Genomic DNA, 124,798 nt, shown 5'->3' on the forward strand with positions numbered 1-124,798 from the left:
AGAGTGTAAATAAGTCACTATTGTGTGTAAGAAAGCAAAATAATGATTATTCTAAACACTTCCATTGGATAGATAGAAATGTTTAAGAACTATTACTCAAAACAAAGTGGGGAGTCTGCAGTCTGCATTCTGCAGTCGGGGCAGCTTGCTGGGGTGTCTGGCTGCTGTTTTCTTCTTCTCTTCTGGCTGAAGATAACCCACTGACTTTGGTGAGCTAAGTTAACAACTTCCTGATTTAGCTAACTCTGCTTTCTGCCAAGGGGGTCTAGGGGGGAAGAGGTCCCCAAGGAGCTGCAAGAGAGGCCCCTTGGGAAAGGTCCCCTTTGGGGGGAAGCAAAGGGGGCTTGGTTGTGCTTTTCTGTTGATTATATATACTTGTAAATGTTGTGAATTTTGTGTATTTGTACATATTCATTGCATTTCATCACAGATTGTAGACTCTGCTTGTAAATACAGCTTTAATTTACTTCCAGACTGAGCTAGCCTGGTTATTTTTGGTGGGGGGGGAATTTCAGCTCACACTGACACATTTTTATTTTTGGTGCTCCAACGCGAGGCAATTGCTTGTATGATTTATTCCTGCTCAGATTTAGAAGCAAAATGAAGCTGTTTTGGATTCTGAGTCATTCTATTTCCTCTGTTATCGGTGCGATTGTCTACAGATGGGCCATTTCCTCCATGGTAGACAAGATTGTGAGATATGTGGCATATAAGTCATTTCTTTGGGTTAAGAACAAGTTGCTAAATGTGGTTGATTTTTGTTATGGTCTTATTGGGCTAAGAAGATATGGTAACTCAACTATGAATCTGCTAGCAGACGTGTTTGAGTTTGTTACTCCTCTTACATCTACAGAGGGTCTTTGGAATCAATGGTTCCCTAGATATCTTATGCTAACCTTGAATTGTTGTGTCTTGGAATAGGCATATGGATATTGGTATCACTGTATTGAGAAATACATAAGGAAACACCTAAGGTTACTTGCTCTTGCAACCTGCGTAGACATAAGAGGAAACATAGAAAAGCTCAGAGAGATTCAGAATTAGGTTCTGATTCTGGGTACAGTGTCCAGGAGATCACAGTTAAGGTTTGTGAGAAAGCTGCCAATAGCCTTGACTCAGAGCCAGCAGCAGCAGCAGCGGGAAGCATGCCAGAATCTGAGATAACAGCTGTGACTAGTGAGGCAGACGCCATTAACGAGGCACAGGCAGGCACAGCTGCGCAGGCAGGTGCCATTAATGAGGCACAGTCTCCTCCTCCTCCCTCTGCTACCAATACCGACGCAGCAGCAGCTGCAGGATCTCAAAGCGTACCTGTTGACCCTGCCCAGGATCTTTCTGTTCCTGCAGATTCTGTACAGAATCCCTCTGCACTTGCTGACCCTGCACAGAATCCCTCTGCACCTGCCGACTCTGCACAGATTCCCTCTGTACCTGCTAACCCTGCACAGAATTCCTCTGCTCCTTCCAACTCTGCTGTGAATGTGAAAGCCAATCCAGTAAATTTGGTGGCCACTATCACCAGAAAGCAAAAAGGAGCTGCAGGAGAAGGTGCAGATGCTGCAGGAGAAGGTGCAGATGGAGATGAGGGTCCTTCTACTCAGGGTCCCTCTGTTAAGAAAGATCCTTCTGATGAGGAAGAGAGGGTTAGCCTTAAAACTCTGGTAGACCTCTTGAGACCCCACATGGATGATGGAGATGTAGGTCAGGATGTAGACCCTGGTAGATTAGCAACTGCTGGTAGTGCCTCTGAACTCAAAGAAATTCAACGGAGGATTAAAATAGGATTATGGGGACAGCGACCTCAGGATGATGATGATGATGATGATGAGGATGACATACAGTCAGCTAATGCACCCAGACAGGAAATTAGACATGTGAGGAAGGATTACATCAGAGGAGATAATGAGCCAGTCCTGTCTTGGCTAGCCAGGTGTTTTGATATGGGAGCCCCAGCATTGGTGGTAGGCGACAAGTCGGCCTCTCAGTTGGGGATGCTCTCAAAGGATACAGGCATAGACAGGCACCTAGGCAAGTGCATTGGTAAAGTTTCTCTGTGGGCACGCCTCCTACTGGCAGTCTCGCTGAGGTACCCCAGCAGAGATGATTTACCATGGAACCCTAAGCCTTGGACCACAATAGCTGAGGGAATCAAGCGTCTGAGAGAGTTTGCTGTGAGAGAAGTAATGTATGGAGATCATAAGACTCTGAATCCTGATGAAATTCCTGTTGGAACAGGCCTTGCCAAAAAGCTCATTAAGCTTGCTCCTCCTAATTATGCTACTATTCTGGCAAGCAGGATTGTGGCAAGAAATTATGGTGGAGCACCTCCTACTGTTGGCCATTTCACTGACCAAATGAGGCAATTGGAGGATAGTCTTGCACGTACTTCTTTGGTTTCAGCCATTGAAACTCTGTCTGGAGAGATGAAGAATTGCATGAAAGAGCTGAAGGAGGAACTTAAAACCTCCATATCCAACTTGATGAAGGGGGATGATTCTGATTCCTCTTCCTCCAGATGGATACAAGTTTCAGCTGTCAGAAACAGACGTGCTCCAAGAAGGCCATTCCAGAATAGGTCAAACCAAAACAGACAGCAGAGGCAATCACGTGGCAGTATCTGGATAACTCTGCGTGATCAGTTTGGTGAGAACATGAACAGATGGGATGGTCAACCAACTTCTGATCTTTTCAAGAGGTTACGGGAGCTGCAGAGGGGCAGATCCCGAGGTAGCAATACCAGGAGGGTAGCTGTCGCTTCCTCAGTTTCCCAGAACAACTCTGATAGCTCCAACAGTGATCCTAATTCTGGTGCTGGACGTTGTGCCAGCTGTACATGTGGAGGTAATCCCCACCATTAGGGGTGCCCTGCCTTCCGCCAGGGGGAGGTAAGGGATAATGGAGATAACAGAATCTATTGGGATGTGTACATCCAGTGGCCTGGCACTTCAAAATTTCAGAAGTACAGGGCCTTGGTTGACACAGGAGCTCAGTGCACCATAATACCATCAAATTATCAAGGGGGAGAATCTATAACTATTCAGGGAGTCACTGGTGGATCTCAAGAGTTGTTTAAGATAGAGGTTGATATAAGTTTAACTGGGAAGCAGTGGAAGAAACATACTATTGTAACAGGTCCTAATGCACCTTGTATTTTGGGAATTGACTTTCTGAGAGAAGGGCGTTTTAAAGACCCTAAGGGTTACAAATGGGCTTTTGGAATAGCAACTGTAGAAATTGATGGAGGAAAATTGAAGTTGTCCATTAGACCTGAGCTTTCAGATGAATCTGCAGTTGTGGGACAACATGAGATAGAGGATGTAAAGCTGCCGGTTGCTTCTCAAACTGTGCATCACAGACAATACAGAACCAACCGTGACTCTTTGGTGCCCATTCAAAACTTGATTCGTCAGTTGGAGAGTCAGAAGGTCATCAGCAAAACTCATTCACCTTTCAACAGTCCAATCTGGCCTGTGCGAAAGCAGAATGGAGAGTGGCGTCTGACAGTTGATTTCCGTGCCTTGAATGAAGTAACTCCACCCATGAGTGCAGCTGTACCAGACATGATGGAACTCCAATATGAGCTGGAATCCAAGCAGGCCAAATGGTATGCTACCATAGACATTGCTAATGCTTTCTTCTCTATTCCCATAGCAGAGGAATGCAGGCCTCAGTTTGCTTTCACCTGGAGAGGCATTCAGTACACATTCAATCGTTTGCCCCAGGGGTGGATTCACAGTTCAACCATCTGCCATGCAGTGATCCATGATGCTTTGGAGAAAGGTGGAGCTCCAGAACACATTCAGTTCATCGATGACATCATCGTCTGGGGTGAGACTGCTGAAGAAGTCTTCGAGAAAGGTAACAAAATCATTGACATTCTCTTGCAAGCTGGTTTCGCTATCAAGCGAGACAAGGTGAAAGGACCTGCCAGAGAAATCCAGTTTCTGGGAGTGCGGTGGCAAGATGGTCGCCGTCACATCCCAATGGATGTGATAAACAGAGTCTCCACCATGGCAAATCCCATCAACAAGAAAGAAACTCTGCGTTTCTTAGGCATAGTGGGATTTTGGAGACTGCACATTCCTGGATACAGTCAGATTGTGAAACCTCTCTATGATGTGACTCGAAAGAGAAACAGTTTCCAATGGGGTCCTGAGCAACAAGCAGCCTTTGACCAGATCAAGCGAGAGGTAGTCCAAGCGATGGGTCTGGGACCTGTCCGAACTGGTCCAGACATTAAGAACATTCTGTACACGGCCGCGAGTGACAATGGTCCAACCTGGTGCTTATGGCAAAGAGCTCCAGGGGAGACACGAGGACGTCCTCTTGGTTTCTGGGGTCGTGGCTACAGAGGCTCAGAGGCAAACTACACTCCAACAGAGAAAGAGATTTTAGCTGCTTATGAAGGAGTGAAAGCTGCTTCTGAAGTGATCGGAACTGAGTCACAACTTCTTCTAGCTCCTAGATTGCCAGTTCTGAATTGGATGTTCAAAGGCAAAGGTTCTTCACCACATCATGCAACAGATGCTACCTGGTCTAAGTGGATGGCTCTGATAACACAGAGAGCTCGAATGGGAAATCTCGAAAGGCCTGGTTTGGTGGAGGTGATCACAAACTGGCCAGAAGGCACAAGCTGTGCAAAACCTCCAGAGGAGAGAGTAACTCGTGCTGAGGAAGCTCCTCCTTACAGTGATCTGTCTGATGATGAAAAGAGATATGCTTTGTTCACAGACGGTTCCTGTCGTCTCGTTGGAAACAAGCGGAAGGTGGAAATCTGCAGTGTGGAGTCCAACACGCAGAGTTGCAGAAGCGAGAGATGGAGAAGGAGAATCCAGTCAATTCGCAGAGGTAAAAGCTGTCCAGCTAGCTCTTAACATAGCTGAACGTGAGAGATGGCCAAAGCTTTATCTCTACACCGACTCGTGGATGGTAGCCAATGCCTTGTGGGGTTGGCTGAAAGACTGGAAGAAGAATGGCTGGCAGAGAAAAGGAAAGCCAATCTGGGCTGCAGATCTGTGGCAAGACATTGCTGCTCGCATTGAGAGAATCCCAGTGAAAGTGAGACACATCGATGCTCACATTCCTAAGAGCAAAGCTACTGAGGAACAACAACACAACCATCAGGCAGATCTAGCTGCAAGAGTTTCCCAGGTGGACACAAACTCTGATCCTGATCCTGATCTTGACTGGAAACACCGAGGTGAGCTGTTCTTAGCTCGGTGGGCCCATGACTCGTCAGGACATCAAGGCAGAGATGCAACCTACCGATGGGCTCGTGACAGATCCATTGACATTTCCATGGATGCTATCACACAAGTCATCCATGACTGTGACATTTGTGCTGCTATTAAGCAGGCAAAGCGGATCAAGCCCTTGTGGTACGGTGACCGATGGTCCAAGTACAAGTATGGTGAAGCCTGGCAGATTGACTACATCACTCTACCTCGTTCTCCATCTGGTAAGCAGTATGTGCTGACTATGGTAGAGGCAAGCACTGGATGGCTGGAAACTTATCCAGTTCCTCATGCAACTGCACGTAACACCATTCTTGGCCTGGAGAGACAAATCCTGTGGAGACACGGAACTCCAGAGAGGATTGAGTCAGACAACGGAACTCATTTCAAGAACAATCTTGTAAAAAACTGGGCCAAAGAGCACGGCATCGAGTGGATATTCCACATTCCCTACTATGCACCAGCTGCAGGGAAGATCGAACGCTACAATGGTTTGCTGAAAACCACTCTCAAAGCCATGGGGGGTGGATCTTTGAAAAACTGGGAGAAACATTTAGCACAAGCAACCTGGTTGGTGAATAGTAGAGGTTCAGTGAATCGAGCTGGACCTGCCCAATCAGATTTGTTGCAAAAGGAGGAAGGTGATAGAGTTCCTGTTATCAGAGAAAAGAATCTGTTAGGCAAAACTGTTTGGGTATTTTCTCCTTCAGGAGAGGCCAAACCTGTCCGAGGGGTGGTTTCTGCTGAAGGTCCTGGTCACACCTATTGGGTGATGCAAGAAAATGGTGAAATTCAGTGTATTCCACAAAGAAATCTAACTTTGGCTGAGAGAGGTTAAATTCAGAGTGTTGTGCAGATACAGCATTGTGCCCAAGAGGAGAATCCATGAGATCTACGGTGCACAAACCCTAATAACCCTGAGAGCCCTGAGTCACCTGAGAGTCCCTGTTCCTTTCTTCACTCCATCTGTGCGGAAACAAGCTGTTTGCTGTTTTTTCCTGTGATTTGACCCTTTTGAATCACCTACATCTGAGATAGCCGGAATGGACTATGATCTTCATTCACTCATTGTTGTAAATATAGTTTTAGATTAGACAAATACTAGCAGCAGCCAATGGAATTGTTTAGAAGGGGTGGACTGTGATGGTTTGAAACTGTCTTTTTAATTTTTCCTTGCAAAGTTCAAGCAAAGAAAGTGAAAGAGTGTAAATAAGTCACTATTGTGTGTAAGAAAGCAAAATAATGATTATTCTAAACACTTCCATTGGATAGATAGAAATGTTTAAGAACTATTACCCAAAACAAAGTGGGCAGTCTGCACAGTCTGCGTTCTGCAGTCGGGGCAGCTTGCTGGGCTGTCTGGCTGCTGTTTTCTTCTTCTCTTCTGGCTGAAGATAACACACTGACCTTGGCAGCTAAGTTAACAACTTTCTGCTTTAGCTAACTCTGCTTCTCTGTCCAGGGGGATCTGGGGGGAAGCCCCTGGGAGAGAGAGGCCCCTTGGGAAGGTCCCCTTGGGGGGAAGCAAAGGGGGATTGGTTGTGCTTTTCTGTTGATTGTATATATTTGTGAATGTTGTGAATTTTGTATATTTGTACATATTCATTGCATTTCATCATAGATTGTAGATCTGCTTGTAAATACAGCTTTAATTTGCTTCCAGACTGAGCTAGCCTGGTTGTCGGTGGGGGGGGGAATTTCAGCTCACACTGATACACTGTGTCATCCCCATTTTCCCCCAAAGGCATCCCTGCAAGGGGTCTGAGGGACGCCACAAGTGTGCCAGCCCCTACTGTGGGGATCCAGGGATTCCCCATCCTAGGACAGGTCCAGGCTTCGTTTCTTTTGGCTCTTGAAAACTACCTTCTGCCCAAGGATGAGGTCTGAGGAGTGTCCACAAGCCCAAAAAGACTCCATGATGTCTGTAGGGATGTCCCTCACCCCTTTTTCTTGGGGAGATGAAAAGAAAACTGTTACCAAATGGTCCCATCAAGAACCTGGCAGGAGGCAGGGCTGCCTGGGCAGCCACTCCAGGCAAGGGTCACAGCCACCAGCACATCTTTGTGCCCTGCAGGTGAAGACATAGCTCAGACTCAGCAGCAACAGCCCAAGGCAAGACAGATGTCCCAGCATCCCAGACCTGTTTTCTCGGTATGGTCCCCAGCCAGCTTCCTGCTGGTGAGGATGGAGCTGCCTCAAAAGCACTCGTGCTGGCCAGGCCCTGCCAAAACCATTGTAGACACCAATACCACCCTGCCTGCCAGCAAAGTGTCACCAGTTTGCTCCACCTCAGCCCGGGGCTCCTCTCTGCCGTGCTGCTGTGGTCCTGGCAGGCACATGAACTGGGTAATAACATCATGGATGGGCAACATGGGCAGGTCTGCAGTGGAGGGGAACCTGGCCACACTGTCCTGAGAATGTGACCAGCTGCATAGGGCAACCGAGAGTGCCCCTGGTCACAGCACTCCTGTCCACGGGGCCTTGCACAGGCTACAAAGTGGCTCTCAGACCACAGTGGCTTTTCATAGAATCACATCCCATGGCCAATTGCTCTTTCTGTGAAGAACTTTCTCCTCACCTCCAGCCTAAACTTCCCCCTGCACAGCTTCAGACTGTGTCCTCTTGTTCTCTTGCTGCTTGCCTGGGAGTAGAGACCAACTCCCCCCCAGCTACAACCTCCCTTCAGGCAGTTGTAGACAGCAATGAGATGTCCCCTGAGCCTCCTCTTCTCCGGGCTGAACACCCCCAGCTCCCTCAGCCTCTCCTCACAGGGCTGTGCTCCAGGCCCCTCCCCAGCCTTGTTGCCCTTCTCTGGACACCTTCCAGCATCTCAACATCTTTCTTGAATTGGGGAGCCCAGAACTGGACACAGGACTCAAGGTGTGATCTAACCAGTGCTGAGCACTGGGCAGAATGACTTCCCTGCTCCTGCTGGCCACACTATTGCTGATCCAGGCCAGGATGCCATTGGCCTTCTTGGCCACCTGGGCACACTGCTGGCTCATGTTGAGCTGCTGTCCACCAGTACCCCCAAGTCCCTTTCTGCCTGGCTGCTCTCCAGCCACTCTGACCCCAGCCTGTAGCTCTGCATGGGGGTTGTTGTGGCCAACGTGTAGAACCTGGCACTCAGACTTGTTCAGTCTCATGCCCTTGGACTCTGCCCATCTGTCCAGCCTGGCAAGGTCCCTCTGCAGAGCCCTCCTACCCTCTAACAGATGAACACCTGCTCCCAGCTTGGTGTCATCTGCAAACTTACTGATGATGGACTCAATCCCCTCGTCCAGATCATCAATAAAGAGATTGAACAGGATGGGGCCCAACGCTGGTCCCTGGGGGACACCACTAGTGCCTGGCTGCCAGCTGGCAGTGGCACCATTCATCATTACTCTCTGGGCTCAGCCCTCCATCCAGTTCTTAACCCAGCACAGAGTGCTGCTGTCCAAGCCATGGGCTGCCAGCTTGGCCAGGAGTTTGACATTGGGGTTGGTGTCAAAGGCCTTGCCGAAGTCCAGGCAGACTACATCCACAGCCTGCCCCACATCCAGCAGGTGCTCACCTGAGCATAGAAGGAGATCAGGTTGGTCAGGCAGGACCTGCCCCTCCTTCTTACCCACACTTTGATTTCTTCTGCTGCTGCATTTAGGGCCAGTTGAAGTGGAAAAGCCTTTTCTAAGCAGCACACAGAGAAATGGTTCCATCCTCCTGGCATGAGCTCTGCCATGCAGAGAGCATCTGCTTCTTTGGGAGGCTTCCAGAATCTTCATTACAACTTAAAGTCTTCCAAAACTTCCATTAATCCTTAGGCTGAAACAGTCTGCAGTGGAGCCCCGGTCCCACAGGCAGGTTGGTCATCACTGACATCGCTGGCTGAGAGCCAGGCTGGGGTCTGGGTTCAGGATTCTGCCCCCCATGAGCCATGTGCCCCAGCCAGCTGGGAGAGAGCTCAGCTGGGTGAGGCAGGAAGAGCAGAACCAAGTGATGCAATGATTTCAGCAGGGAGCATTTCCTACTGATGGCTTAGGAGGAGAAAGAAATGGCTTTGAGAGAGACAGCCCAGTGCTGATGCTCCTGCCCAGAGGCAGGGCTGGTGGCCATCTGGATGATCAGTGCCTGTGGCCACTGCTCTGTGCTGGGCTTGTCCTGTGAGCTGCTGTCCCCAGGAGGGACATGCCTGTGGCAGAATGGCTGGAGGCACTCAGCTGATTCCTGTGGGGTTCTTGGTGGGGTCTGCAGGGGCAGGTTCATGCCTGCAGCTTTGCATGCTCTGCACTGCTGCACATCTCAGCTCTCATTTTGCTTTGTGCAAAATCCTGATGGGATTTTTTCTGGCCCAGCCATTTTCCCCATTTCCCTCTGGGCCGTTGCACCACCACCCCCCAGAAAGTCATTTATCTCCCTGGCTTTTTTCAAATCATGACATTAGGTGGGGAACACCATCCAAACAAAACAAGGCAGCTTCTGTAAAGGATGCTTTTGGGAGCTGGCATTTATTCCTCTCCAGCGTCCTCAGGACCATCACTCCACTTCCCCCTGCCCACCCTTAGCAGGCTTATGAAACCAGAGGAGCTGGGAAAACCTCAATGCTGCAAAACTGTTCTTGGTTAATAAGCAAAGTTGGGGAAGCAGTAGAAACCCTCACCCTGTCCCACAGGGCAGCTGTGCCAGTGGAGGCTATGGGGGTGGGGATAGCTCCCAGTGTGGCTGCACCGTGTCCTGAGGGCAGCAGAAGCTCAAAGCCTTGGGATCTGGCTCCACAGGTTGCCCAGGGAGGTGGTGGAAGCCTCATCCCTGGAGGTTTTTGCAGCCAGGCTGGATGTGGCTGTGAGCAACCTGATCTAGTGTGAGAGGTTTGAACTGGATGATCCTTGAGGTCCCTTCCAACCCTCACGATTCTATGATTCTATGATTCTTCCAGGGATTTTCATAATTTTCCCAGGGCTGTGAGCTTCTTCCCCTCCTCCTGTCTCCTGCTGCTGCTGGCAGCTCCCCCCTGCTCCCGGCTTGGTCTGGGTGTGGGACTGCAGGACATGGGCTGCTCTCTCAGGTCCTCTGGCAGATCCCCAACCCCCTGAGCTTCCCCTGCCCCTCACAGACAGGGTTGGCACCTGGCTCCCACCGCTGCAGCCCCAGGAGCCATGCTGACTGGAGGCAGCCACTTGCAAGGTGCTGCCTGCAGGGCCAGGACAGCTTTGGTCATGCCTTCAGCTGCCAGCTGCTGGGCAGGAGGTGGCTTTTCTGTCCCCACTCTGTGCTGGTGGCCAGCTGTGACAGCCATCCCAGCCTGGTGCCATGCATGGCAGTGCAGTCCATTGCTCCATCACAGCCCGTGGGGACACTGACAAACAGCCCAAAACCACAGGTGGGTAGGGGACTGCTTTGGGGGGGATGCTGGCACAGACACCAGTGTGCTCATGTGTGGTGGTAGGCCATGACACATGGCCCAGTACAAATTCAGGCAGGCCTTAAGATGTCTAGACAGGTCCTTTCTCTCCCCTCCTTCCTGCTACAACAACAGGGCAAGGTGGGAAAAGGAACAAAGGGGCCAGGCCCTTGCCTGTCTGGTAAACAAGATGCCAGCTGGGGTCAGAGCATGAAAGCTCCCCCAGAGACGAGGTCCTGGCCTCTGCCTTTATGGTCATAACCTGGCAGAAGGCTTTCCATTGGGTGGCTGCATGTTAGCTTTAGTGCCCATTGGACCAAGTGACCTCTGGCATTTTGTATCTATACAAGTGGATGGGGAGCCTGGGGGCTCCTGCTCAGATCTGCTTTGCTCAGATCCACCTTGCTCAGATCCTCCTCACTCAAATCTGCCTTGCTCAAGCCTTGCTCACATCTGCTGAAGCCTCTTCTCATTTCAAGCCTTGTCATCTCCAGCGTCCTGCCTTGCTTTGAGTGCCTGGTCCAAAGCCCTGGGATAAAGCCTGAGCCTCCAACTGGATTACAAACCGACAGTTTCTGCAGCCTGTCAGCAAAGCAAGCGAGCCAGGGACTATCTCATAGTGTCATATATCTCATTTGTGTCATAGCTTTTTCCAGTCTGTGAACTCTCTAAATTGTATCAAAATTGCCCTTAAGCATCCTGGCAGAATTCACAACCAAATAGAACTTGTAAATAATTCTATCAGTTTTGTACAGAGTTTTGGGGTGGGGTTTTGGGAAAATAAAACTAACTATATTTTATAATTCCTGCCTTGTTAATTTAACCCAAAACTAATAAACCATGGCACTGCTCTGAGTAGATGCTCAGGGATTCAGGCACCACTGGAGAAACTCCCTGCTGTGGGCACACAGATGGGCACAGCAGCACCTTCCACTGTGTCAGGCTGTCCTAAGGCCACACCAGCCATGCTCAGACTGTGACATTGCTGTCACACTGTGACCGTGCCCACACCATAACCATGCCCACACCATAACCGTGCCCACATCATAACCATGCCCACACCGTGTCCATGCCAACACCATGTCCATGCCCACATCAAGACTGTGCCCTCACCATGCCAACCTTTCCTCCCCATACACTTTCCTCCCTTGGTTCTTGGGTCCCCAGCAAGGCAAACAGAAAGGATCCCCTTCATGGGCACCAAACTCTACCAGGACTCAATGTTCTCCTCTCCAGCCACCCCATGCACCCCTGCCTGTGTGTGACAGCAACCTGAGCATTTTCTGTGCTGCTGGATGGACCCACAGTGTGAGGCTGGTCCCACAGTGTGTCCTGACCCAGCTTGGGTGTAAAACTAGCCTGGGTTTTATTTTTAGATGCAATGAGAAATGCATTGCCAGAAGGACAATCTGAGAGGTCTGGGCCAGCCTGCAGCATAGCAGCACAGCCCTGTCCCCTGGAGAACATTCCAGGGAGGATGCAGGGTGGGAGTTGGCTGTGGGGTGCAGTCACTGCAGCAGCAAGGATCATGAGGGGATGATCCTGGCCCCTGGGATGCACTCAGATGCATCAGGAGCAGTGGGGGCACAAGGGACAGCGAGGATGGATGAGTCCTACCTGCAGGCATCATGATGGCCTCCCTGAGAAACTTTGGTGGGAAAAGTCTTTCCTGTCTGAGCAGGAGAAGACCCTTGATCCATCCACAGAAGGTACAGCGAGGGGTCTGGAGAGTCCAGAAGAGATGGAGTTCTTGCAATGCATGAGGCAAACTGGGGAGCTAGATTTAGTCCAGTCTGAGGCAGCTCTCCATGGTGCAGCGGCAGAAGCTCCTGGCTGAGGGACAGTGATGGTGCTGGAGGTTTGCCTGCACCCAAAGGAAGGCTTTTTGACGAGTCCAAAGGGGATAGAGCTGCTGAAGGGTGTGAATATAGAGAACTCAGGAAATCGCTTCTGGCTCAGGAAGTCCTCTGAGCTGAAAATAGCTGGAGACATGGAGTAGACCCAAGGGAGCATCACATAACCCTTGCTGTCATCTGGACACTGCTGGATGCCAGGAAGGGACAGTGGGGACATAACAGCAATGTCACTGATGGCTGCTCCCAGGTTTATTTTCTCAGAAGGGGTGTGCCAGCCATGGCTGCAGCTGGCAAAGGCTCTGACTGGCCCCTGGAATGGTTCTTATTGTAAAATCAGTGAACCTGTAAGGATCTCACCCCAGAGCTTAAACCCACTGCCAAGGGGCTGAGTCAGTGCCTGGTTCCCTGGTGAGCTATGCTCTGTGAGCTGCCCAGTGACCCCCAGGACACCCCAGTTACCCCAGACACTACCAATGCAGACCCTCACACAGACAGCTGCTGCTGAAGCCACTGGACCCAGTGTCCTCCATCTCCCCTCCAAGCTGCCCTCCTGCTTCATAAGCACAGCAGCCCTGGGTGGGGGGTGATGGGAGGAGGCTGAGCTGCAGCCACAACCTAGGGCAGGGCTCAGGTGTCTGTCCTGGACATAGAGTCATGGAGTCAGTCAGGGTTGGAAGGGGCCACAAGGATCATCCAGTTCCAACCCCCCTGCCATGGGCAGGGACACCTCACACTAGATCAGGCTGGCCAGAGCCTCATCCAGCCTGGCCTTAAACACTTCCAGGGATGGGGCCTCAACCACCTCCCTGGACAACCCATTCCAGGCTCTCACCACTCTCATGGGGAAGAACTTCCTCCTCATGTCCAGTCTGAATCTCCCCACTTCCAGCTTTGTTCCATCCTCTCCCAGTCCTGTCACTACCTGATAGCCTAAAAAGTCCCTCCCCAGCTTTCTCGTAGCCCCCTTCAGATACTGGAAGGCCACAAGAAGGTCACCTCGGAGCTTTCTCCTCTCCAGACTGAACAACCCCAATTCTCTCAGTCTCTCCTCATAGCAGAGCAGCTCCAGCCCTCTGATCATCCTCGTGGCCCTTCTCTGGACACGTTCCAGCATGTCCATATCCCTCTTGTAACAGAGGCTCCAGAACTGGACCCAGAGCTCCAGGTGTGGTCTCAGCAGAGTGGAGCAGAGGGGGAGAATCCCCTCCCTGGCCCTGCTGGCCACACTTCTCTTGCTGCAGACCAGGCTCTGCTTGGCTCTCTGGGCTGCAAGTGCTCACTGCTGACTCCTGTTGAGCTTCTCATCTACCAACACCCCCAAGTCCCTCTCCTCAGGGCTGCTCTCCAGCCAGTCACAGCCCAGCCTATAATGGTGCTTGGGATTGCCCTGACCCACATGGAGGACCTTGCACTTGGTCTTGTTGAACCTCATGAGGTTGGCTTGTGCTCACCTCTCCAGCCTGTCCAGGTCCCTCTGGATAGATCCCTTCCCTCCAGCCTGTCTGCTGCACCACACAGCTTGGTGTCATCAGCAAACTTGCTGAGGGAGCCTCAATGCCTCTGTCCATGGCACCAACAAAGATGTTGAACAAGCCTGGTCCCAGGACTGATCCCTGAGGGACTCCACTTGTCACTGGCCTCCACTGGGACATGGAGCCATTGACAGCCACTCTTTGGGTGCAGCCGTGGAGCCAGTTCTATATCCACCCATCAAACCCATGTGTTACCAGTTTGGAGAGCAGGATGTGGTGCGGGACAGTGTGGGAGGCTTTGCTCAGGTCCAAGTCAATGACATCAGTTGGTCACCCCTCATCCATTAATGTTGTCACCTGTTCATAGAAGGCCACCAAGTCTGTCAGGAAGGATTTGCCCTTGGTGAAGACCTGCTGGCTGTACCAAATCACGTCTTCACTATTCTTCTGTCTCAACATCTGCACCTCTGGCTGGCACTGGCCAGGGGATTGCAGCTGCTTGGCATCTGTGCTTGGTTCTGCTTTGGGGAAGTCCTGCTGGGGTCAGGCACTCACGCAGGCACAGAGCTGCCAGTGTCAGTGCCAGTGCCAGTGCCAGTGCCAGGGCTCGCTTGCGAAGAGGAGCAGGTAGGGGGTCGGAAAGGGAAGCTGAGTCAATCAGCAAGGCACCTGCAAGCCTTGTGTGTGACAACGTGTGGGCAGGACATGGTGGCAGCTGTTTGGCTCTCAAACCACCCCTCAGAGGCTAAGAAGGTTTCTGCAGTGAGGAGATGGAGAGGTAGGTCCCTCCGTGGGTGAACATCTGCTACACCTTGAAGCAAGATGGGCTGCACAGGGCTGGCCTGCCTCACCATGGCCTTCCACCTGGGTTGCAGGGGAACCTATGCTTCAGTGCCTGCAGCACCTCCTGCCTCACCTTCACTGGCCTTGGGTGTCTTCAGGGCTGTTTCTCTTACATCCTCTTCTCTCTCCAGCTCTCTGCAGGTTTTTACCCTTTCTTAATTTTGTTGTCACAAAGGAGCCACCAATACTGCTGGTGGCTCAGATTTGGGGAGGGATGTGTCCACCTTAGAGCTCCTTAAAGCTGGCTGGGTCCAACATGGAGGCAACTCCTGGTGTCTTCCCACAGCAGTCAGTCAGGCAAACCCCTGCTACCAAAACCTTGCCCCCTGAACCCAATGCAGTCCCAAGGACTTGATGTCCCTCTGTCAGGACGGGGAGCAGGCTGAAGCAGACAGGAGGTACTCTGGGTGTGGGATGTAGTTGCCCATCCACTCTACCCTCTGCCCATCTCCTGTTGACGCACACTGGGTGGGATCATCTCTGCCCCAGCAGCAGCTTCCCACACATCTGAGCCTCTCCTGAGGACTCCCCCACCTGGCAGCTCCCTGACACCCAGCCCAGGGTAGGTTTGGGAGCTGGACCTTGCTGGCTGCTCCTCAGGAAGGAGATGAGCATCTGCTGGCTGCCAAGCATGGCTCTGGTGAGTCACCTGCACCTCTATTCTCAGCCAAACTGCACACTCCTGCACAGTGTTGTTTTTTCTGCTCTGAGGGTTTAACTCCAGCCCAGCCCAGGGACTTCAAGATGAAAAAATCCTTCCAGCAAAGAAAAATTTTTGCCTGCAGTAGGGCAGTGTCTCCCTGAAGCTATCAGCAGCAGCACAGCAGGTGATGGTTGCTCTTCCACCCCCAAAACAGCTGCATGCCAGAAGCGCCCCTGAAGGCGGGGGAGAGGTCCAGAATCCTTCCCATGTCCCTCCCAGGCACGGCCTTTTCCCTGCCGGCGCTGAGGTGAGCCTGGAGGTGGCTCCATCAGCTTCCCACAAAGGAACCTGTTTTTCCTTTTGTCCCGGTTACACAAACGTGCTCTAAAGGGCAGGGTGGTGACTCTGAGTGAAGCATCAGCAGCCCTGAAGGCCTCGGAGATCATCCCGGGACAGAAGCATTCTCCATCTCCTTTCACCTCTTGATGACTCCATCCGCTCCACAACCTGCTTCAGCTTCAGGGTCACATTTCCCTGGTGCCACCCCAGGCGTGGGTCCCAGCTCTCTTCTGTCCTGCAGCACTTAACATGTCTTGGGACCACGGTTCTTCAGAATACTTTGCAAACGTTAGTGTAGGAGGGAGGCTGGGCCCTGTGCTGAGGCTGAGACCCTGGCACCTCAGCTCCCTCCCGGAGCTGAGGCAGATGCTGCCCTGTGGAAGCCAGGGGGAGGATATGGATCAGTCCCTGACCTGCTTCTTGCTGAGACAACTCTCTTGTAATTTTCCAGAGGTTTGAACTTAAGCAAGCTGACCTCCCTGGAGTGGCCTGGAGAAGACCCACAGAGGTGTCTGCTTTGGGGCAGGAACAGATAACCTACAGCACTGAGGGGTGCCTGGAGGTGTCCTGCAGCTGGAGAATCGCTGTGCACGCTCAGCTGCTCCTAAATCACACTGGCTTCCAGCATATGGAGGAGAAGGAAGTGAATAAGGCTCTCGAGGGCTTTTTGAGAGCACACAGTTCCCTCAGACTGCAGCTGGTGACATCTCGTGATGTACTCAGAAGATTCAATTCTCCCTAAAAGACAAAGAAAAAATTTAGTTCTACAGTTAAATTTTAAAAAAAATAAAAACTTAACCATGAGCTTCTCTGCAGCTCAGAAAGTTACCTTTGATAAATGTCAGGATCTGAGGTTGTATGTCCCACATTTTTGAGTCATTTAAGGAAAAAAACCTTAAAGAGAGATTAGGGAGCTGGGGGTGCCCTGGGAATTCAGCAGGAGGGCTCACATGAAAGGCCCCAGAACAGACAAAGGTGGTGAAGCAGGAGGGGGAAATACGGGACAAAACAGGTTTAAATAATTGCCTGACCTGGGTATGGATCTGTTCGACAGCCAGACCTCAGCAACAAGGGATTTCATGGCAGCCCTACGAAGCTTGTCCCTGCTCCCCAGGCAGCCCTGGGAAGTGCTGGATTTGCCAAAGGGAGACAAGCTCAGATGCTGGAGGGCAGCCAGGATACGGATGCTGAGGGAGTGTCTCAGGGAAAACAAGCTCCCAGCAGTGTCTGCTCAGCATGGGAGCCACCAGCAGCTGGGAGAGAGCTGCCTGCGGGCTTGGGTTGGGATCCTGAAGGGCTTGGGCAGGGGGCACAAGCAGGGATGCTGTCTGGAGCAGCCACCCAGGGCTAGGGAGCCATGTGGGAGAGGAAGGGGCCCTTGGCTGAGCCCTGGCCAAAGGTCACAGTGTGTGCTGCAGAGGGTCCCTTTGCTGCTAGCCCTGCAGGCTGCTCTTTGCAGCCAGCCAGGCACACCCCAGGCTGCTCTGGGCAGCTTCACAGCTCTTCCTGCCACAGCAGTGGGAAGGAAGTGTGGCATCACCTGTCCTGCCTGTGCCACATCTGCCTATGCCACCATCTGTCCTGCCTGTGCCATCATCTGTCCTGTGTGTGCCGTCATCTGCCTGTGCCATTATCTGTCCTTCTTGTACCATCACACTGGCATTGCTCTACTGGACACAAGGGGTCCTGCTGCCAGAACAACAACCCATGACCACCCCAATGCCCCACTTCGCAGGGGGTCAGAGCCCTGGGACCATGTGCAAGGCCACTTGATGAGGTCCCCAGGAGCTGAGCCTGGTGCTTCTGGGCTGGGTTTTTTGCTGAGTCAGCAGTGTGACAGTAGGAAGCCCTTGTCCTGGAACAAAATATGCTCACCTGGTCTCAGGATTGGCATGAGTGGCTTTGAGCCACCTTTGGCCCTCTAGTAGTCAGCTGGCAGGGGCTGCATGCTGGAAGCCCATCAAGCAGCTGCCCACACATCATTTTGGTGGGGAGAGGATGGGAAAATGACGCTTGGAGTGAGGCTGGGAAGAGAAAATGTGTCACACTCAGCTGGGGCTGGAGTAGGCCCTGGTGCTCTGGTAGAGGAAACATCTCCTCCAGAGACTGCCATTGCATTCTGGGCTGTGGAAAAGGCTGGAAAAATGCCCACTGAGGGTGACCCTCAGGGCCCTGTGCCTTTACAAACAGACAGCAAAAGGCAACTCCAGCAGCAGGGTGAGAAACAGCACTGCCAGCACTGAGTGCTGAGCCAGGGCTGCCCTGGGCTGGGGGCATCTGCAAGTGTGGGGCTCTGAGCTGCTTTGATGGGTCTGCTCTCACGGCTCCTACTGAGAAAGTATGGGAAAAGGGACTTGCAGATCCAGGAGTCTGGATGTGTCTCCCTGGTGTGGAGATTTCCCCATGGCAAGGGGAGGGAACAGGATGCTGTAGAAAAGCTCTGATGGCATCCTCAACCTTATTGGAGGCCAACAAGGAGCCCCAGATTGTGTTGGGAATCCAGTTTATATTGAAGTCCTGATAAAGAGGAGGAGAGATCCCTCCTTTCCCTGAGGTGGAGCTCCCAGGGCCAGCTCTTGGATCAAGCAAGCAGTTTGATGCCAAAGATGTGAAGGTGCAATTGTCCTTGGACAGGACAGCTTCTCCAGCCACAGCACTGCACAGCAGCAGCCAGGGACATGATTATGCCTCTGCAAACTCCATGGGATGCTGGTTCCCAAAGCTGCTGTCCATCAGAGAGAAGCAAAATGATCTTGCTCAATGCAAAATGGGATTGAGCTGAACTGACAGCTTCCAGCATTCCTTCCCAGAGCTCAGGAAAGGCCACACTGGAGCAGCAGCACCCTGCTTGGCTGGGACTTGCTGCTGGATATCTGCAGGATGCTGATGGGAAGGTGGCTTCTGCTCTAACAGAGATGCTCCTGCCTGCTGAGTGGGATGCTGTGGCACAGTGGGAAGGCAGTGAATGCACAGATTCCTCCTGGGGCTCAAGGCCTCCTGAAATGATAGTTTTTGTCCCTAACACCTCTAGGGACTCAAGGAAACCTCAGAGCAGAGAGTTTCTCCATGCAACAGGAATGAGAAAAGAGCAAATTCACTGCACAGGTGAACTGATGTAGAGCTGTTAACACAAACCACATCCTTCCAGGTTACTTGAAAAGGCCATGTTGGATGGGACCTTGAGCACCATGGCCTGGTTGGAGCACCGTGGCAGGGGAGTGGAACTGGATGAGTGGTGGAACTGAAGGTCCCTTCCAACCCAACCCATTCTGAATCTATGAATCAATGCAATTGCTGGGAATGGAGAAACAGACCCTGCTTGGACCTTCAAGGGGCAAAACACCTCCTACAGCCAGGTTGAAGATAGATAACTGGGAATAAGAGACTGCTACAGGTCAGGAAGTGCTGTGGGGTTTTTTCAGGAGAAAGTGGATTGCAGCGCTTGCAACCAGCCCAGGCCTGGTCACAGGCACCCCCATGCTCCCCTGCCATGCCCTGCTGCCTGTCCTGCTGCCCACTGCTGGTCACAGGGAGGTGTTTGCAGCAGCCCCATGGCTCTGCTCAGTTCTGGACCTCAGCAAGCTGAGCAGCAGCCCTGGCAGGGAACCCTGCACAGCTCCCCCACAGCCCTCTGCTTGTCCAGAGCTTTATTCCAAGTAAAGGACAATTTCCAGCTCTGTCCCCACCCCACCACCATCCCCTCCCTCACACTGGGGATGGGGACCAGCCCCGTAGGCAAGGCCTCCCACGTGTGTGGGTGTGTGCTGATCTCTTCTGCCATGCTGTGTGCCTTCCCCCTGCCCACACACTTTGTGCCACAGCTAGAGATGTGAGGGACAGGTGAGCCCACAATGGTGTGGAGCCAGTGGGAGGTGACCGCAGGCCTAGAGCCTCATGTGCAGCACATCTCTGCCCTGGTGCCATGGCACAAGGGAAGGCTGCTCTGCCAGTGGGTCCTGCACCAGGATCCACAGCTTCGTGCCATGAGGTTGGGGAAACATTTTGCCAGGCACCATGCCACAGCCACAGAGCTGAAGGTGCAGGATATGTGCCAGCCCATGGGGGCTCCTCACTGCAATATCTGCCCTGGGAGGTGTGAGGGCTGAATGCTTCCCTGCCCTCTCCCTCAGGACTGGACACTTTCCTACCCCCTGGCTCATTACAAGAGGGCTTCTGTCAAGGCAACCAGGAGAAACCAGTGAGGGTTTTCTGGAGAAGCTGCCTATGTCCTGGCTGCTTCAGCATGTGGGCAACAGGAAGCAGATCCCTACCCGTGGGAGTCCCTCTCACAGGCTGGCATTGTGCAGATGTTGCCCTGGGAAACAGGACAGAGAAAAGGTTTTAGAACACAAGGCAAGAATGGAGACTTGTGCTTGGGTTTGATCTTCCTTCCAGGCAAGTGTCCTTGCCAGGTTGGGGATTATAGCCTTGGATACACTGGGGTCCTTCCAGTCCTTCAGTGCCTATAGGACAAAAAGCTTAAGGCTGGAAGCCAAGACTGGAGTGCATCAGCAAGGTCTAGATGCAGAACCACTGCTGGGCAAGAGCTGCCCTCAGTCACACTTTGGTGTTTTGCACCGTTATTTTTCTCCTCTAGCAATGCAAATGCTGGGTGGATTTGCAGCCCTGCTGCCCAAAGACTCTAAACCCCCATAACTGCCTCCCATGCTTGTGCTGCAGACTCCCCTGGTGCTGGGAGCAGTGTGGGCACCCCCAGCTGCTGCTGGCAGGTGCCCACTCCCTGGCCAGCTTGGTCCAGCTCTTGCTGTGTTGGTGACACCATGTAGGTGGAGATGTAGGTGGGAGCATCTCAAGCAAGAGCATTCTGGATCCACCTTGGCATGTCTCTGCAGGGCTGAGGGCTGCTGCAGAGGTTTGCAGTACCTGTGCAACTCCGGGACTCCCTCATGCAAAGCAGTGAGGCACTGGGCAGTCAGCACAGCAGTTTGTGAAGAATGGACACCCAAGTCCTTTGTTGGTGTAGGGCTCAGCCTGCTGGGAAGACCCCAAGGAAGGGACAGCCCTGGGCTTGCAGGGTGGCTGGACTGCACTGGCCTGCAGTCTCCAGAGAGTACAGCCAAGTGCCTAGGGCTGGGCCAGTGCAAGAGCTGCAGAACTTGCTCAGGCTGCACATGGCCCTGGGACTGGGAGCAGGTTATAGCTCCTCTGCCTGCCTGTGTGTCCAGTGCTACTCCCAGGCAGGACTAAGACTGGGAAAGAGGTTAGGACAGGGACTGAGAGCAGGGCTGGAGGATTCCCCCTCCCATGGACAACAGCATGTGGTCCTGGGAGCAGTCTCAGCTCTGCTCATGGTCGAGGAGTGAGTCCCTGACATTGTCCCTGGCTCACCAGTGCTCAAGAGCTGCCCATGAGGCAGGCAGGGACTGTGCTCCTGCTGAGGACACCTCCATGGCCTCCTGCCACCCTGAACGTGCTGCTGGCAACCACTGGGACCACACTGTTCTCCAACCACCTCCTCTCTCTGCCTGCTGTGCTTTGCCCTGTGCCTCTGCAGAGTAACCACAGCTCCTGCTGCCCTCCTGCAGGTTGGGACTGCTCTAGGACTCCAGCAGGGCTGAGGTCAGTGTTTTGCTCTAGCAGCTCTTAAGTGCATCACAGGGCTGGTTGTGCATTGCTCATGGCCCATCCTAATCCAAGATTATTGCATGCTGCTGGATGCATCTCCCTTGCACTTGCTGTTGGCCAAGGAGCTTGCAGATAGGAGCAGAGAACCCTGCCCCTAATCCCTGCCACTGGACCTTGGTCTGTTGCAGTATCTCCATGTTCATCCTGTTCTTCCTGTTATTTTCCAGCCACATGGAGCTGCAGTGCTGCCCACCAGTGCTCACAGATGTGCTCATCCACGAGAAACCCGGAGCCCCACTACCAGCAGATGCCCCCATCCCCAGGCACCACATCCCAGAGCCAGGCAAAGGCTGTTCTCTTCTTCAGTTGCTCCACTAACCACTGGTTCAGTGCAGGCAGCCCTCACCCAAGTTGCCCCAGGACAGGTGGAAGAGTAGGATTTTAAAACCCTCTCCTTTGTCTGGGACGGAGCTATCCCTCACTGCTGGGTGAGGAAAGAACTCCCCACCCTCTCCTCTTTGTTCCTCACCTGCTACTTTTCCCCCAGTGAATATTTTGCCTTCAAGTCCCCCTGGGTGGCACAGGTTTTGTTGCTCAGCTGGCACAGGGCTGCCACTGGAACCTGTCTTTCCTGGGCAGGCTGTGCCTGCAGCTCTCCCTGGTGTGAGCAGGGGAAAGCCTCTGTCTTCCTTGTGCCTCTGAGCTGAAGCTGCTGTCACATCAGCTGCAGGGGATGTAAAAATACCTGCCAAAAGCCTGCAGATGCCTCAAGTGTGCTGGTGGCGCAGCCTCCCTCATCTTTACCTGGGACCAGGCTCTCCCAGGCATAGGATGAACAAAAGGCACCAGCACAGCTGGGATCTGGGGCTCCTGATCTGGTTTCCCCTTTCCCTGGGACATCCACCTGCTCCTCTGGGCCCCCTCAGTGTGCCACATCTCACAGGTGCATTTGGTCCTTCGCTGCCTTGGCCTCCTAACGGAGGGGACAGACTGTGAGCATGCAAAATTGGCATGAAATCATGGGGAGTCTATTGCTGCCTCACAGCAAACTCTGGCCCCGTGTCTGATTGCTTGTGTGGTTGTTGCAGGTTACTGTAAGGGTCTGATCATGCTGAGGGTTTCTGTCCTCCTGCTAGCAAAGCAGGCCCCTTAACATTTCACCTTGTGCTTCTGTCCCTGGGGATGGTGAAGGCAGGAGAGTGGCTGGAGTGCAGCCCTGCAGAGGACACCACTAAGTGAAGGACAAATTGGATGGGAGCTGGCAGAGTGAACATGGTACCAGGGACAAAAGGACAGCTGGAAAGCCTTGCTGGGGTGCAGGGCTCTGAGTCCTGGCATTGCTCTTCTCCTGCCACTGCCTTGCTGTGCAACATGATAACACCAAGGAGCTTGTGCAGGAGCTGGGAAGCAATAAGACAGCAAAGGTGGCAGGGTGGCAGGATGACCAGACTGGGATGGGCTGGCTCCCCACACAGCTGCTTGTGCATTGAACCTGCTTGTTCAGGCAAATCCACTGCTTCACAACCTGGAGTGCCACATCTGTGCCAGCCTTGCTTTACTGGTGCCCAAAATCCACGTGTCCCTGGTTTTCTCAGACAAGCAAGGATGCAGTCACCTTCTCACAACAATAGGGCATCCCCTGCTCCATCTTCCATCATGGTGAATGCCCCCCTTGCCCCTCACTTTCTTTTTCCCATTGAATTTGTTTGTGCCTGGAGCTTATTTTATGCAGGTGGGCCAGGTATTTCCCACCTGGGGTGGCTGCTTCAGCATTGGCACCTGCTCCACCCAATGGATGTGGCTGAGTTCTCCCTGTGAGTGGCTGGCACTGCCACCCTTCCCTGCCCTGCTCTCCTCACCAGTGGTGCCTGCTGTAAACGAGGTGTGATGAGAAATGGCTGCTTGTAGAAGCCTCCCTCACTGGGGCTGAAGCAGCCAGAGCCTGCCCTGGCCATGCTGAGCTCGGGACAGCAGCGTTGGTTTGCTGCCCACCTGAACACCACCATGGAGATCTTTCCCCACCATGGAGATCTTCCTCTCTCTGCACTCATTTTTGTGGCTGTTGTTCCCCTTGCATCACTGGGAGCATTTCCAGCCCAGCATGTCCCAGCTCTTGGTGCCTCCCTCTTTGTGCCAAAGCCTCATGGAAAAATAGGGATCAGCCAGGCCTGGGCACAGCCCCCTCGAACCTCAGCTCAACCCCCCTGCCCCTTGCAGCCAGGCAGAGGGTGGCAAATGCCACTGCAGAAAAGGAGGAACTGCTCCTCTTGAAGGGGAAGAGATGAACCTCCCTGCTCCATGCCATGTATGGGCAATGCAGAGGGTGGCCATGCCTGTGTGAGACCAAGATGTGGAAGATATCTCCACTCCAGAGGAGTCCCACCACAGCAAGTGGTCTGCCAGAAGGGGACTTGCTCCAAAGCCCCAAAAGCAAAATCAGGATGAGGAGCAAAGGACCACTCCTACTCCCACAGGGCTCTCCCAGCCCTGTGTCTGCTCATCACCATTCAGAAAAGGGATTTTTTGGCACCAATCTCTAGAGGTTAAAAGCTTAATGAATCGAAGTGAGGAGGCAGAGACCTGCAAACAGCATCACAGATGGACCACAGCAGACCTGCAGAGGAGCCCTGCACTGCGGCATGGGAAATGGCTGGACAAGAGCCACTCTGGGCACCTCTCTGGCCATTTTCTCCCCCAGACTCTCCTGCTGATCACTGCTTCAAGGAATAAAAATGGGGCTTGTTCCCCATGGGGTCTCCAGTGGCAGAGCCTCTGTGACACAGTGGGACACTGGGACTAAGGGCCTCCAGACCACAAATGCTTGTCAGGCTGGGCCCCTCGAGCACCACAGTGTGCAGACACCGCAGTGCTGGGCAGGAAGCTCTGCAGAAAGCCCAGGGCTGGTGCAAAGCTGTGCACAGGGCAGCTGGCAGGGACAGAGGCAGTGTTTGGCTTCCAGAGAAACTAAGAAGTGAGGCAAGCTGCAAGGAGCTGAGTGTGACCTTCCAGCCTGCAACCCAGCTGGGCTGGGAGCAGTGTTGTCCCTCAGCCAGCTCTCCTTGGTGATATCTCCTTGTTTATTATTTTGTTCACTATCTTATCCCTTTATGTAAACAAGCTCAAAATGTCCTTCTCAGAGCCAGGGTCCAGCCTTCCTTGGCTCACTGCTCCATGTGGAAATCCATTACATTATTCACTTGTGACTGTATTAAAATACATCTGGGCTCTTCAGGGCTGCCACAAACTCCTTGTGATGATTGAAAGCAGCAACAACGTTGGTAGTTCTTAATCAGAGTAGGTGACACTTTCTCTGATCTTCTCTGTTGTGTGGGGTGATGTCATCTTCCACAAAACCCATCTCTGGGCTGAGATGGAGGTCATGCCTGTGCGAGACAGGATGGGGCTGAGTCTTGGGCCAAGGACAATGCCTGGTGGCGGGAGAAGATGGGACTGATCCCATGGACAGGCTGGAGCTGAGCCCCGAGGTAACTGTGATGTCCGGGAAAGGGGCAGGGAGGGGCAGGAAGGTCTAATCCTGGAGCAGGGGCAATGTTCCGTGGTGGACCTCAGTCCTGGGTCAAGGACAATGACAGGGGGCAGGGGGAGGGAAGATGGGGCTGATCCTGGGGCAGGGGCCATGTCTGGATTGAGGAAGTGGATGGCGCTGATCCAGGGGCAGAAGCAATACCCGGGGAGCGGAAGGAGCTGAGCCCGGGACACGGGCGATGAGCAGGGAGGGAGATGAGACTAATCCTGAAGCAGGGGCGATGCTCCGGGCGGGAAATGTGATGGTCCCGGGGCAAGGGTGAAGCATGACGGACGCGAGCGCGGGGCAGGGGCAGCTGCGGGACTCGCACGCCAGCGGAGCCCGGTGTCCCGCCTGGGTGGGCCGTGGAGGCGGTGACTCAGCCAGGAGAGGCGGGAGAGGAGGAGGAGGAAGAGGAGAGGCGGGGAAAGAGGAGCGGCAGGAGCCGCCGCAACGGACGCGGAGCAGCTCACCTGCCCCCGCTCCAGCCCCGCCATGGCCCGTCGGGTCGCCGCCGTCCTCCTGCTCCTCGCCCTTGGCTGCCTCCTGGGCATCCTTCTTCTCGGCTTCGGTTCCGGGGACACGCGAGGTCCGCCGGGCTTCAAGGTGAGCGGGGCCGGCACGGGGGACAGCAATTACCGGGAGCATGGGGACAGCAGGCACTGGGGGCACCTGGGCTAGAGGAGCCTTGGGGGAGCTGCAGTGGGCACCCTGAGCTGCGGGGTGCTCGCTGCGGGAGGGAATCCCGCATTCAGAGCATCTCCAGCGTCACAGAAGGCCACTGGGGTTGGGGGCTCTCCGAACTGCAGGGTGGGGTCACAGGAAGCAGCCATCGCCGCCAGGCCAGCAAACAGACGCCAGGCTGCGGAGCACCAGTCCGCGGCACCTCAGACCTGCACTTTGAGAGGGGAATCTGTTGGACACACCACAATGCAGCGGTGGCATGACCGGGTGCAGCCCCTCCGGCCAGAGCAGCTATCAGCATCTGTTCCGGCAGCGCTGTCTCGGCCGGGGCACCCCTGTGCACCCCAGCATCGCCCACCACTGCCCAGCATCGCGGGCTTCAGCTGCACTGCCTGAGCCGGAGCCAAGTGAGGAATGCATTTCTCTATGAAAACCAGCTGCTTTTCCCCTTTTTCATTGTAAATTCAGATGCTGAAAGAAGTTCCCAAACAATTTCTTGTTGGCCAAGTCCCCCAGTTTTAGTCTTCTGCAGCCTACGTCTTTTGTTTTTAAAAAGTGGTATCTTTTTTCGGGTGACAGAAGTTGTCCCATGGGGAGCAGGATTTTGTCATGGAAAATTGTTCATCCAACCCCCCTGCTTTTTATCATCCCAAGCAATTTTCTTGGAACCTTCCTGGGCCAGCCTGAATACCAGATGTGTTGCCTTCTCTCTAGGTTTGTCAGATGTGATGAAGATTAGGCTGAGAGAAGAAGCTGGCTGAGCCAAGATGAGACTCACTGCTGCTAGCACAACCAGCAGCCATTAACTCTCTCCCTGTGACTCCTTTTCTTGCCACCCATTGACACGTGTCATCTTGGGCAGTGCCTTTAGCTGGTTTCACAATGGGTTTTGTCTCTTTGGACACAGAGGAATTGGATCTGTGCTGAGGTCCCTGCATTCAGCACTTGGGTCAGCCTGGGAAGCCTCTTCTCCTGGTTCCAATCTGGAGCTTTGGGTCTGAGCCATTCCCAGAACTTTAATTTTTGTGCTTATTGTTTCTTTTTCTCTCTCTGGGGGGAAGCACCTTCCAGTCTGCAGGCAGCACTGTGGTTTGGAGGCTGAACATCCTCCAACACTCACATGGGTCCTGGCCCTGCTTTACCTGAGGCTGTGGTGCCTGTTCCCACGGGGCTGGCACCAAGCAAGCACCAAGGGGTTGGCTTTTGCACAAAGTTCAGGACTCTTTTGAGTATGCAAAGTTTTGTCTCAGTCTAACTCAGCCCAAAATATGCCAACACAGTTTAGAGGAGGTTGGTCCTGCTTTGGAGAACCCCAGGCATGTCCTCACCACCTGCCTGGGCAAGACGCAGTCCTTCCTGGCTTTGTTCATGTTATCAGCATCTGTTGGGTGATAGTGCTTGGTGACTACTGAGCTACAGCTCTACATCTTCCCTTGCCAGCTCCTTTGCTTGGAATATAGCCCTAAAAATACCCCAGATTTGTTACCCTGCTGCTGAAGGTACTGATCCCAGAAGCACCATGTTCCCCTTCCCTCATTGGCCCACAGGTGGGCTTAGGGCACTGCGACTTGATGGCTCAGCTGCTACCCTCTCTTGACCACTCTTTATTTCCATCTTTGGCAAATCTTTTCAGTAGCCATTACAGAGCTTGCTGGGTTCTCCTGCCAGCTCTCTCTGGAGAACTGTGGCTCCTGTGCTGGGAGGGAAACCCCTCATAACCCACCACAGATGTGGGAGCCCCACCAGTCTCACCACCCTCAAGGGGGGTGGGTTGTTGTAGGGCAGGGCTGAACCCCCACTGCACTGTGAAGCAGCCTGGAGAGCCCTTGGGGTGAGGGTCTGGAGGCTCAGGCACAGTCACTGTGGATGGTGCTAGACTGCAGCAAGGTGGGCAGTTCTCAGCACGCTCATCCTCCTCCTGTGGGGTGTGGATGTTTCTGGACAGAGACATGCTCAGGAGCCCTGAGCCCTACATGTGACCTCACTGTCCCATGGCCTTTGGGGATATTGCTGCTTGTGGCATTCCCTCTGCAGGGACTTTGGGACTGAGCAGCCTTGGCTTGGGCTGGGTTGAGCAATGCTGCCATGGGGAATGGATGACCCAAGTGGCAGGAGGGCTGGGAGTAGCCTAACCTTAACATCCCAGTGCAGGGCCAGGCCAGGACCATCCATGTCCCACAGCCCTGTGGAATCACCAGGATCTGGCCAGGGGGTCCTGTTGCTAGAAAAATCCATCACCCCTTTGCCACCCTGAGATGCTGGGGCTGGGGACTGTTCCATGAGCCACAAATAAGTGTGTGATGCCCTGTGAAGCCCCAGGGCACCAGCAGACAAACATGACAGGGCAGAGGAGAGTAATGATGTGAGCTAGGCGCCAGGGCAGGAGCATGCCAGGGCATCCTTGTGTCCCTCCAGCCCTCATTTCCAGCCCGACTGTTGGCAGGCACAGGACACCTCAGCTGGCAGGGCTGAGGGCAGTGCTTACACTGCAAATCACCTTTCAGAGGGTTTCTCACTCCTGGGGCCTCCCATCGGCAGGGCCCCTGCAGAGGACCTGCCTGTGCCCTCCCACACAGCTTGTGCCCACATGGCAGCTTTCTCTCTGCTGGGTGATGTAGTGGCTCCAGTGCCCAAGCACAAGGGCTAGGATAGGGACAGACAGGGGCTGGCACCATCACAACTTTGCTGTACGTCATGGTTCCGATTCCCATGTGGCTGCTGGGGGAGTGTGTGCACTCTCAGCTCGGGAGGAGAGGATAGGACCTCTCCTTCCAACCTAGGGACCCTTTTGGCTGTCCAGGTCTGCCTCAGCACATGTCTGTGCATGTGGCTTCCACCACTGCTAGCTGCCACCAGTGCTGCTGCAGGGGCAGCTCCTCTACATTAAGAGCCTGGAGCACAGAATCCTGTAGTGGCTCCTCTCATGCCAGGATGGCCAGGGAGTGAGGCTGGCATTGTGGCTGGCTGGGCACCAGGCACTCCCCGCTGCTGGCAGCAGCCAGCCGTGCTGCTGCAGTTCATGTTGCCGCATGTCGTTGCCTTGGCTGCACCCAAGTGCTGCTGACTCTGCCACTGGAGCCAGGCCACTACTGGTTCTGGGATTCCTTTGACTGTCCCTTGCCCACACACCCTGGGGCTGCTGCTCATCTTTGCCACCCCATGCCTGGCAGTGAAGGGCTCTGCTCTCCTTTCTGAGAGAAGAGACTCCCCCCTGAGCCACAGGGTTTGGTAGCAAAGGGCACTGGGACTTGCCTGCATGGGGCAGCTGGTTCTGCACCCTGCCCCAGTGGTGTCACTCTCAACCCAACAGGACAGCCCCGCAGGGCTTGCCCTGGGTGTAGAGTCAGTGCTGCCTGTTGCCACTGGCCGCCTTAGCAGAGCTGCAGGGCAGCCACACACATGCTTCCCTGTGCAGCTGCTCACGCACACACACACACGTGCTGGCATGGGCACACATCTGCACACATGGCCACACACGGCCACACACAGCCATGCCCATGTGCACAGACAAGCATGCTGGCACATGTGTGTGCACCACCTGTGTACACCCCCACATGTGCTCTTCTACACCAAAACTGGCACACACATGCATGTCTCCATGAACACACCCCATGCACACACCCCATGCACATCTGCATGCCACATGTGTTTGTGCACCCACGTGTCTGCAACATCCCTAGGTGTGCCAGCCCGTGTGTGCACCCAGTGCCAGTTCTCCGTGAGGGTGGCAGCAGGGCTAGGCATGCCAGCCCTGGTGAAGGCAGGAGGAAATCCCATCACTATGGGCACATGGGACTTCCCCTGCCCTCCCTGGATCAGGCCATGTGTTCAAGTCATACGTGCCCAGTGCTGCAAATCATCCTCACTGCCTCCTGTTCCAGCATTTCTTAGTCCCCCCCATAGGTAGCCCCATCTTCAACCTTATCTCCTGCAGGCTGCAGCCCCCTGCATGTCATCCCAGGGCTGGAAACCCCTCCTGGGGTCCTGTCTGTGCTCAGCCTTGGGTTTGGGAGTGACCTGTCAAAGCTTTCCCTTCAGGGACAGCATTGTCACCCTGCTAATGCCACTCTGGGTGATACCTGGGGTGGCACAGCAGTGGTGTAGTTGGCCTGCAAGGACACCAGTGACATCTGCATGGTGGCTGCAGGATGCGTGGGCACATGTGTGGCAGGGGTTGGCAAGGGGTTCTGTTGGGGTTGGGCCCTCCCTGGGGACCTCTCATGTTGATGCCAGCACCCACTCATGAGGCTGGGACAGTGAAGGGAACATGCCAAGGAGACTGTGGGGCTGGGAGCTGGTGGTGAAAGGCCCACAGGTGTCCCCTGGCACAGACAGCTTCGCTGGGGCAGACCTGGGCCTGTTCCCGGGTCCAGGCAGGGCAGGCGACAGCTGGAACCTTGTACCAGGTATGAGAGGCTTCACCCCAGAGATGCCCAGAGGGGCCGGTGATGGGTCCTGTCCTGCTTCCCCTCCAGCTCCGCGAAGCGGCCCCGGTGGGAGGAGTCGGCGCAGGCAGCCCCCGGGTGGTGTGCAGAGGGGTCCGGGAAACTGGAGGCAGTGTGCAGCGGCCCCTGCCTCTGGAGCTGGGTAACCGTGTTTGGCAGGACCGAGCGGGGCTATTTACAGCTGGGCAGAGCCATACAAGGGTAGGAGGTATGTGGTGCCTGGCTGCCCTTCTTTGGTGAGCGGCAGCCCCGAGGGGCCACTCCTAGGTGCTGCCCTCTACTGGCCCTTCGACCTACTGCCACGACTCAGCCTCGGTGCCCGCTGGCCAAGTAGGGGAAGAGCCTCCTGGGCTGTGCTCAAAGAGGCGAAGGGGTCCCCATGCTCCAAAGAACGCACCCAGCGCTGTGCCAAGTGATGTCCTGGAGCGGCCATCGTCCCTGGCTGGGGACAGCAGCTGCTGCCAGCCACTTCCTGGGCAGGGTGTGGGCAGCCGGGGTGGGCAAGGCCAAGACTATGCCAGGCTGAGCAGCAATCACGTCTGTCTGGTAGTGTTCCTGAAGCTGCTGGGCAAGGCAGGACTGGCCAGCCATGGCAGTCCTCGAGCCCCAGTGCCTCCCTTTGGGATAGCCTGGAGCAGCTGAGGGTCTCCTGCCTCTGAGCCTGAACACTGCCTTGCCCCGCAGTATGGCATCGTGCTGGACGCCGGCTCCTCCCACACTGCCATGTTCGTCTACAAGTGGCCTGCAGACAAGGAGAACGACACCGGCGTGGTCAGCGAGCACAGCATGTGTGACGTGCAGGGTAAGGGCTGCCCCAGGTCCTGGCAGCCAGTGGCTGGCGGCAGGGTCTATTACATCCCTTGTGGGTAGAGCAATGTGCCGGTGCGAATGCTCCTGCCGTGCCCAGCTGCCTCCCTGCGCACTCGCCAGTGCAGGGAGGTGTTGCGAACAACTCTGTTCCCAACCCCCCCGGGGCTTGCCGCCCTGCATGCCTGTGTTTGATCTTCTCCTGGCATCTTCCCACCAAGCACCTTCCCACCAAGCATCCCCCCCAAAAGGAGCAATGCTCTTTCCTCTCGGCAGGTCCCGGAATCTCCAGCTACAGCTCCAACCCTCCAGCTGCCGGGACGAGCTTGGTGCACTGCCTGACCCAGGCTCTGCAGGACGTGCCCAAGGAGAAGCACGCGGGAACCCCGCTCTACCTGGGTGCCACAGCTGGCATGCGCCTGCTCAAGTGAGTGCTTGCTCATGGCCATGCCAGCTGCCTGGCCTCAATTGCTGCTTAGGGCACCCTGCCATGCCACCCTACTGTCCCACCACCCATAGCAGGGGTAGAGATGGTGAAGGACACCTCAGTGTCCTTTGCCAGGGCAAAGCTCCTAACCACACCCCGCTGCCCAGCAGCGTACTCCTCATAGAACTGCTCTTGCCCTACCAAGCAGGAGATCCTCTCCAGGGCACAGCCAGCACATCGCTGGCTTAAAAAGGGCTGGCATGGGGCCAGCACTGCAGTAACCCACTCAGAACTGCAATAACCCTCCCAGCACTGCAATAGCCCACCCAGCACTGCAATAACCCTCCCAGCACTGCAGTAACCCTCCCAGCACTGCAGTAAGGCACCTATCACTGCAATAACCCTTCCAGCACTCCAATAACCCTCCCAGCACCACAATAACCCTCCCAGCACTGCAGTAACCCTCCCAGCACTGCAATAACCCTCCCGCACTGCTATAACCCTCCCAGCACTACAATAACCCTCCTGGCACTGCAATAACCCTCCTGCACTGCTAAAACCCTTTCAGCACTGCAATAACCCTCCCAGCACTGCAATAACCCTCCCACACTGCTATAACCCTCCCAGCACTGCAGTAACCCTCCCAGCACTACAGTAACCCTCCTGGCACTGCAATAACCCTCCCGGCACTGCAATAACCCTCCCAGCACTACAGTAACCCTCCTGGCACTGCAATAACCGTCCTGCACTGCAATAACCCTCCCAGCACTACAGTAACCCTCCTGGCACTGCAATAATCCTCCTGCACTGCTATAACCCTCCCAGCACTACGGTAACCCTCCCAGCACTGCAGTAACCCTCCCGGCACTGCAATAACCCTCCTGCACTGTTATAACCCTCCCAGCACTGCTATAACCCTCCCAGCACTGCAGTAACCCTCCTGGCACTGCAATAACCCTTCCATCACTGCAGTGACCCTCCCAGCACTGCAGTAAGCCTCCCAGCACTGCAATAACCCACCCAGAACTGCAGTAACCCTCCCAGCACTGCAATAATCCACCCAGCACTTCAATAACCCTCCCAGCACTACAATAACCTACCCATCACTGCAGTAACTATCCCAGCACCACTATGACCCTCTCAGCACCACTATAACTCTCCCAGCACTGCTATAACCCTCCCAGCACTGCAGTAACCCTTCCAGCACTGCTATAACCCCCCCAGCACTGCAACAACCCTCCCAGCACTGCAATAACCCACCCAGCACTGCAATAACCCTCCCGGCACTGCTTTAACCCTCCCAGCACTGCAGTAACCCTTCCAGCACTGCAATAACCCTTCCAGCACTGCAGTAGCCCTCCTGGCACTGCTTTAACTCTCCCAGCACTGCACTAAACCTCCCAGCACTGCAGTAACCCTCCTGGCACTGCTGTAAACCTCATAGCACTGCAGTAACCCTCCCAGCACTGTAGTAACCCTACCAGCACTGCAGTAACCCTCCCAGCACTGAAGTAACCCTCCCAGCACTGCAGTAACCCTTCCAGCACTGCAATAACCTTCCTGGCACTACTTTAACACTCCCATCACTGCAATAACCCTCCCAGCACTGCAGTATCCCTCCCATCACTGCAGTAACCCTTCCGGCACTGCTATAACTCTCCCAGTCTTTTCAGACAGCCAGGATGGAAGTTCCCGTGCACCCACTGCCAGCCTGATGGGATGTGACAAGACCAATTACCCCCTGAAAACCAGACTGAGGAGGGAGTGGTGCTCTCCTTGCTCGGCCATGGTGTATGGCACAGGAGGAGGAAGCAAAAGTCCAGCTGTACTGCTTCCCTCCTTCTTGAGCAGAGACAGGGGGAATTAGTTGTGGTTTTTTTGGGGACGTCCTTACAAGTAACCTAGACAAGGACCTTCTGCTTCCCACCCCATGTGCCATGGCAGGGCCAGGCCCTAAGGGCTGTGCAGACAGTGGGGTCTCTACAAGTGGCACCCTGGCACAGCCCTGCAACTGTGCCCTCTGGCCCGCAGCATCGCGAACCCGCAGGCTTCGGATGCCGTTCTCAGCGCTGTGGCAGCCACGCTGAAGTCCTACCCCTTCGATTTCCGGGGGGCAAAGATCCTGTCAGGGGAAGAGGAAGGGGTCTTCGGCTGGGTCACTGCAAACTACCTCCTGGAGAACTTCATCAAGGTGGGATTGTGGTGCCCACTGAGGACAGCTGTAGTGGCCAGGCTGACCTGCAGCTCATTGTGTCCTCATGTCTTCCTTGCTCAGCGTGGGTGGCTTGGGGAATGGATCCAGCCCCAGAAGAAGACCCTGGGAGCCATGGACTTTGGAGGTGCTTCCACACAGATCACCTTTGAAACCAGGGACATCATCGAAGACCCCAGAAACGAGGTGATGCTGAAGCTGTATGGCCAGGAATACAAAGTGTACACCCACAGCTTCCTCTGCTATGGAAGGGACCAGGTCCTCAAGAGGCTGCTCTCAAAGCTCTTCCAGGTACCAGCATGTGCTTGACAGGGCTGCCAGCTGTCATCGCCCCATAGTTGACCCTCACCCTGGTGTTTATACAGGGGTGTCCCCCAGCCCTGGCTCTGGACAGGGCAGGCTGCACACCTTTCCCAGTCAGCTCTTGAGTTTTGCACCTGACTCTCTCCTGTGGTGCAAGGCCTTCCTTGCATCCTCTCCATAACATGTTGTGCCCCTCATCTGGAGTCAAGACATCCTGAGTCACCTTGAGATACTTATGGCAACTGCTGGCTCTGTGTCCTCCACATTTCCCCAGCAGGGAAATGGAGGCATGAAGCAGTGCCAGGGCTACAGCATGACTCATGCATCCTGTGCATTGCTTCTCTGGCAGGCTGAGAGCTACCAAGCAACCATCTCCCATCCCTGCTGGCCCACAGGCTACCAGAAGAGCCTGTGGCTGAGCAGTGTCTATGACAGCCCCTGCACAGAGAAGGAGAGGCCAAGCCTTGCCCTCAACACCACTGTCAATGTGGCTGGCACTGGGAACAGCAGCCTTTGTGCTCTGCACCTCAGCAAGCTCTTTAACTTCACCATCTGTTCCTTCTCTCGCTGCTCCTTTGGTGACACTTTCCAGCCAGAGGTTTCAGGCAAATTCATTGTAAGTCCTGGAATGGAGCAGGGTGGTGGTCTGGCTGCTGGGTGGGCAATTGTCTACCACACCCTGCCCCTGGTATCACACAGTGGCAAAGCCAGAACCCAGCTCAGCAAGTGTGGTCGCTTGTGCCCACCACACTGCTCAGAGCGTGTTCATGGCCAGAGGGGTTGTTCCTAGCCTGTCCCATAGCTGCCTTTCTTCCATCAGGCCTTCTCTGCCTTCTTCTACACGGTGGACTTCATTCAGACAGTGATGGGGAAACCTGTGCGCATGCCTAGTGACCTGAAGGATGCTGCTGAGACCATCTGTGCCACCAGCTGGAGTGAGGTGGGCTTCCAGGCCATAGTGGGGAGAGGGCTGCTTCAGGTGGGGCATCACCCAGGCTCTGAGAGCAGCCCTTGGAGAGGGTTGTGTCCTGGCACCCATGTGATAGTGGAAGGGTGGGTGACAGCTCCCACGAGACCAGGAGAGGCAGCACCTTTGCTAGCCAGATGCAACCATCCAGAGCTTTATGCTACAGAAACAAAGCCTGGACCGTGATGGCTTGAGTCCTTTCTCTCTCCCTCCATGCATCCCACCCAGCTGCTCCAGAAAGCTCCCAACCTGGAGAAGAGGCTGCCAGATTACTGCGCTGTCAGCACCTTCATTTATTTGCTCACCACAAAGGGCTACAACTTCAACAACCATTCCTTCCCCAACATTGCCTTCCAGAAGAAGGTAAGATGATGGTATCTGTTCAAAGTGAGGCAAAAAAACCCTCAGGAGAGATGATGTCACACCCAGAATAAGCCAAGCAATGTGAGGGAAGATCTTGGGGAACAGGGGCAGTTTCCTGTCCCACTTTCTCATGTCCTCCCCATGGTCACTCAAGTAACACCACAGGGCAGTGCCTGCTCCTTATGGCTGAAACGTGGGACTGTGCAGGTGGGGAGTGGAACACCTTCTTGAGCTAATGGATCTTCCAGGACAGTTCCTTCACAGCTGAAACAGGCCTGGACAGAGGAGGAGAGATTTTCCTCACCTTGGTGAGGCCTGCTGCTTGTTTCATCCACCATTTGTCCTTGGTCACCTTCCAAGGCCTGAGACAAGAACCGAGCAATCAGCCCCAGCTCTTTCTCCTGTTCCCATGATGGCCCTGGTTTTGCAGGGCCAGCTGCTTTCCTTGTCTGCTTCTTTGTCTGTATAGGGACAGCTGATACTGGTACAGACTGGTTCTCTGCTGCAGCTGCTCTGCCCAGCGTCTGTCTGTAGGCCCAGAGACCTTCTCTTGTTCCTGAGCACTCTGAACACCGATGAGAAGGGCTCAAGAGGCAGTGATTTCTGTTTCTCAGGAGCTCCCAGGCTGACAACAGACTTTTTCCAAACATTTCACCAGCTTGTCAGGATTTGGCACATGCTCAGGGGTGAAATTCCAAACCACCAGAGAGGATCACTGCCCTAAGAATTTACTCAGACACTCCTGATTATCTAGGATGGGGGCAGATCTCTCAGTGGTATTCTTGGGAGAGTTCTCTGAATAAAACCTGGCCTGCCAGTAACCAGCACAGCAGCAGCACAGCTCTAAGCCATTCCCCAGTAGAATCACACAGCATGCCAGCACATTGGTGCCAGCCACCCTGGAAAGCAAATACATGAACAGAGTGAACCCAACACAGGAAAAACTTACATACAACTCTCTTAAAAAGCCTCAAATCTTAACTGAATCCTCTCATTATCTCACTTCTCATTATCTCACCTCTTTTGTCTCCTGCCAAACCCAACTGTCTTAGTTCAGACAGCTACTTTGATGCCCCACATTGGGCACCAAGAATGTACCAGGTTAAGGCACTGCAGCAGGTTAACCTGCCTGCTTCTCCCAACACACAGAGAAACACCTCTGGCTTGACATAAAGAGTTGAGATAAAAAGAGTTTAATGTGATGGAGATGACAATGCACAATGATCAGAGCAGCAAGCAGAAACCCAGTACCCTAAAGCAGCAATTAGAACAGGAAGCTTCTCATGTCAAGCCCCATACATAATACTTGGCTCCAGCCAGCACTTTCACTTTGAAGCTGGCATGAGGCAGGATGGTTTTGAACAGCAGCAGCAAATATTCAACTTAACTCATGACAGGTGGGGCTCCCAATTTTTGGGTGGTATTTCTGAGCAATGGTAAAAAAAAAAAATGAGCTGAGCTGCCTGTAAGGTGGTCATGGAATTTCAGGGTCCTCCAGCCATTCCTTGGCCTTTAAGACAACCAGACATCTCAAAACACAATTTGCTCTAGTTGTTGGGAAGTTATCTCGGGGCAGGACCCCTCCTTTGTCAAGTGCCCTCACTGCATGTGCAGCAAGATCAGGACTGGCCTGAGCAGGTGAGATCCTGCTCCCATTGGATTTGCCCAGCTTAGCTTGGGACAGCCACTGCTTTGTCCCTGGGCTGTCTGGATCTGTGGGTGGGTGAGGGAGGGCTCAGGTTGCTGTGGAATGCCCCAAACACCTCTTCTTCCACTGGGCTGGCAGCGCCCTGGAAGGTCTCTGTAGGGCCACAGAGCTGTGTCGACCAGGGTGGAGACCATGCCATGCTGTTTCCACAGGCAGGAGAAACCTCCATCGGCTGGGCCCTGGGCTACATGCTGAACCTCACCAACATGATCCCAGCAGAGAAGCCCTCCTCCCACAAAAGCATGCTGTACAACTACTGGGTCCTTCTCATCCTGCTCTTCGTGGTCAGCACGCTGACATCTCTGATGACTGCCGTCTGCCTGCTCCGGCGCAGCAAGTCCCTCACGATCTGACAGCAGGGCACAGGCTGGGCTTTGCGTGCAGGGCACAGCACCAGGGCACAGGCTGGGCCTCACCTGCAGGACACAGCACCACCCTTCCTGTGGAGTCTCCATGGCCTTGACATGTGGGACACAGCAGTGCTTGGAGACATCCTCCTCCAGCACCTGACACTACCGGTCCCAGAAAGAAAGTTGTCCGTTTTTGCCCTCCCCTGGCTTTCAAGCTGCAGAAAGGAAGGGACAAAAGAGGACCACTGACTGAGGGCTTCCCAGTGCTACTCAGGGATGGACCCTGGAACAGGCTTGGGATTGGGATGTTCAGCCCTGGGCTGGACTGGCCCAGTGAGCCCAGACAACAGCAGGAATTACTCTCGTGTGCATGGGGCATCACTTAGCTAGTCCTTAGAGTTGGCCTCACTAGCCTGTCCCTGGAGCATCAGCCCTGCCTGCCAGGGAGCTCCAGGCATCACCCAGAGTTCATGCTGCCTTTCTGGTGAATGCACACACCCCACTGACCTTCCTGAGGGCCAGATCTTGACCTAGACTTCCACTGGCCTCAGCACAGGAGCTTTGAGTAAGGGCTTGAGTAAACACCCAGATGGGGGGAGCAAACAGCTTCCTAGGTCCTGCTGCCCCTGCTTCAGCAACCAGATGTGAAACCTGTTCCTATGGTTCCTAAGCCACATTTGCTTTTGCCACAACCAGAGCCTCCTCCATCTTCCCAGCAATGGCACAAGAAGCCTCTGTGGCTCTCTTGTGCATGGCCATACCAGGGCAGAGGTGACAGGCTCACTGCAGGAGTGGGACTTGCTTTGAGCCCTGCGTCACCCCACAGCTGCCAGCTGAATAATCTGCCTCCTGTTCCACCTGAGGAGGGACATGGACATGCAAACATGCAGAAGGCTTGGGTTTGGTTCTTGTTTTGGGGTTGGGTTTTTTTTTCTGTTTGTTTGTTTGGGTTTTTTTTATAATCAGAAATAAATCTTTGTAACCACTCTTACAGCTCTTTGATTCTTGATCAGCAACAGCCTGGTCATGCTGGCTTCTCTCAGGGGTAGAGACACTTACAGGGTCTGCTTGGACACAGCCACAGGTCAGGCTTTGCCTGAAGGTCTCAATCCCTTGCAGCCTGCAGAGTGCTTAGATACCATGAACGCTCTGTATGTTCTATCAACCTGGAGAACCCCCAAGATGGACCAGGGGCTTGAAACCTCACTCAGGCCCACCTGGAAATAGAAGAGCTTCAACAAGCTGCAGTTGCAAAGTTGAGGTTTACCCTTCTAAGAAATTCAGCTGCAGCTGAGTCAGAGCTGGACACCCACCAAGAGCAGTCAGTTTGCCCCAGTCATGACTTGGAACTTGCCATTAGTTAACAGTAATCATCTTAATCATCCCCTGTGCTCCTCTGGGCTCGTGGCTCTTGAGACAATACCATTTCCTCACAAACTGGTTACTGGCCAGGTGACATACTCTAAGAGCAAGGTGAGCACTGCACAGAAGGGCCCTGAGCAGGTGTGCAGCCCCTTTGTGGGGGCTGGAGGACACCCCCAGAGGCCATGCAGCTGCAGGCTTCATTCAGCCCCACTCAGGCAGGTGAGAAAAGCCTTGCTGCTATGGAGACAAGCAGACTGAGTGGCTCAGCTCCAGAAGCAGAGAGCATGTGGCAACAGCTCTGCCCCTTCACAGCTTAGCCCAGACCTGTCCATGCATGCAGCCACCACGGAGTGCTGTGCTGTCAAACTGTGGCTGCCACGGCCTCCGAGGGACTTACTACTTACACTTACTACAGGAGCTGCCTCAGGCTGGCATTTACCACCAGCTCTTCCTGTCCCACCGACAGCTTCACTTCCTCCACAAAAAGTGCTTTCATCTCTTGGCTTTTATTGTACACCCATGTGCCATGTTCAGAGGCCAGCTGGGAGGCAGCTAATCCCAGCAGTGCCTCCACCATGCTCACTGCAGGATCAACTCCTCTGAGCGTCCAGGTGATGCTTCAGAGCCCAGCGGGTCTCACAGGCAACACATTCAGGCTGGGCAGGTGGGAAAAGGTGGAGCAGGACAGAGGCAGGGTTTGCTGTGCTCTGCTGGCTACTCTACAACATCCCCATACTTGTTCCTCCTCACTGGCAATGCTGTGCCCCCTCTGTCCTCTGGGCTAGGCAGATTTCCTGCAACAGGAAGAACAAACTCCCTGGAGCCTCAATTGTCCTGCAGAGAACCACAGAAATTTAAAGCACCTTCAGCTAGGCTCAGCTTTGGGAGGTCAAGGTACCACTGGGAGAAAGCAGCAAGCATCTATGGCAGCTGTCCTGCTGCCCCTCCAGCTCTGCCCACCCCAGAGGATGGAGGTGTTTACTGCTTCACCCCATCCCTTTTTTTTTTCCCAGCAAATAAGCCCCCACGGTGGCTCTCATCAGTCCGCAAAGAGGCCCAGCAACAAGTAGAAGCATCCCAATCCCTGCCACCAGCCCTGCGCTCAGGTACCTGCAGCATAGGTGATGGCCCCAGAGCACAGAGGGACACAGCAGCCATCAGACCAAGCAGGGTGCTCCAGCTGCCCCAGCACTGCTGCCACCCCAGGTGCCCACTTCCATGCCTCAGCAGTGTGGGACTTACCCAGGGATTCAGCAAACAGCCAGCAGCTTAGTTAGGAGGCAGGAACAGCAAATGGTTGGAGCCAGAAAGAACCAGGCACAATAAGCCCAGGGAAAGCAGCAGGGAGAGATGTGAATGTACCTGTGGGATGAGATATCCCACCAGCCACGGCGAGCTCCTGGGGGGACTTGCCCATCTCCAAGTAAAGCCAGAAGTCGGAGCACTTCTGTGTCTCAGCTCTGGTTACAACATAGCTGGCAAGGGACCCTGTGGCTGAAGAGACCAAGATGCTCCCAAGAGCACGGGCAGCAGGGGCACTCATTTAAGGGCAGTAGTGGGGAAAGCACCTGCCCCATGCTGAGAGATGTCCCTGAGCCCCTCAGGGCTGTGGGGAGCAGGAGTGTGCCAAGAGCCAGGGCAGAAACTCCCCCATGCTAAGAACAAGCTGTCCAGCCTGAACCACAGCCCTGCTCCTGCTCACCCCCTGCTCCCAGCGGCATCCCGGGTAGGGGCCGGGCTGGACACCCACCCACAGCCACCAGCACGCTCCACTGCAGGCTGTACGGCAGCTTCTTGTTCAGCAGCTTCTGCACGGCGAAGGCGGCTCCGCTGCCTGTCAAAACCGTGGGGAGAGCTCCGTTACCGGCCACAGCCTCACTTGGCCCGCCAGCCCCACCACCCGCGGCAGGGAGCCGACAGGCACTGGGGGGAGCCGGGCCGAGTCGTACTTGCCAGGAAGGTACCGATACCCTTCATGAAGGCGTGGGACTGGCAAGCCGCGTACTGCTGCAGCGCCTGCGGAGACACGCTCAGCGTCGGGCACCGACCGCACCGGCCCCCGCGCCCACCTCCTGCGTCCCGCAGCCCCGGCCCCCCGGCACCCGGTGCCTGCCTCCCGCAGTCCCGGCCCCAACGGCTCCCGATGCTTGCTTCCTCCGCCCCCCATAGCCCCAACCCTGGCCCCAGCCGGGCGCACTGGGTGCTTGGCGGCCACGCTGTCCTCGACCCGCCGCAGCCCCAGGTTAACCATGGTCGACCCAGCGGCGCAGTGCCGCGTGGGAAGAGCCCCCGGCGTCGCCCGCCCCTTCCGGCGTTGCCGCCATGGCGGAGCAGGCAGGGCCCTTCCACCTGCTGCAGGGGGGGCCGCGGCGGTTTCTCTGCTACTGCCGCCCCGGCCCTGCCGAAACCGTCTAGTGAGTCCGGGGCCGGGTTGGGGCTGGGAGGTCTTGGCACAGGCTGAGTTTCTGCCTTCCGCAGTGTGACCGACGCGCTGGAAGTCTGGGCCGGGGAGCTCGGCGCCCGCCCGCCGCTCGGCTGCGTACGTACCGGGGCTGGGGCGGCAGAGAGGCCTGAGCCTGGCCCCAGGCCGTGGCAGGGGGCTGGGGAAGGCCATTTCGAGACGTGTCCCCTCTTTTCCGCAGCGATGTCTGCCCGAGGAGCACGACACGAAGCTGAGGTCAGTGCCGCAGCCGCGGGGAGCGGCCCCTCGGCCTAGGGCCTTCCTCATCCCCGCTTCGCCCCCGCAGGGAGGCCTTGGGGCGAGGAACCGCCGAGCTGAGCCTGAGCGAGGGGAAGGCCACGCTGCAGCCGCGGGAGGGGGCCTGGTGCTCGGCGCTGGAGCTCTTCAAGCTGCCTGGGGCCGAGGCGAGGAGCCAGCTCCAGGCGCTGGTCTTTGGCATGGCGGGACGCGTCGAGAGCCTGGAGAGACGCTTGGAAGGTCCGGGGGGGAAACTGGAAGAGGGTCATGGCGGGAGGCGAGCCGGCAGCTTCTTGCCACCTTTGCGATGTTAACCCCCCACGAGGATCCATCTCAGCCGGCCGCGGGAGGAGGCTGCACCTCTCTGGCCTCGCTGGGGGCGGTTTCCCATCGCTGGTGCCGGCTGGGCAGCAGAGATGCTGCCACCTCCTTCCTCTTCGGCCTGGCTGGTTCCCAAGGCTGGCCACGGCCTACACCTGACCTCTGCAGGGAAAAGAGATGGGAGTGGGGTCTGAGCATCAGTTTTGTGCCTGTGTAGGGACACCATGGCCAGCACCACACCACCATCTCTGTGCATGGGCATGCAGGGAGAAGTGACTCAATTGGGTAGGGAAGGGAGCTTAGGGAGGCTGGGGGTGCTGTGTGCCACACTGGGGTGCGTTGTTACAAGCTCAGGCTCTCTGTTTCCTGTCTCAGCAGCAATGGAGACATTGGCATCTTCTGGCAGCCCTGCAAAGAATGCTGTCCGGAGCCAGCAGCTCTTGCTGCCAGGTAGGCAATTGCCAGGGAGCACCCTGGTCCTGCTGCTCTTTTGCCTTCTCTCCACCAGGAGGCTGCTGGTCCTGTGCTCTCCAGGACACTTCTGAGATCCTCTCAGCTGTGGCTGCTGTTAGCCACCTTGCTCTTCCAAGCACAGAAGGGACCAGGGCTCATTGTGGTGGCTCTCAAGGTGTCTGGGATGTGCTGTGCTCAGGTCAGATGCTGGCATCAACAGGCAGGTTGCTTGCTAGCCTGCAGGAGGTCACGCTTTGCTGCCTTTCCAGACTGGGGGCTGTGGCAGGTCCATGTCTCCCTACTCCCTTTTGGAGGGGAGACCTGCCTTGGTCCTTTCTCACACACCACAGGTGCTGGGACTGCCAAGCTGGGCTGCTGGATGCTCACCCTGGGTATGGAGGGGCTTACAGGGCTGCCAAAGCAACTATCTGCCCTTTTGTAATCCCTGTCCTGCCTGTCCCTGACCGAGGCAGACCCCAGCCCCAGGAAGAACAGGAGTGCTGACTCAGCTTTGCCAGCTAAGAGGAGGATCCCAGGAGAGTCTCTCATTAATCCTGGCTTCAAAAGGTGAGTTCTGCTCCCAGTGCTGGGGCTGCACTGCGCAGAGATCCGGTGGCTGTGTGAGAGCAGGGTGTGGGGCTTCAGGCTGTGAAACTCCCTCTGTCTCCTAGCAAGAAGGCACCGTCTGGAGTGGATTTTGAGGACTGCTGACCTGTACTGTCCCCTGATAACAGCCCCACCAGAGCCTCATCACTGTATCTGTGGCTACTGGAGGAGGTTTTGCTGCACCCTTGAGCCTTGCGGAGCCCCTCGTGCCTGGGCAGGTGGATAAGACAAGTTAAGACCCAGAGGGCTAGAGCCAGGGCCTGGCAGGCCTGGGTAGGCAGCAGATGCTCACCTGGTGGTGGCAGGGCTTTTGCTGGGGGACAGGGCAGGGATGACAGAAGTGGTGGCTTTTTTCCCTGCTGGCTGGGACCACCTCTCTGCCTCATGCTGAGCCGTTGGGGCTTTTAAAGAACTTCCATGTTGGTACCTGACAGAAAGAGTGCCTGTGCCTGACTCGTGTCAGCGAAGCTGGGCTCAGCCAGCTGGGCATGAAATAGCTCAGCTGTGCCTGTCTTTTCTGTTTCCCTTGCTCAGGAGCCTTGTCATCAGTTTCAGATGAACTCAGAGGTGGGGGCTGAGAGTCCACATTCCTGCCAGCTTTGTGTCAGGGGGCTGCTGAGTGAGTGGTTAGAACCAGTGCCCAGGAGAGCTAAGAGAATGCCCAGCCCCTTGCTAGGTACTGGGAGAGGACTGGGAAGTTGTGAGGTCCTGGCAGGGAGGAGAGTTGCTGGGGCTGGCCCCTGCAGACACAAGCTTCTCTTTGCAAAGCCTTTATTGATTTCCAGGAGCTCTGATACATCTTGGCTGTGCCACACCTCACCCCCATCCCTCACCCCAGTCTGCTCCTGAGAGCTTCCTAGCAGCAGGTTCTGGGGAGATGGTGCCCTCTCCCCCCTCACCCAGGGTGGTGGGGGTCAAGCCATGTCCACCATCCAAACCATGCCCCTGGATCTGTGCTCAGGGCTCTGCCAGGGCTGTGCAGGTTCTCCTCACCTGTTGTGGCTCCTTGGGGACATCCTGTGTGGCTTAGTGCCCTGCACAGTGGGGCACTTGCCTGGCAGGTGGCACAGTGTGCCTCTAAGGGAACCTGCAGGGAGGCCCACAGCAGTGTGCTGCCCTTTCTCTGCCCTGCAGGCATTTGCTCTGGCTGGGTTTTAATCCCCAGCTCCTGCCCTTGCCCTCGGCATTGCCCATCTTTGGTACAGATGGTGACTATGGCTGCAGCCCACTTGCACCCATCCCAGTGCCTGAGGGGTTTACAGGGCAGGTCGAGGGTGGTGTGGGCAGGCAAGGAGGGTGGCACGATTGGTGGAAAGGCGCGTTGGCAGGCTCGGTGTGAAGCAGATTGCTGTTGGCACCTTAGGTAATGGTACCAGATGGGGGAATTCGAGTGCTGGGGCACAGCTCATGCTCTCTGCCCTCTCAGGTGCATGCAGGCCAGACTGTGGTGGTTGCAGCAGGACTGGGGCAGGTGCTGGACTGCTGCCTGCCCCTGGCCTTGTGGCCACCTTAGTGCGTGCCCATCTCACTGCGGTGCCCGGACCACGGCACGGTAGGCCTGGATGATCTCCTCGCTGCTGGGGCAGGAGTATTTGAACTCCTTGGTCTGGTTGGCACTACCTAGGTACTGCCACACAGCCTGCAGCTCTTTGGGGATCCCAAAGCCTCGGTAATGCTGGCACACGACCTGTGGGCAGAGACAGTGTGCCCTGTGTGCCTCTTGTGTGCCAAGCACAGCCTTGCAGCCAGGCAGTGGTGTTCATGGGCAGGAGCCAGCCAGGAAGGGTGGTAGTGGGCCAGGGGCCGTCTCTGGCACTGCATGACATGAGGGGTGGCACTTGGCTGGAGATGTGGAGCAGAGTGAGATCTGTGCCGTGGTGGAGAGGGGAGTGCTAGAGATGCACCAGGGTGGCACAGGGGTCAGTAGAGGAGCTGAGGGTTGCTGCAGGCACCCAGGAGGAGGTGGGAGCAGGGGGTGGGTGGCATCAGGGAGCCAGGGAAGGAAGAAAGGGGATGGTGCTGGATGCTGGCACTCACCTGCATGATGTTGAGCTTGGGCAGTAGGTTGCAGTCAGCTAAGGTGAGCTGGTTCCCATCCAGGAAGCGGCGATGGGAGGCCTGGAGGTGGGGGTCCTGTGCCAGCTCGTGCTCCAGGGGGGCACTCAGGTACTCATCCAGCTTCAGCAGTGCCCGCAGAAGGCTCCGCTGCAGTGCTGTGGGGAGGGCATCAGGGATGGGCTCTGCTGCCATAGCCTCCTGCTAGCCCATCCCTGTGCCTGGGCAGCTCTTGCCCACTCTCTTCCCACCCTGCTGAGGCTGGCATCTACCCCTGCCCTCTCAAAAGAACCCTGGCACGACCATGCTGAACTGTGTGGGAGGGGCAGTTCTGGAGAGATCCAGCTGGCCTGAGGCAGGGCAGGGCTGGATGGAAAGGCTCTGGGGTGGTGGCACTGAAAGGGTGCATGTGGTATGTCCAGCTCCAGGTCCTCACCCTCATCCTGGGCAAGCACTGGGTTCTTGATGAAGCTGGAGAACTTGTGGAAGATGTCGTTCCCGGCCAGACTCGACTCCCTGTACCTGGGCACCAGGCTGGGGAACCTGCAGGGATGTGGGCACAGCTGGGGACAGGGGCAGGGCCTGGTAGGCTCACATGCAGTCTGCCCATCCCCATGCCCCCCTCCCCACTCCCCCAATCTGTTCTGCCTTGTCTTTGGCCCCATGCCCTGTCTCAGGGTGGTACCAGCCACTGACAGGGGGGGGCCCAGCTTGTCCTCCAGGAAGTCCTCGATGGTGATGGTGTCGGTCTTGGGCTCACCATTGTAGAGCAGGACTGGCAGCTGGGCACCCAGAGCAAAGTCCTTCAGAACATCCAGGGCCCTGAAGAGATGGGGATGGATGTTAGTGCCCACCCTTGTCCAGGGCGCTAAAGGGCACTGCCCATGTGTGTCCTGAGCAAAGGGACATGGGGTGCCCCCAGGCTGCTCCTGCCTCAGTGTGTACCCATGCCAGCTCTGCCCTGGAAAATGTCCACCAACCAATCTCATCCAGGAGGGTACAACAGGCTCCATGTGTCGTACAGTGCCCATCCTTCATGCCCCTTCCCAAGCTGTTAGGGACCTACCATCCATCTCCAGGGTGCCAGGGCAAGGCTGCCCCACCCTGGCCCCTTGAGAGGGGGCACCACTCACCTTTTCACATCCACGGTGGTGAGGGTGAAGGGCACCCCTTTGAGCAGCAGCACCATGAAGAGCCGCTGGCAGAAGGGGCAGTGGCCCACGCTCTCCCCATCCTCGCTTGCCTGTGGGCACAGAGGAAGAGCTCAGCTGCCCCTTTGCCCTAGCACACTTGCAATGGGAATAGCAGTGGCTGGGCAATCCCAGAGGGTGCAAGGGTGAGGGTGGCAGGTGCAGGCAGACAAGCAGCACCGCCAGTCCATTGCACCAGTTATGGCAGGCAGGGTGCCAGCCCTCAGCCCCTGCCTGCTCCTGGAGCCTGTGTGCTCCACCCCAAAGTTGGTTGTGTGGCACAGCAGGTGTGGGCACCACGGGGCCCTCAGGCTACTGTCGCCCTGCAGTGCCAAGGGCGCTGAGAGCTGGGGGCAGTCATGGCAGTGCCACTGGGGCTGTGGCACGGGATAGCCCAGTATGGCAGGGGTTGTGCCAGAAGAAGGCTGATGGTGACCCCATTGCCTCCCGGTGCCATCTGAGGCAGGCCCTGCGCTGTGCATCCGACAAACAGCCCCAGCCAGGCAGTGCTGGGCAGGGCCCTGCAGGTGCAGCCAAGGTGCTGGGGGCCCTGGTTTGAGGGGCACCCCAGTTTAGCAGCCCATGCAGAGCACCTGCACCCCCAGGCCTGCAGGGCAGGCAGCAGTAATCTTGTGCCCTGAGAAGAGCCCAGGTTCCCCCAATGTCGGGGCACTGCCATGGGCTGGGACAGCCAGGCCACCCTAGCCTGGGCAGTGCCAGGGGTGGTAGCTAGAGGTGCCCAACGGCCCAGGCCACCCCAGGCGATCACAACTCCCCCTCACCTTCACGAAGAGCTGGATTTGAGGTTTCTCTGCCATACTGGGTGGTGGCTGCCGGCACAGTGGTGGCAGTGCCGAGTGCCCTTGCAGAGCCGCGGCCCCTCCCAGCCCACATTCCTCCCTGGGGTGCACCCCAAACCACGCCTGGCCCCATGGCACAGCCGGGACACCCTGCCGTGCGGCCACCGCCACTGCTGCCAGCCCTAGTCCACAACGGGCGGCTCACAGTATCACCAGCTGCCGCAGCTCCTGCCTGGGCACCCGGGAAAGTGTCAAGTACTGGGTACAGTCCAACAACTTTTGCCCACAGCAGGGTCCTGTCCCATTCCACCCCCCAAAACCCCCTACCTCAGCCCTTGTTCACCCCAGTCCCTCCCTGGGCACCCAGCCCTGGCACCCCTACTCCCCAGGAGCCACAGAGCCTGGCTGGCTCCAGTTACTGTTTTTTTATTTAAAACATTATTTTCACATTTCACCCTTTGTTGTTTTTTTGCTAGCAATGTACAGGCTCCTTCGAGGCCTCTCCACACGTGCCCAGTGCTGTGCCTGGCTGCGGCACTGTGCCCCTGGCTGCTGGCCAGGCCCTGCACAGGGAGGCAAGCAAGAAGCGGGGCCAGACTCAGTGAAGCAGAGAGTGTTAAGGCAGCAACCACTCCTGCCCTGGGGCGATGCCCTCCTGCCCCCCCACCCGCTGACACCCTTGGGGTGGCCCCAAGCCCAGGCTGCACAGGGGCCAGGAAGCATCTCCACTGATAACTGAAAGCTGCGGCTTGTGGTGAGGCAGGGAAGAGACAGCTCCGTGGGGGGAGGGCTGGGGTGGCAGCTGTGCACAGGGCCCTCGGGGCCCTGAGTAGCAGAGTACTGGGGTAGGTACTGGACACAGACAAAGCCCTGGCCAGAGCAGGGCACCTTGCCCACCCTGGGGTGCTCTGAGGGTGCCACTGCCATCACCACCACAGCCAGGAACTCAAAGATGGCACTGCCCCCTCTCCCTTGGTGGCAAATGGGTAACCCCCAAGCAGGGTTGTCCCCTGTGCCCACTGAGTAAGGCAGTGTGCCCAGTAAGGAGGCTGCCCACCCATGCTGTCTCCCCCTGCCCAGCCAGGTGCCCCTCTGCCGTTGGAACAACAATGGTCTGAAAAGCTCTGAAAGGAGAGCTGAGTTCCCCCCCCAACACAAAACCTACATCAGCTGGCACACAGGGCCCGCCCCTGTTCCTGTGCCCTTGAGCAGGGTGGGGCTGGCTGCCATCTTCCTCCCCACCCAGTGTGCTGCCCCATGGCCATGAGCTGGGGGCCCAGTGCTACCCCTGTGCTGCAAGGCAGGAGCCAGCTCAGAGAATCCAACTGAGCCCATGCCAGGGAGGCAGAAAGGGCAGTAGGGCATACAGAGGCAGTCCAGCTCTAGGTGCTCCCTGGGAAGGAGGAGGGCACTGTGCATGGTCACACTACGGTTCTATGAAAGCCTGGGGCAGCCAGGGGGGATGGTCAGGGTAGTGGCAGTGGCCCTGCCCTCACCCATCGCTGGGCAGGGCTGCAGGGGAGGGAGTGCTGCTGGGCTGCAGGTGCCAGGCACAGCCCCTGTAAGTAAGAAGATAGCAGGACTCACTGCATAAAGGAGGGCACTGCCAACCAAGGGGGTGTCCACTGACAGTCCCAGTGACACTGCCTACCACAGTGATGGAGCTGGCACTGCTGCCAGGCTGTGCCCAGTCACGCTGCCTTCTCTTCAGCCCACCCCACACATCAGCTCTCCCAGTACCACCGGTGACTCAACACCACCAAACCAGTACAAGTGGCTCCTGTACAGGAGCCAGGTGCTGAGTAACAAGTGCCAGGACAAGGAGGGAAGCAGCAGAAAGGTGGCACAGCTGCAGTGATGCCCTGTGGTGAGGCAGGCAGGAGGCAGGGTGAGAGGCTCTGAGAGGAGGGACATTGATGGTGGTAGAGGGGAAAAACAGCTGGTGCCAGTGTGTGAAATACCCTGTGAAATACCCCTCTGCCCACCACGTGACCCTCCACAGGGGTGCTGCTGCCCATCCCTGGAGCTGGTACCAAGTGCCCAGTGCAAGCGTGGCAGGGCTGGGCTGGGCAGCTGGGCCTGTCAGCTGGCAGCAGCACTGGCCAGGTGCCCCAGCAGGGCTGAGGCCACCATCTCAGGCAAGCTGGAGGTCGCTGGTGACATCCTATGGGTGACAGAAATCATGTGAGAGCCTCTGCCCTTGTGGTGCCAGATCCTGAGTTCCCCTGGAGTGTGAAGGGCAGCTGCTAAGCAGCAAACACAAGGTGAAAGTGGCCATCCTTCCTCTGCCCTGCCAGGCCCAGGCCTGCAGTCCTGCCCATGCCAGGGCAGGGGCTGTGCCCACAGCCAACAGTTCCTGGGGTGGGTGCAACCTGGGTGTCCAACTGCAGGTACTGCCCACAGGCCTCACAGGTCAGCAAGCCTGCGGGTAAAGCAGCACTGGCCGGTCCCATCTCTTCACAGTCTGTCCATGTCACCTGCTGTCTGGGTGAGGCAGCTGAGGCTGCTGGCCCCCAGCACCATGCAGTGACACTGCCCTGGAGCTGAAGGGGACAAAGGCCATCCCGTAGGCAGTGGCTCGTGAGGTCCATCCGGGCTGGCACCGTACCCGCTGTGCACTCCCTGGCACAGGCCTTCAGCCAAGGCAGCTCTGCTGGACTGGGTGAAGGGAGGGGAGAGGCCGAGAAGGGTTCAATGGCTTCAGAGCCAGAGGCTGTGGCTGTCCTGGGCAGTCAGCACAACGTGTCAGTGTTGAACGAGAGCTGAGCCTGTGGGCACAGGGGCAGCCAGGGCTCAGGGGTGCCCACCCTGCCCAGCACACCCAGTGCTGCAGGGGGCAGCAGCTAGCCTGGGCAAGGGGGAGCAGCCACCCCTCCCAGGAGCCTCTCTGCTCCATCCCTGGCCTCACCATGTCCCCTTCTCCGGAGCCATGACAGCCAGCCCCACACCAGGGGCACAGCAAGGACTAGCGCCACACGGATTTGGGGACAGTCTCTCACCCTCTCCTCCTCAAAGCTGATGAGGCCTTCATCATCTGTCTCCAGGTCCTCCTGCTCCTCCACCACCAGTGCCCGCAGCTCAGTAGGCGTGGCACGGGGGCGCAGCAGGCTCAGCACCCGCTCCAGAGGTGACTGCAGGGTGCAGCTGGGGCTGCTCTCCTGCTGCTCCAAGTTGTCGCTTTGCTTCTTGGCAAAATTCACAAACACCTGGCAGGGGGAAAAGGGGCAGGAGGCTGTGAGGGACACCTGCCATGAGCACCTGCACCCCCTGGTCATCTCTCATCTGCCACTCATGCCACTGGACACAAATCCCAGTGCTCGCCACCAGGCTTTGGTCACCATCATCTCCCCCTAGCACCACCTCCAAGGGAGTTCCTGCCAGGCATTTGGGCACAGCCACTCCCCCTGGCACAGCCACCGTCCCTGGGGACAAGCATCCAGTCCTGCCCCTGCTACCCGTGGCCTTACGTTGTCCAGTGTGGTCTGGCTGACAGAGTAGTCCTCAATACCCAGCACATCCACCACCTGTTCCATCTTGCTGAAGACCTGTGCCAGGGAGATTTGGTCCGACTTCAGCTGGTACTGGGCCTTGGTGTGGTGCCGCTCCTGCAGGACACAGAGGTGATGCTCAAGCCCTCACTCCCAAACCCTCTCCCATGGTGGGGGTCTCACAGAAGTGTCCCTTAGGACAAGAATGCTGTTTGTGTTCTGAGGCGGAAGGAGGCTGGCACAGGATGCCACCACCACGATGCCACTGTCACTGCAGGGAGCTCACCTTGAGGACAGCGTCGGGAAAGTTGCGGTTGAAGAACCTCACAACCTCCTTCACATTGAGGCTGGACTTGGTGCGCACTGTGATCATGTAGCCATCGCCAAACCTGTGCCGGGACAAGGGCCCTGTGGGGGCCTGACCCCTGCCTGCAGCCTGACCCCACGGAAGGGGACGATGCTCTGTGGCAGATGCTGCACCCACCAGGACAAGGCCAGGATGGTTGAGCAAGGCCATCCCCTGCCCACCCTCCAAAGCAGCACCCACATGAAGGACTGACATCTTGCCACAGGTGTCACATGTCCCCATGCCATGGGGCTGCACAGCACAGAGCGGGTGCTGGGCCTGCACCAGGCCCTTACCGGTTCTTCAGGTGCTGGATGCTGCCCAGACATTTGAGTCTCCCGTTCACCATGATGGCCAGGCGGGTGCACAGTGCCTCGCACTCCTCCATGCTGAGGAAACAGGGCAGGCTTCACCAGGGTGGCATGGGGGACACAGTGCCAGGGGCAGGCAGGCAGCTGAGCGCCCCAGGCCACCACCTGGTGCCACAGCCCCATCACTGGGGATGGGAGAAGGCAACAGAGGGTGCGTCCCAGGCTCCCTCTGCTTCTTGTGCCCTGCCGAATGCCCTGGGCACCAAAAAGCCCCCTCCCACTCATGTGCCCAGAGGAACCATGGGTGCACCCCCGACCTGTGAGAGGTGAGCACCACGGAACGGCCAGTTTTGATGACATCCAGGATGAGGTTCCAGAGGAAGCGCCGTGCCTTGGGATCCATTCCTGTGGTGGGCTCATCCTGTGGGAGGCACAGCACCCTCAGACATGCCCACCCCCACAGGGCCCCTGCCACCCTTGTCCCACCCTTAGCCCAGTGCGGGACACCACCCCAGGGCACTTGTGGCAAAGCCAGGCACAGGCAGCTCCCACTCAGGGTCATTTCTCCACCCCAGCCCAGCACAGCCCCAGGCACATAAGGGGGAGGATGGGCGGGGGTTGCCAGGCAGGGCGCACCAGGAAGATGAAGGATGGGTATCCGATCAGCGCGATGGCTGTGGACAGCTTCCTCTTGTTGCCCCCACTGTAGGTGCTGGCAGGCTTGTCAGCATACTTGGTCAGCTCCAGCTTCTTCAGTGCCCACTTCACTACCTGCAAGGTGTAAGGGGCTGCTGTCACCCTGCCAAGGTCACAGGGCCAGCAGATGGCAGTGGGCAAGTGGCTGGGCTCTGCAGCATTGGTTAACTGTCAAGGGGACAACAAGCGATGTGCCAGTCAGGGTAGCCCCATGGCAGTCCCTGGTACAGTCATGGGCAATGACCTGTGAGCACCATGTGCCAGCCCCAGCCGTCCATGTGGGTGTGCCACTGAGGCAGTGCTGCCATGAGAGTATTGGCACTGGCTTGGGTGCCCACTGGTGCCCGGTCAGGTGTCATTCTGTGGCACTGACAATTGCTCCTCCAGAGTCCTACCCGCTCCTCGTCCTTCCAGGGGATGCCACGCAGGCGGGTGTAGAGCTCCAGGTGCTCCTGGGCTGTCAGCTCATCAAAGAGGGCATCAAACTGGGGGCAGTAGCCCAAGTTCTGCTGGACCTGCAGGAGCTCCTTCAGGATGCTGCAGGAGAAGGCAGGACTGTGGGTAGAAGGAATTGCTGTTCAGGAGCACCCTGTTGTTCACCCCTCTCTTACCAGCTAACCCACAATGGGCAGCCTTGGCCAAGAACCAGTGTGCCATGCCACCCTCCAGATGATGGTCAGCCCAGCAGCACACAGGGCTGCAGAGTCATGGCTGGGGCAGAACCTCCTGAGGTGCTGCCTACTGACACCTGGACTTGAAGTGTGCCCAAGGATGCCCTCTGGAGCTAATGAGGAAGGACTTGGCCTCTAGGTGCTCAGCTGCTTTAGACAGCTCTTCTCCTGCCAAGCTACAGGGAAGAAACCCCTGGCATGGTGGGGCTTGAAAGAGACCTGAAGATCATGCATTCCAACCCCCTGGTAAAGCAGGTGTACCCACAGCAGCTTGCCCAGGGTAACATCCAGGTGGGTTTGGATTTGCTCCGGAGGAGGAGACTGCACAACCTCTCTGGGAAGCCTGTTCCAAGGCTCCAGCACCCTCATGCTTAGGTGGAACTTCCTGTGTTCTAGTTTGTGCTTTTGACCCTTGTCACACAGCGCTGTGTGGACAGGCTCATGCTGCTTCATCCTGGCAGACCCCCACACAGAGCCTGCCCCACTCCCAAGACAGCAGGCAGCACCCCCCTCCCAGCCAGCCTGTGCCCCCCAACCTGTGCCCATTGACGAAAGCCTCCCCGCCCGTGGTGCTCTCATCCCCTGTCAGCATCTTGAAGGTGGTGGTCTTGCCCGCACCGTTGACACCCAGCAGCCCGAAGCACTCCCCGGGCCGCACACCCACACACAGCCGATCCACAGCCAGGATGCGTCCGATCTTGCGGGACTTGTACACCTGGGGACAGGGCACGGCAGCTCAGCCCGCTGCCAGGCACTGCCGCCTGGTGCTGACACCTGCCCCGGGGCCGCACCTTGGTGAGGTTCTCGATCTTCAGCATGTCGTTGTTGGCGTCGCCGCGCAGCACGCGGTGCCGCTCCTTGGCCACGTCAACATCGTCCTCAATGGGCTTGGTGGAGACTGGCAGCCGCCTGCAGGGGTGCAAGCATGGGAGCCACCTGCACACAGTCCAGCTCACCCTCGCAGGAGTGGCAACTGCGACAGGGTCCTGGCAGCCAAACTCACTGAGGCTTGCGGAAGAAGTTGTACTGGCACATGATGGTGATAAAGAAGCCAACGAAGCCTTCGATTGTCATGGCAACCAGCCCCCGCGTCACAATGTCCCACTCGAAGGGTGACTTCATCTTGTCAAATTGCCCTGCATGGAGGAGGACAGAGCAGCTGGGGAGGGAACACCTTGGTCATGTCCTGAGCTGGCCTGTACCAACACACAGCTTCCACGGCCTGCTTCCACACCCACTCCCAGTGAGGCTGCCAGGCCTGGGACGCTGTCGCCAGGGACAGTCACACCACAGCCCACCACAGCTCCACTGCAGGCAGGGTGCAATAGGAATAGGTTGTGGCAGGGCTCACAACCTTCTCTCCCTGTGCTGCTATTCGGGATGGCTCAAGGAACCTTTTTGGCACCATGCCATGGCTGATCCTAAACTGTCTCCCCTCCTGCACCCCAGCCTAGGATGTGTTCCAGATTGCTCTGGGCTTCAGGAAGCCCCACAGGGCAGGCAGAGGGGATGTGCCAGCACCATGGTCTCCCCCAGCCCCACAGGTGCTGGAACAAAGGAGGGAGGGAACGTGAGGCCGCACCAATTTTTGCGTAGTACTCATTGATATACTCGTTGTAAGCCATCTCCATCAAGCCATGGCCCAGGTTGTAGTTGGGAAATACAAGGAAGCAGCTCTTCAGGTAGCTGTTCACCACCTTCAGATCCTGTGGGAATGGGCAGAGAGGACACAACCATCAGCAACATTCCTGAGGAGTGTGACACCATGGCAGGATTGGGATCCTTACTAAGGTGCAGCCCAGTCGGGTCCCTCCCAAGGTTCCTCCCAGTCTGAGCTGTTCCATGACACGATGGCAGCTTCTCCCGCCCTGGTGGTCCCAGGTAGAGCTGTGCATCTCATACCTTGTCATGCTCAAAGAGCTGCAGCAGAAAGGTGGCAACGGTGGCTGTGATGCCAATGAAAAGGTTGATGACGATGAGGAAGACGTAGGCAGAGCTGGGCACCTCAAACCAGAAGGAGGCAGGGTACATGATGGGTGTTATGGACCAGCTGGGGAGGTGAGCAGCAGATCACAAATCAGTGTGACAGGAAAGGGGTCAGGCAATGCCGAATGTCGAGCCTTGGCATCACCTAGCTCCTAGCTCCATCCTCCCCCAGCTCTCCTACCCCAATCCCTGCAGCCCACCAGCTACAGGAGCTGCAGAACATCAGCCAGATGGGCAGACCCAGGGCCAGGCCTTGCACATAAGCACAGTGCAGATGTGGCACTGCAGGGACCTGCAGCACACCCTGAGCAACCTACCCATAGAGCAGGAAGAGGGAGAGGACGGCAGGGAAGTTGGTGGGGGAGGTGTATGCCGGGAGGTCAAAGACAAAGAGGATGATGATGCAGCACGTGGCTGGCACCAGGTAATTCAGCTGGAAGAGACAGAAATGTCTGTGACTGCTGCCCCAGCCGCCCAGCCCCAGAGGTTCAGCTGGCAGGGCCATGAGCTTTGCTCACCATGTCCCACACGTAGTTGGCCAGCCAGTAGATGACAGGATCACAGCCACTGACGAACTGCAGGTGCTTGGCTTTCGTGGCCTTCTCTGCCACCAGGAACACCACAAAGCTGGCTGGCACAAAGGACATGGCCACAATGATGAAGATGGCGATCACCACATCTGTGCCTTGCAGGCTGGAAGGGGAGCAAAGAGGACAGCAGGGACCCCATCAGCCTGTGCCGGGCAGGAGCCCTGGCATGCCCCTGTAAACTGCTCCCTCCCTGCCACGGCACGGCCAGCCCCCCTGGGTCCCCTGCCCAGACCTACAGGTAATCCAGAGACAGGCTGGCACTTGTCTTGTTCATAGGGTGGTTGGTGACCGTGATGCCTGCAGGAGGGCCCAAGAAGAAACACAGGAGTGCGTGAAAGCTGGCTTGGGACAGCCTTGCCCCTAGCCTGCCTGGTCCTGCTTCTGAGCAGGAGAATGGGTTTCCTCCCTGCAGATTGGCAGAAGAGACGTCTAAAGCAATTGAGCACCTGGACGCCAAGTCCTCCCACACCAGCTCCAGACAGCATCCTCAGACACACTGCAAGTCCAGGCACCAGCAGGCAGCACCTCGGGAGGTTCTGCCCTGACCCTGCTTAGCCCAGACCTCACAGCCAGGGTGTGTGAACCCTCTGCATCAACTGGGCACAAGCCTGCTTGGTCCAAGGGGGCACGTTATTCTTTAGAGTCTGGCAGAACCATGCCCTAAGGCTGCTCCTGACATGCTTCTTCCCTTAAGGGGAAGGTCCTCACCATAGGCAGCAGGGTTGCCTTTGCTCTTGGGCAGGTTGGCTCGCAGGATGGCATTGTTGAGAGCATTGAGGTAGGTGGGCATGCTGTGATAGCCCTTGTTGTTGTAGAACACCTGGAGGAGCAGAGGAGAGTGAGGTGACAAGATGTACAAGAAAGGATGGATGGGGTGGGATGAGATGTGGGACAGCACAGGACAGCCACAGAGCAGGCTTCCTGTGCCCATGGCTGTGGGGAGAGGAGGCCACTGCTGACCATGCTGGTCCAGACCTGCTGGGGTGAGAGCCCCACCAGATTCCTTGGTGCAGAACAGTGGGAAGGGGTCCCCCCCAAGCACCCTGTGCAGTCCCACCTGGGCCGCTCTTCGCACCGCAATCTTGCGCACAGTGGCAGGAGCCCTGGCGCCGAAGGAGGCTGGGATGGAGTTCTGGATGTTGCCAAAGGTGAGTGCTCCATACCTGAGGGACAAGGACCACTGAGGAGTTGTGACTGCTGTCCCCCTACCTCTGGGAGCAGGGTTGGGATCCAGCAGGGTCCTAGCTCCTATCGGCACCCTGGGCAGGTGGTCCCCAAGTCCCCAGTCCCCCACCTCTGCTCCAGGGCACAGGGCAGCCCTCCTTCTCACCTGTGCAGCCGGAAGCGGTCTGAGGTGTAGAGCAGATACTCAGAGACATTGCGCCCCGTGATGTCTGCCAGGATGTCTCCTGTCACCACCTTCATCTGTGGGGGGTGGCCCCCAACGCCACTGGGGCAGGAGAAGCCTGTCCCCTGCATAGAGCATGTGCACTTGATGGGCTCATGGATGATGTGGGGCAGAGCAGGGGTAGAGGTCATGGTCTCTGAGGAGCAGAAAGAGCAAGTCACAGCCAGGCTCCTGCCTGCCTCAGCTGCAGGTGACAAAGTTAGGAGAAGAGGCTAAGCCAAGGGGTCCCAGGCAGGCATGGTGGGAACACTCTGCCCCATGAGCAGAGCCCAGTCTGCAGGAGGGTTTGTGTGTCCTGGTAACTGAGAGGGACCAAGCGATCGGCATGGAGAAAAGCTCTGTGGGACAGAAACAGTTCAGAGAGGGGGAATGAAGCATGGCTGGAGAAGGCACCAGCTGTGGGACCACAGTTCTGTGAGGGTGACACAAGGCTGGCCAGGGGGCTCTCAATGTCAGGGAGCTTTACCGGCACTCCCAGGGCTGAACAGGATGTGGTGCTCCAGGGCCAGCACTGCCCCTGAGCCGGAACTGCAGCCCTGCCACGCAAGGCTGTGATGTGGCCAGGTGCTTCCAGGGATCCCTGCAGCTGCTTCTGCAGGGGAGATCTCCCTGCTGGGGATGAACCCCAGGCCTGGACATGCTTGAGCACCAAGTGCAGGTAATACCTTTGACAGCAGAGGAGAAGGTTGTGGAGTTCCAGGCATGGAGCAGGTCCTCATCCACTGAGAAGGGGTAGTCAGACGGAGCTGGGGATGGAGGCGGTGGCACAAAGTTGGAGAGCGGCAGGCCCTGGGTGAAGGAGTCAATGCACATGGCATCAAAGTACTTGGCTGCCAGCATCTTGGACTCGTTGCTGTTGAGGTTGAACGTCTGCATGGGCTGGTCCAGGGTGTTGTTGAAAGCCATCTTGAGGACACAGGTGGCCCCCACGCCGGAGGGCAGGTGGAAGGTGTTTACCAGCTGCTGGGGGCTGGCGTCAGGAGACAGCCTGATGCTGCGGGGACACAAGTGGGTGAGGAGGAGCAAGGAGCAGGAGACATGGGCCTCACCATTTTGGCTATCTGCTGGAACCTCCCTGAGGCCTTGGTGCCTTGGTACTTATGGCTGAACAGGCACAGGCACACACAGGGCATGCCAGCATCAGGGCTGGCACCTCTCCCAGGGGTGCTGCAGAGCACAAGGGCTGTTTTCTGCAAGGGGATGTGGCAACAGCCAGGCTCTGCTCCAAGTCTGAGGCAGCTCTGGTGCTGGCCCTGCTGTGGGCTGCCCTCCCAGCTGCCCCCATCACAGTCCCAGGGATGGGGGCAGGGATGGGGAATGGGATGCTGGTCACCAGCGAGCAGCAGCTCTCACCGGTACTCACGCCGCTCCTCGTTGGCGTAAGGAATGAAGTTGCCCTTGGGTTGGGTGTAGTTGTGGTACTGTGACGGTGACAGGATAAGGGGTGGCAAATCACCTGGAAGGACAAGGAAAGGACCTGCTCACACCTGCAGCACCGCCACACACAGGCAGACCGGCCCAGCACCCACACACCTTGTGCTTGACCAACCCCCAGCCAGTGTCCCCTCACCACAGGGCAGGCTGGAAGTGCCAGAAGCAGCCCTGGGTGTGTGGGCGGGGGTCTGACACGCACCAATTTCAGGCACGGAGAGGGCCACTGTCATGGCCACGCAGACAAAGAAGGCAGGCAGGAGGATCTGCGAGAAGAGGGCCTTGGTGTTGCGCTTGGCGCAGTGGAAGCGTTTGACGATCAGCCCATGGAACTGGCGCAGCTTCAGCCACCAGCCCTCCAGCTTGAAGCTCCCCTGGCCAGCCAGGTCCTGGTCCTCTGCCTCCACCTCTGCCTCTTGCTCTGGGAGGAGAAAGGGGCATCAGCTGCCTGAGCACAGGTGCTCCTGCGCCTGACTTGGCCCCGAGGCACAGGGTGGCACCCAAGGCTGATGGCCATTAAGCCACAGCAGGGCTGCAGCATGAAGCAAGGCAGCTGGCTGGTGGGCTCCTCTTGGCAATTCAGGCAATAGTTTTGAAAAAACACCTGAATTGGTGCTTTTTGGCAGAACTCCATTTTCCCCACCAGCTCTCCCAGCTGGCAATGAGTCAGCACAGTCAGGAACAAGGGATTGGACATGGGCGAGGGTACCCAGCAAGGCCGAGCCTTGGGGGGGTTTAGCTGTGACACTGCCTCAGCTTTGCCTCCCACGACCCAAATCACAACACTCAAAGTGGCCCTGGATGGGGAGCCAGGATGGCACATCCCTGAATTAACCACAAGAGCTGCCAGGATCAGCCAGAAAATGCTTTGTGAATAAAACAGGAGCCTCAGGGCACCTGCCTGCAACCTCCATCTTCCAGCAAACCCAGCACCTGGTTAGGGAGAGCCCCAAGCCCAGGTATGGAGGGTAAAGCCACTAGATGGAAAATGATTCCATGCCCAAGGGCCAAGAGGAGACAACCTGGCCAGGCACCAGTTTGAGGAGTGCGTTAGTGGGATGAGTCTGCAGGGTGGCACTCACAGGGTCCAAGGGAGGCAAAGGGCACAGTTAACACCAGCTGTGCCTGCTGGCTCCATGTCTCAGCACAGGACTCTCCCTCCCATGCATGCCCTTATCAGTCTGGGGCTTCAAACTGCTGGAACCATTCCCAACCCTCCCCACTAGGCTGCAGGTCTCTGGGCACTGCGGAAACCCACCCTGGCAGATGCGGCCACCCATCCCTGGCACACTCACATGCCCTGCCCACGGCCAGCTCTGCCCTCGGGCACCCACCATGTCCCAGCTGAGCAGCTCCCCTGGCCCTGCCGCTGGCACGCACCTTGCAAACTGAAGTTATCGGAGTCCTGGCGGTTATGGACCAGGGGGGCATAATCCCCAAAGAACTCGGAATAGGCCCCACCTTCGTCGCCCCGCATGGAGCCCACCGAGGAGGATGAGTGCAGGGATGCCTGCGACTGTGCCAGCCTGGAGCAGGTCACCAGGTTGCTGAGCTCCACCTCTGGCTTCTCTGGCACCGCTGCTTCGGCAAGGGATTCCCCGTTGGCCTCAGGCTTCGGGCCCAGCTTGGGAGTGGGTGGCCGCAAGGCATCCTTCTTGGACTCCTTCATGTCTGGAAGGAGAAAGGGATTTGCTGCTGGCCATGCCACCCTTCATCGTGGTGTGGCTCAAAGTGGGGATAGGTGGGATCTGCAGACTCAGCATGAAGCAGAGGCTGGCTGCTCTTGGCCAGGATGGTCTCTGCTGGAGATCACTTCCCTTGGGAGACCCCTGCAGCCATGCACAAGAGAGAGGAGCTACCAAGCCACACAGACACATAGCACCTCAGCAGCCCCAGCAGCACCACGTGTGCCACTGCCACCCATACCCACGTCACTGTTCTCCAGAGACTGGTCCTCCTCAGACACCTTCAAAAAGACTTCCTCCAGTGTGGTGTCCATCAGCCCGAAACTGGTGAGGTCCAGCTCCTCCAGGCTCTGCTCCAAGTGCTGCAGAGGCAAATTGCTGTATGAAGAGGGCAGGAGGTGCAGGAGGTCCTGCCCACCCTGCCAGTCCCCACAGGTACCTGAAAGAGCCTCTCAAAGCAGCCCTTCTTGACAGCCTCGCTGGGCAGGATGTAGGAGAGCTCAGTGTTGGTGTCGGAGATGAGGAGGCAGGAGGCCACATACTTCTTGATGAACTGGGAGACACGCGGCTCGGAGCAGGGGCTGAGCGAGGAGTGGGCTAGAGGGCTGTGCAGCTGGCCAGGCTCTGTGGCAGAGGCAGCTCTGCTTGGTCACTACACACCTGGCCTCCCACCAGGACACCCTACACCCATCCTACACCCCAGCATCACAGGGACTCCTCCAGCCTCCATCGCTGAGAAGCAGCTGTCCAGCTGCCCTGCCTGGCCTGGGGATGGTGCTCCATAGTGTAATGCACAACTTGGTAGGCAGCCCATGGGACAGACAGCACCAGTGCCTGGAGGCAAATGGCACCACAGAGAACAGAGATGGGATAAAACAAGGCTGAGCGATGCCACCTCCTATGCCTCTGCCCTGTGTCCCCTCTGCACTGCATGTGGCCTAAAGAGATTTGGAGAGGGAGCACTTCAGTGTTAACCTGAAGTTCCTTTCCTGGACTGAGGAAGGGTTGGTCCCATCTACTGCTCTACACACGGTCCCACTGCCCACCAGACCTGTGCCATTCCTGGTGTCCGACTGCTTCTTGACCATGGTCAGCTTGTAGCCATCCCCATAGGTGCTCTTCAGGAAGAGGGGGGAGCCACAGCACTTCAGCTTGCCGTGGGAGATGATGGCAATGCGGTCACCCAGCAGGTCGGCCTCGTCCATGTGGTGTGTGGAGAGCAGGATGGTCCTCCCTGGAAGGGGCACCCAACCTCAGCGGAGAAGCCAGGGCCAGGACAGATGGAGGAACAATGTGGGGCTCTGCCCACCTCTGCTCACCTGGCTTGTACTTGAGGATGAGGTCCCAGATGGCCCTGCGTGCGTAGGGGTCCACGCCAGCTGTGGGCTCATCCAAGATCACAGCTCGTGACCCACCTACGAAGGCAATAGCCACTGACAGCTTCCTCTTCATGCCCCCTGAGAGGGTCTGCACCAGGGAGTGTCGTTTGTTGGAGAGCTCCAGGTCCTCAATCATCCTGGGGACAGGGAAAAAGCAGCAGGTGTGAAGGGGGCCACGCTGGCACCCAGTGCCTGCAGGGTACACATGATGCCTCTTCCTTGTGTGGCACCTATGGTCTTCAGCAACCGAGAGAGCTTAGCTTCTGCTGCTTCCACAGCCTGAGACCACAAGTTTTGGAAAACTCTGTGGAGCTGCTCCAAGGAAGATCTCTGCTACCAGATCACCCAGCACAGCTCAGGCAGCAGGAAGGGCACCACTCATGCGAAAGGCAGGGATGGGGCAGAAGGAGTGGGAGGTGCCTACTTGTCCATCTCCTTGCGGATCTCCTCCTCTGCCATACTCTTGAGCTGTGAGTAGAACCAGAGGTGCTCCTCCACAGTCAACCTATCGAAGAGCACATTGTGCTGGGGACACATGCCCAGGTTCTTCCGGATCTCGTCCATCTCTGTTCGGATATCATGGCCATAGATGGTGGCAGAGCCCGAGGTTGGAGGGAACAAGCCGGTGAGGATGGACCTGGATGGATGGAGGAAGGGGACAAAAGTTGAGGGACCTCATGCCTCTGTCTAGTCCAAGTTCCAACCACCATCTCCCTCCAGGAGCATCTGCTGAGCCCCAGACACAGCAATGTTGGTGCAGGACCATGCTCCTGCTACTTGTCCCCTTTTTGTGCCACCCCTACATCCACACTACTGCCCCCTGGGCATGGCACCAGCTGCCACAGAGCCTTGCAAGGACGTTATGCAGCACCTTTCCCACCCACTGCAGCTGGCCAGAAGGACATGGCCCACATCCACTCTGATGAGCACTCACATGGTGGTGGTTTTGCCTGCACCATTGTGCCCCAGGAAGGACACCACTTGGTTCTCATAGAGGTTGAGGCTCAGCTTGTTCAGTGCCAGCTTCTTGTCCGTCTTGTAAACCTTGGTGAGTTTGTCAATGCAGACAACCAGGGGCAGGTGTGTCGGCTCCTCCTCGATGCCACGTGTCTCCTCTGCTGCCAGGGCAGGATGGTGAGCAGCCAGGGCGAGGGCAGGGAGGCTGAGCTCGGAGAGGCCTGGAGCCTCTCCCCTCCATCCCATAGTGCCTGTGCTGGCTCATGGTCCCTTTCCCTCTGCCTCTCACCAGCTTCCCTATTCCTGTGCCATGGGGCAGCAGCACTTGACCCAAGATTCTACCCCTACAGGGGCGCAGGGGACACGTGGGGGTCCACACAGGACCCTGCAACAGAGTCAGGTCACCTCCCACTGCCCTGCCTGCCCTTACCCAGCCTCCTGCTCTCCATGGCACAGGCCTGATCCTCCTCCATGATGCTGAGGCGGGTGGTGCGGGACCAGGGCCAGGTCCACTCCCAGGTCTCCACGCGGCCATTGCCCAGCCAGTAGGACTTCTGGAAGGGGAAGTACCAGGGCCGCGGCAAACCAAACATGCCTGCAAGCACAACTTCTGCAGTCAGGGCCAACCCCACCCCCACGGCTGTGCCAAGGGCTGGGACAGAGCTCAGCACAGGTACAGGTACAGGTACGGACGCAGGCCTGGAGGTTCCCCCAGCTCAGGGCCATCACTGCAGGGTGTGGGCTGCACGTGTCCCTGAGCTGGGCTTAGGTAAATGCTGTGTGAGCACGCAAAACCCTCTGGGCTTTGGGCTTGGCCTGCCTTATGCTTCAATTTTACTGGGAAAGCAAAGGAAGCAGGTGAGACCCTTCCCCAAGGGATAAAGAGGAACAGTGCTCCAGCCAGAGACACCTCCATCTGCCCAGTGAACCGAGATACACAACTGAAGACCTCCAAGGCACATGCTGCTGTCCCCAGTGGGTTAGAGTATGTGGGCAGGTGTCCCACACACTGTGCCAAATGCTATTGAGTCAAGGCTGAGCACCAGCAGGAACCAGCAGGTCCTCAGGGAGAAGGCTCAGAAGCTCAGAAGTACCCTCATGCCCCACTGCTCACACACACCTGGGTGCACAGCCTCAATGTACCATGTGAGCACACCATACACCACGGCATCCATCATCAGCATCATCATGGACAGCAGGAGGTTGAAATCATCTCCTTCTACAGGTGACTGGCTGAAGGTGTGCCACTGGATTCCCACACCAGCCACCTCGTACAGCGCAAAGTACTTGGAGCCCAGCCCAAAAGCCGTGGTAGACATGAGAGACTGTGGAGAAGGGCAGGGGACATCAACGGCAATCAGAGGCCAACTCTGGAGGAACAGGTTGGGACAAATTCCTACCCAGTGCTGCCCCACCCAGCCCTCCCTGTCCTGAGAGGCATCATATCCTCTGGAGATGCCTCCAAAGCCCCATGGGGAGTTGGATATCACAGGCAGAGGTTTGCCCAGGGCTTGCTGACAGCTTGGAGGCACAGGACAGGCCTGGGACCAGACACTGCTGTGGGAGCTGCAGTAACTCACCGCAATGCACTTCTCAAAGGCTGTGATCTTGTCGTGGGCCACCTCCTCCCGGATGGCCACATACATGTAGGGAACATAGCTGAGGAAATAGATGATGCCTCCACAAGCAGAGGCCAGCTTGGCCTTGGAGTAGAGCACTGACACCAGGAAGCTGCAGGGAGCATAGTGTCACCTCAGATCCTGCCCCATACCGTCCAGCTCTGGTGGTGTTGAGTGATGAAGTGGTGGCCCCTCAAAGGAGCTGGCTGGGGGACCTGAGCCCCCCACACCGGCCCTTGCCCACGCAGCTCCTCCCAGCACCCTCACCCCAGGGCCCAGGGATGCGAGGGCACAGCACAGGCAGCTCACCAGAACATGATGGTGGCCACGGCGTAGATGGCGAGGAAGAGCCAGATGATGAGGACATCACTGTGCATCAGCACCTTGCCGTACTTGAGGATGGCGGTGAGTGCCGTGACTGAGATGGAGAGCTGCACGAAGCCAGTGATGAACCAGGCCACCCAGTGCACAGCGTTGTTCAGGCCCATCATCTTCATCACCTGTGAGCCCAGCTGCTCAGCGGGGCCAGCCCCGGCCCTGCTGCCACATTCACTGCAGCTGGCAGAGCACTGGGTGGCACCAAGGGCTGCCTGGGGGCTGCTGGCAGCAGACAGGCCATGGCACCCTCTGCCAGGGTGTCAACAGGATCGGCACCCTCTGCTGCTGGGCAGGGCTTGTGCCAGAGATGCTCAGAAGGAGCAGCTCAGCCCGGGGATGGAAGACCCGCCTCAGCTCATGCACCCCACAGAGACGGGGAAAGGGCGCATGGGCACAGAGCAGGACTCAGAGCTCAGAATGCCAGCTCCTCCCTAGGGCTCTCTCCCACCACCCTCACCTCCTTCAGGCGATGCTCCTTCTCTGTCACAATGTGCTGGATCATCATGGCCACCGAGTAGACCCAGGAGATCACCATGCACAGTGGCATCATGTGCTCAATGACAAAGAGGAAGCTGGCAGGGCAAAAGGAGAGAGGAGAGCTGGATAGTGACACTACCACAGAGACCTGGGGAGACCCTGGGCACACAGCAACGAAGGGGCTCTCCCACCACCCAGGAAAAAACAGCTCTCTGGTCCAGCAGCTCCTGAATGCCCTGAGATGGCTTCTCCAGTGAGCCCATAGGTGCACTGGCTGCCAGGTCCTGCCAGGCAGGCAGCAGATACGGACTCGTGTGGAGGACCTTCTGCCCTGGAGGCGCTGGGGGACTTCTTTGGTTGCTTCCACTAGATCACTGTGTTCAACAATCACCCACAGACCTATGTGTCATCCATGTACTCCCCAAACACAGACATGAGTTCCTCACTTCAGCTGCAGGCTGGGCACAACAACCTTCCCTGGCCTGCTTCTGTTCCAAAGAACCAAGCTGAACTGGTTGATCATTCCTCCCAATGTCACCAACCTCCCCTAGGCCCCCAGACTTGTGCCTGAAGAGGGATGGTGCTGCCCCTGTCCACACAGGTGCCACTCACTCATCCCGAGTGTAGCAAGGGTAAGGGAACATCTGCACGTAGTTGCCAGGCTCCACCACGTCATGGCCAACAAAGGTGTTGATGAGAGCACGCTCCATCATGTCTAGGGAGAAGGAGAGGCCAGGCTGAGCACACAGGGTGGGCAGAGGCTGGGGGCACAGGCAGCTGTGGCAGGAAGCTGGCATTCACCCTGGATCCAGACAAAGCCATAGAGGAAGTAGAAGCGGCCGCCGGTGTTGGGGCCAGGCCGCCAGTAGGCCCTGCGGATCTCATTGGTCTTCTCCGTGAAGCTGGAGTTCTGCCGGATCTTGTACATGACGTGAGGGGGCAGGGAGCCGTCCCTGTTGGTCTGGAATATGACACCTGCAGCAGTGCAAGAGGCAGGGAGCTCACTGACACCATAGGAAATGGCCACAGCAGTGGGTCCACAGCGACAGGCAGGGACATGGAGGGGTTCAGCAGGTCCCAGGCAAAGGTACAGAGGCAGCTACTATGGATGAGGAGGGTGGACATCGAACACGAGGGCACACAGACCACAGGCAGAGGTAGTGGGAGAGCCAGGACAGCAGCAGGGCACTGTGCCTAGCAGAGCTCAGCCAGTGGCAGAGGATTGGTACCACAGGATGTTTGGTTTGCTCATCCACCCAACTCCTGAAACCAAGGCAACCACATCCCAGAACCAGCAGCCTCAGCCTGCGAAACAGCTGGAGAAGGCCACTGCTTAGGGACCCCTGCAAAGGGGAGGTTCCCAGGGACATACTGGCAAAGACTGTGACGTTGTCCTGGTAGGCCTGGTTCAGCGTGTAGTTGACGATGCTCTCCTCATCCGGGAAGCCTTTGAAGATGTCCACACTGACCTAGTGGGAGGGGAAAGCCAGTGAGACCCCACTGGCCCTGATAGGTCTGGCAAGCAGACCATGCACACAGTGCAGCATGTGCCACACACAGCCACCTCATGAACTCCTGAGCCCAACAGTGGATGAGCTCCTCCGCTCCTGACATTGACCCCAAAACTCACAAGTCTCCTCTACTACTCTCATCCCATGGCCTCAAGGAGGTCTGAAGAGACCTGACTCCTCCCTTCAGCCCCACAAAGTCTGGCTGTGGGCAGTGGGTTGTCAGCAGGCACAGCCTCACCTTCGCCATGAAGTGGACCCAACCACAGGCAGCGTTGTCGATGGTGTCCAGCTGCTGGAGCAGGACACTGGCGTTGGGCAGGGAGAAGCTGCCGTTGAGAAAGTTGTGCAGAACATCACCATCAGAGACATTCAGGATCTCTGGGTGCCTGTGGAGGTCAGCAGTGAACTGGGACAGAGACGGAGACATAGGAGGGAGAAGTTGGGGTACTCCTGTCTCACAGGAGCCTCTTCTCCCTGGAGACATACAGCATGGGAATCAGGGGCACAGCGTCCACCCTGTGCAGGGAACCAGCCTCATCCTCACTAGAGCAGGGTGGGCACCAAGAAGCACCTGAAAGCTTCATGTAAAGCAGTTAAGAGGAGTCTGGTGGGCAGGACAGCCCCTTCCCTCCACATCATCCTACCTGCTGGAGCCAGCGAATGCGCCTCTGCAGCCTGCCCTCCTCTAGGTAGGCACGGATCTCAGGGGAGATGTTCAGCCACGCCTTGGCATAATGGGTGACATTGCCCACAAAGGCAAAGGTCTCGTTGGCCTAGGGGGAAGGAAGGTCACACAGCAAGAAGAGGCTAGGGTCACTGTGCCCTCTGTGATGGCTAATATGGCATGGATGGGTTGGCATGGGAGCATCTGCCCACCTCCCAGCACAGGCATGGCCACCCCAGCAGGAGCCAGGGCTTGTCTCTGGCAGCACTGGCTGACAGCTGGCATCTTCCTCCCTGCACTGCCCTAGCCCTGCTGAGCCTGTCTGGGCAAGGAGGTCCTCATGGTGTGGGGCTGTTAGGAAAGGAAGGACTGGGGTCGCAGCCTCTGCACCCTCACCTTCAGGATGACCTTGTCCACTTCAGTGCCCACAGGTGCATACAGGATTTTGGGGTTGCTGGTCATCAGGTGCACAAGCAGGCCTAGATTCCGCTGCTCCTTGCTGGTGAAACCCAGCGAGCTCATGTTGCCCTGCTTCAGTGCCTCGGGCTCGATTGTCCTGCACAGAGGGGCTCAGGTTGCTGACTCGGCTCCAGCCCCAGCACCCCTCACTGACAGCAGCCCCCAGCCTTGTCCAGGAGGGGATTTCACACCCAATTCCATGCCACTCCCTTGTGTCCAGCACAAGAAGCTTCCCCTGGCTGTGGCACAAGGACGCAGTGCGGCACCCATCGCCCACACATTCATCAAGGGGTGCAGGGGGCCCTTGCCTGCTGGCAGAGCAGAGGTGGCTCCCCAACCCCTCTATCCTGGCCAGAGCACCTGGAACCAGCCCCTCCAGCCCCAAGGCTCCTACCGGTTGTTGCCGCAGAGGATGGGCTGCAGCCCGGCCCAGAGCTGCACAAATGCAGAGAACTGTCCCTGGGGGTTGTCGCCCCCAGCCGGCTCCCCGCCGGCGCCCTCCTCCTCTGCTGTGGCATTGCCAGCTGTGGTGTTGGCGCCAACCCAGCTGGTGCTGTTGGCAGTGGGGGGTGGGGCCTTGTTGTTGCAGGCTCCCCTGGGCAGCAGCTTGGCCAGTGCTGAGAGGATGTCCACATCACGGAGAACCTTCTCCATCTCCACCAGGTCCTCCAGGAAGGTGCGGAGGCGGTGCTGGGCTGCTGTCCTGTTCACCTCATCCAGCTTCAGCTGCGAGGATGAGAGGGCAAGGCCTTACTTGGGGCTGGGCTGAGAGGGCCCTGCTTTCCAGCAGGACACCACAGGGGACCCCCAGCAATGGCACATCTGCCTTCTCAGATAAAAGGCTGGAGATGGGGCTCCATCCCCATCTGGTGATAGTTGGGGTGCACGAGATGTCCCTCAAGCAGGAGGGGACTGCAAGGGACATGTCAGACTTGGGTAGCACAAGGAGGGGGACCTCAGAGCAAGCCTTGAGGAGCTCTGCCACAAGAAACATTGCCAGTCTCAGGGAGAGAAGCCTGTGGGGACACACTTGGCAGGTGCTGGGGACACCCAACCCAATCCAATGAGCAGCATCTGAGCAGGCGCCAGGAGAGGGAATCATCTGGGAATGTCATTATGAGACTGAGTGGGAGCACTTATGTGGGATAAAGAGGTGATCAGGAAGGGACCCCCTGCCCCCACACATCCCTTGGCAAGTAGGGAAACCCTGCCCAGGACTTGGCCCTGTTCCCCAGCTGGTGGGGAGTACGTCCCACAGCCCTGCCCTCACCTTGCTGATAATCTTGGGGGTATCCAGCTGGTCCTGCAGCTCGGCGGCAAGCTGGGTGAAGTGGCGGTGGCGAGCAGCATGGCTGCTGTTGCAGGCCAGTGCCCGGTACAGCTGCAGCAGCGGCTGCTGCCCTGGGGCCACACGCAGCAGGCGATGCAGCCCCCCAGGGCCCGGCTCGCACGTCAGCCGCTCCAGCACCGGCCCCGTGAAGAGGACACCCTGTGGGGCAGGGAGCCACAGGGCACAGCCCCAGTCTCAGGGCACTGCAGCAGTGCCCACACCGCTGAACAACCACCCACGGCCCTGATTCACCTCCTGCGGTGCTCACCTCCATCTCAGTGACAAAGGCCTGGGGGCTGTCAGGGGTGGTGAGCGCTGGGCCAGCACTGGAGAGGCCGAGGGCATGGGATAGCAGGCGGAGCAGCGCTGGCTGTTGGGAGACTGCCGCAGGGTCCCGCAGAGCCTGGTGGACCAGCCCTTCTCGCAGGCTCCTCCAGCCACTGGGGAGGCTCTTCTGCAAGAGGACCAGCTGGGGTGGCTGGTGGTGCAGGGAGTCCCCGGGTTCCCCCTCCACGTGTCCGCAAGCACATGTGAACAGCCCCACAGCACCCACAGCCACAGTCTCCATGAAGACAGGAAGGAGACAGAGCATAAGTCCCCTGCATCCCAGCCACAGGAGGGAACAACCTCCACAGCCACTGTCCAGGTGGTGCCCATAACAGTGAGAAACTGAGGACCAGGCGCTGGTGTGCCTCAAAGCACTGGGGAAACTGGTGGCAGCAGCAGGACGGGACCCAGTCCTGCCAGCTGCTGCACTGGCCACCTGACAGCATCCTGATAAATCCCCTCTGCTGAGATGGATACCCCCAGATCACCCTGTGGTGGGACATGCAGGGGATGTGGAGGGTGAGCTCTGCCCCACCATGTCCTTCACACATGGCACTGCTCCTCACCTCCAGCTTTGTCATCTTCTCAGCAGGGCCAAACCCATCCCACAGGTCTTGCTCATGGGTCTCATCGGGTACCAAAGGGAAGGAACCAAAAAACAGACGATAGACCTGCAGTGGGGATGGGAGCAGGGAGTGAAGACCATGCCCAGCAGTGCCCCAGCATGGGGGGCAGGGCAGGGTAAGTCCTGGCTGGGTGCCCACTGACTCAGTCAGGACATGCCCATTCACCAGAGCAGAGCTGGACCCTTCTGCAGGTCACCACTCACCTCCCGCAGGTCAATGCTGGAGCCCAGGAGCAGCTCGGCTGTGTTGTTGGGGAGGGACAGGTTGTGCGTCAGGAAGCGGCGCAGCTCGTCCTGGTTCTTGGCCGCCCAAGCCAGCGTGAAGTCAGATCCTGGCACAGAGCAAGGCACAGGAGTCAGAGCAGCTCTGCAGTGTCAGGTACACGTCACCCAGCTGCCCCTGCCCAGCACACAGCTGTGTGGGACAGTGGCAGGGCACTACCGCACACAGCACCAGGTTGCTGGATGCCGCCTGGGCATTCCCAGCCCTGCCTGCGTGGGCAGCAGGTGGCAGGCAGGGCACAGCCTACCCGCAGGGCTGCTGAAGTGGGGCTCCATGGAGCTGGGCTCGCGGCTGCTGAGAGCCTCCAGGTGCCGGCGGAGAGATCCCAGCTCCTCCTCCAAGCCTGGGTGCTGTGGGTCGAAAAGGCTGCTCTGCTCCACAGCTTCACTCAGGTGCTCCAGGAGCTGCGTCACCCTGCGAGAGCACCGCACTGGCATCAGGCACAGAGCCATGGGGACACGTTGCCCCCAAGACACTGAGGTGCTGGAGCACATCCAAAGAGCACCAAAGCTGGTGATGGGTCTAGAGCACAAGTCTTAAGAGGAGCAGCTGAGGGAACTGGGTTTGTTCAGCCTGGACATAAGGAGGCTGAGGGGAGACCTTCTGGCTCTCTACAGCTCCCTGATAGGAGGCTGGTGCCAGATGGGGGTTGGTCTCTTCTCCCAAGGACAAGAGATAGGAGGAGAGGAAATGGCCTCAAGTTGTGGCAGGAAGGTTCGAGTTGGACATGGGAAACAATTTCTACCTCAGAAGGGTTGTCAAGCCCTGGAACAGGCTGCCCAGGGCTGTGGTGCAGTCTCCATCTCTGGAGAGATTTAAAAGAGATGTCGGTGTGGTGGTGAGGTACAGGGTTCAGTGCTGGGTTAACAGTGCTGCTGAACTTGATCCAACCAAACCAGTTCTGTGATTTCACAGAGCTCTGGGAAGGACAAGCCCCTCAGGCACACGGGGCAGCAGTGCACTGATGCCCCAGGAGCTGCCCTCACCAGTGCACAGAACCCACTGTGTCAGGGGCGGAGAGGAAAGCCTCAGGGTGTCCTCAGGGGCCACTTCTCTCCTCCCAGCACAGGCACCTGGGAGCCCACACAGCAATAAGCCAAGCTGGCCCCATGTGCTCTGCACCCAGGCACTTTGGGAGAGCTTGTGCCCTACCCCTGGCAGCAGAGTGCCAGCATGGGAAGGGGCAGGCTGAGTGCAGGGGGTGGAAACAGGACTCACGTGGAGTTGGAGTACTGCAGGAAGCCGAACTCGTCACGCTGGCCATCAGGGCACAGGGACTGCATGACTGGCAGGATCCCGGCTGAGGTGAGCGGTGCCGCCGTGTAGAAAGCTGGAGGCAGTGAGAGGACCAGGACAGGCCAGACGAGGTGTGGGCAGGGCAGGAGGGGAGGCAGGGGGCCAGGAGGCCACCAGAGAGACAGACACTCAGGTCAGAGAAGCGTGCGTCAGGCCTGGCCAGCCCCGCGGCAGGTTGGCGGCCAAGGTCTGCAGCTCTGTGACCAAGACTGGTGGCTCCTTGGAGCTGTGGGCAGCTCCTGCCACACTGGCTACTGCCCTCTTCCTCCTGCCTGCTGCCCACCCCAGTACAATGCGAACTTCTCCCACTTGTCCCCAGGATGGCCGCCAACCTACCCCGGCCTCTGGGCCCCTCTTGTTAGTAACCCTCAGAGGCACTGCCAGATCTCCAGAGGAAGAGGAGAAGGAGTAAGAATACAACAGGGAGAACAGAGTTGTTGCAGCTCTCTGAGCCCACAGCCTACCCCCTGCCAGGCTGCCCCCAGAAGCAGCTGCTGGAGGTGGTCAAAATGGAGAGGGGGTGCGGGGAAGATGGAAGAAGTGAAGAGCAGCAAGGAGACAGCAAACCTTACCCCCCTCCACCAGCACTAAGCCATCAGCCCTGCCAGGGCCATTCCACACATTGCCCCTAGACAGGGCCCTGTCTGACAGGGATCAAAAGTTGTCACTGGGCAGTGCCTGGGCTGGTGGTCCCATGGTTACTTGCAGGTCAGTGCCATTAGCACAGATGCAGTGCGCAGGGCTAGTGAAGATAGGCTTTTGGCAGGGACAAGGGACAGCCCAGGGCAGGTAGGGATGGGCACAGTCAGGGCAATAGCCTGCTGCAGGCACAGGACAGATGGTGGCAGTTACATCAAGCTTTGGTGACAAAGCCAGTGGCAACGTGCAGGCCTTCAGTCTCTTAGCAGTGCCACTTTCTGGCTCATTGCAAGGGGCCAGGACAGGGACCTGGTGGAGGTGCAAGGGTGGCAACCATCTCCAGCCCCCTGGAGACTAGTCATGGGTGTGACAAAGGCTAGGCAAGTGACCATAGGCCAGCATATGGATGCCAGCACCCAGCAGGGTCCGCCCCAGGAGAAGAAGGGGCAGGAGAAGCTTCTACCTGGCCTGGAAAGCCCTCTGCAACCCAGGGAGCCAAAACATCACTGCCAGCATCTCCAAGACATGGGGAACACAGCACTGTCAACCTGGTGGGGACATCCCTGCCAACTCAGTGGGGACACCAGCTAGGCAGCCCCCCAAGAGGCACAGGCAGGGGCCACCTAGCTCTGCCCAAGCTAATCTTCACCAGCTCTGGAGGAAAGCAGCAGGGTTAGAGAGGTGTGGATTAGGCCAGAGTGAGTCGATCCAAACCAGGCTCTTTCTCCCCCAGATCTGCAGCTGGCACAGGCAGGAGAAGAGGGGAGGCACCCACCCACCCCATCAACTTACAGACTGGCACATGCAGTGGAGGCATGGAGGGCAGGCAGGCAGGGGGATGGTGGGAAAGAAAAAGAAAACATGAGCATAAAGAAAGCAAAACCAAATCAAAAAACCACAGAGGACGGAGGGCACAGGAGCGCTGGGCAGCACCCCGGGCAGTGCCCACAGCAGGACCCATGGCACGCAGCTGGGCTCTCCCTCACTGGCAGATGCTGGAACACAGCCTGGCACCATCATTACATCAGGTCAACACCACTACCTCCCAGCTTCAACCCCAGCCCCACTGCATCACCAGTACCAAGGCACACACTGGAGTGGGCATCCCACAGGGTGTCTCAATGCCATGCTGAGCCCTGGTGAGCTGGCAGCTCCACTCCACCATCTCCTCTCATTGGCACAGCCTGTGGGGACTGGCACCCATGGCCACAGCCAGAGCTGCAGCTGAACATCTCCAGGAGCCTCGAGCTCCAAGCCCATCACTTTGCCACCTTGCCAGTGCCCCTGAGCCCCCATAGCCAGGCACAGGGCTCCAGGCAGTGCATCTCCCCCCAGCTTTGAGGAGCTAGGGAATCCTTGCCAGTGCTACCCAATTCCAGCTCCCACTTCCCCCCACAAAATGTCCTTGTCAATGGCAGCCACAGGCTGACTGGCACTGCCAACCCCAGGGGAGTTGGGGTCCAGTTCCAAGGCTGGGACTGGCTCTGGCTCTCCAAGCCCCACACCTGCCCTGCCAGCCCTCAGCTGCAGTCCCTGCCCAGCTGTTGCAGTCCCCCACCCCCAGGTGGTCCTCACAATGCTAAAGCAGCTCCCCAGAGCCCCAGGGTGGCCCCAAGTGTGGGTGCCCCACATGCCACCCTGCTAGCCCTCACCTTCCTTCACAGGGATCGTTGGCTTCTTCTGCCGCAGGCCCAGCAGGATGAAGAAGAGCACCAGGGGGATGAAGATCTCAAAGGCCAGCACCCACTAGGAATGACACAAAGCAGAGGGATCATGACACCTGGGGACAGGAACCAGCCAGCAAGGCAGAGCGTGGGCAGGATGGGGGTCCCTGGGGCACTGGTGGATTGTGGCACTGTGCCAGCATCTCACATGTGGCTGGTGGCAGAGTCACAGCTCAGAGTCACCCAAGGATCTCCTGCCTGCCTCTGCCTGCTCCATCCTGCCTGGGGCACCTCAGGGAAGGGTTCCACAGAGTGACTGGATCCCCACTGCAGCAACACAGACAGGATGCCACAGCACCAGCACCCTCAGCAGGAGCAGGTACCTGGCATGTTGCCAGCACAGGCAGCTACTCATGGTGTGCACTGGAAGGTAGTGCCCAGGCCACATCACAGTGGCACTGCCCATGCAGCAGAGTGGAGAACTACTGTAGGTGGGGAAACCAAGGCACAGGGTGAGGTGAGCCAACCCCAGTTCACTTCAGGCCAGACCAGACCCTACACTGGTTCTGAGACCCCAGGATCTGCTGCCACAAGCACCTCTTCCCTCTCCCCATGTGTGGCTGCAGCACTCCTGTGGGCACCACCCTTGGCATGACTGGGCACCTACGGGTGCCCTCCAGCACTGCCCTCACTCCCAGAGCTGCTGATTTTGGGTGAGACAGACCACAGAAAGAAGGGATGGAGGGGCTGGGGATGGCAGACAGCCCAGAAGCAGTGGCAGTGCCAGTGGATCCCCATCTCTCTGGTACCACCAGTCCCAGGCACAGTCCTTGCTGGACTGGGGAGGGTGGGGCAGCAAGGAACACTTGGAGCCACTCTGCCCGCCCCATGGAGCCTGCCCCCGCTGCCCACCCCGCTGCCTGTTTACCAGGCACACAATGGGGGCTCTGTGCCCAGGCGCCTGTGGTGCCATCCCCCACACCCAGGCCAGGCCGTACCAGGCTCCCCTGGGGACTGTCGGGGCCTCGGTGGCAACAGCAGGAACTGTCCCCTTGTGTTTTGGAAGTGGTCATTAACCTTCTGCTCATCTCCTTCCCGAGGCTTCCCCTGTCCCTGACCTCTCCTGCACTGCTGCACACCCATGCCAGGGCTGGCACCTGGGCTGACACAGCCATAAACAGACGTGGCAGCAGAGCAGGGCACATTGCACCTCCACAACTGCTCCTGCTCCTTGGCTCCTGGGTCTGGCCCCACAGGGGCTTCTCCAGCATGGCAGAGCAGGGGGCAGGGCTGCCAACACCCACAGTGGGGCAGAGGCACTGGCATACAGCAGTGGGGAAGGTGAGGGAATGCTGTCCCAAGTGAACCTCAGCCCCTCTGGGGTGGCACCCAACAGGGGCACCCAGCACTGACACAGCCTGGGAATGGAAGAGTTCCTGTTTGTGGGTGCAGGACATGGGGGGACATTTGGGGATTGTGTGAGGAAGGAAGGGTGGGGAAAGGCAGAATCCAGGTGGCTGGGAAGGAAACACTGGGAGAAGAAGAGAAAGGCCAGCGGCTGGCAGCAGCTGGCCATGCCCTGCACTGCCCAGTGTGCTCTGCCCTCTCCTCTCATCCATTCCCTCCCTCCCTCTTCGAGGACTCTCACACACATCCGGAGGGAGGTGCAGGTGCAGCACCCAGGGTGGGACACGGGTCCCAGGGGATCTTGTGTCCATGTGGCAGTGGCTGGAGGGAGCATGGGACAGCTCCTCAGCAGCAGCAGAGCTCTGCTGCCAGGAGCATCCATCCCATGCAGGCCTGGCAGAAAGAGGAAAGGGCCTGGAATTGCAACCAGGGGAGGGTTAGGTTGGAGATTAGACAACATTTCTTTGTTGCAAGAGTGGTCAGGGATTGGCACAGGCTGCCCAGGGAGGTGGTGGAGTCCTCATCCCTGGAGGTGTTCAAGGAACTTGTGGCCATGGCACTTGGGGACATGGATTAAGACCATGGGGGTCTTAGGCTGAAGGCTGGACTGGATGATCCTAGAGGTCTCCCATCCAAAACAGTTCTGATTCTGTGGGTTACATTCCCTGCACAACTGCTTCTCAGTGCTGGAAAGGTGTGCAGGATGAGGCCATACGTTTGCATGGTTTGCATCTGCCTGGCAGCACTGGTGGTGGGCGATGGGCATGCCTGCCAGAACCGTGGGCTGGGCACGGGCAGAGGGATCCTGCCCAACTCCTGCAGAGGCTGACAGCTGCTGCTGGCAGGGTGCTGGCACCAGGCTGGCATCTCCCTGGCAGAGGAACACTCAGCACACATGGCTCCCACACTGCCAGGCCAAAAGCATTGATAAGCCCCATGGGACACAGCCTGGCACACTGGGCCCAGCCTCCAGCCAGCACCAGGGGCAGCAGGAGCTGCCTTGAAGCCAAGGTTCACACAGTCACCAGTGTTGGGCCACTGGCTTGGGCAGGAGTCCTCTGCTGTGTTTTGAGGATGGCCCCATGGTCAAGCCAGGCAGAGACAGCTCACCATGTCCATCACCACGACCCAAAAGGCAGCTCCAGCCCTCTCCCAGAAGTGCCCCAAAGCCCACAGCCAGGACCTCTGCCCAGCATGGTGCAGCAGAGAGGCAGTCAGGGACCAGGACACCCCACACAAAGACCCCATTCTGACAGCACAGGTGATGCTCCTGCAGTCTACATCTGCCACACCAGCACTCCTCTCCCAGTGGCTGGCACCTGTGAGGGTGTTTCCTGGCCCAACACAGGTGAAGCAGCACCACAAACAGCCCAGGACAAGTCTGGCCTGCAAAGCCCCCATCCTGCACCCAGTGGCTGAGCTCCTCCCTGGGGAAGAAGGAAAACTCCCTGCCAGCCTCTCCTGCAGGTCTCAGTGCTGCCCACAGGGCTGGAAGCAGCAGGTGCCAGCCCAGGGGAGCCTCATGGGTCAGGTCCCGGCAAAGCACCACCCCAACTTTTCCAACAGCATTTTAAGGCTGGCACAAATCTATCATTTTTGATGGCTCCAGACTTGAATAATCATCAAACATTTCCTCATCTCCCCACAACCGGGAAGCACAGACAAGGTCCCCATGACCAGGCAGACCTACAAAGTCAACTGAGCCCTCATCCCAGGCCACAGACACCCACCTGGCTGGGCACCTGCCTACCTGCCTGTGCCCTCGCCCATGAGCACAGCCAAGGCCAGGACCAGAAGCTGTCAACTCCCTGCTCAGGTCTTGCTGCCATCAGTCCTGCTTCTGGTTGCAATTTTGCTTAGTGCAGGTTGTGCCTTTCACCTCTTGTCCCACTGCCACCTGCCCCCAGCAAGACACATCCCCAGCCGTCATACCCTGCCCTGTGGCCCTGGCATGGCAGCCTGGGGACATACCTCGATGAAGCTGCAGGAGGATGGAATTTGCCAAGACCTCTCTCAGACCTGGTACCATTATGGCAGAACCAGAAGATCAGGGAGAGCCAAGCACAGTTCCCCCTCATGCTAGCTCCATGGTTCTGTGTCTGCCAGGCCAAGAGGGACATGGCACCAGCAACAGCTGTGCCAGCAGCAGTGCCCCTGCACCAGCCCATGGTACTGGGACATGGCCACCCCCCCACAGGCACACAGTGCCTGGCCTTAGAGCAAATGGGCTCGGGCTGGTGGCATGGTGTGGAAACACTGAGAGGATGCTCTGACTGCCCTGCAGCCTCTCCCCACAGGCAAGGAGCAAGGCAGCACCCTGCAGGATCAGTGCCTCATGGTCACCTGCCCTCTGAGCCACCATGGCCACTGATCACTATGCAACAGGTAGCCCTCACGGCCACCCTGTAGCAGGAATTCACAGGGACACTGCCTGCTACTGCCACACCAGCACCAGGCTGCCAAGCCCATGTGTGCCCCACCTCCGCCACACCTGCTACAAACAGGGAGAGGGCAAAGAGCGCCCGGAGCCAGGGCAACACCAGCCCTGGCAATTCCTGCTGCAGGGGTTGGCATCAGCCCCCACCTGGCCCCAGCAGCAGGACCTGGCAGCACCAGTGCAGGAACAAGGTGCCCTGATCAACCCCAAAGTTCACCATTTCTCAGCGTGGAGGCATCATGATTCCACCCCCCCCCACCTCTCCCCATCAGGTGAAGAGCAAGGGGCAAACCTGCCAGGGCAGGACAGCTCCTTTGGCTGGTGGGAGCTTGTCAGCTCTTGGCTGAGGAGAAGGCACAAACCCTGCCCAGGACAAAGCAGCCCAGACGGGAGCCCCACAGATGCTGTGACACCAGAGCAGCACCTGGAACATCAGCTCCTGCTCATCATGGCTCCTCCAAAAGGACTCCAAACTGCCAGCACTCCCTCAGGGCCAAACTAACCCTCTCATAACAAGCACTTCAGCACTGGGAGCTCCAGCTGCAGTCACCTCCCCGTCCCAAAGTGTGGGCACAGAGGGTCACAGTGAAGGCAGCCAAGCACCCTGAGTCATGCCTGCAGTCCCTTTGGAGTGATCACCTATTACTTTTACATCCAACACAGATTTAAACCAGCCACTGGAAGCCATCAGGGAGCCCATCCCTCAGGATACACACAGCTGAGCTCATCCTGTGTCCCAGAAGGCACAATGACAATGGCACAGGGCTGCCATTGGCACCCCAGGGAACTGCCTGTCCTCAGGCACCCACAGCCTGGCTTCCCTCCACCAAGAGCTGCTGATGCTTCTGCTCAGACTCCCATTGTGCTGGGGCTCCTGCCTGAATTTCTGCCCTAGAATGAACAAAACCAGAACCAGACCTCAGAGCTGCCCCCAGAACAGCTAAGTCATGCCAGGCAAAGTCCAATACTCCCAAGGGCTGGGCACAAGGCCTTACAGAGGCAGCACAGGACGGTGCCCAGCCATTGCCCTTGCCCGGCTGCAGGCACTCACTGGTGATGAAGGAGATTGCAAAAGCTGGTGACACATGGTGCTGTGGGGCACAAGCACATCTCTTACACCTCTCTTCAAGGCCACCCAGTTGTGCAGCTTCCCTGTACCCACCACCGCTGCACCCTTAAGCAGACCAACAATGACCCCACCAAGTGCCCATGGACCAAGTCTGTCCTGCAAGCACTGCTTGTCCTTCCCTGCAGTGCTGCTCCCCCAACAGCCCTTGGTGCCAAGGATGACAGTGACCCTCCCAGGTCCACCAACACTCAGGGGCAGTGCTGCTCCACCAAGCCCAAGCACAGCATCCTCAGCCAAGCAGGAGGTGTCTGTTCCCCACAGACCACAGCTGCTGCATGTTGCTGGGAAGAGAGCACACATGGTAAGGAACTTACCCCAGGGCAGCACCCTGTGGCACAGGGCATGGGAAAGGCACACACCAGATTCCCTCACTGAGGCTGGGAGAAGCCAAGCAGTCACCAACTCCAACCCCCCCAGGGATGAACCCTCAGCAGGAAAGAGGTCTTGTGCTTTGTCCCCTCCCCTGTACCAATCCTCCCAGCCTCTGCCTGCCACAGCAGGACCAGCCTGGCAGGGCATGGATTTCGTTTTCCTTGGTGAAACACCCAGCACTGGTTGGGGCCAGGTCAGACCTGCGCTGAGGGACACTCACATGGGGAGTTGACAATACTGGGCTCAGGCACAGGGCCAAGCACTGCTCTGGCTGGCCAGGGCTGGCAGGTCTGCTCTCAGCTGCAGGCACAGGGCAGGGCTCCCCCAGGAGCAGGCAGGATGATATCCCTGCACTGATGGGGAGCACAAGGTGACCATGGGACTTGCACACAGCAGAAGCACGAAGATGTAGGTGACATGCACAGGGCATGTACATTCTCAGGGCATGACTACCCCACTGGCTGCACCAAGTCCACCCTTATGCACCTGCAGCACTGGGGACAGCTCTTGCCCTGGCACACATGAGTGGTCTTCAGGTCCAACAGGATGGCATTCAACAAGTCCAAGTGCCGGGTGCTGCACTTTGGCCACAGCAACCCCATGCAGAGCTACAGGCTGGGGTCAGAGTGGCTGGAGAGCAGCCAGGTGGAAAGGGACCTGGGGGTACTGGTCGACAGCCGCCTGAACATGAGCCAGCAGTGTGCCCAGGTGGCCAAGAGAGCCAATGGCATCCTGGCCTGCATCAGGCAGAGTGTGGCCAGCAGGAGCAGGGAGGTCATTGTACCCCTGTACACAGCACTGGTTAGGCCACACCTTGAATACTGTGCCCAGTTCTGGGCCCCTCAGTTTAGGAAAGATGTTGAATTGCTGGAGCATGTCCAGAGAAGGGCAACAAGGCTGGGGAGAGGCCTTGAGCACAAGTCCTATGAGGAAAGGCTGAGGGAGCTGGGACTGTTTAGCCTAGAGAAGAGGAGGCTCAGGGGTGACCTCATTGCTGTCTACAACTACCTGAAGGGAGGTTATAGCCAGGAGGGGTTTGGTCTCTTCTCCCAGGCAACCAGCACCAGAACAAGAGGACACAGTCTCAAGCTACGCCAGGGGAGGTTTAGGCTGGAGGTGAGGAGAAAGTTCTTCACAGAGAGAGTGGTTGGCCATTGGAATGGGCTGCCCAGGGAGGTGGTGGAGTCATCATCCCTGGAGGTGTTCAAGAGGGGATTGGACGTGGCACTTGGTGCCATGGTTTAGATAGTCATGAGGTTTAGGGTGACAGGTTGGACTCGATCTTTGAGGTCCCTTCCAACCTTCTTAATTCTGTGATTCTTCCTCTTGTTTCATTCACACCTAGCATTGCCGGGTGGGCAAGAGGGTGCTATCTCTCCTGCAGCAAGCCGGCACTCACACTGGGAGTAACCAAGCCTGGGCTCCTTGTCCTTCTACAGCTGCAGCTTCCTGCTTCGCACCCCTATGCTGCCCACAGGGCTGGGGAGGGTCCGAGAGAAACAGGTCCCCAGCAGACACGTACATGCCCAGTCACCCCACTAGCCACAGCAGCCAGGTTGGATCTGTTGCTAAGGGACGACAGGTGCCAGGGTGTAACTGTGCCAGCCAGATCACCCTCATGGTCAGGGGTCTGTGGTACACTGGCACCAGGCAGACCCTCACCATGGCCATGCAGTTCTGCAAGGAGCAGGGATGACTCAGCTGCAGAGCATTACTCCCCTCACCCATTTTGGGGGCACTGGGGATGCCAATGCAGCAGGCACCTGCTTGCAGCCTGGGTCCTGTCCCTGCCTCCCCATGCCCTCCCCTACCTGCCCTTCTCTCCCCCTCCAGTCACTGGGACAAAGTAGGACTGGATGCTGGCAGGCTGCTAGCGAGGGAAAGCAGGATGCAGCCTGCAGGATATTTGGGAGGGGGAAGAAGGAGAGCACTGCCAGCTTGGGAGCAGCAGTTCACTACCCTCCCCCACCCTCTATAAATAACCTGGCGCCTGGGGCCCAGCACACGCAGCCCCCGGCCCGGCCTGCCCTGCCGCCGGGGTCCCTTCCTGGGGGTCCTCCTCCTGCCCGCCCGGCAGGGCTCAGGAAGGAAGCCCTGCAGAGCAGCCGGGCAGGACCACCCGGATTCGCCACTCGACAGGGAAGCTGCCATCCGGCCTTCCCTGCCACCCCCGGGGCACAACAGCTCCCCGGATCCCCCTGTTCCTCAGCCTCACATCCAGAACGCGGGAGTAGCTCCTCTCTAGCCCACGGAAAAGAGACAGCTCTGACCCACATATTATTTAGAAACCTGTTTATAGCCTGCGGGGATCGAGGGCTGGGGGGAATGCTCCCCCGGACGGAGGGGCGGCCCTGGGAACAAGGAGGGCTGGCAGGTGCTTCGGGGATGCAGGACACGGAGCGGGCCGCGACCAGGGATGCTGCACAGAAGAGGGCTGGGTAGGAGATGGCAGCCAGCACCAGGCCCCTGGCTCCTCCAGCGGCCACCGGGCCCGGCGCTCCCCGGCCGCCCCGAGGGCGCACACACAGCCAGCACCCCACGGCTGCCGCTCCCCGCAGCCCTACGCGAGCCCGGCCCCACCGCCAGGCCCGCACCCGCATCGCCCAAGCCTGGCCGGCGGCAGGGAGGGTGGAGACCCAGGAGAGACCCCGGCCCGAGAGAGGCCGGCTCCGCACCCCTCCTGCTTCCTGGCCTGCGGCTCCCCAGGCCCCCCCGGGCCCGCACGCAGCCCTGCCCCGCTCGGGGCCTCGCGGCCTCCTCACCGGCGGCCGCGGCTGCCCAGACCCTCAGGGAAGCTCCGGCCCCGGGCACCCACCAGGCCGCTGCCCCCGCGCTCACCGGGCTGCGCCGCTTCAGCGTCACATTCTTCCAGAGCAGGAGATGGAGCTGGTGCAGGAACCCCATGGCCGGGTCCGGCCCCCGCGCAGGGCCTCCCTCCGCTCGCCTCCGCGGATCACCGGCCGCCCACCGCCATGCTCCGCTAGGCTGCCGCCGCCTTTGTCCGCAGCAAGCTGCGAGAGAAGGTAGGCGAGAAACAGCAGGACAGGCTCCGACCACGGGCCCGCCGCTTCGAACCCGGCCTTGCGCAGCACCACCCCCAGCCTGAGGCCACGGCCACCGCCCCTTAAAGGTACCGCCGGGCCGTGGCTGCTCCACACGCAGCGCCCAGCACAGCACGGTCAGGCTCGGCTCAGCTCAGCTCAGCTCAGCCCAGCCCGGCTCAGCTCAGCGCAGCGCAGCTAGTCCCGCAGCCCAAGGCGGGCCCGAGCTTGCTGCGCCCTGAGGACACCCTGTTTCCGCGATGTCCCCGAGGATCTGCAGACAGATCCTGCGCCTCCTGGGGCACAGCTGCAGCCCAGGAGTGCCGTGCCCGGGAGCAGGGCTCCTGCCCTAGGGAAAAGCCGACTCGGGGAGCTGCCCAAGAGTTGCCCCCGGCCCTGCTCCTGCTCCTGCCCCTTTCCAAGCCAGACCTAAAGCGGGCAGGCCTCACTGCACTGGACTCTCTCCCTGGCCCTCTAGGGACAGCCTCACTATGGGGCAGCTCATCACTGTGAAGGGCTGCAGGCCAGAGGGTCATTACTGTGCCCACATGCTGCTGCCTGCCCTGGTCAGCCCAGCTGCCCAGAGGTCCTGCCCGACCGACCCCACAAAGCAGTTGTGAAGCATGCAGGGATGGGTTTTTTTGGAGGGAAACAACTGTCCTGCAACAAGCTGTGTTATCCCATGCCCAACTGTGACTCCAAGGCTGGGAGGAATACACTATGCAGCAGTAAGCATTCATCCAGGCAAGCATTCTTTCCCTTTCCCTTCTACTTCATTTCAAGACCTATCCCTCCCTGCAGCTCTTCTCCCCATCTCCATGCTGTGAGCAGGGCCAAGTGCAGGTGGGAGCTGTGAATAACTCATTTGGCTGCACCATCCTCAAGGGGTGCTGCCAAGGGTGACTGTATTTCAGGCAGGCTCTGCCACAGCTGCCCAGGAACTAACAAAAGCTCCTCTTGTCTTGCCACAAAGAGCCATTCTTCAATAAACTTCTGGGCGAAACACTGCACCAAGGTGAGGGGGGAGAGGGGATGCCCAGGGGTACAGGGTGTTGAGAGGTATGGCACTGCCAGGCCCTGTGCCTGGGGGAGGGCAGCAGCTTTGGCAGTGCTGCCGGGTGTGTGGGCAGCATCGAGAGGAGCAGAGCAAGGTACGTGCCAGGGCTGGCTCAGCCCTTTTCCATCTGCATCCTGCTGGTAAGAGCAGTCTGAGGTCTGCTGGCATTTCCCCTTTTTGACATATTGGGGAGTCCTGGTGTCATAGAACCATACAATGGTTTGGGCTGGAAGGCACCTCCAAAGCTCATCCAGTCCAACCCCACTGCAGTCAGCAGAGACATCCTCCACTAGATCAGGTTGCCCAGAACCCTGTCCAGCCTCACCTTGAATATCTCCAGGGATGGGGCCCCAACCACCTCCCTGGGCAACCTGTTGCAGTGTTCCAGCACCCTCATGGTGCAGAACTTATTCCTCACATCCATCTAAATCTACTCTGCTCTCATTTCAAACCATTGCCCTGGTCCTATCCATGCAAGCCTTTGGGAGCAGTCCCTCTGCAGCCTTCTTGTAGCCCCTTCAGGTACTGGCAGGCTGCTCTAAGGTCTCCCTGGAGCCTTCTCTTCTCCAGCTCCCTCAACCTTTCCTCACAGCAGAGATGTTCCAGCCCCCTGATCATTTTCGTGACCTCCTCTGGACCCTCTCCATCAGGTCCATGTCTTTCCTGTGTGAAGGACTCCAGAGCTGGATGCAGCACTGCAGGTGAGGTCTCACCAGAGTGTCAAGGTAAGCAGGACCATGGGGGTTCAGCCAACACACTCTCCAGTCCAGCAGCGGCTTTTCTTGGTCCCTGGGAAGGAGGGTTGCAGGCAACCTTGACTCCTTCCAAGAGATTGTATCTGGGTTGTCTGCAGCCCAGAACAGAAACACCTCAAAAAAACCCTGCCCTGCAGCAGGTCCTCAGCTGGCAGGGGCACACTGGAGAGGGGTCACAACTGCAGCTGTGGTTTGCATGGGCTCAAAGCCCTCACCTCAGTCTCCTGTTGCACCTAGGTGGATCTTGGTGAACTTCACAGCTCTTCTGCTTGGCATGACCACAAAACCGTGTGAGGAGCCAGCAAGAGATGGACCATGAATGCCATGGGGCAGCACAGCTGAGGAGTTGGGGCCCTGAAGCCCCGGGGCCCCAGCAGCCCATCTCTGCTGTAGACATCGGGCCCTGAGCACTATCCCTCGCAGGGTGGCTGAGCTCCTGTATGTGGAGCTATCTCCAGATGGCAGCACCCTGCCCCACAAAGGTCCCTGCTCTGTCTGGTGTTACCCAACAGTCCCAGGCTCTGGCTGGTGCTGGTGGGCTTCTGCCCGACCCACTCTGGCTGAGCTGGCCCTGGATTCCAGCCTGGCCTGGAGCCTCCAGCACCTTGCTGCCATGTCCCTGGGTCATGGGGCTCAGGGTATCTGGACCAACCACCTCCAAGTACCCTGCAGGGACATCATCCATGCTGCCCAGGTGTCCTGGGGCAGCACCCAAGGATGATGGCTACAAGTACCTGGGAAAAGCTCCCTCCTGGTCTGCCACCGATCCTGCATACTGTGGCAGTTTAGGCTGGGTGCCCCCTGCCACTGCTGCATGAGATACACCTCTGGTGTCCCAGGTGCCCACCCAATAGGGGTGGACACAGGAAACGACGTATTTCTACCCATAAATCCTGTGCCCTATAAAGCCATCTGCAGAGTCATTCTCTTCCTCTTTCTTCCCTCTCTGCTCCCATGGGAGATGTCCTCTCTTATCGGGTAATGCCAGGGGAGAATGGAGGGGGGGGGTGGGCAGTCTCAGACCTGGCCAGCCTGAGACTTGCCTAGCAGTGGGAGGGGGAGGAAAGAGCCCTGAGGGTTTGGGTAGACCCTCAGGTGGGAGAAGGGAAGGATTGGGAAGCCTCTGGGTACTATGTAAGGGACTCTGTATGCTTTAGGATGTTCTTTGCCACTATGCTGTGTAGTTTTTCTGTATTTTCACCAATCGCTTTTCCATTTTAACTTTCCATCACTCTCCAATCCGTTTGTGTGAGTCTCATTCTTTTGTCCCTTTCAGGGCAAGAGATGTTCTGGCTGGCCTCAAACCAGCACACATACCCTGTGGAAACCTTGTGGCTGATGCTGTCCCTGGGCTGTCCTTCCGTAACCAGGCTGATGCTGTCCCTGCTGCTGCCATGGCTGTGGTCTCCAGGGCTGTGCAGAGGGAATAGGAACAGCAGTGGGTATGATGCTGGCAGCTCTGTCCTGCAGCTGGCAGGGCTGAGGCAGGCCAGGCTGGGAACAGTGCCCTGTGGGCTGTGCAGTGCCCCTTATCCGGGCTCTTAATCATGAAAGGGAAGAAATGCTGAAAGAGGGTGAGGAAAGGTAACAGGAAAGAAGGGACCAGGCTGAGGAGGAAAAACACCCAGCCCCAGAACTGCAGTTGGCCTCTGCCTCTGAGGGCTCCCTGAGCAGCACTGGAAGCACAGAGCCCCACTACACCCCAGGGTGGTGGCATGGTGCTGTGCCCAGCTGCTGCCCAGCAGCTCACCACCAGCACTTCAGCCATTCTTGCTCCCAGGATCCAGACACCTGGTAGAAGCTAGGGTGCACCAAGGGGTGCAGGCCCCAAGGTGGTGCTCGAGGACCCCCAGGGAGCAGTTTTGGATGCCATGCCCAGTAATGTGCGTGCCAGGGTATGCACCTGCCAGCTCTGGGCACAGTGATGTGCACCTTGGGACCCCACTCCCTACCTTTGCTAGAGTTTTCCCATCTCTTTTCCTGTGCCAGGGCTTTTGGGGAGATTTGGTGCCTGGACAGCAACACCAGCAAAGAGAACAAGCAAATGTGTGGCCAGACAGGGCAGGCAGGTCCAGAGCCCTAGCGTAGGATGCAGCTCTCTGTGTAGATGCCACTGAGCACACATGTGACCTCTTCCCCTTTTGGTAGAAAACAGCCTGGCAAGGACAGGTGCCCAGGGCTTGGCAGCAATGAGGAGCTGCTAGTGCCACTTCAGAAGTTTCAAGATGAGTCAGTTGAGGTCAAAGTCAGGCTGGCATCCTGTTTGCAACCAGGCTGTGGGTGGCAGACAGGAGGCACCTTGCCAAGCCTGAGGGCAGGGCCCTGCCTGCACCAGCATGGGCAGGGCACTCAAGCCCCCAGCACGTGACTGGCAAGGCAACAACTGACTCTTTTCCAGCACCCACCAGGAGGGAATCACCTATGGCCCTGCTGTTGGCACAAATGGTGCCAATGGGAGTACCAGGCTGAGGCTCTGGAGCTGATGCCACCCTCCATCTCCACCAGCTCTGCCGTGGGCATCAACAAACACCCTGGAATCGTCTTGTTCCAGTCTGAGCCCAGTGAGCATCCCTCTGCTCAGCTGCCCCTGGGTGACCTTGGAGGGAGCTGCCTATGCCAGGGATCTACAGCCAGCCCCAAGGATCCTGCCCTTGGTAACCAGGGCTAAAAGCACAGCATCAGTGATGACAACAACGAAGTGCTAATGCTCTCAACAAAAGTGTTTGTGGGATGTGCTTTGGCGCAAAGCTTCCAGCTGGCAGAGCTGCCCCATGGGCTCAGCACAGCCCCAGTGGGCATCTTTACCCCCTGCACTGCCATGGCTCTGGCAGGAGTGCTGCAGGCAGAGCAGCCTGCTGGGGCTCAGGACCCTGCCCCAGAGGGCTGGGTGCCCAAGGTCAGGGTGCAGTGGCAGGGCTGAGCTCGGGTATGGATCTCTACCCATTGTTTCCTCCTCTGTGATGCCTCAAACCTCATCCCTGCCCCCTGGTACCTCTCTGCCATGGGTGCAGGAACCCAGTGGGGGAAGGCAGCTGGTGAGAGTCCCCGCTGGCATGGGAGGAGACCCTTCCGCTCTGCAAGGAGAGCTGGAGAGCTGTGGTGCAGCATGGGGACACAGAGCCCATCCCATAAACCCCAAACCCAGGATGGGTACCTGGGAAAATCGCAGCCTGCCCAGGACACCCTGGCTCTGGCTGGTGCTGGGGTGGGGCAGATTCTTGGCACGAAGGAGCCACAATTTGGCCTTGGTGTCAAACCTGACACCCGAGGAACGCTGGAAACTTAAATTCCATGTAGAGCCATGAGCACCTTCTCCAAGGAGCCTGAGCCTGGCCAGAGGGTGGTGGTGGAAGCACAGGGGGATGGGGAAGGATGCCCAGGCAGAGCTGAGCAGCCCCTGCACCAGGAGCCTTTCCAGTGGATGCCAGGGCACAGCCATGAGGCAGCATCTGCCATGGAGTGTGCACTAAGCAAGTGTCCCACACTGGTATGGAGCATGCACCCAGCAGTTGGGCACACAGTCAACTGTGGGCCAGTCACAGCCATCAGCAGGTGCCCAGCCATGAGGCACACCCACATCTATGGGGTGCATGCTCAGCCAGGTGGCACCCACCTAGCTATGGAGCACCTTCTCAGGTATGGGCCATGCACAAGCGACAAGGTACCCACCCCAACACAGGGAACCCACCCTAGCCACTGGGTGCCCACTTGGGCAGAGGGTAGCCACCCAGCCATGGGGCATCCACCTGGCCATGGGCATGTGCCCACCCCTGGGCATGCACCCAGCCATGGTGCACCTCGCAGTCTCTGAGGCACAGAGGAAGTGCTGGGAGCAGGCTGTGCCAGCAGCCATGTGCAGCAGGAAGGACCCATGGTGGGGCCAGGACAAGGCAAAACCACAGAAAAGAGGAAGCCCTCAAGTGCCCCAGCCCAGTGCCAGCAGATGCCCAGGCAGACAGACACAGGCACCCCAGGCGCTGCTGCACCAGCCCTGCCCCGGTAAGTCTGAGCTCAGCACTGCTGCCCACCACAGGGACAGGGCCTGGGAAATGGGTCAGGTACTGGTACTGCCAGAGTGGGCTGGGCACTGCCAGAGCACCCTCAAAACGGAAGCAGCATCCCCATCGCCAGCATCCCCTCTGCCATGGGCAGAGGGACCCAAAGCACCAGCACAGGGTGCAGGGAGCCAGCAAAGCTTTCCCAACCCTCCTCCCTTCAGGTTCCAGGGGTGGCTGGAGCCTGAACCCAGCACAGGTGTTTCACAAGCTCCTGGGGCAAGGCAGAGAAGGGATTTTTATGCAGTAAAGCTGCAGCAGCAGCAGCGGGAAAGCAGGGAGCCACTTCAGAGCAGGCTCCAGAACACTGCAGCAGCTGGCACAGCCCTGCTGGGCAGGGGAACTTGATCAGTCAACACGGTTTAGAAGTTACCTTGAAATGAAAATCACCATTGGTGCCCGTGATAGGGCAAGCACCTTCTGGTTGGGCTTCCCATGTGCCTGTGGGCTGAGCCTCACCAGCTGCAGCTCCAGTGGCTTCCTGCCCACACTGCTGTCCCTGCCAGGCCCTGGCCACTGATGCTGCAAGCTCCCATGCTGCTGGGGAGAGCCCTGCAGTCATGGCAGGAGGGTGCTGGAGTGAAGGGCGCTGCCCAGGAAGGAGGCTCCACTCCAGCCCTAAGCAGCGTTTCAGGCTTCCCAATGAAGAGCAGTGCCAGGTGCTTGGGTCAGGAAGGGACACATGGCTGGAGCTCATCAGCTGTCTGGGTTCCTGCTCACCCTGGAGGTGGGGACACTAGAGACCAGAGGGAGGGTGACACAAAAAGTACTATGGGGTGACACCAGGTACGCAGGGGCCCCTGGGGTGAGGTCAGGGCCAGCAGAGGTGCCAGGAGCAATGCTGGGGCCCAGGGTCCATGCAGAAGCCCTTCCTCCACTCCCTCCAGTCCCAGCTACCCATGACCCCTTGCACCCCACAAGCTAACAGCCCCTGGGCCCCCTCCTCTCCCTAGGCCTCAGCTTTCACCCGAGGTGACAACCAGCTTGGCAACATGTCCTGGGCATCACCGCTGCGGGCCCGGCCTGGCATGAAGGCAGTGCTCACTGCTGGGGTTCTTGTAACCACCTTCTGGAACCTGAGGCACTTCCTCAACCCCTTGGAGGTCTCCAGAGAAGCCTCCAAGCACACTGAGCCGCTGCTGGTTCTGGTGTGGGAATGGCCTTCAAAGCAGGTCCCCAACATTAGTGGGGATGTTTGCCGTGAGCTGTATGGCATCACAGGCTGCTGGCTCACCATGGAGAGGCAGTTCCTGGGCCAGGCAGATGTGGTGGTGTTTCCCCACACCAGGCTCCAGCCTGGCAGGGACAAGCTGCCAAAGGAGAGGCCACCACAGCAGAACTGGGTGTGGGTCTCCCTGGAGTCACCCACCAACACTAAAGGTCTATCCAGATGGAAGCAGACCTTCAACTGGGTGATGACCTACAGACGGGACTCAGACATCTTCATGCCCTACGGCAAGCTTGTGCCCAACCAGTCAGCCACTGTGAACATCCCTGCCAAGACCAACTTGGTGTCCTGGGTTATCAGCAACTACCAAAGGACTCAGGAAAGAGCCAAAGTCTACAAAAACCTCTCCAGGCACCTCAATGTGAACATATATGGAAAAGCAAACAAAAAGCCACTTTGCAAAGATTGCCTTTTGGCAACAACGTCCAAGTCCAAGTTCTACCTGGCTTTTGAGAACTCCATCCACCAGGACTACATCACTGAGAAGCTCTGGAGGAACTCCCTGATGGCTGGCACGGTGCCCATAGTGCTGGGGCCTCCCCGGGCCAACTATGAGCAGTTTATTCCTGCAGACTCCTTCATTCACGTCAATGACTTTGCGTCCCTGGCAGAGCTGGCCAGCTTCCTGCAGACCATGAACGCCAGCCGCTACCGGCAGTTCTTCACCTGGCAGCGTGGGCACAGTGTGAAGCTGTACAGCGACTGGACCGAGCGCATCTGCACCATCTGCAGCGCCTACCCCAGCCTGCGCCGCGGCCACCTCTATCCTGACCTGGAGACGTGGTTCAGCTCCTAGCGCTGGCACCACCCTGCGCGCTGGCAGAAGGCACAGATGGAGGCAGCACCCTCCTGCAGACCAGGATGTAAGGCAGGGGGGATGAGGCAGCCTCAACCTCCCCTCCCAGCCCAGCTGTTGCCACACCAGGACCTTGAGCAATTTTGTGAGTTAATTTCTTGTCAAGCAGGACTGATTCCCTCCTCCCCCCAGCCAGACACCAACCATACCAGGGTGCTTCAGAAATAAATGAGTGCTGCAGAGGCTCTGCCTGTGGTGTGGGGGCTAATGGGGGGCTCAGGACTCCCTAACCTCCCACTGTGATCACTCTGTGCCCCAAAAGCACCTTCTGCTGGGTGACAAAACCCCAGGTCACCCCATGGTGACATTTCTGGCTGGGGTGGAGGAGCCAACCTCATTGCAGCCTCGGGGGATCCCAGCACCCTGTGGCAGGGATGGAGAGCACAGCCTCTGCTCTGCCACTTCCCTACGCAGCCCAGCAGCACATTTCCCTCACCCACCCACTCCTGAGCTCCACATGTTGCTGTGCCAGCGAGGCCACCAGCTGCCCTCCAGAGCAATCTCAGCCTGCTCATTGCCAGGCAGCTCAGAGGGAGGAGGGAGGCTGTGGTTTCATGCTGCCCTACTGTGGCAGGAAGCCAGCAAGCTGTTGGCATTCAGAGCCTTGCAGCAAGCCCAGATCAAAGATGGGCACCCTGTGGCACCAACAGCCTGCTCTGTGTGCCCTTGGTACTGCCAAGACCTGGCACACCCTGCACCACATACACACCACACACCCCAGGCAGCTGCACCACCAGCACCCTGCACCATGGGCACAGGCAACGTCCAGCACCTCCAGGGGAAGCACACATCTAGGAACAGTGTCAGGACACAGGACAACTGCTCCAACCTTGCCTTGCTCCATGCCCCTTATCCTTGCTCCCAGTTGGCTTGGTGCCAATCCACCCCCTTGATATTAAGTATTCATTTGGTCACAGGTTTTCCCTGTTTTCCCTCACTGCAGCCTGTCCCCATTCCCTGCCACCCCTCTGGGACTTGCTCCTCATACCAGCTGTGCGGTGGCACCCCTTCAGCAGCTGCTCACCCAGACTGGCCCAGCTCCTTTCATTTGCCAGGCATGCCAAGCTCTTCTGCTTTCTGTGGCTTCCAATCTCTACTTTGTTTTTTGTCTTCTGGGCCAACTGCAAACAAAGCAGGGGGGCTGTGAGCACCCACAGGCAGGGGGCAGGAGCAGCAGGATTTGAGAGTCTTGAGGGGGCCAGGGCTCCTGCCTGGCCTTTACTTGGAATGGAAAAATGAGCTGATGGAAACGTGGAGAAGCAAACAGGAGGGGACACCTGCTACCCAGCCCAAGGATTGCCAATCTCCAGCACTCTCCAACAAAGCACCAGGCAAGCAAAGGGCAGCAGTGGCAGAGGGTCAGCTCCAGCAGGTGCCTGGCTGTGTCTCCAACCTGCAGACAGGCTCCTAGGCTCTGGGAAGACATGGGGGTACACAGGGCAAGCCAGGAGTATCCAGCTGGGCTGGCACACAGCCTGGGATGCACCCACCCACCTGACCACAAAGAACAAACCCATCCTTTCCTGGTAGCTGAGCTGAAGAAGGGACTGCTGACAAGTTCCCTCCAGACTTGGCAGATTTATTGCTTCTGCTCAGGGTGTGAAAAAAATAAATTCAAAAAGTCCCTCAGAGGTAGCCTGGTGCCCAGCTAGGCTGCAGAGGCCATGGCAGTGAAAAGGGAGGTGCCATCCCCCAGTCACTTGCTCCCCCCAGCTGGGCTGGTATCTCTGATGTCCACCACTTCAGGCCCTAGCACCCACCCAGACCTGCCTGGCACCTTCCAGCTGGACCACACACAGGAGCACAGTTTGCCTGCTGGTGCCACACTGGTAGCCCTGCAAGTAGGACAGCTTAGGCTTCCTTTACTCCCCTCTGCCCACCCTGAGGCCGTCTGCAGCATCTGCTGAAGAAGCCTGCAAGATCCTGCTGGGCTTCCACCCTCCTAGAAAACAGCTATGGAGAAGCAGCAGCTCAGAGTGGGTGGAAGATGACCTTCCATGCTCCTGACCACCTCTTTGGAGGTTCACAGCCCTGAGACACTGCTGTCCCTTCAGAGCCAAGCTGCCACCACTCCTGGTGGTGGGTCAAGATGCCCACAGCAAAGGGCCAGGTGCTGCTGGCATGATGTGAACAGGTCCACTGCATTTGGCTGCACTGGTCCAGCCCTGTGCTGTGCCTCACACACAGCCAAACCCACACTGCTTTGCTGCCTGGCAACACACAGGAGCAAGGAGGCAAGGAAAGGGCTGAACTCACTCTTGTGCCCTAAAGAACTGAAATTTATTTCACTGCCAGAGGGAATATGATTAAGAAAAAAAATATAAAAATCATTAACTACAGCAGGCTCGAAGGCACAGGGGTGTGAGCAGCACAGACAGGACGGTGGTGGCCCCCTGGGCTGGGATCCCCTGGGGACAGATGGTCACTGGCCAGCCAGGCTGAAACAGGGAGACAGCAGCTGGAGAGAGCACAAGGGCCAGGGAGGATCCCACCCCACCACCCCCCAAAAGAATGCCACCAACACGGCAATGGATGGGTGAAACTCTCCTGTGTGGAGGGCAGCTGGGGGCTCCCAAGGGTGGGCAGAGCTGCTGGGGACCCCAGCCCCAGCCCTTGGCACAGAACCCTAGCCCTGCTTGATGTGACAGGGAGGAGGCAGCTGGGGAACTAGGCATACTACAAAGGCTTTTGCTTTTTAAAACACTACAATGGAAAGCCATTTGGAATACAAAATAAAACCACCCCCCTCCCTCCCCCCCCCCCCCCCAAAAAAAAAAAAGGCTAAAATGTATTGATTTCTGGATCCTGCAGGAGAGTGGCTCAGCTGGGCTGGTGCCAGGCAAGCAGCTCCACTTGGTAACCCGGGCACACCCGGCCTTGGTGGGGTGCAGTGAGGCAGCAACAGCTGCCCCCAAGGGGAGGTCAGAGGGGAGCCAATGCTGCTGGGACCAGCAACTCACAGAGCTGGGATGGGCTGGGAGCAACTGCAGAGATCTGGCAACATTCCCATGCCAGGCTCCCAGTCCTTCCCCTGCCCTCATCCCCAAAAGCAGCCCAGTGTGCACCCAGGCAGGACTTGGGAGCAGGGCTGTGCCCATGGTACCTTCTCAGGGCAAAGAGGCGAGGAAGCTGCCCCAGAGAGCCAGCCCAGCCGCCATGTCCCGCAGCCCCTGGTTCAGTGGTTGCTGTTGCTCATGGAGAGCCCAGGCTGCAGCACTTGAGGGAACATCTCAGCCTTGTGGAAAGGTGGCATGTAGACTGGCGAGGAGGGTGCCAGGCTGTAGCCTTGGGATGTCACCGGAATAGGCAAGCCAGTGGGCACCAGGGACTGGTTCACGTCATACATCACCCCCTCCGCCTCGTTGCCAAAGGGCAGCAGCAGCCGTTTGCCTTTCTGACGCCGGTTGCAGAACCAGACTCGGACCACCTGCAAGGGACAGAAGACAACGGAGGATGAGCGGGGCAAGCCCAGGCACTGTGTAAGTGACAAAGAGACCTCTCTGCTGGTGACATCTTCACAGCTTCCTCCCTGACTCAGCTCCTCCCGGGACATGGGCTCATACAGGCTTGATGGTAGCTGCCAGCCTTGGGACACTTTCCCACAGCTTCCAGTATCAAACTGGCCTGATGTAGGTGCTCAAGAACTGGGGCGATTGGGACACCCATCCTCCAATCCCTCCCAACCTACATCTTTGTCCAGGTTGAGGTCCTCGGCAATCTGGGAGATCTCCTGGGGACTGGGCTTCACACACTTGCGGAAGAAGCTCTCCAGTGTCCCCTTCACGTTGGTCTCGATGCTGGTCCTGCGTTTCCTCTTCCGGGCTTGAGCCAACACCTGCTCTGCATTGCACATCTGAAAAGGAGAGGCCACACACTGGGTTACAGGGCTGGCAACATCCTCACCACATTCTGGGCACACATCTGGCTGGCTGCAGAGGTCTGGGAGGGATGGAACAAGCTTTGTCCCCAGAACTGTCCCCTGAGCATCACCACACTGTGACTGGAGCAATTCCTAGTGTTCCATCGCTGCCTGCAGCTGGAGCCCCCCTGAACCCCAACAGGCAGCAGCAAGCTGCATCTCCAGCAGGAGGTTCTACCAGGAGCTACCAGTTCTCACAGGTGCTCAGTGGGGAAGGGAATTCAGGCTCCCCTCAGCCTGGCAGGTCATACCCAGTGGTTTGCCCACAGCTGGGCTGAAGCTGTGGCAGTGAGATGCAGCTATGGCACAAGATACCTGCTACCTCCCCCTCCCACATTTTCTTTCCCAAAACCCAGGTATAAAAGGGAGGAGAAGCTGCAGCTCAAAGGCTACCAGGGTATGGTACTCCCAGTCCCCAGGCCTCCCTCAGCCCTGCACCTCTTGCATGTTGTCCGTGTTCTCTGCCTCGTTGAGCCAGCGTTGCAGCAGCGGCTTCAGCTTGCACATGTTCTTGAAGCTGAGCTGCAGTGCTTCAAAGCGGCAGATGGTTGTCTGGCTGAACATCTTCCCTGTGTGGGCAGGCAGAACATCACACACCACCCTGCCCGTGTGCAGCAGCCCCCCAGGATCCCAAGGGAGCAGGAAAGGCCTTCTCCCTGCAGCTTCAGCATGGGTGCAAAGCACTGAAATCCTCTCCAATAAGCAGCTGTAGCTGTTTTAAACTATTATCTGCTTGATGGTTAGGAGGCTCTACAGAAGGATCTGGACAGGTTGAATTCATGGGCTGAAGCCAGCTGTATGAGGTTCAACAAGAATAAATGCTGAATCCTACACTTGGATCACAACCACCCTGTGAATGCTCCAGGCCTGGGGAAACTGCCTGGCAGAAAAGAACCTGGGGATGACAGACAGGAATGGCTGCAGATGAGCCAGGGTGTGCCCAGGTGGCCAAGAAGACCATCAGAATCCTGGTTTGGATCATCAGTGTGGCCAGCAGGACCAGGGCAGGGATTGTCCCTCTCTGCTGGGCACTGGTGAGGCCACACCACAAATCCTGAGTTCAGTTTTGAACCCCTCACCTAAAAGACACTGAAGTGTTGGAGCAGGTCCAAAGGAGGGCAAAGCTGGTGAAGGGCCTGGAGAACAGGGCTGGTGAGGAATGGCTGAAGAAGCTGGGGTTGTTCAAATTGGAGAAAAGAAGGCCGAAGGGAGACCTTCTGGCTCTCTACAACTCCCTAAAAGGAGGCTGGAGCCAGGTGGGGTCAGCCTCTTTGCCTGGGTAATAAGTGATAGTACAAGAAGAAACGGCCTCAAGTTACCCCAGGCGAGGTTTAGATTGAAGGCTAGGAAAAACTTCTTCCCCAAAGGGGTTGTCAAGTCCTGGAACAGACTGCCCAGGTCAGTGGTAGAGATCCCATCCAGAACTGTAGATTTGGTGCTGAGGGAGACGGTTTAGCAGTGGACTTGGTAGTGTTTGGTTAATGGTTGGACTTGATGGTCTAAAAGATTCCATTATCTATTCTGAACTGGTTCCCTGTTATCAAAACAATTCCAACTTGAGCAGCACCAAACGGGGCTTGGGAGCCCCAGCAGCCCTGGGGCGGGTGCTCACCGCCTCGTTTGCAGGTCGTTAAGGAGCAGAAATCTCTATTGCCCAGGTGCTCCATCCCCCTCCCAGGCCTCTCCCTTCCCCCCGGGTGTGGCGGGAAAAAGAGGACCCTTATCCACACCCTTACCGTAGAGGGTGCCCAGTGCCAACCCCACGTCAGCCTGGGTGAAGCCCAGCATGATGCGTTTGTGTTTGAGGTCCTTGGCAAACTGCTCCAGCTCTTCCGACGTTGGTGTGTCCTGGCAGGGACAGACACATACTGAGAGGAGACAACAGACTGCTAGGAGCCACATCTGTCCATGTGTTGGGGTCAGTGCGAGACAGGGATGGGGACAGAAGAGGGCCCAGCTGAGCCCTGGGCAGCACCAACAGCCACCAGCCACTGCCCCCTCTGCACGATGGGGTCTCTTGGGGTGAGGAGTTGTGTTTTTCCCAATCCCTGGAGGAACTTTGCTCAGGGACTCAAAAACTGCCTCCAACCTATCCTGACCCGCTGGACACCCACACACAGCGGCCTGGCAGAGGCCAAGTAGTACAAGAACCTGGGGACAGCAAGCAGATCCCAGGAGCACCCAGAGCTCCTGCTCTGCCCCAGCATGCCCTGAGAATGTCTCCTCGGGCTATGCTCTCCTGGCCTGACCAGAGGCAGCACTCATTCACTGTTGGCTCCAGGATTCCCCACTCCTATGCGTTCCATGACACGTCCCCAAGGGGTCAGTTACCACGGGACGTGGGCACCGCATTCCCACACCCTTGCCAACCCGTCTCGGCAAGCAGCACAGCTCAGGTGAGCAATGGAAGTGCCCATGACTCGAGCGGAGTTCAGACACCTCTTTGCCACAAACAGGGCCTTTCCTCCTGGGAAGGTGCTCATCCAGGTGCCCCCTTCGCCTCTGCAGTACAGCTTCCAGCTGCTGCGGGGCTCCTTTACAATCTTTTGCCAGGTTTCCACGTTTGCAGCGCAAATCTCACGTTTTATAGACGTTCCTCGTGCCCAAATTCCGGCTTTTAATTCCTGGCGTACAGCGGCTGTAGGAAGCCCGAAGCATTCCTGCCACTCAGTAATCCTGCTTCTCCCTCCGCTAAAACACCCTCCCCCCGCGCCCTAGGACGACGGGCTGCGATCCGAGGCTTCCCTCGGTGGAACGCATGGGACCTTTCGAATCCCCCCGGCGTGTCCTCCGCAGCAGCGCCGCACAAACCCAGCCGGATCCGGCACCGCCTGCTGCTGCTCCCGGCGGCGCCCGTGCCTGGAGAAGTGGTTTATACAATACCAAGACTTAAAAATATTAAACAACCGCAAAGCACAACTGCCAATCGTGCTGACAGCCCTTCGAACTCAACCCTACCCTCAGATTTTTTCTGCCCGCACTCCGTCTGCCGTCGGTGCCCGCGGAGACCCAGGAGGAGCGCCCGGGGAAGCAGGCCACTATCCCCGCCCGGATGAAATCCGGAGGGAGCTGCGCTGCGTGGCCCGAGCTTCCCCCTCTGAGCCGCCTGCAATATCACTCATTGCAGGGACAGGTCCGTGTACCGTCCCGTGTCAGGGCGGTGAGCGCCGGGCCAAACTGCCCTGCGAGTCCCTAAATTCCCTTTTCTCACCCCAACGAACCCTATTCCGAGGTGCTTCCCTCGCTGAGGGAGGAGACTCTGCTGTGGGACACGTCGGGCCGCTAAAGGGCTGCGCCCGTGGGGACACCCGGCAGAGGGGCAGGTAGAGGCCGCCCCGGCGGAGTCTACGTTGGCTTCTGCCCGGGAGTGGCTAGGCAGCTCCCTGCCTCGACAGGGCCGCACGGCAGTCAGCCCTGACCCCACTCCCTGCCCCAGAGGCACGGAGGACAGAGCGGTGCCCCAGAAAGGTGCCGGCACACCCAGTTCGCCGGGGTCAGGGCAACCCGTCCCCATCCCGTCGGGTCTCACCTCGTCGCCGCTATCGCTGGAGTGTCCGCCCTCGCTGGCGGCTGAGCTCCCGGTGCTGTTCAGCCCGGAGAGGCCGCCAGAGCCCGGCTGCAGGGTGGGAGGACAGAGCGGGGGAGCGGGGAAGGCGCTGGCAGCAGGGCCAGTGAAGGGCGCGCCAGGCAGGGCGGTGGCGGCGGGGCCGGGGGCTGCGGGCCCGGGGGCTGCGGGCCCGGCCCACGGCGGGGCAGGCCAGGCCGGTCCGCAGCAGCCCGCGGCGCGGGGCTCGGGTTCGGGCTGGCGGCAGGGCCGCCCCGGGCGCGGTTCCACCTTGACTGGGGGCCCGGGCGGGGGCAGCCAGGCGCGGGCCTGTTGCGGGTCGCGGGCGGCCTCGGGCTCAGCCGCGAAAGGGAAGAAAAGCGGCTGGGCGGCCGCCCCGTCGAAGCTGCTGCGGGGAAAGGGTGGGCTGCCGTCGGGCAAGAGGCCGAAGGGGGCGGCCGGCAGCCCGCCGTCCGGGCTGAACATGCTGCCCGCGGCCCTAAGGCTCCATGCGGCGGGGGGCTGCGGGGCTCGGCCCGCCTGCCCGCCGGCCGCTGCCTCCCTGCTGTGGCACCACCAGGCCCTCTGAGGGCGGCGGGGCTGGGCCGAGCCGGGCCGGGCCAGGCCATATGGAAATAGAGCCCGGTCCCATTGGCCCCACACCGGTGGGTCGGGCGTGAACTTGATTCCCCCAGGCAAGGGGAGGGGGAAGGGAGGGCAGGTGCGAGGGAAGGTAGGTTGGGGCCGCCCGGGTGGGTGCCCTCGGGCTGTGGGGGGCAGAGGGCTGGGGTCAGTCCCAGTGCGGTTCTCGCATCCTTCTGGCCCTATGCTCGGGGCTGCTCTGCGGGACCCTCAGCTCTAAATCGTGGGGCAGCATCGCCCTTAGGCTCTCCCAGGCGGGGAGAGCCTCCAACGCTGCCGGGTCGGGGCACGGGTAGGGACCCAGGGTTGCTTTGGAGAATGGGGGTACATCATGAGCAGAGGCCGGGGGTGCAGGCCCGGCTGGCAGCCCGCCTGGAGCCACAGCTGCCCCTTGGCTACAGGGCGAGTCCCGGGGGTGCTGGTGTCGTGCCGCTGGAGGTCCCAGTAGCAGATCTCACACCTGTGAGGTGCCCAGCAACGTCGTGGACAGAGATGGGGCTCCACAGCTGCCTCTGTCCTGATGCCCTTCTCCTCTGCCTCACCTCACTGAGGAAGGCTGTGCAGGCAGTGCCCAGCAGCGCTGGGTGTGCCGCGGCTGAGAGCTAATCGCAGCCTCGGCTATCGGCCCCATCTGCTCCACAATGGAGCACGCTGGGAATTTTCTCTATCTTTGAGGGCTTTCCTCTCACGCTGCCGTTTACAATGGTGCTATCGGGGCCGATTCCAGGCATTTTCCCTTCCCTCACTCCCGCCACGGCACTGGAAGCTTCCTCAATCCTGTTGTTGCCACCCATGAGGGCTCTGCTGGAATCTGCCTGCCTGTTGCCAGTTCCCAGTGAAGCAGGAAGATTTACTAATCTCCTCTTGTCACCAGGTACAGGCATCGCCTAACAGCATGGGCATCCCCAGCGCAGGCACCCCCTTAGCCCAGCCAGAGCAGGGCAAGGGGCGATCCCGCTGCCAGCACTGCTCCCTGTGTATTAGCCTGGATTACCAGGAGCCCGCGGCCGTCTGGCACTAGAGATAAACCAAGGATATAGGTTTAGGAGCATCCCCTGCTGCAGTGGTATGGGTATGGGGCTGCTGGCGGTCTGAGGGAAGGCACTTGGTGCTGGTTATGATGCATTTGCTTTGGCTTCCTAGAGGGCTGGCGCCCAGGGACTGGCATCAAGGGATTGTCACCCACAATGCCAGCTGCAGTCCCTGGGCCAGCTGCTGGCACTGCCACACATCACGGGGAGTGAAACAGCCACCCCTCCCCAAGGGAAAAAACACATGACCAAGGGGATGAGCTGGAACTGAAGCCCCTTCCTGACTCATCGCTGGGCATGTGCCAGGCTGCTCACTTTGGCTAAGCCTGGCTGCTGTGGGGAGGGAGCACAGACACGGGAAAATAACCTGAGAATGCAAAACGCCCATCAGCAGGGCTGTGGGTAGCCCTGTAGGAGTCCCACACTGCAAGACCTGCCAGGGAAACCATTACCCATAGCCACGGGGCACCTTCCTTGTGGGTGCAGGACTCGGCCATGCCCTGGGGTGCCTACAACTCGTACCATGTGCAGGCCAACTTCGCTGTTCCAGCGGGCGGGGGAAGTATCGCTGCGGGACTTCAATCCCAGCCATCAGCCCTGCTCCTCCTGGCCCCCCGCTGTGGCCTGGGGTTTCATAAGATCCTTGGCCGGGCAGTAACTCTCCATCCCTTTGATTTATTGTTCCCGCGCCGGACCGCTCCTCCTGCCAACCCGCTCTTTCTCTCCATCCCCCCAGGAAGCCCTCCGAGGCCTCAAACGCATTCTTGCTCCCTTTCATATACAGGCAGAGGGAAGGGAGACGTTGACTTTGAACCGGCCCCTTTGTAGGAGCAGGGCCCATTGTGGCCGCGCTGGGTTTAGCCGGGGGATGTGGAGGCAGTCAGTGGGGTTTCTCGAGGTGTGTGTCCTCACACACATTTCAATGGGGCAGTTTTGGGGGGACTATGTGAGGTCCCTGGTTATTGTGCAGGGTCACTGTGCACTGGTGGCTGGGGCTTGGCTATCTGTCTGCTTTGGAGCAGAGCCTCTTGCCTGATCTAGGAGGAAGGATGTGCCCCTACATCACCCCAATGGCTGGAGCCTGCTCCTGCACCAGGCTCAGCTCTGGTCTGCGGTGCAGCCAGGGATGGGTGGGATCCTGCCACGAAAAGGGGAGCAGAAAAAAATGCATCTGTCCTCCCCAGCTCAGCTGGCAGTAGGCTGGAGGAGTCAAATGGACATCTGTTTGTCTGCCCTGTGCTGAGTGTGCGGGTTTGGTGCTGGTTTGACGTGGAGGCGAGATTTTTAAGAGAATCTATGTTTTTAAGAGAGGATTTATTCTCTGTCAGCCTACCCTCTCTCCTAGGGCAGGTGATGGAGAAGGCATCAGGCCTGTGGGGACCTTCTAAGGCAATCAATCACACCTTGGTGGGCTGCAGCCCTGTGTGTGGTGGGTCAGGGCTTCATGGTCAGGAGCCAGTCATAGCCTTCAGCTCAGGTTTATGTGAGGAGGGCTGGATAGAGGTTCAGCTTCAGAAGCCACTTGCCTGGAGCACCAAAGCTCCATGGCACTGCACTTTAGCTGTATTTGTGTCCCCTCTGGGCACTGCAGAGCCCAGGGTGTCATTTGGGTATTGCCCACATTACCACAGTGCCTGAACACACCAGCCCACCCCAATCTCTCTGTGGCTTTACAGCTGGGGAAACTGAGGCACAGACCAGCTGGGGCTGAGCACAGACCCTGCACCAGACACTGGGCTGTCCTTGGATGGTTGTGGCACAGTCACGTCCCAGGACAAACAACTCTTCTGTGCCTGGACATGCAGTGGGGACACGGCTCCCTGGGAGGGGCCTGACTGAGGGGGTCTTCCCGGGAGGCACATCCAGATTTTACTGAATGCTGAGACTCCCCAAAATCTCTGGTGTGCTCCGAGAGGCTGCTGGGCTTGGAGAGCAAAGGAAGGGTGATTTTGGGGATCTCAGAGAGGGAGGTGCAAGGCTGGGCTTTTCCAGGGGTGAGCCTTGAGGTGGTCCTGGATGGTGCGGGGTGTGATGCTGCTCACCCAGGGCTGCAGCTGGAGACCTCAGGGCCACCCACGAGTTGGGCTGAGTGAAGCATCCCCTACGGTGCCCGGGCACTCTGGCAGTGAGTCAGCACCCACTCTGCAGGCTGCAGAAACCAGATGAGATGGTATCAGTCTGATGGGGGACTGGCGTGATCAAAGGCCGCAGGGAGCTCAGGCTCCACACAATGCGGGGACTCGATAGCCCTTATCTGCATCCCTGCGAGGTGCCAAAGGCCCGGCCCTGGGGGCGAGGGGCAGTGGGGGCGGGTGGGCAATGGTGTAGGCAGGGACAGCTGGTGGCTCCCACCAAGCGCTTTCGCCGGAGACACCTCTCCTGGCAAGCACCCAGAAACAAGAAAATAAACTCTGGGAAAACCCTTGGGAAGGGCTGGGAGCTGCTCCAGCAGCAGGAGCAGGAGCAGGATGGTCATGCCATTCCCCGGGGAAACTTTTGAAATGGGGACCTGGCAGCATCCTCCCTCTTTGTCCCCCTCCATCCCCGAGCCAAGCACGGCGCAGCAGGGAGCTGGCCCCACACCACACACTCACATGGGTCGCAAACATGGTCGTTTAATAAAATCGCCTTTTAAAAGAACTACAATCAGTACAACAACGAGGGCTACAAGGAGATGAGCAGCAGCAGCCCACAGGGAGGAGAGCAGGGAGTGGGGAAAGATCTGTGCAGAGATGGCCTCTGCCAGCAACTCATCCCCTGGGATGCTCCCACACCACTGCTGCTCATGGGCACGGCCCTGCCACTGCTGCCTGCCCTGCCCGTGTCTGGCTGCCCATGCAGTGGCTCCGGAGCATGCAGTAGCTCCCATGCAGGTGAGAAGCCACCCCTGTGCAAGACACCTGCCTGCAGCAGGTCACCCACAGCTGTGACAACCCACACCAAGGTCTGGACATGAAGCCACATCTGTGAAAAGCAACCCAAAACCTGTCCTGGGCATCAGGCTGGAGGAGTCATGGCCAGTGCAGCAGGGTGGCTTTGGGGAACCGTGCTGGGCTCCAAACTGGGATGCGTTGGTGGGGGCTGGTGAGCCTGGATGCAGACACAGGCAGTGGAAGGTGCCTGGGTTGGAGCGGTGGAGATTGTGCCCTGCCATGGAGGGATGTGTGGAGAGGAGCAGGCCAGGCCCTGCGGGAATGCTGTGAAGGGAGCAGGCCCTGTTCAACAGGAACCATGCAGCAAAGCCACTGTGCCTTGGCTGCCCCTCCCAGCTCCTCAGACCCCACCATGGCTGTTCCTTCCTGTCACAGCCACACAGGCTTAAAAAAAGAAACCTGAACCCATGGAGGTCCAGGGTGAGAGTTCAGATGGCATCCAAGGCTGCTGCAAGGAAATCTGCCTCTGCTGGCACTGCCTAGCACAGGGTTCCAGGCCGGTACCAGGACTGTCTGCACTGCAGGGCCTCTGAGGACCAGCAGCCCTAAAAAGGGATGCAGACAGTGCAAGGTGCCACGGCACAGACTCTGCTCCTGGCTGGGTATGACCCAGGGGGGTACCTGAAGGGGCATCCCGAGGAGTGATGCCAGCAGCTATCCCAGGCTGTTCCTGCTCCAGGAGTGGGACCGTGCTGCCAGGGGCTGCCAGAGCTGGGGAGAAGGGGTCAAACCAGGCACCGGACCCATTAGTGATGCCCTCTCCTCAAAGCCAAATGCAAAGAGCCAGAGCTGCAGTTTCCCCCCGCCTACCTCCCCACCAGTTTCTCTGCCAATACAGCGGCTGCTACCCTGGCATCTCCCCGAGAGCAGTGAGGGCAGAAGGGCAAGGCAGGGACACGATCACAGCAGCAAAGAGGACAAGGACGCTGGAATCGGGGGGCGATCCCCCCCTCCCAAAGCTGTTACTGGGTGTTTATTGGGCAGGCATCAAACAGCCTGGCAGAGTGGGGTCTGCGCCCCTTTGCCCAGCTGTGGGTGCCTCTCCGGGCATCAGCCTTGGGCACACAGTCCATAGCAAGCTCGGGCGGAGCAGAGGAGGGGAGTTACTGGTGCGACTTGGGGTTGGAGGGGTGTAAGGAGTTGTCATCAAACAGTGGGTTCCGCACTTCCATTTCTCCAGTCTGCAGCCGAGGGTGGGGGAAGGAAAAGAGGGAGGTCAGAACCAGCCGTGAGTTGAGCTGCCCGGGCCAAAGGGGTTCGAGCCTGAACCCCAGCCCGGCAGGAAGGGGGGAGGACAGGGGAGACTGTGTGGGCGGGGGTGACATCCTGCTGTCACCCCAGCAAAAGTGCTGCTTCCCTGCCAGAGACAGCCAGGGATGCTGGGATGGGGTGATGATGTGTAAACCCCCAAAAAAACTAGATGGGACCCCACAGCCTGGCTGGCAGGAGTGGAGTTCCTTGCCCAGACTGCCTGCCTGTCATCAAGTGCCCTTTAATGGGCCTGGAAAGACCTAATGATGACTCTTAATCTGGATCCTGATGGCCGGGCTCCACAGCCATTAACATGTGAAAGGCTTCTTCGGGGTCTCTTTGTATTCTTTGTACCCAAGGCCGTTAGGAAATGCCCTTCCCCGGGGTCCCCTGCCAACCAGGAAAGTCCTCCCTGACTTTGAGGGGTCAAGGGTGCTGGGAAGGCACCAGGATGAGCCTCCCGGTGGGCCTGAGTGATATATGACCACATCCCTGGCACTGTAGGGATGGTGGGCTGGGTCTTCCAAGCTCCCAGGGCCATTGGGCAGTGCTCCCTAAGGAACAGCCACCAGCTGGGGCACCCATACCAGGGCACCCCCCTCTACCCATTGGAGTGAGCCGAGGCCAGGGCATGTGGAGGAAGCAAATGACTTGGATCACCTCCGGGTTTGATGAAGGACTTGTGCTCATCCCATGCGTTGGATCCCACCCCCCCCCACACACAGGGCCCCCCAGCTGCTCTGTGCCCTTCATACCGGAGCCAGCCCAGGGCACTCATACACAGTGAAGTCTCCATCCTCATTCTCCTCGTCAGATGATGCCGAGTCCGGCAGCTTGGGCTCCTCTTTGTGCCTGCGGGGACAGGACACAAAGAGGGGGTGAAGCCCAGCAGGATGATTACCAGCACCACAGGTAATGGCTGGGCATGGACCTGTGCCCAGGTCTGCTGCCTGCTCGTGGAGCTGCTCACTTCTCCATGGAGAGCATCTGCTGCTTCTGGTGTTGGTAGTGGTACATCTGGGCGCTCTGAGCCAGCGTCTTGTCCCCAGGCTGTGGAGAGACCAAAGACAGCCATGGAGGCTGGGCTCTGGAGAGCCCCCAGCCTGCCTGGAGGGGGTTCCCACTCTGTTGGAAGCCCCTTAAGCAGAGCCCACGCCTGGCTTCAGCCCCAAAAGCCCCACCACAAGGAGGGCCATGGGTGCCTTACCAAGATCTTGTCGTAGGGCAGGGGGCTGGCCGCTCGCTGTGCTGAGTAGTCAGCTTTCTGTGCCAGCCTGACCTCCTTCTGCAGCCTGCCAGAGGAGAGGAGAGTAGTTGGCAGGAGCCACAGGAGCTAATGACTCCATCTCAGAGCCAGTGACCCCTGGGAGGGCCTCAGTCCTCCCCTCCACATCCCTATCCCTGTTCCCTGCCATGGCATCTGCAATGGGTGGCACCCACAGGCACAGCTATGTCCATCCCATAGGGCCTGAGCACAAGACACCAACATGGCAGGGGGTGTCAGCACCCAGCACCACAGCGGTGCCCAATTCAGCGGCCACCCACTCCTAGGAGCCTGTCCTGGCACAGTGTGTGCCACCCTGTCCCCCAGCCCTGACCAGCAGACACCATACCTGCAGGAGGACTGGTCAGGGAAGCTATTGCCTCTCCTCCAAATCCTGCCACGTGCCCAGGAACACAGGAACAAGCTCCCCTGGGCACAAGGACACTGGGGGTCTGGCTGGCAGCAGCAGCCCCAGGCTCACCTGCACCAGCAGAATGCAGCCACAATCAGTGCCGAGATGCCAGCCACTGTGCACACCACGATCAGCACTGCAGAGGTGGATGGGGACAAAAGGACAGTTGGGTGAGCCTGGTGGCATGGTGCCACCAGCCCACGCTTCTCCAGCCAGCGCATGGATCCTGCTGCCATGAGCTGCCTGTCCCCAGGCTCTCACCAAGCACCACGTTGTCATTTGAAGGGATGGGGGAGGCCTCCACAGGGTACTTCTGGCCTGCAGCTGTGGTGGAGGTGGGGAGGGTGGCAGCTGCCTCACTGCTGGCACGACCCCACTGCAGGAGCCCCTCCCTCAGCCGGCTGACCACACGCTGCCTACCGCCAGCAGGGACCAGGGTGGCTATGGGAGAAGGCAGAGCCATGAGCAGGGCAGCACCCAGGCAGCTCTGGAGGGCAAAGCAACCCAAGGGGGAGAGTCTGGCTGCTGTGGGGTCCCTGACGCCAGTGGGAACAGGGGAGCAGGCACTTACTCCTGGGCTTGCCATCCCGCGGCGCCTGGGGGTGAGGAGCCTCTTGCCTGGCCAGAAAATCGATTTCTTCCTCCCAGCTGGGAACAGAGATCCTCCCTGTGCCGGGACAGAGTGGGCACAAGATGGGCACGAGACGGGCATGAGACGGGCACGAGATGGGCACCCCGGGATGCAACTGAGTGCCAGCCCCAGGGCTGGAGCAACAGCAGCCACAGCCAGCTCTGTGCCAGAGCCAGTGGGTCCTGCAGAGCCCCATAGGAGCAGGCAGGTGGCCAGCACCCACTGCTCAGGTCTTGCTGCACATCCCTGACCCTGGGAGCGCCCCAGCCCATGCCCTAGCATGGTGCACGCTGAGGGTGCCCAAGCCACAGGGTGAGAGCTCAGCTGGCAGAGTCAAAGCTCTGATACTCAGCACAGCTTCCAACAGCATGAAAGCCAGCTTGAAAGGGCGGAGCTGTCCTTGTGCCCATCTCTGTGCCCTCTGCCCCAGCACTGCCATACTCAGGCTGTCCCCAGCAGGAAGCCCTGGAGGGTAAATCAAACACACCAAGGCAAAGTGGCAGGGGCAGCTCAGCTCCTGGCTGTGACAATTCTGCTCCACTGGAATCTGTCCTCACTCTGTGTGGGGAATGCATCCCAGTTCCTTTCAGAACTGGGCACAGAGGCCACTCAGCTGCCCTGTGACTCACAGCCATACCAGCCAAAAACCAGCTTCAAAGGGGGACACTCTTTAGAGAAGTGCCTATGCCCCCTGTGTCCCCTGGTTCCCCAGATCATCCCCCAGCCTTGGCAGGAGCCGGAGCAGCCCCCAGGCCCAGGCTTCTCTGGCTCTCTGCACTCTGTTATTTCCACATCCAAAACAATATGCAAAGCACTGCCCCCTCACATGCTGCCAGGCTTGCAGCTGTGCCACCAGTGCTGTGCCCAATGGCTGAGTACTGTGGCGCCAAGGCACTGGCACAGGGCCAGGCTCTCCCAATGGGCTGGAGAGCTACCATGGGACTGAGTGTGACAGCCTGGTGTCCAGAATGGGCAAGTTCTGGTGCCTCACCCTAGCTCCCCACTGCACTCAGGCTCCTCTCCATTACCGTGGGACCTAGGGGACATCCATGCCCCCGTGTGTCACCATGGGTCTGGGCAAACTGGACTGGCACAGCCCAGTCCTGCCACTGCAGCCAGCGCTTCAGGAGGATGAACAGGACAGGGCTGGAATGAGGAAGAAAAAGCTGGAAAAGCATCATGAGCAGCTCCCAGGCCACTCTGAGCTTCCTGCCATGTGAAGGGAAGCCCAGGCAGCTATGCCAGCTGTGGTTTGTGGCATTGCCAGCAGTGTCTGGGCTGTGCCACTCACCCACATGGAGCAGCTTCACTGTCCAGTTCCCTTTCAGCAGCTCAGACTCCCCACACCCCTCTTCAGCAGCTGTGATCTCCCCAGGCCATTCCACTCTGATGCCCCACAACATCTGTAGGGTAGAAGCAGCCAGGCACCAATGCCCAGCTCCTGCTTGGCACCACAGGAGGTGAAACCCCAACCCAGGGCTGCTCTCCCAGGGACCAGAGGACCAGGGCTGCCCAGCTGCCCTCAGCCCTGGTTGTTGCTGCATGAGGAACAAAAATTGAGTGGCTTCCAGAGGGCACCCCCCTGTCCTGCTGCAGCACGTTGGGCATGCTGGGCAAGGAGGCAGGCAGGATATGCAGGGGGCAGGCAGGGTATGTGCAGGGCACGGGTGCCCTCTGGTGGTATAACTGCCACCACCTGTCTGCAGCAAAGAGGGCACAGCCAGGCTGGCACACAGCATTCCAGCTGTCCCCTGTGCCAGTCCTTCCTCAGGACTTTTCCCTCCCCGGGGTGCCCCTTGCAGGTTATCACCAGCAGCCACAAGCAGCCCAAGGATGCCCAACCCTTTGCTTTGCTCTGTGGGCAGCCCCTTTAGAGACTTAGGCATCCTTCAGCTGTGTGTCCTCCCTGCCAGAAGGTGGTGGCATTGCTTGAGACAAAAGAATAGGGCTGGGAGAGATCTTGGGCTGCTCTTCAGCCTCCTCTGGGAGGATGCCACTTTGGTCCTGCATGTCTCTGACAAAGCTGGGAGAGGATGAGAGGGTGCTGCCGTGGCCACATCTCCCTGGCATGGAGTGGGGTTGCCATGGAGACGTTGGTGCATGTGCAGCCCTCCAAGAGGGAGAATTTAACCCCAAGACTTCACATGGAAAAATAAACCACAACAGCTGGTACAGATGCCTGGTACCCATGGCAGAGGGGAATCTTCTCATCAGATTCCTGCTCACTGCCAAATGCCAGGCCCTGTGCCATCCCCTCTCTCAGCCTCTGCCAGGCATTGCTCCCGTTTCAGCACAGCCTGGGCCCCCTGCCATAGAACCACAGAGCTGTGCAGAGCCAGGACCCCATGCTGAGGGTCCCCCCTCTAGATTTAGGGGTGATCTTCCTATCAGGAGGCTGATGGCATGAAGGGCACAATAGACTGCCATCACCCATGTGCCCACCTGTTGCAAAGCACAGGCTGAGTTGTGGGCAGAGAGCAGCTCTGGCTGTATCCTGGTGGGACCCCCAGCATGCCCAAGACACAAAGTGTGCCCAACCAGAACACAAAGCAACCCCCACAAAAACCCAGAGTACCCCGCTCTGTGCAGCTGGATGCCAGTGGAAGGTCCCCTCTCTGGGTCCTCCCATGGGACTCATCACCTGCACCACCTGGCATGGGGTGAACCAGTCTGCCCATTGTGAGGGCTGCCTGGCCCTTGGGTTGGGCACAAGGGGCTGTGGCAGGGGCTGCCAGCACTGGGTCCGTGGGGATGGTGGTGCTGTTCTGGAGGGGATGCCACCTGGTGAGTACCAGCTCTGCCCCATGCCAGGGCCAGGTAATGTTGCAGGATGCCCAGCACAGGCAGGAGCTGGGCTCAAGGAGGGATTGTAGACTCTGCCCAAGGGCAGAAAATAACCACCCTTAGCAAGAGGGCTGTGGGGCAGTGGGTGCAAAAAGAAGGCAGAGGAGGGTAGGCTCCCAGCACCTCCCAGCATGATGCTTGGCATCATCAGCGCAGGGGATGGCAGCCTCATATCACAGTTCAGTCTCAAACCCAGGCACTGGTGTGGCTCGGCCCTGGCACGGGCAAGGCTGTGGGCACCCATTCACCTTGGCCATGGGATCTGCAGGAGTCACAGCTCCGTGCATGGAAAGCTGCTACCCTGCTCCTGCAAAGCCTCGGGCTCTGCAAGGCCACTCCCCCCAACTCCTCACCCCAGAGCAGCCAGGCAGCCACCCTGGCCCCCTCCCACCTCTGCACACCACTGGGTGCTGCCAGGGCCTAGCAGCACAGGCAGTCACCTGCATGGCTGCAGGAGGGTACACAAGGAGTGGGGTCAGGTCCATGTCTCCCTCCAGCCCCAAACCCCCCCAGCTGTGGTGAGCTGGGGCTTGGGGTGAGCTGGAGCAGAGCTGCCATGCCTATGTGCCCACAGGGAGATGACTGCCATGGAGAGATGTCAGAGGAGCAGGGCTGCTGCAGGGGTGGGGCAGGGGCACAGGCAGGGCAGGGAGCAGGGTGGCTTCACCTACCGCTGCCTGAGAGCTGCTTCTGCACACACTGCCTGTGGCTGTCCTCCTGGAACGGGGGCAGGCAGGGGCCGCAGGCACCTGAGCCCGGGGGGCAGAACTCTCGGCGCTGCAGGGCACAGTCCAGGCTCCGGGGACACGATGCTGCTGTGGGCACAGGAGGAAGCAGGTCAGGAGGAGGAGAGAGGTCAAACACTTCCTGGGTCTGTCCATGGCCTCTCAGCCAGGTGCCCCAGGGCAGGTCCCCCAGTCCTCAGCACTGTCCCTCGACTCCCTTTGCCTTAGCAGAGCCACTACTGCCAGCAGGGAAGTGTCCTGAGGGTTGGCCTCGATGATCCTCAAGGATGCCTTTCAGCTCAAGATCTTCCATGCTTTTATGATCCCTGCAGGGAAGAGCAGGCAGTGCCCATCCTGCTGCAGGGGACCTCAAGCCCCAGGATGCCACTGCCCCATGGGACACCCCAAGTCTCAGGGTGCCACCATTGCAGAGGATACCATAAGCCCCAGGGTGCTGCAGGACAACCTAAGTCCCCCAGGGCTGGCAGCAGCAAGGGCTTCTGCCCCAGCCTGCACCACATGGGCAGTGGTTGAGCAGGCTGGCACCTGAATTCCAACCAGTGCAAACCTGTGCTCATGTGGCAGATGGCAAACAAAAAAAACCCAAACCAACTCCCCCAGAGCCTCAGCGGAGCTGTGACAGTTACCAGAGGCAGCAGCAGCTTCAGTTTCCAACCCTCTGAGATCAGGACAGGGGCCCTGTCCCGGGGATGCACTTTGGCACAAACCTTCCTCCTGGCTTTGCAGAGCTTGGCAGACCTGGGGGCAGTCATGGGCACCCTGCTGCAGCCTCACCTGGGTTCACGCTCAGGACACCATGGCAGCCATGGGCACTCCCAGCCTGGCTCAAGCCAGGGGGACAGCCTGGTGTGGTGGGTTGAAAATTCCCCCCCCAACATTAACTTTGCCAGATCAGTTGAAAGCAAATGGGAGTTGTACTTACAGGGAAAACCACAATCTCAGATGAAATGCAATGGATATGTGCAAGTGGACAGCATGGGCAGCATTTACAATCAACAAACACCACCAGGAACCCCCTGGCCAAAGACCAGGGGAGCTGCAACAGCTTCTTCCCCCCTGCCTCCCATTTACCCTCCTGTACAAAAGGGACAACGGAAAGGAGCAGAGCGATGTTAGACTGAGCCAAAACAATGCAGCCAAGGTCAGCAAAGCCACTTAGTATCTCCCAGTGCAAGGAAGTGAGAAGAGAGAGACTGTTCTGGGAACCAAATCTTATGGCAGATAGCTCTCCAATGGATTGTTTAGGATAATCATTGATTTCCTTTTTACACCCAATAGTGATTTACTTACATTTTACTACTTTCTGTTCAAGATCTGTGAAAAATTTTAAAGGCACAGCCTAAAACTACCACACCTGGGCACCACAGAGCCCCTGTGTGCTATGCAAAGCTCAGTGCTTGTCCTGACCTGGGCACAGCTGGGGGTGTGTGGGGGCACAGCTGGATGGGGGTGCACAAGTGGATGTATGCACAGTTGGGTGGGGGTTGCACAGCTGGATAGGGGTGCAGCACACAGCTGCCCTAGCCCTGCTCTTCATCTTGCCATGAGTGGCCATGCCCACACCTTTCCTGAGGGCAGCAGCAGGCAGGAGAGCACCAGAGGGGTCTCAGCAGGAGTGGGACCAAGGCTGGCAGCCCCAGTGATGAGTCACAGCAGGAGCCAGCTCCCAGCACCATCCCACACACCCTGAGCCATCCCAGCCAACCCTTGCCCACCCATGCTGTCATGGTGGGCAAAGTGCCCACTGTCTACCCACCCCAGCACAGCATGGCACCGAGCACCCCACAGGCACCTCAGCTTTAGGCACCTTCCAAGTGCCGGTGCTGCACTTTGGCCACAACAACCCCATGCAGAGCGACAGGCTGGGGTCAGAGTGGCTGGAGAGCAGCCAGGTGGAAAGGGACCTGGGGGTACTGGTCGACAGCCGCCTGAACATGAACCAGCAGTGTGCCCAGGTGGCCAAGAGAGCCAATGGCATCCTGGCCTGCATTAGGCAGAGTGTGGCCAGCAGGAGCAGGGAAGTCATTGTACCCCTGTACACAGCACTGGTTAGGCCACACCTTGAGTCCTGTGTCCAGTTCTGGGCCCCTCAGTTTAGGAAAGATGTTGAATTGCTGGAGCATGTCCAGAGAAGGGCAACGAGGCTGGGGAGAGGCCTTGAGCACAAGCCCTATGAGGAGAGGCTGAGGGAGCTGGGACTGTTTAGCCTAGAGAAGAGGAGGCTCAGGGGTGACCTCATTGCTGTCTACAACTACCTGAAGGGAGGTTATAGCCAGGAGGGGGTTGGTCTCTTCTCCCAGGCAACCAGCACCAGAACAAGAGGACACAGTCTCAAGCTGTGCCAGGGGAGGTTTAGGCTGGAGGTGAGGAGAAAGTTCTTCACAGAGAGAGTGGTTGGCCATTGGAATGGGCTGCCCAGGGAGGTGGTGGAGTCACCATCCCTGGAGGTGTTCAAGAGGGGATTGGACGTGGCACTTGGTGCCATGGTTTAGATAGTCATGAGGTTTAGGGTGACAGGTTGGACTCGATGATCTTTGAGGTCTCTTCCAGCCTTCTTGATTCTAATCTCTTCTCTTCTCTTCTCTTTTCTCTCTTCTCTTCTCTTCTCTTCTCTTCTCTTCTCTTCTCTTCTCTTCTCTTCTCTTCTCTTCTCTTCTCTTCTCTTCTCTTCTCTTCTCTTTTCTCTTCTCTTCTCTCTTCTCTTCTCTTTTTTCTCTCTTCTCTTCTCTTCTCTTCTCTTCTCTTCTCTTCTCTTCTCTTCTCTTCTCTTCTCTTCTCTTCTCTTCTCTTCTCTTCTCTTCTCTTCTCTTCTCTTTTTTCTCCTCTTCTCTTCTCTTCTCTTCTCTTCTCTTCTCTTCTCTTCTCTTCTCTTCTCTTCTCTTCTCTTCTCTCTTCTCTTCTCTTCTCTTCTCTTCTCTTCTCTCTTCTCTTCTCTTCTCTTCTCTTCTCTTCTCTTCTCTTCTCTTCTCTTCTCTTCTCTTCTCTTCTTATTCCATTCCATTCTATTCCTATTCTAATTCTATTCCTATTCCATTCCATTCCTATTCCCATTCCATTCCTATTCCCATTCCATTCCATCCCATTCCATTCCATTCCATTCCATTCCATTCCATTCCATTCCATTCCATTCCATTCTATTCTATTCTATTCTATTCTATTCTATTCTATTCTATTCTATTCTATTCTATTCTATTCTATTCTATTCTATTCTATTCTATTCTATTCTATTCCTGAGCAGCCCTGTGCCCATAGCACACTGGGGATGAGGGGGCAGCCACTGCCATGCCCAGGCACAGCATCGTGGAGAGTTCTGGCAGATGATGGAGCTGCCAGGGTCACCTTGGCAGCCCTGCTCCCCCAGCTAGGGTGCAGGTGCCAAGCAGGATGCCACCCACAACACCCTCCCTCGCATGGTCCTATTTCACTATCGAGCTGATCACCAGTGGCCCCCAGCCCCCTATACCCCCTGGGGATCGTGGGGTATAGGGCAGAGCTGCCCCTGCTGCAGGGGTTCCTCCTGCGGGCAGGGATCTCTCAGCAGCGGCAGTCAGATGGCAGCAGGGTTGGCTGAACTCTGCTCAGCACAGCAGCCTGGTGGAGCTCATCCATGGCAGGGGGCGCTGCAAAAGCAGGGACTGCTCCCTGGGGCAGTGTGGGGCTCAGCCAGGGCAGGGATAGTGCTGAGCAAGGCAGGAATTGGGCATTTCAGCCCCAAAACCGAACCCAGACACCTGCTTCTCCTGCCCTGGCACAGGCCACCAAATGCTGTCAGCACAGGGGCTGGCATAGGAGCTGGCACTCAGCAACCCTAAGGGTGGGGACGTACCACATCCCTGTGGGGCGCTGGAGGCAGGGGAGTGGCACTGGAGCCTCCTACCTGTGCTGTGGACCCCTGGAAATGCACAGTGAAAGCTGCCCCCTGGTGGGAGGAAGCCACCTCGGTGTGGGTCACCCAACACTTGTGGCCACCCAGCACCATGGCACTCTCAGAGCCATCTTGGAGCTACCTCAGGGAAGCAAGAAGCACAGCCCCAAGCCAGTGCCCAGCAACCAGTTAAATAAAGGCACCTTGCAACACACAAAGCTCCTTATCTCAGTTTGAGGAATGAGCTGTGCTTGCCTAGCTGGCATGGGCTGCCATTAGAAGCTGGACAGGTGGGCATTGGTCTGATCAAGCTCCCCATGTGAAATCAATCAGTGGTCAGCAAACAGATATGGCACCATGGGCACCCTGCAGGGTGAGATCTTACAAGGGCTTTGCCACTCTCTGAGACCATCCCAAAGCCAAGTAACTGCTCTTTGGCAAGGCTGGTTAGAGTGGGCACCTCTGTGCCATACCAGGTGCCAGAATCTGAGCACTGCACATGCTGGCACCCAAGAGCCATGGGGACAGGTCTGATCCTGACCACTACCACCCTGGGGGCTGGGGCTTTGGACTGGCATAAACTGCTGGTGCTGAAGGCTGCATGGCTCCCTGTAGGCAGGAGCTGAGCCAATGGGCAGTGGGCACCCAGGCCACAGTGCAGCTGGCATGGAAAGACAAACAGCAGGTGAGCAGGAGTCAGGGACATGCAGGAGTGGGGCCAGCCCTGTGCACCTGGGAGGTGGGCACGTACCTGCCCCAGACGGGTCACAGGACAGGGAAGCTCAGCACAACAGTCTCAGCCCCAGAGCTGGGCTGGGCACCCAGATGGGCACTGAAATTGGTAAAGTACTGCAACAGGGGTTCCTCCTGTGTCCCTCAGAATGCTATAGGGTCTGGCAGCATCTTGCCAAGGCCAGGCAGGGCAGGGAGCTGCTGGCAGTCAAGGCCCTGGTGTTTTTCTAACACTTGTGCCAAAACACACAGGTGAAAAAGAAACAAAACCAAACCCATGGAGGACGTGGTGGCAGCGACTTGCCTCTGCCACCTCACTGTCTCTGCCACCTCACTCCCTCTGCCACCTCACTGCCACAGACGCAAGAGGGTAATTAATTGGTGCTGAGCACTGGTCACAGTGCTTACACTTTGGGCACTGGCAGTGCCAGCACCCAGCCTCCTGTCTACTGGGACCTCAGTGCCAGCAGCATGAGCTGGCAGAGCCCACTGGGCATCAGCTGTGACAGAGAAGTGGGCATGGAGCTGGCACCTCCCCGGGGTGGGGCAGCAACAGCACAGCCCCTGAGCCAGGGCACAGGGCCACAGCACACAGGGTGGGCTGTGGGAGTGCCCGGGGAGCAGGGCTGCAGGTCTCTGCTGCTGTGCTGAGCCTCTGCACGCTGATGAAGGCTGCAGCTGAGGAGGCATTGTGGCCATGGGCACAGATCGCTGGCAGCCTGGGCCCTGCAGCACTGTGGTGTCTGTTAGCTCCATTCCAAGGTCATTCCACCTCCTCCTTCAGCCAGGCAATGTGGGACCTGCTGTGGGACTTGCCAGCAGCCTGCCTTGCTCTCAGGGCTTCAGCTGCGAGCTGGCACCATCCAGGCTCTACTCCTGGCTCTGAAATTGCTCCTGGCTCTGAAAGGCTGGAGCCAGCCTGAGGTAGGTAAACAGGAGCACTGCCCCAAAACATGTCCCAGCCCCTGGCATCTCTCTGCCCTCTGACTTGCAGCCTCCCTAGGACAGGGGCAGGCAGAACAGGGGGCAGCCAAGCCACCCAGATGCCCAGGGACATGGCTGTGGGGTGAGGTAGGCACTCGCTGCCCTGAATGCCAGCAGCCACCATAAGACAGCAAACACAGGGCTGGCTGTTGGGTTTGCCCAGGGGATGCCCCAGGACACACAGTGGTATCCCCACAGGGACTGCTGGCAGCATTACCCCTGCCTGCCCTGCAAACACCTCAACTGCACTGTGTGCCCTCCAAGGCAGCCAGCAGCATCCCCACACAGGAAGAATGGAAACTGCTACCATGGGCACTCACCTGGGTAAAATACCACTGCTGGCTGCTTTTGGGCCACCAGCCCCAGCAGGGGTGCAGTAAGGGGTTGTGGGCAGCATGGGCAACGTGATGATTGTGGGCAGGGGCTGTGTGACAGAGGAGACAGAAGCCATGCCAAGGGCAGCTGCCTGCTGCTGCCTGCTGCAGCCTTGAAGCTATCACAATGGGCTCCAGAGTCCTGACCTGCTCCCAGGCTCAGTGTCTCTGAAACAGAGGGCCAGAGCCAGGCATCCCCAGAAGTGGAGGGATGACAAATCCTCAGCAACCCCAAACACCTCCCTTCCCCCACCCAGAGCCTGCACCACCCAGAGCCTGTCCTCAGGCCAGAGCAGACACTACAGCCCCAAAGGAGCTGCTCCTGTCACCCAGGGCTGGGCAGAGGGGCAGCAGCAAGCAGCCTGCTCTCGGCCAGGCCGTGGAGCAGGGTTTGTGTCACTGCAACTCAAACTCCCTAACCAGCCAGAAAAATCCTTGTTCCCTGCCCTGGCACACCAAGGAAAGAGGAGCTGGACTGATGTGTGCCATAGGAAGGGGAGACATCCCCTGGACAGATGGAAATGGCTCAGCTCCAGACCCCAGTGGGGACCAGGCAGAGGACATGGCCCCCTCACCTGCGGCAAGCAGAATGGTGACCACCACACATGCCCCAGGGCACAGGAGACTACCAGGCAGCTCCACCAGCGAGGGGGACCTGCAGAGCCCTGCATGTCCATGACAGGAGCCAGCCACAAGCCACTGTCACACCTCAGTCTCTCCCTGAGCCCCAGCAGGGGTGCAGTGACTGGGAGGGCACTGAGCAGAACAGGACCTTCCAGTCCCCCAGCCTGGCCATCCCTGGGTGCTGTAGATTCTGGCCTCAGCTTCCTGTCCCCTTCCAGCTGTTTAGAACAGCCTTCCGAGGCTGTGCACCCTCAGAAGGGTGGCACAGTGTCCCCACTCTGCAGTGCCAGGGCCACGAGTACTTTGCTTCAGATGTTCAGGAAGAGGAAAAATAATTCACAGCCAGCAGTCCAGCTGCCATGTGCCATTTCTCTGGTTCTCTGGCTCTGCATTATCTGACACTGGCTCAGCTGGGTGTGTGTCCACCCCTAAATGGGGAACCCAGGCTGTCCCCAGTGCCATCCCATGCCACAAAGCACCTGGCTGTTCTTTGCAGCTCTTTGCAGCTCAAACTGCCCATTTCAGCCTTCTTTATTGGATTTTGTTCATACCAAGGGGCTTGGAACCTGCCCAGAGATTGCAGGGGCTGGGGCAGGGGCTGGGTTTATTAAATTCCTTTTTCCCTGGCTGGGCTCTGGGGTTTGGCACAGTGTGACTGGTGAAACCACCATGGTGCAGGGCACTGCCACAAAGGGTTTAGTGGAGCCGCCCCATACGGGTGCTGTGTGCTGATGCTGGGTGAGCAGCAGCCAGAGGAACCTCTACTCACATCCCTGCAGTGCTCTGGGACACCCTGATGGGCAGCACAGCAGAGTGCTGGACCCTTGCTCTGCTGGCATTGCAGGGAATGGGCAGCCCTGACACCACTGTCGTGCCCACACCGGGGCAGGCAGTGCAGGGAGTCTTACAGCTCTGCTCCAAGCACAGACCCACCTGAAGCCTGTGCAGCCCTAAGGGAAGGTTTTGGGTTCTGCACTCTCCTCATGGCACTGATCATCTGCCAACTGGTCGGCAGGGTCCTGTCTGCAGGGTGCCCACTTGCCCAGCAAGTGCAGCTGAGCAGTGTCATGGTCACTGGTGAGCTCTCCCTGCAGACCAATTGCTGCTGGTGAGGAGGTGGGAGATGGCAGCCCACCTGCCCCAGCCCAGCACCCAGAGAACTGCCAGGTTGAGGGTCAGCATATCCATGCTGGCAAGCAGCCACCACTCCCAAGCACTTCCACTGCCAGGCTGGGACCCAAGCTGTGCCGTGGCAGCTCCCTGCTGAAGCACTGCTGTGCCTACGGGGGCTAGATGCTCTTTGGCAAAGCTGAAGCCCTCCCACACCTCGCTGCGTCCCACGCTGCTGGTAACAGCACCACAGCGCTGCTGATAACAGCACCACAGCGCTGCTGACTGAACACCCCTGGGCAGCTCAGAGGTGGCGCCAGCAGCACAGGAGGCTTCACTCGGCCTGGGGGTATCTGTCCGTCCTGCCCCCATCGTCCATTCCCTGCCTGGCACCAGCCTCGGTGCTGCCACCAGCCCAGCACCCTGAGATGGAGGCTTGGGGACGTGGGCACTTATCAGCAGGTGCCAGGGGCTCTAGGGTCTGCCCCTTTTGGGTTTCTGACATCTGGCAGGTGAGGCCCCTCGGGCGGGCTGCCCACACCCCCGTGGACACACAAGAGGTAGGTGGAAAACCAGGGGCACCCCATCCGGGCTGTGCCCAGGCTGACTCAGCCACCACCAGCGATAAAGACCTGCGGGACACCCTGCTGGGGAGAGCCCAGAAACTGGGGAGGCCCCTATGAGCCCAGAAAATCGGGGAGCATGTGGGATGCACAGCTGCACCTTGGGGGTGCCTGCGAATGCAGCATCCTAGGGCTGCTGGGAAAGGGCTGCAAACGCTGCTGAACAGCTGGACCCAGAGATTTCGTCTGGGTTTTATCCCCTAGGAGGCAGCCCGCTCAGGGAACCCTCTCCCTTCCAGACAGAGGCAGGAATTACGGACGCAGACTGCGTCACGGCGACGACAGTTTACCGGGGCCAGCGCTGTGCCGCCTGAGCGGCTGACTGGGAAATAATCCCAGACAGATGCGAGACACTGAGCTCCCTGAGGCAGAGCTGCTCCTCCCACACAGCAGAGCTCCCCAGGAGCACGCCTCCGCAGGGCCCCAGGAAGCCCAGGCAGCACCCATGGGTGCTGGGTGCACAGCGAGAACTTCGCCTCCCCCACCGCTGCTGCCATCGCCGCTCTATGAGAGCACAGCGGCCGGGAGCCCATCCTGCGCTGCGAGAAGCCAGGGTCCTTCCCAGTACAGCAGCCGACGTGCCATCTCACGTCACCTACCTGAAGCGATGGCTCCCCTCACCAAGAGCAAACCTCCCTCCCACAAAGGCTTTGCTCCCCGCCTCCACCCAGCAACACGCCGCGGGATGCCCTGGTTAGGGGTGCCCTAGTTAGGGTGGGCAGCTGTCAGCCCGCAGCGCTCTGCTGCGCCGGGACGGGAAGAGGCAGGGACCGGAACGTGTTTGGGCTGCGTTTCCTTCCTGCAATTGAAAGCAGACTCTAGGCACTTAACGGCCGGCTTCTTCCCCTTGCAATTCTCGTTAGCTCACGAAGCAGCTAATTACAGGCCTGCTGCTGCCCTGCAGTGCTCTGGTCACCCCTGCTGGCAGAGATCCGTGATGCCTGGAAGCAGGAGGGAGAGATGCCCCAGCACTGCCAGCAGCATTAGGGTCATTCCCTGGGCTTTTGGGGGGCAGCTGGCCTGGGGGAGCCACTGCACACTCTTGGGGACCAGATCCAGAGCCTCCCATGGGGATGATCAATAGCAGCTTCTATCTCCAGCGCCTGCAAGACCTTGCACCTGGTGAGAGGCCACCTCACCAGTCCTCCTGTCCCTGGCACCTCCACCACCCCTCCTGTCCCTGGCACACTCACAACCGTTCCTATCTACAACATCCCCATTAACCCTTTTGTCCCTCAACATCCTCCATCAGTCTTCCTGCTGCAGTGCTCCCACCATTGTCACCCCTACTGTCCCCATGTCTTTCCTCTCCCCAGCACGCCAGCTACTCCATGACCCCTCCTGTCTCCATCCTGTCTCTGGCACTCCTGCTACCCCTTTCACCCAGAAATCTCCATCACAGCCTCAGCCTCGCTGTCCCCACTGCTCCTGCCACACTGCCAACCCTGCCATGCCCGTAAGCACACAGCAGAGCTAAGCTGATTACCTCCCCTAATGCTGCCATGGCCCAGAAACACCACTTCAGGCAACTGTCCCAGATCCATCTTCCCCTCTGCACTGTGGGGAGAACTTGGTCACCCATGGGGATCAAGGGATCCGTGGGGAGGGGCTGGCTCTGTAGGGCCATGGCAGTCCCAGGAAGTACCCCCATCCACCTTAGGCAGTGCAGCCCTAGGGTCCTACTCCAGACCACCAAGACTCAAACCCATACCTGGAGCTGCCAGGGAAATCAGAATCACAGAATGGTCTGGGTTGGAAGGGACCTCCAAAGGTCAAGAAGTGCCACACAAAATCTAGCACAGCCACAGTCTGGCCTTTCACTTCACTAAGTCTAAGGGACTCTGCACAGTGGCTGTGGGTTCAAGTGCTTCTGCAGGACAGACAGACTGACTGGGCTGTGCTCCAGGCAAGGTGAGGTCAGACAGACTCCTCTCCCATACAGAGCATGACCTTGTCCTTCGAGGAGCAGAGCCAGGCAGACACCTTATCATAGAACGGGCTGGGTTGGAAGGGACCTCCAGAGCTCATCCAGTCCAACCCCCTGCAGGCAGCAGGGACATCCTCCACTAGATCAGGCTGCCCTGAGCCCTGTCCAGCCTCACCTTGAATATCTCCAGGGATGGAGCCTCAACCTCCTCTCTGGGCACCTGTTCCAGTGTCCCACTACCCTCGTGGTAGATCCATAAGGCCTGACCCAGCACAGAACAACCACAGTATCTCCCAAGCTCTGGAACCGTGGTCTCCAACCCCCAAGCTCCAGCCTTCCCCATACTATCATCCAGAGGGCACAGCTGGGGTGCACAGGGGTCTGTGGGTCACCAGCAAGCTGCAGTGAAAGCAGAAGAGGGACTTTCCCCACATCTATTCCATGAACCATAAGCTCTTCCTTGAGGCTGATTATGTTGGGATTATGGAGATCAGGGACCTCTTCTCAGCCACTCCCCCTCCCCAGGCCTGTGAACAGGGCTCTGCCCATGTCCCTGGCACAGGTCCCAACCCACAGAACCCCATGGGATGCCCATGCACTATGTCCCAAGCTGCTCTGCACCTCCCCTACCCATGAGGGCTCACTGGTCACAGTGGGAGCCAACTGTGCAAACATGGGGAGAACATCACCTCCAAGAAGAAAACCACAGAGAACTCAACTTGGGAGCAGCCCCTGGGGGAGCAGCACTTCAGCTGCTATGTGGAAAACCCTTGGCCTGCACCAGCGTGGCAGAGGACCCCGTTGATGTGCAGCTGCAGGGGGACTCAAAGGGACAGAGTGGCTTCATGCTGCTGTGCAAGACCATTGCCCAGCACTGTCCCCACTACCAAGGGCACTCAGATGAGCCCTCTCTGTGTCTCAAGAAAAAGCTGGGGATGGAAATGTCTGTTTTCTGCATACCAACTCAAGTGATGGCAAGGGGCTCAGAGCCACACTCCAGCGAGCTTGGCAGGGCAGCTGGTGCCTTGTGAGTGCCATGGGTGCAGCACCAGGCACTGCTGCCATGCTCCCAAGAGGCCTGGAGCTGGCCCAGCTTCAGCGTTCAGGATGTTGGTCTCCAGGGATCATGTTGTGCCCTGTCCCTGCCACAGCTCCCTCCCGAGCACAGTGACCACAAAGCAGGCAAATGAAGCCAGAGCACGGACAACTCTACTGAAGGCTGAGCCGTGAGGAGTTCATGGAGGATGGCTCCTGCCTTGTTATTTCCAGCTCTGGACCCTGAGAAGTCCCTGTGCCACCTCAGAGCTAGGGCAGGTGGTGTCAGCACCAGCATCCATGCTCCACCTGCATTCCTAAGTAACAGCAGGGGGAAAGGTGGCAAGGAGAGGGCAGTTCACATGTGGCCAGAGGGATCACTTGGACCACAAAGGATCAGATTCTCTGGGTGCTCCTGGTGCACAGCACTGGCTGCAGCAGCAGGGCTGGGTTCCCAAGCTTATTAAAAAAGGAGGTTCTCAGCCATCCTCCCATTTGGAAAACCTTTTTTTGTGTTTGTTTATAATAATAATAGATGAAATTTGGCAACCAAATTATTCAGGAAAGGGTGAGAAGCCTGACTCTCACTAATGCTCCAGGAAACACAGCCAGAAAACAAAGTGAGGAAATGTTTCTGCCCAAAGCTGGGTGTGGTAGAAAGAGACACTTGGTGAAAACACACAACCGAGGAGCACCAACCAAAACTAAACCATCACTGCACCACTCCAAAACCAACTGCCATCCTTCCCCCAGCTCGGATCAGGCCCCTGGCAAGATGAGGATGTCACCATGCCATGTGCTGGCTGTGTCCTGAGAGGTGGCTTCTGTTGCAGGGCCCCTGGAGGTTGCAGCACTGACAGATGAAACTGGGGAGGAGGAGATGCTAGTTCATTTGAAGAAACTTTGCAGAAGCCAGAGATGCAGGAGGAACTACGTATGGTGGTCCAAGACCTTCTGTTCTGGCTATCTGCTCGCCAGGAACCAGATTCACTGGCACATCCCAGAGTGGGAGCTGGCCCTGGCCCTGCCGCCTCCACCAACCAAGCTCTCCCCATCCACCCAGGGAGGGCAATTATACAACAGGAAGAAAAGCCAAAGTTTCCTTTGCCTTGTGGTGCTGAGGGAGGAAGGCTGCTGGGACAGGACAGTGACTCCTTTCCCCACCCAGCATCCCAGGGATGCTATTCCAGGGCACCCCAGCCCTGCAGAGGATAAAGCAGCTCAGTGCTACACTGCACAGACCTGACCTCCTAGCAGTGGGATGCTGCAGTCGGCATTTCCAGGCAGCAGGATGATGATGTGATTTGAAACAGCACAAATGAACTGTGCCCAGCTTTTGCTTAAGGGGAGAGAGGCTGAGCTGAAAGTCCCAATGCTGCCTGTGCTCTGAGCATGTGGCATCCCAGGCTGGAGCAGGCTGCAGCTGGTGGAGCGAGGCCCCTGGCACTCGCCTCATCGCCAGCAGGCCCCTGGGGCTGGGAAGGGAGGGGAAGGGGAGATTCTGATACTGCTCCCCACAGCAGCCCCACGATGGGTTCTTCTCCAGCAGCCTCCACCTTACCCCCCAGCCCCTTCCCCCTGGGGGCAGTGGCAATTGTGCAACTCACCGGTGACTGTGCCAGGACCACTCAGAGCTCCTTCCTCCCAAGACAGCCTGCGCCACCGGAGCGCCCCCAGCCAGGCCACCCTGGCCTCCACATGCAGGCAGAGGGGGAACACGGGAGCATGAAAAGCTCTGAACTGTGCTGAACTGCTGGGAGACTTTAAAAAGATTTGCACCCTCTGGCTGTGGCACAGCGTGGGCAGGAGCATGGTGAGGCCACACTGGCCCCAGCTGACAGCAGGCTGCTGCCCAGCACCCGCCCTGCCAGCAAGCCACAACAGGGAGAACAATATTGGATCTGCAAACAATGGTGGGAGCAAGGGGGAAGCACTGCCCAGCCACTGCGGCCAGTCGGGCAGAAAGCACCCGCCTGAGACGTCCTGTCCTGGGCTGGGACACCCACTGCCCTGCCAGGGTGGGCACAGGGGTGGGGAGAGGTGGGCAGCCCCCTGGTCTCCCTGCAAGCAGCCATGCTCAGGGCTGTTTGGGGCTTTTTGGAGAGGTGGTGTTTATACCCACCGTGGCAGTGGGGACAAAGTGAGGGGGCACAACACATGTCCAGTGCCAGACCTACTGGGAGAGAAAATGCACTCACCCACACGCTAGAACTACAAACCACAAACCAAAGTCAGCCCCCAAGCCGCTGAAATAGCCCTGAAGAAAACAAGAAGGCCAAAGGTGGTGCTGCTGGGAGGGAAATGAAAGCCGCGCGTGTTTTCTGCCCCAGGGGAGAGGAGAAACGCATCCGGCACCGGCCCTGCCCCACGGCGCGGTTGTGCAGGCGCCGGTGCCGCTCTCCGCCGAGGGAGCGGTTCGGGGTAGCCGAGCGAACCGGGCATTCCCGGCCTGGTGCAGGCTCCGGCAGCTCTCTGAGCTGGGCTGGGCACCGCCGTAGCCTTACCGGGGGCTTTATTTGGGCCTTGGGGGGTGGCTTTGTTTTCCTGTTTTTCCCCTCCAATAAAGGTGCATCACGAGGGCCACAGTGTGGGGCTGCTCCCTCAAATCCACGCTCTCTACCCCCACCAGGATCAGGCCACACATCTGAGGGCCCCTTCTGCCACCCCAAACGGCTGCCGAGGACCTGCCCTCTGTCGTTGCCAGCCGCTGCCAAGGCCCCAGCCTGCAGCGGCGGATGACAGAGGGGCGATGGCGCTGCCCGTTCCCGGGGATAGGATAAACCCGGGGGGCTGCGTGGGGCAGGGGGGCCCGTTTCTACCCTTGCTTTGAGGTAGCGTGAACCACGCAGCCCGGCGCAGGGATGCTGAACGGTCCCCAACCCATGGCAGCATCCCGGAGTCCCCGGGGAAGGGGCGGGGTGGGCACGAGAGCCGCGGTACGGTGCGGGAGGTGGGAGCCTGAGCACCCAGGAACACCGAACCCTCCGGGGGTGGGGGAAGAGGGGGCGGCACACAAAACCGCACCGGGTTCGCGAGGGAGGGGCCACGAGCACCCACGGTCCTCCGGACACACGGACACGGTGAGGGGGGGATGGACGAGACGGACACAGGAGCGGAGGGTCACCGACTCGGACTGACCAGCACGGGTGAGGCGCAGGTGGCAGGCCCCGACGGCGGCGAGCAGCAGCAGCAACACTCCGCGACGGGCAGCAGAGCCCCGGGCCCGCTCCATCTCCTGCGGCTCGGGCAGGAGCGGGGCGGTGGCGGCAGCGAGGGCGGTGGCGAGAGCGGCTGCGAGGGCGGGGTGGGGACCGCGGGGGGCGGGGCCCATAGGCGGGGCGGGGTCAGAACAGCGCCCCCCACCGGCCCGCAGCGGTCCCAGCGCCCGGGTACCGGCAGAGTTGTGCCTCCGGTACTGGGGATGGTGCTGGGGCCCTCGCTCCGAGAATGGCTGGAGGGGGTCTAGAGCAGGGCAGCAAAGCTGGGGAAGGGTCTGGAGAACAGGGCTGGGGAGGAGCAGCTGAGGGAGCTGAGGGTATGCAGCCTGGAGAAGAGAAGCCTGAGGAGAGACCTCATTGCTCTCTACAGCTCCGTGAGAGGAGGCTAGAGCCAGGTGGGGGTTGGGCTCTTCTCCCAAGGAACAGGTGACAGGACAAGCAGAAACTGCCGCACGTTGTGCCAGGGGAGGTTTAGGTTGGCCATGAGGAACAATTTCCTCCCCTTGAGGCTGCCAAGGAAGTGGTGGAGTCTCCAACCCTGGAAGGGTTTCAAAACTGTGGAGATGTGGTGGGACAGGGTTCAGCAATGGCCTGGCAGTGCTGGGTTAACTGTTGGGCTTGATGAGCTTAAAGGTCTTTTCCACCCTAAACAATTGGGCCATGGTTACTGCCCCGGTCCCGCAGCTGGGGAGAGGGGCTGGGAAATCCCACGTGTGGTCGTGTTGCTGCTGGGGCAATGGAGGTGATGTGTCCCTGCCTGCCAGGCAGCTGGAGCACCTGGTTGTGAGCACTGAGTTTGTCAGGCCTCAGCTGCAGCCACCAGTGCTGGATAGAGCCATGCACATCCCCTCCCTTCCCCATCACAACCACACCCCTGGGTCCCTTCTGGACCCTCTTCATACACATTGGGTTAGCCTCACACCTGTAGGCTTTGTTTTCCAACCCCTAGGGCCTCTTTGGAGCACAAGTGTCCCAGGATTGCAGGTGCTCGGTGTAAACACCAGCTCCAGGCATGCCCTATGGACACTGTGTCTGGCAGGGTCCCAGGCTGCTGTCCCCAGCATCCCTGAGTGCTGCAGAGCTGCCTGGGGCTGTGTGAGGGTTTCCCCACTGCAGTGCCAGGGGCTGCTGAAGCTACAGCTCTGCTGAACCCAGACATCTCCAGGCACAGAGCTGAGGCCTTGGCACAAGCAGGGCACTACGGTGCTCAACAGGCCCTGCTGCCCAACATATGCTGCCTTCTTTGTCCCTAGTGCTCGGGGCAGGGATTCCTATGGCCGGTGCCCAGCCCCAGGCGAAGGCATGCGCCGTGGGAGCCCTGTTAGGGCACAGTAGTGCCCTGGCTGGCAGCCTGCTCCAAAGCTTTCCAAGGCTGCCAAGAGCCAGTGGCATGCTGGGGACACTGGGCTGGGCTTTGGCAGGGGCTGCTGCCTGCCCACGATTTTTGCTGCCACCAAGGCTGAGGGGGAAGGTGTGGGCAGAGATGTGTGCCAGCACGGCATGGGGATGGCTGCAGGGACAACACTCTTCTAGTGCTTGTCACCTGCCTCCAGAACAGATAACTTAAAATTTTCTTTCTTCTTTAACTTCCTCAGCCTTTTGCTCCTACCAGCTGTCTGGGATTTGACTCCCAAGGGAAATACTCTGCATTTCCTTCCTCCCTGCTTTGCTGCATCTCTGTGCTCTTTAATTGCTTCTCAGTTTTAACATCTGCCTATGGGACCAGCAAGAGCACCAGGAGATGTTGCTGGGAGAGCTGAAGGAACTGAGGCAAGTGCCTGTGCTGGAACCAGTAACCACATCTTCAACCTGCTGCTTTTTGCCATGCAGGAAGGTGGGGGTGGAGGATTACTGGGACGGATACTGGGCCAAACTGAAGGGTTACTAGGACAAACAGGA

The 124,798-nt window shown here is 58.2% G+C and overlaps 8 protein-coding genes across 9 annotated transcripts; 3 read left to right on the forward strand and 5 right to left on the reverse strand.

The window, feature by feature from the left end:
- The first annotated feature begins 25,374 nt into the window (after window positions 1-25,374).
- On the forward strand, window positions 25,375-37,148 carry ENTPD2 (ectonucleoside triphosphate diphosphohydrolase 2). The gene is made up of 9 exons (XM_054393441.1): window positions 25,375-25,485; window positions 30,693-30,810; window positions 31,092-31,242; window positions 33,274-33,433; window positions 33,518-33,745; window positions 34,107-34,373; window positions 34,578-34,697; window positions 34,953-35,087; window positions 36,948-37,148. The coding sequence occupies exons 1-9, from the start codon at window positions 25,375-25,377 to the stop codon at window positions 37,146-37,148; spliced, it is 1,491 nt and encodes a 496-aa protein (XP_054249416.1).
- Window positions 37,149-39,005: 1,857 nt separating this feature from the next.
- On the reverse strand, window positions 39,006-40,761 carry TMEM141 (transmembrane protein 141). 2 transcript variants are annotated; one of them, XM_054393515.1, is made up of 5 exons: window positions 40,708-40,761; window positions 40,460-40,526; window positions 40,261-40,344; window positions 39,873-40,004; window positions 39,006-39,304 (listed from the first exon to the last, which is right to left on the reverse strand). In XM_054393515.1, exons 1-5 carry the CDS (start codon window positions 40,759-40,761, stop codon window positions 39,225-39,227), a joined length of 417 nt encoding a protein of 138 aa, XP_054249490.1. In that variant the 3' UTR covers window positions 39,006-39,224. The 2 variants fall into 2 exon arrangements, with proteins under 2 accessions (XP_054249490.1, XP_054249491.1); XM_054393516.1 differs by lacking the exon at window positions 40,708-40,761 and having other exon boundaries at window positions 40,213-40,344; window positions 40,460-40,514.
- Window positions 40,762-40,832: 71 nt separating this feature from the next.
- Window positions 40,833-42,605, forward strand: PAXX (PAXX non-homologous end joining factor). The gene is made up of 6 exons (XM_054393204.1): window positions 40,833-40,924; window positions 40,989-41,049; window positions 41,153-41,187; window positions 41,258-41,448; window positions 41,908-41,979; window positions 42,456-42,605. Exons 1-6 carry the CDS (start codon window positions 40,833-40,835, stop codon window positions 42,551-42,553), a joined length of 549 nt encoding a protein of 182 aa, XP_054249179.1. The 3' UTR covers window positions 42,554-42,605.
- Window positions 42,606-44,091: 1,486 nt separating this feature from the next.
- CLIC3 (chloride intracellular channel 3) lies at window positions 44,092-46,657 on the reverse strand. Its single transcript, XM_054393351.1, has 6 exons — window positions 46,616-46,657; window positions 45,777-45,886; window positions 45,340-45,465; window positions 45,080-45,186; window positions 44,626-44,801; window positions 44,092-44,275 (listed from the first exon to the last, which is right to left on the reverse strand). Exons 1-6 carry the CDS (start codon window positions 46,649-46,651, stop codon window positions 44,114-44,116), a joined length of 717 nt encoding a protein of 238 aa, XP_054249326.1. The 5' UTR covers window positions 46,652-46,657; the 3' UTR covers window positions 44,092-44,113.
- A 2,708-nt stretch (window positions 46,658-49,365) lies between these two features.
- ABCA2 (ATP binding cassette subfamily A member 2) lies at window positions 49,366-81,102 on the reverse strand. The gene is made up of 49 exons (XM_054393205.1): window positions 81,037-81,102; window positions 72,842-72,935; window positions 70,473-70,584; window positions 69,502-69,668; window positions 69,176-69,303; window positions 68,913-69,017; window positions 68,288-68,473; window positions 67,960-68,178; window positions 67,084-67,415; window positions 66,627-66,786; window positions 66,211-66,339; window positions 65,805-65,972; window positions 65,428-65,524; window positions 64,857-65,030; window positions 64,668-64,770; window positions 64,036-64,150; window positions 63,510-63,700; window positions 63,162-63,312; window positions 62,702-62,906; window positions 62,012-62,176; window positions 61,559-61,739; window positions 61,049-61,261; window positions 60,565-60,761; window positions 60,297-60,479; window positions 59,685-59,869; window positions 59,487-59,607; window positions 58,941-59,231; window positions 57,763-57,969; window positions 57,483-57,585; window positions 56,795-57,123; window positions 56,052-56,265; window positions 55,779-55,884; window positions 55,430-55,541; window positions 54,958-55,018; window positions 54,650-54,824; window positions 54,449-54,564; window positions 54,048-54,195; window positions 53,728-53,851; window positions 53,149-53,281; window positions 52,937-53,054; window positions 52,682-52,860; window positions 51,870-52,011; window positions 51,415-51,549; window positions 51,096-51,199; window positions 50,764-50,856; window positions 50,408-50,510; window positions 50,101-50,238; window positions 49,633-49,839; window positions 49,366-49,401 (listed from the first exon to the last, which is right to left on the reverse strand). The coding sequence occupies exons 1-49, from the start codon at window positions 81,100-81,102 to the stop codon at window positions 49,366-49,368; spliced, it is 7,521 nt and encodes a 2,506-aa protein (XP_054249180.1).
- Window positions 81,103-86,547: 5,445 nt separating this feature from the next.
- FUT7 (fucosyltransferase 7) lies at window positions 86,548-89,130 on the forward strand. Its single transcript, XM_054393206.1, is given in 5 exon segments — window positions 86,548-86,586; window positions 86,856-86,904; window positions 86,907-86,998; window positions 87,001-87,054; window positions 88,060-89,130. Coding segments are annotated over 5 exon segments (1,305 nt in total).
- A 3,235-nt stretch (window positions 89,131-92,365) lies between these two features.
- On the reverse strand, window positions 92,366-97,139 carry LOC128976309 (POU domain, class 5, transcription factor 3-like). Its single transcript, XM_054393499.1, has 5 exons — window positions 96,639-97,139; window positions 94,846-94,957; window positions 93,548-93,678; window positions 92,879-93,043; window positions 92,366-92,617 (listed from the first exon to the last, which is right to left on the reverse strand). The coding sequence occupies exons 1-5, from the start codon at window positions 97,137-97,139 to the stop codon at window positions 92,366-92,368; spliced, it is 1,161 nt and encodes a 386-aa protein (XP_054249474.1).
- Window positions 97,140-100,932: 3,793 nt separating this feature from the next.
- NPDC1 (neural proliferation, differentiation and control 1) lies at window positions 100,933-117,216 on the reverse strand. Its single transcript, XM_054393207.1, has 9 exons — window positions 116,976-117,216; window positions 108,333-108,476; window positions 104,758-104,853; window positions 104,448-104,627; window positions 104,256-104,322; window positions 103,718-103,802; window positions 103,481-103,560; window positions 103,266-103,362; window positions 100,933-102,440 (listed from the first exon to the last, which is right to left on the reverse strand). Exons 1-9 carry the CDS (start codon window positions 117,214-117,216, stop codon window positions 102,363-102,365), a joined length of 1,068 nt encoding a protein of 355 aa, XP_054249182.1. The 3' UTR covers window positions 100,933-102,362.
- Window positions 117,217-124,798: the final 7,582 nt, after the last annotated feature.

Source organism: Indicator indicator, chromosome 28, assembly GCF_027791375.1.
Source record: "Indicator indicator isolate 239-I01 chromosome 28, UM_Iind_1.1, whole genome shotgun sequence".
NCBI lineage: Eukaryota > Metazoa > Chordata > Aves > Piciformes > Indicatoridae > Indicator > Indicator indicator.

Bases quoted from the DNA above. Each gene is read 5' to 3' on its own strand.
- ENTPD2 (XM_054393441.1), top strand. From the start codon at position 25,375: ATGGCCCGTCGGGTCGCCGCCGTCCTCCTGCTCCTCGCCCTTGGCTGC. The intron at 31,243-33,273 runs GTGAGTGCTTGC...TCTGGCCCGCAG, and splicing joins GCTGGCATGCGCCTGCTCAA to CATCGCGAACCCGCAGGCTT. The intron at 34,698-34,952 runs GTGGGCTTCCAG...CATCCCACCCAG, and splicing joins GTGCCACCAGCTGGAGTGAG to CTGCTCCAGAAAGCTCCCAA.
- TMEM141 (XM_054393515.1), bottom strand. From the start codon at position 40,761: ATGGTTAACCTGGGGCTGCGGCGGGTCGAGGACAGCGTGGCCGCCAAG. The intron at 40,527-40,707 runs GTGCGCCCGGCT...GTGTCTCCGCAG, and splicing joins GCGTGGCCGCCAAGCACCCA to GCGCTGCAGCAGTACGCGGC. The intron at 39,305-39,872 runs GTACATTCACAT...TTCCTGTTGCAG, and splicing joins TGGGATATCTCATCCCACAG to GAAATCTGCCTAGCCCAGAG.
- PAXX (XM_054393204.1), top strand. From the start codon at position 40,833: ATGGCGGAGCAGGCAGGGCCCTTCCACCTGCTGCAGGGGGGGCCGCGG. The intron at 41,188-41,257 runs GTCAGTGCCGCA...TCGCCCCCGCAG, and splicing joins GAGCACGACACGAAGCTGAG to GGAGGCCTTGGGGCGAGGAA. The intron at 41,449-41,907 runs GTCCGGGGGGGA...CTGTCTCAGCAG, and splicing joins CCTGGAGAGACGCTTGGAAG to CAATGGAGACATTGGCATCT.
- CLIC3 (XM_054393351.1), bottom strand. From the start codon at position 46,651: ATGGCAGAGAAACCTCAAATCCAGCTCTTCGTGAAG. The intron at 45,187-45,339 runs GTCAGTGGCTGG...ACATCCCTGCAG, and splicing joins GACAAGCTGGGCCCCCCCCT to GTTCCCCAGCCTGGTGCCCA. The intron at 44,276-44,625 runs GTGAGTGCCAGC...CTCTGCCCACAG, and splicing joins CCAAGCTCAACATCATGCAG to GTCGTGTGCCAGCATTACCG.
- ABCA2 (XM_054393205.1), bottom strand. From the start codon at position 81,102: ATGGGGTTCCTGCACCAGCTCCATCTCCTGCTCTGGAAGAATGTGACG. The intron at 69,669-70,472 runs GTGAGTCCTGTT...GTGCTCTCGCAG, and splicing joins CTGCAGTACTCCAACTCCAC to GGTGACGCAGCTCCTGGAGC. The intron at 54,196-54,448 runs GTAGGTTGCTCA...TCACCTCCCCAG, and splicing joins TCCCTCTTCCTGCTCTATGG to CTGGTCCATAACACCCATCA.
- LOC128976309 (XM_054393499.1), bottom strand. From the start codon at position 97,139: ATGTTCAGCCCGGACGGCGGGCTGCCGGCCGCCCCCTTCGGCCTCTTG. The intron at 94,958-96,638 runs GTGAGACCCGAC...TGTCCCTGCCAG, and splicing joins CCAGCGATAGCGGCGACGAG to GACACACCAACGTCGGAAGA. The intron at 93,679-94,845 runs GTAAGGGTGTGG...CTGCCCACACAG, and splicing joins GGCACTGGGCACCCTCTACG to GGAAGATGTTCAGCCAGACA.
- NPDC1 (XM_054393207.1), bottom strand. From the start codon at position 117,216: ATGGCAGCAGCGGTGGGGGAGGCGAAGTTCTCGCTGTGCACCCAGCAC. The intron at 108,477-116,975 runs GTAATTCCTGCC...CTGTGCCCACAG, and splicing joins CCGTGACGCAGTCTGCGTCC to CAGCATCGTGTCCCCGGAGC. The intron at 104,854-108,332 runs GTAGGTGAAGCC...GTCCCGGCACAG, and splicing joins GAAGCAGCTCTCAGGCAGCG to GGAGGATCTCTGTTCCCAGC.